Source organism: Phoca vitulina, unplaced genomic scaffold (assembly GCF_004348235.1).
Source record: "Phoca vitulina isolate PV1807 unplaced genomic scaffold, GSC_HSeal_1.0 scaffold47, whole genome shotgun sequence".
Classification (NCBI taxonomy): Eukaryota; Metazoa; Chordata; class Mammalia; order Carnivora; family Phocidae; genus Phoca; species Phoca vitulina.
In genome coordinates, this window is record NW_022589750.1 from 4,434,833 (window position 1) to 4,578,002 (window position 143,170).

The 143,170-nt window shown below is 45.5% G+C and overlaps 2 protein-coding genes and 1 non-coding gene across 5 annotated transcripts; all 3 read right to left on the bottom strand.

The window, feature by feature from the left end:
* Nucleotides 1-116: 116 nt before the first annotated feature.
* LOC116649407 lies at nt 117-242 on the bottom strand. The gene has a single exon (XR_004302670.1). It is a non-coding gene; the product is annotated as a small nucleolar RNA SNORA25 (small nucleolar RNA).
* A 38,139-nt stretch (nt 243-38,381) lies between these two features.
* MYH13 (myosin heavy chain 13) lies at nt 38,382-86,608 on the bottom strand. The gene is given in 39 exon segments (XM_032431680.1): nt 38,382-38,396; nt 38,795-38,935; nt 40,095-40,190; nt 40,273-40,377; nt 42,534-42,704; nt 43,006-43,131; nt 45,602-45,805; nt 45,886-46,194; nt 46,936-47,060; nt 47,930-48,095; nt 48,484-48,667; nt 49,064-49,260; nt 51,098-51,216; nt 51,295-51,421; nt 53,286-53,675; nt 54,902-54,992; nt 55,115-55,260; nt 56,654-56,830; nt 58,238-58,480; nt 59,874-60,129; nt 61,818-61,954; nt 63,012-63,135; nt 64,536-64,653; nt 68,446-68,533; nt 68,629-68,702; nt 71,118-71,427; nt 72,399-72,569; nt 72,685-72,834; nt 73,579-73,697; nt 76,611-76,749; nt 78,758-78,861; nt 78,970-79,068; nt 79,161-79,224; nt 81,220-81,312; nt 82,552-82,663; nt 82,751-82,778; nt 84,612-84,768; nt 84,854-84,997; nt 86,405-86,608. Coding segments are annotated over 39 exon segments (5,823 nt in total).
* A 21,903-nt stretch (nt 86,609-108,511) lies between these two features.
* On the bottom strand, nt 108,512-136,294 carry MYH8 (myosin heavy chain 8). Of its 3 annotated transcripts, none has more exons than XM_032431991.1 (38): nt 136,085-136,294; nt 135,279-135,422; nt 135,037-135,193; nt 132,808-132,835; nt 132,597-132,711; nt 132,420-132,512; nt 132,224-132,287; nt 131,235-131,333; nt 131,031-131,134; nt 130,735-130,873; nt 129,426-129,544; nt 129,186-129,335; nt 127,721-127,891; nt 125,932-126,236; nt 125,749-125,824; nt 124,062-124,149; nt 123,864-123,981; nt 123,385-123,508; nt 123,152-123,288; nt 121,203-121,458; nt 118,545-118,787; nt 118,275-118,451; nt 118,049-118,194; nt 117,877-117,967; nt 117,399-117,788; nt 116,866-116,992; nt 116,383-116,501; nt 116,062-116,258; nt 114,794-114,977; nt 114,548-114,713; nt 114,326-114,450; nt 113,169-113,477; nt 112,264-112,467; nt 111,167-111,292; nt 110,906-111,076; nt 110,617-110,721; nt 109,947-110,042; nt 108,512-108,901 (listed from the first exon to the last, which is right to left on the bottom strand). In XM_032431991.1, exons 1-38 carry the CDS (start codon nt 136,292-136,294, stop codon nt 108,752-108,754), a joined length of 5,823 nt encoding a protein of 1,940 aa, XP_032287882.1. In that variant the 3' UTR covers nt 108,512-108,751. The 3 variants fall into 3 exon arrangements, with proteins under 3 accessions (XP_032287882.1, XP_032287880.1, XP_032287881.1); XM_032431989.1 differs by having other exon boundaries at nt 125,749-125,816; nt 125,927-126,236; XM_032431990.1 differs by having other exon boundaries at nt 125,749-125,816; nt 125,918-126,236.
* Nucleotides 136,295-143,170: the final 6,876 nt, after the last annotated feature.

Sequence of the window (143,170 nt, forward strand, 5' to 3'; positions counted from 1 at the left end):
ATCTTGTCTCCTCTGTTCAGTCCCCACTCCATTATCTAAAGCAAATTGCAGACAGCACGTTGTTTTATCTGTAAATATCCCAGTATGCAATTTTAGTAATTTCTCTCTTTTTTTAATCTTCTATCTCCTCAGGAAACCATGGCACTATTGAGTAATTATTACATCCTACGGAGAACTTCAATATTGGTCACAGCATTAAGAGCTCTTGGTTTCAGTCCCCAAATCCCTCTTTGAAATGACCTAAGTAATTTCTTAATATTATCAGAATCCAGTCTGTGCTCAGATTTTCCCCATGTAAGCGTTACTGTACATGCTCTCCTCAATTGGGTTCTGAGGACACATCAGGAAGGATGGGTGGGTGGCGTGGAAGTGTCAGAAAGCTTGACCCAAGCTCGAGACAGCGAATAAACAAGGACATGCCCCAAATTTCCGAAAGTTCAGTAGAAAGAAATACGTCTGACTCCATCTCGCACCACACTGTCCAGTGTGGTGGCACTGGCCACACGTGGTTGTTTACATTTAAATTAATTAAAATACAGTTTTAAAGTCAGTACCCCAGTGGTTGGTGGCCACGTGTGGTCAGTGGTTGCCCTATTGGACAGGGCAGACACAGGACATTTCCACCATCAAGGAAAGTTCTGTTGGTCTAGAGTCAAAGAAGGGATGGTACTTACAAGGGGGCAAGAGCCTCTAGACAGTTTATTTTAAACCTGCATTTATAACTGTGGAAGGTCTTGGAAGAGGACAGTGTGCACATGGGGAACTTGACCAACTTAACATTCAAGAGGAAGTCGGATACATGCCTCAGGTCTCCCTGCTCATTTAACAGCTTTAATTGAACAATCTCCACTTTGCCTTGTGCCAACAAGAGGTTTGCTTTATTTTTAAACTTAACTTCCTTTTCTCTAAAAAGAACCCCTACTCATGCTCGGCAGTGGAAAAACTGAAGTTAGCCCAACCTTATAAATATCAGCTATGTCCAGCCACTTCCAGTTTAAAATAGTTTCATTTCAAGGAAAACTTCTGGCACATTCAGGTTGGTATTTTCTATGGTAGTCTGGTGCAGAGCCCCTGCCCTGGGCTCAGGAAGCAGAGGAGAGTTTTGTCCATTGGTGCTCCTTCCCCTCATCCTTGAAGTCCCTCGTGTCGGCTCCAAGAGTCCCCTTGTGGGAAGTGAAGGAAGACCTCTCCTTTCTCTGCCAGGCTGGGCTTCTCTGATCTGTCCCTCGGTGTCTGGTGGTAGATGCGCACTTGTGGGGATCCCAGGTAGGATTTGGCTGTGATGCTGTCCTTGGTATAGGCAATGACCCTGACAGTGTGTCTATCCAAGGTCCTAGGCTGGGTGGATCTTCAAAGGCAGGTGGTCAAGCTTTCAGACCCTCAGCCACTCCAACCCCCAGCAGGATCCTCCCTCCTTGGTCAGCTGAGCTGGCTCTCCCAGGTCAGCCCACCGTTACCCAGGATGGTGGGACCTTCTTGTATGGGCCTTCTTGTGTGAAATGCCAGGGATGAGGCACTATCTTCTGTGTGCCCAAGTGGGCCACCCACAACTGCATACACCAGTGAGTTGCCAACTGCCATTTAATAACTTCAGAAAAAAAGGAGTTACATGGCCCCATTCCAGACTCTCTCTTCTACCTCACAGGCACCTCCCTCGGAGTCCTCCAATTTGAGAAGACAGGTCAGGAATGGTTGAAGATATAAGTACTTCATAAAGGATTCTGCACATTTTCAGAGACATCCCTTCATCCCCTTTTGTCTTCCAGCCATTTCTCTCATCTCTTCCTGGTGCTGAAATTTACTGACCCAGTTTAAAAGGGTATATCAGTTATCTGTTGCTATGGATCAAATTACCCCAAAATTTAACAGCTTAAAACAATAAGGGCACCTGGCTGGCTCAGTCAGAAGTGTGTGGGGCTCTTGATCTCAGGGTCAGGAGTTCGAGCCTCACATTGAGTGTAGAGATTACTTAAATAAATAAACTAAAAAAAAAAACAAACCTATTCCTATCTCACATAGGTTCTGAGGGTCTGGAAGCAACATGTGGTCTAACTGGGTGGTTCTGGCTCAAGGCCTCTCATGTGGTTTCAGTTAGGATGTCAGCCGGAGTTGCTTCATCTGAAGGCTTGACTGGGATGGGAGGAGCCACTCCCAAGATGGCGGCAATCACATGCCCGTTGGCCAGAGGCTTTAATTTCTTGCTGCACGGGCCTCTCCAACGACATGGCAGCTGATTTCCCCCAGAACAATTCATGCAAAAGAGAGAGAATGACCAAGATGAAAGTGTCTTTTAAAACCTAATCTCAGAAGTGCTATATTCTGTTGGTCTCACAGACCAACCCTATACAGTGTTGGGAGGGGGGCTACCTAAGGGCGAGAATACCAGGAGGCAGGGATGCTGGGGGTCAATGGAGGCTGGCCAACCTTGATGAGGTCCATTGATTGTGAGGTTCTGGCTGGGAATCCAGCTCTCTTTTAACTTAGCCCTTCAGTATTAAGCAAGTTGTTTTCACCATGCCTGAGCTTTTCCAGGAAAGACCCAGTCATGCACTTTGCTGCAATTACCTTGTACACCTTATAAAATTACATTTTGTTATTTTTATACGAGTAACATGTATTCAGTGTAGAAAAGGAAAACACACACAGACAAGTAAAAAAGCAGATAAAAATCATCTCTTAGTTCACCATTCAAAAGCAAACTCTGACTTTATGGTTTTACAGAATTTTCTTCCCTATGAATGTTTACTTTTACAGAATCTTCCCTGTTGGTTCATGCTTTTAATAACCATTTTTTAAAATATTTGTATGTGTCGGTGATTCTACTTCTGAGAATTTACTGAAGGAAATATTCAAGTCCATGAGCAAAGAGTTAGTTTCAATCAGTTTAACCCAATATATTTACCTGATATTCTTTTTTTTTTTTTAAGATTTTATTTATTTATTTGACACAGAGAGAGAGAGAGCACAAGCAGGGGGAGAGGCAAAAGGAGAGAGAGAGGGAGAAGCAGGCTCCCTCCTGAGCAGAGAGCCCGATGTGGGGCTCGATCCCAGGACCCTGGGATCATGACCTGAGCCAAAGGCAGACGCTTAACCACTGAGCCACCCAGGTGCCCCTTACCTGATATTCTTAATGTGGTTGTACATTTGTTTGCATTTCAGATTTAGAAATATTTCTTCATGGTTTCTGGTTCCAGAAGTTTTTATGCTCCTCTAAGTTTACTTAATTTTTAATTGGTGAGGTTTTTTTTTTAAGTTTCTACTTTCTTTGAATTATAATAAAAAAAGATATAATTATGGCCATTCGGTGTCCTCTACCATTATAATTTTTTCCCTCATTTTTTGGTTTCTTTGTTCTTTTCCTCTGAAGTTTGAAAGAATTTTTCAAGTTGGTCCCGCCACATGAATATTCACCTGTTGTGATTTTAAAATTCTTTTTTTTTTAATTTTTTTTATTGTTATGTTTTTTTTGTTTTTTTTTTGTTTTTTTTTGCCTTATATATATTTTTTATCTTTTTACATTTTAATTTTTTTATTGTTATGTTAATCCCCATACATTACATCATTAGTTTTAGATATAGTGTTCCATGATTCATTGTTTGTGCATAACACCCAGTGCTTCATGCAGAACGTGCCCTCCTCAATACCCATCACCAGGCTAACCCATCCTCCCAACCCCCTCCCCTCTAGAACCCTCAGTTTGTTTTTCAGAGTCCATCGTCTCTCATGGTTCTTCTCCCCCTCCGATTTCCCCCCCTTCATTCTTCCCCTCCTGCTACATTCTTCTTCTTCATTTTTTCTTTCTTAACATATTGCATTATTTGTTTCAGAGGTACAGATCTGAGATTCAACAGTCTTGCACAATTCACAGCGCTTACCAGAAAAATTCTTTTAAAATATTTAACAAAATAATTAAAGCAGGTAGAGTAATATTTATAACATATATATAAATTATAAACTGCCATCAGTTTAAAAAATAAAGCAATAAACAGTTTCTTAGAAGCTACGCCCCTGCCCCCATAACCACTGTTCTGAAGTTTGTGCTTATCATAGTCTTGCAACAAACATATGTATCTTTATACAATGCATTGTCTGGTTAATGCAATTTTTCCCTTATGTAAATGCAGTCGAGTTGTATATGTTCTTCTCCGAATTGCTTCTGCTTCCTCCCCAACATTATGTTTATGACATTCATCCCTGTTGATGGATGTGGCTGCAATTAGTTTCTACTGTGTCATAGTATTCCATTGTGTGAATGCACTACATCGTTATCAATTCTGCCCATGGACGCTGAGAAATTCCTGGATTCTTGCAATTACAAACAACAGTGCTGTGAACATTCTAATGGATGTCATCCAGTGCACACACACAAGCATTTGTCTAGAGCAACCATAGCCAAACTTGGCTACGTGTTGGAGTCATGTGCGAATTTAAGAACTATTCAGATGTGACTCATATCCCCAAGACATTCTGATTTAACTGGCATAGTGTCTGATTTGGACATCAGGATTTTATTTCATTTTAAGATTTTATTTTATTTTTTATTTTTTATTTTTTTAAACTTTTTTTAAGGTTCAAATATTTCTTTTTTTTAAAGATTTTATTTATTTATTTGAGAGAGAGAATGAGATAGAGAGAGAGAGCATGAGAGGAGGGAGGGTCAGAGGGAGAAGCAGACTCCCCGCCGAGCAGGGAGCCCGATGTGGGACTCGATCCTGGGACTCCAGGATCACGACCCGAGCCGAAGGCAGTCGCTCAACCAACTGAGCCACCCAGGCGCCCCTAAGATTTTATTTTTAAATAATCTCTACCCCCAATGTATGCCTTGAACTCATAACTGCACGATCGAGAGTCTCATGCTCTTCTGACTGAGCCAGCCAGGCACCCCTGATTTGGACATCAGGATTTTATTTAATTTTTAATATATTTTTATTTATTTTTTATTATTTTTAAGATTTTATTTATTTATTTGACAGAGAGAGAGACACAGCGAGAGAGGGAACACAAGCAGGGGGAGTGGGAGAGGGAGAAGCAGGCTTCCCACTGAGTAGGGAGCCCAATGCGGGGCTCGATCCCAGGACCCTGGGACCATGACCCGAGCCGAAGGCAGATGCTTAATGACTGAGCCACCCAGGCACCCCAAATTTTTTAATATATTTTTAAAAGATTTATTTATTTATTTTAGGGAGAGAGGACGCACACATGCACACAAGCTGGGGGAGGGGCAGAGGTAAAGTCCTCAAGCTGACTCCCCACTGAGCGTGGAGCGAGATGCAGGGCTTGATCTCAGGACCCTGAGATCATGACCTGAGCTGAAATTAAGAGTTGGTTGCTTAACCAACTGAGCCACCCAGGCACCCCCAGACATCGGGATTTTAGAAAGCAGGTTTGGAACCATTGCCTTACCGCATATCTGCTTGGGAGTGGAATTACCATGGAACCGCTAGGTCGTAGACCTTGTGCATCTTTCGTTGCATTGAATATTGTCAACTTGTTTCTCATAAGGAATGTGCAAGAGTCCTAGTTTCTCCAGGGCTCTGCCAATATATGGTATTGTCCAATTCAATTTTTTTCTGTAACATCAATTCTACCATTTGTGAAGGGAGCTATGAATTGTAATCTGCTTTTTTTTTAATTTTTAGAGAAAGAGTGTGCACATGGGGGTGGGGCAGAGAGAGAATCCCGAGCAGGCTCCACACTCAGCGCGGAGCCTGGCACAGGGTTGGATCCTGCGACCCCAAGATCATGACTCGAGCCAACATCAAGAGTCAGACCCTTAACCAACTGAGCCACCCAAGCGCCCCTGCTTTTTGTTTATGGTTTCCTTGCACACCTCCTTTATCACCTGTTTAATACTACTTTTATTTATCTTGGTGTGTTGCCTTTTCACCTGAGTCTATTTTTTCCTTATGATTCTGTATTTCCCAGAGCCCACGTCTTCTCGTATCCCATGGTGGATGCAGAAAGAATTTGCCCACATCCTCCTGTCCATCTGGCAACAGATGGCTCTCTCAGTAGTTTGTTTTTCCTGTAGACCTTCAATCCCACATCTGCTTTGTTTTTTTCCTTCTCTGTTTTTTCATGGACCCCATGCTGCTTTTGTTCTCTTAATTTGCTTTTTTAAAAAAGTTGCAGTATAGTTGACACACAATATTATGTGTTTCAGGTGAACAGCATAGTGAGTGGACCCGTCTATATGTTACGTTGTGCTCACAAGTGTATCTGCCCCCTGTCACCACATGATGCTGTTACAGAATCATTGACTATATTTCTGAAGTACATTTTATCCCTGTGACTTATTCGTTGCATGATTGGAAGCCTGGACCTCCCCCCACCACACACACGCACCCACACCCTCTGGCAACCACCAGTTTGTTCCCTGTACTTATGGGTCTGTTTCTGCTTACTTGTTTGTTTTATCTTTAATTTGCTCTTGAACAAATACGATCTGATGTTTGTCAACGAGTAGAAGGCAAATTGCCTGTATTCTCATGGGGGCATGGTCCTGTGTCCTTCCCAGTCTACAGCTGAAGCGAGGCTTTGGAAGCACAGATCCTGGTCCACTTCCTTGATGAAAACAGACTCTCAGTTGGGACGCCACAGGCTCTACGAGGTGGCATCTTCCTCTTGCTCCCAACATAAGCTTTGGGGAGAAGATAGATTTCACTGATGCAGCACCAAGTCTGCCTGCATTAATGGCAGGGCAGGAGAAAGGTAAAATGCCAGTGGCCTTCTCCAAAAACATGGAGCTGATGATAGCGTCTGTGGATTAACTGCTCATGAAGGGCCTGACGTAATGACTGGCAGACGGCAAACATTTAATAAGTGGAAGCTGTCATCATTACTGGTACTTTATGAGTGTCGTACATCTTTGTGTGTATGTTATTGACATGTAGCTTCATTACTGTTCACCATACTGGGATGTAAGCTGCAACAAAGGTAGAGGTATCTGTCCATTTTGTTCATTTCTTTATCCTCACCAACTAGAACAGTGCATGACCCATTGTAGACACTCAAGAAATATTTGTTGGATGAATGAGTTTTTGAGAATTTGGAGAGGCTATCGTAGAACTTGCTCACCAAGTGCCATTTTTTTTTAAAGATTTTTATTTATTTATTTGACAGAGAGCACAAGTAGGCAGAGAGGTGGGCAGAGGGAGAGGGAGAAGCAGGCTCCCCGCTGAGCAGAGAGTCCGATGCGGGGCTTGATCTCTGGACCTTGGGGTCATGATCTGAGCCGAAGGTAGACGCTCAACCCAGGTGCCCAACCACGTGCCATTTTGAATCAGAAGTTGGCAGTGTTGTTTGTAATAGCAAACAATTTGAATCAACCTATATGTCAAATAGCAGGGGTTAGTTGAATGTGAACAGCACGTCATATGCTGGAATGCGATGTCCTTGTTGCAAATCACATTGTGCGATCCCTTTGATGGCGGGAAATGTTTACTTATATTGTTGGAATGAAGAAAAAAGGGAGTTACCAAATGGTATGTACAGTATGATCTCAAATATAGATGTGTGCGTATAGAGAAAAACTGAAAGTCAGGTGAGAAAAGCATGGCTCTATAATCGCTGATGATTCTTTGCATTCAAAGCCTAAGAGGAAGGGTCACCTGGTGCGTTCAGTCAGTAGAGCCTGCGACTCTTGATCTCGGGGTTGTGAGTTCGAGCCCCATGTTGGGTGTAGAGATGACTTTAAAAAATTAAAATTTAAAAAAAAAAAAAAAGGCCAGGAAGAATATGCCTGATTGGCAGATCCTAGGTCATGCGTCCACAGTCTTGCTGCCGAAGAGGCTGGGAAAGTGGGGGTCAGCAATGATCAGCTCTGCTTTGTACTAACACTTATGAGTGCGAGGAGTTCTCAAGACAAAGAGGTTCGGATGCTGACCCACCAAGAGGAATCATTGGTGTCTATGCCCTGCCCCAATATTTGGAGCAATCAAAGAAGCAAGAAGGGATAAGGTTGTTTTGTCTTAAGATGGCAGACAATAGCATTGCTTCATAATCATTTTGCTCTGGTCTTAAGAAAAATGCACAACAAATTCTTTTTTTCTTTTGAACTGTTTTTTTTTTTTTTTTAAGTTTTATTTATTTAAGTAATCTCTACACCCCACGTGGGGCTCGAACTCATGATCCTGAGATCAAGAGTCGCATGCTCTTCCAAGTGAGCCAGCCAGGCACCCCACAACAAATTCTTTAAAAATGAATTACAAAGAAAAGTGTTAGGAAAGAGTCTGGTTAATTCAGTTCAATAACTATTTCCAGACTGATTAAAGATCTAAAAATTCTCTAAAACATTTAAAGAAAAATGCAGAAGACTATCTTTTTTATCATTGAGGTAGGGAAGGATTTTCAACATCAAATATGAAGAGCATAAACTAGATAGGGGAAAAAAACCCTGCTAAATTCGATTATATTGAATGTTAAACCTTTGTTATCAAAAAGCACCATAAATAAGGCAAAAAGATGAGTCAAAGGCTGGGAGAAGATATTTGTGCCCATGTAACTAACAAAAGATTAGTGTTTAGAATATTTAAAACAATTTCTACAGATCAGGAAGAAAGAGAAAAAAACAGCCCAATAGAAGAAAGTGCCCAGAATGTTGTTTTAGTTATTTGTTGCTGCATAAAAATTATCCCCAAACAGCAGTTTAAAACAATGAACATTTATTGTCTTACACAAAGTCAGGAATTCAGGGGTCTCTCAGCTGGGTAGTTCTAGCAGGCAAGATGTCTCCAAGGCTGGAGTCATCCATATTGTACTCACTTCCAAATTTATTCATGTAGCTGTTTTCTGGAGACCACAGTTCCTTGCCATGTGGGCCTCCCCAAAGAGATCCTCACAACATGGCAGTTGGCTTCTCCCAGATTGAGCAATCCAAGGGAAAGAGAAAAACCAAGAAAGAAACTTCAGTGTCTTTTAGAACCCAATCTTGGAAGTGACATAGCATTTCTTTTGCCATACGCCCTCAGTCTCACAGGCCAACCTGGGCACAAAGCAGGAGGGGACCACACAAGGGTGTGAACACCACGCGGCAGAGATGGTTGGGGGCCATCTTGGACACTGGCTAGCACAGTTACAACTCAGCTTCTAGAAGAAGAAACTCAAAACAACCAATACACTTAGGAAAAGATGCCTGGGGCGCCTGGATGGCTTCATCGGTGAAGCATCTGCCTTCGGCTCAGGTCATGATCCCAGGGTTCTGGGATCGAGTCCCACGGCAGGCTCTCTGCTCAGTGGGGAGTCTGCTTCTCCCTCTCCCCCTGCTTGTCCTCTCTCTCTCTCTCTCTCTGTCAAATAAATAAATAAAATCTTAAAAGAAAAGATGCCCACTGTCACTAATATCCAGGGGAATGCAAATTAAAATATTGAGGAACTATTTCATACTCAAAAGTTTGGCAACTGGTAGGAGGCCTGACAATACCAAATGTTGGGAGAATGGAGGAAAGAAGGAACTCCTCTAGTCTTGGCAGGAATATACATTGGAACTAACTGGTACTTGTGGAGGAACACGGTAACATCAATTTGAAGATGCTCACATCCCATGACACAGCAACTCTTTTTCAGCAGGGGATTTTCTTTAAAAGTGAGATTATGGGGTGCCTGGGTGGCTCAGTCGGTTAAGCATCCGCCTTTGGCTCAGGTCGTGATCCTGGGGTTCTGGGATCAAGCCGCATGTCAGGCTCCCTGCTCAGCAGGGGAGTCTGCTTCTCCTTCTCACGCTCCCTCTGTGCTCTCTCTTTCACTCAAATAAATAAATGAAATCTTTTAAAAAATGTGAGATTACAAAGGAGTTAAAATGAATGAATTAGATCTATATGTATCAATATGGATACAGTTCAGAAACACAATATTGACAAGTCCTGGGAAGATACAGGCATGCAATGTTACTTATGGGACATTTTCAAATTAAAAAAATAAATCATTGATGTACATTGTTTGTGGATACATATAAGTGTACTAAAAGTACAAAGTGGGGCGCCTGGGTGGCTCAGTTGGTTAAGCGACTGCCTTCGGCTCAGGTCATGATCCCAGGGTCCTGGGATCGAGTCCCACATCGGGCTCCCTGCTCCGCGGGGAGCCTGCTTCTCCCTCTCCCACTCCCCCTGCTTGTGTTCCCTCTCTCGCTGTGTCTCTCTCTGTCAAATAAATAAATAAAATCTTTAAAAAAAAATAAATAAATAAATAAAAGTACAAAGTGCAGGGGCACCTGGGTGGCTCAGTCGGCTAAGCATCTGCCTTTGGCTCTGGTCATGGTCCTGGGGTCCTGGGATTGAGCCCCTCTATCTCTCCCCTTGCCCCTCCACCTTGCTCATGCGCTCTCTATTGCTCTCTCTCTCTCAAGTAAATAAATAAAATATTTTAAAAAATAAAAATACAAGATGCAAAGGAATGGCATACTCCTCCTTTTGGAGGTAGGAAGGGGATGAGAGTGGGCCTTTAACTGTGTTTGAGACATCCTATTTCCTCTAAAAAAAAAAAAAAAGATCTACGAGACAACTATGACTAACTACTAACATCTGTTTCATCTTGGTAGTGGGTACGTGGATGCAAGCATGAGCTTAATAGTTTTCAACAACAGACAGCCCCTGGGTATCAACCAGCCAGAACAGACACTGAGTGCAGGGGCTGGGGCCCCATCCCGAGGTGCCAGCCATCACATTAGTTGCTGGACTGTGGGTGGGTCCTTGAGAAATACCCAATGACATGTAAATTGCCCACCGGAGCTGGTCGGTAGGCTCATAGATAAGTATCTCTCAGGCTGAAGACATGCCTAGTAGATTTCTGGGGGATCCACTTCTTGGCCATCTTCTCTTCAACAGTTTCATCAGGGACTTGGATGAAAACAGCAGAGACACTAAGTCAGATTTGCAGGTGATGCAAAATCAGAATGGATGAGTATTTCCATACTTGACTGAATCTCAAGACTCTTCAAACTCATACTTGACTCTTAAGAGGTAAGACTGAATTTCTCATGTAATAATCATCTCAACAGGTGGGAGAGAGACACTGGAGCCAATTAAATACAATTAAAGAAGTATAAATACAAGTATTTCATTTAGCTTAAAATCAATTACGACTTATAGATGCCTGGCTCGGTGGGCTCTCATGTGGAAATTTCAGGAGTCTTAAAGCCTTTTATAGTCTGCTGATGGGAGTATAAATTGGTTTCTGGAGGGTAATTTGGTGATAGATAATTAAAAGCCTCGTGAGAAAACACGTATCTTTTGAACTAGCAATTCAACCTCTAGGAATTATTTTTAAATATTTTATTATTTATTTATTTATTTATTTGAGAGAGAGAGAGAGTGTGCACACGGGCAGAGGGAGGGGCAGAGGGAGAGAGAATCCCAAGCAGACTCTGAACCAAGTGCAGAGCCTGATGCGGGGCTCTATCCGAGGACCCTGAGATCGTGACCTGAGCCCAAACCAAGAGTCGGATGTTTAACTGACTGAGCCACCCAGGCATCCCCCAACCTCTAGGAATTTTTAAAAAATCGGCTGTTATGCTAAGTCAGACAGAGAAACACAAATACTGTATGATATCACTTATATGCAGAATCTAAACCAACCAGGCTCAGAGTGGTGGTTACCAGGCACTGTGGAGTGGGGGAAATGGGGAGACATTGGTCAAAGGGCACAAACTTCTGGTTATAGGATTAACAAGTTCTGGAGATGTAAAGTAGAGCAAGGTGATTACAGCTAATAATACTCCACTACATACTTCAAATTTGCTAAGAGAGTAGATCTTACATGTTCCCACTGCAAAAAAGACATGATAATTATGTGATGGGATGGGATGGAGGTGTTAGCTTATGCTATGGTGGCAATCATTTTGCAACATATGTGTCAGATCAACACCTTGGACTTAGACAATATTAAATGTCAATTATATCTCAATAAAGTTGGGAAAAATAGAGAAATATACAAAGATGGATGTATAAGAATGTTAATCCAAGCATTGTTTGCAATTGCCAAACAAAACACAAAGAAGGGAAAGAACCTATCCAGAGGTGACTAGTTAAATACATAACATACATTGGAATCGTGTATGGCAAATAGAAAATACAACATAATAAACATAAGGAATAGTCTGGAAGATTTTACAAGAATGTATTTATAGTGGTTATCACCGGGGGTGGGGGGGGGGGAGGTTGTGAGAGCTTTTGAGATTTATCTTTTGTTTATTTGCATTTTGTAACTTCCAAAGATTTTGTGTGGTTTATATGATGAAGCAATGAGTTTTAAAAAATAGTTTTAGCTGACAGCACACCTAATATAATCCAAAAATGTAATGTTGCTACTAAAAAAAAGTGGCCATTTATGTAATTAAGGAAGAGACTGGGAGAAACAAAGATCCTATTATAACTTTCATGTTCCCCTGTTGGGGGTCACATTTTAAGGGTTGAGAAGAGTGGTACCAGGATGTTGACAAAGTTGGAAATTATGTTCTAACTCACTAGTGAGATATTAGGGGCTATTTATCCCAGGAAATAAACCACTAAGGGAAAGTATCTTATCCTCAAACAATTGAATGTCCATCATATGGAGAACATTGGCTCAAAGTTGCTCCAGAAAACAGGAAACAGTTGCTTCAGAAAACAGAAACAGGGTAGAAGTTACAAGGAGCAGAGAGCTGAGCTTGCTAAAGGGAGCAACTTTCAAACAATTAGGGATTGTTACTATTGCCATAATGAGTTGAATCCGCCAGGGTTCCTTGGTTGCAAACAACAGAAACAGACTCTAGTTAACATATGCAAGAAACAAATATTGTAAGATTTGGAATGTCTCATAGCAAAGAGCCTGGGGAAACAGCCCTGGAAAAATGAAAGAATATTCTGAGTCATACGTAGGGTGTTTTGCACAAACCAGTGGCAATTTTCATCCAAGAATATTAAGGATGTACTTCTTAAAATTCCCCAGTGTCCTCTTTGTCATCTGATGCGGTTCCACTGCCCACGAATTACAGAAACCTTTTGTGAACCCAGATATTTTGTTACACTCTACCTCTACTGGGTTCTTCATGAGGTCCATCTGTTTTTGAAATCCCAAAGATCCTTATCATGTAAATGGATACTTCTGTTTCTTTCTTTTTCTTTTTTTTAAAGATTTTATTTATTTATTTGACAGAGACAGAGACAGCAAGAGCGGGAACACAAGCAGGGCGAGTGGGAGAGGGAGAAGCAGGCTTCCCGCTGAGCAGGGAGCCCGATGCGGGGCTCGATCCCAGGACCCTGGGATCATGACCTGAGCTGAAGGCAGACGCTTAACGACTGAGCCACCCAGGCGCCCCTACTTCTGTTTCTTAGTTCCCCAGATTCTGCTCCTAGTCGTTCACAGATGTCCCCTAGTGTCACGTTTTGGGGGTTTGGTGAACCAAGTTCATGTTTGCCCTCAAAACTCCTTTCATTTTAAAAACTGTGGGCTGTTTGCCACCCCAGGTTTGTTAGCCTGTGGAATGATCTTTGCTGGGAAGAGTGGTTATGGGATGGAGTGACTCTGTATTTTCTTTCCTCCCACTTGTCAGAGCATCATGCAGCTAGAAGAAAACTTGAGTGGAAGGAAAGACATGGAGAATAAGGAGCCAAAAAGAGAAAGGAATCAATTCGAAATTCCTACTCCATGCCAGGCATCCTCCTGGGCACTTGTGTAGGCAGGAGCCCTAGCATAAGCACAGAAATGGACTGAAGCAGATTAAAGCAGGAAAAAAATAAAAAACCACACACATAATTTTGAAGCTATTGGGTAGTGCACAGAATTCTCAGAAAGATTAGATAACCAGACAGAGCAAATAGGCAGGAACAAAATGGGGCTTTGCAGTCAGAGAATAGCAAAAAGCTTGCCACAGAATGGGTTCAGTTAAAAAAAAAAAAGAAAGAAAGAAAGAAAAAAGAAAACGGCTGCACTAGCACCTTTATTATTATTATTATTTTAGATTTTATTTATTTATTAGAGAAAGAGAGAGAGTGCGAGCAAGCAGGGGAGGAGCAGAGGGAGAAGAAAAGGAAGACAATCTCTAGCAAACTCCACCCTGAGTGCAGAGCCCAACTCAGGGCTTGATCCCAGGACCCTGAGATCATGACCTGAGCCAAAACCAAGAGTCAGACGCTTAACCAACTGAGCCACCCAGGTGCCCTTTTGCCAGCACCTTTAAAGTACAGAGCTTGCAATGCTGTCCCCTCTGGCCTGGACACCAGACACCGAGGCTGGTACTATTGTCCCTTGTACATGATTGTCACCCCCAGCCCCATCCCAGTCCTCTCTCCTAGCTTCAGTTCCTCTCTCCACCCTCATTTAAAGCCTAGTAGCATGACCATCTGATTGACTGAGTGTAGGTCACTGGCCCAAGCCCACCAAAGTCCACATTAGCACTTGACATATTTTTCTAATCCAATCGTCTTAGCAACCCCATGAGTGAGTATTTCCCCCATCTTTTAGATGAATCAGTGGAGGTTCAGATAGGAACAGTAATTGGACTGAGGTCAGGCAGTGATTGAGTGAACTAACCAAAGCTAGAACCCTGGCCTCCTTCCTTATCTATTACACCTCGATGTCTCTTATAGGCCAGGCACTGCATTGAGCCCCGGACACAACAATTTTATGAGCTAGGCATTATTATAGCCATTTCACAAATAAGGAGATGGAAGGTCACTCAAGGTTCTCAGTTCGTAAGTGACGGGAGGCTTGGCGGCATATCAAAGTCGGTCCTTGAACCACTTCACGGTACTGACTCTTGGAGAGAGAGAGAATTTGGATGAACCCTCTCTTTCTCATGCTTTCAGTCTTTGTCAGGCAGGCCTGGGGGGCAGCCAAGTGAGCCCCCCAGACACCCATCTCAGCCAATAGTGCACTAACCCCTCCGTCACCTAAGGTTGGAAGCTTGGAGCATTCTCAACTCCTGGCTTCTCACTGCCCATATGATGAGTTGGCAACTTCTTTTCCACACGCAAGACGTGTTTCAATTTCTCCTCCTCCTTCCTGCCCACAGCTGCATCTCTGGTCCAGGGCTGATTACTTAATGCCAGTAATCTTTTTTATTTTTTTAATTTTTTGAGAGAAAGCGAGAGTGTGAGCAAGTGCTGGGAGGGGCAGAGGGAGAGAGAGAGAGAGAATCTTAAGCAGGTTCCCTGCACAGCGTGGTGCCCAATGTGGGGCTCGCTCTCACGACCCTGAGATCATGACCTGAGCCAACATCAAGAGTCGGATGCTTAACCGACTGAGCCTCCCTGGCGCCCCAATGTCAGTAATCTTGCACTGTCTTGTCAATTGGTCTCCCTGTCTTCACACTCCCCCTGGAGCCCACCTGCATGCTGGCAGCCAGGGTCTTTGTGGTGGACATCATGGCTGACTCTCCAATATCATTCATCTCAGATGGCAGGTCCAAGCCAGCCATAGCAAATGCTTCTATCTTCTGAAAGGGCCACGTGACCCAAGACCTGGGGAGGGGTATCTGCTGGGGGGATGCTTCAGGATTTGGCTGTGCCTGAATGTGTTACTGGCCATTTTGCCATTTTGCAAAGCACCTCAAGGATAAAGCGATAACTAGTGTTTGCACAGTGGAGATGCAGGAAGACCAGGGGTCTTTGGGGGATTGATTACTCTATGCCTGCAGCCTGCCTACCCCTGCATTTCCAGTTAAGTGAGATAATGAATGTCCTTATTGTTTACACCGGTTTTAGTTGGGTCTCTGTCATATTTGCAGCCAAAAGCATGCTACTGACAGTCACTTAGTCTATACGAATCTACTGATTCCCCTCCTCCGTGGCTTCACATCACCTTTGAAATCAAGGCCACGCTCCTTACCTTGACTCTGCGACTCGTGAAGCCCTTGCTGGGCTCCCTATCTGCGCATCAGCCCCTGGGTCTTAGAATCTCCCAACCCCTTTCCTAGGCCCTCAGCTTGTGATTAGACAATCCTTCCTCCTCCCCAAAAACATCCTGCACGTCTATGCTGTTTCTTCTCTAGAAGAAACAGTTATTTTTTCTCTTTTCATCTTCCAGCATCAGCTCAAGTGATGACTCCTCTTTGAAGTGTTTCCTAATCCCCAGACAGAATTAAGGAATCCCTTAAATGTCCCTGAGCACCTGTGTCTGTGTTCTGGTGCTTTCTGCATCCTCACGCACAATACAGGTGCTTTTATTCCTGCTCCTCTGCTAAAACATGAGCTCCTTAAAGACAAGGGTTATATTTCATCCACCTTGTAGCTCTGGTACCTTGCAGAGGTAATGATTCTGTATGTACTTATGAAATATTTTTTTAAAGATTTATTTATTTAGTAGAGAGAGAGTGAGTGCACAAGCGCATGAGGGGGCGTTAGGAGTGGAGGTAGGGGTGGGATGAGAGCAGGTGCAAGTGGGGGGAGGGGCGAGGGGTAGAGGCAGAGGGAGAGAAGCAGACTCTCCACTGAATGTGGAGCCCAACTCGGGGCTCGATCTCACGACCCTGAGATCATGACCTGAGCCAAAATTAAGAGTCGGGGGCTTAACTGATTGAGCCACCCAGGCACCCCCGTACTAATGAAATTTTTACTGAAAAATCTTTGTTCATTCAGACTGTAGATAACTTGGCATATGGCTATTCATTATTACTTATTTTTATTAAAAAATAGAGAAATATTATAAATAATAATGTTTTTAGGATTTTGCAGTTTAAGATGCTCTTTAATATATATTATCTCAGTTAATCCTCACGTATTCCTACGACACCAATATTATCCGTACTTTGCAGATGAGGAAACTGCATGCCCCATCGAAGTATATTTGTTGAGTGCCTACAATTTGCATAACGTTATATAAGAGGCAAGCTGTGGAGGGAGGTTGCAAAGGGGTAAAAACCATAGTCTCTGTCTTCACAGAGCTTGCAATTTACTTGGGGAGATAAGAACCAATGCAGATTATTTCCGTTGCAAGAGACAAGAGCAATGCAGCACAACAGCGAAGAGATGTTGAAGGCAGTAATTTATGACATAGAAAAACGGGTACAAAACAGAAGCACCATAAAAATAAGATGATAACACCTTGGGCTGGCACTGGGGGTCCATAAATGATCTTCCAAAGAAGAATTGAACCAGGGACACCTGGCTGGCCCCATAGGTAGAGCACACGACTCTTCATCTTGGGGTCATGAGTTTGAGCCCCACGTTGGAGGTAGAGATTACTTAAAAAAAAAAAATTGAACCTAAATGTTAAGGATCAGTAGGATTTCACAAAATGGAAAAGGGGGAAAGGCATTCCTTGTGAAAAGTGAAGGCTTAGCATAGCGCAAGGAAGAAAGGATAGTGAAAGCCCCAAGGAAATGAATTAGTGTTTGGATGGATGGATGGACGGATGGTTAGATGATAGATAGATAGATAGATAGATAGATAGATAGATAGATAGATAGATAAATGATAAGATAAGTGGGTGGGTGGGTAAACAAATGAATAGAGAATAGAGAGATAAATCCACAGATATTTGAGGCTGGACTAACAGAAGCATGATGATGAGTTAGTTGTATTCTTTTGCCAAACAACTTGGTTTTCCTTGTCCAGCCTAAAGAAAGGACTTGCGGATATCCAAAGTCATGTTGAATTACGACATTTGAATGTGGTCAGAACTGCAAGGACATGCCTGGTCTTAGGAAGTAATCAGGCCAGTGTGGCCTTTTAACGTTATGTGTGGGGGTGTTTTCTCATAAACACGTGTGCAGAGACACACATAAAACTTTGTTTGGGGTTTTTCTTTTCCTTTTTACTGTGTCACGCCAAGCTTTTGTTTTGACTGAATTGTCACTCTCCAATTTCCCATATGTGTGGGAGCCCAAAGCCCCATGAGTTGGCATAAATGAGATATTTGGACCCATTTATTTTTAAGACTTTATTTATTTATCTGCAGAGAGAGACACAGCGAGAGAGGGAACACAAGCAGGGAGAGCAGGAGAGGGAGAAGCAGGCTTCCCACTGAGCAGGGAGCCCGATTCGGGGCTCGACCCCAGGACCCTGGGATCATGACCTGAGCCGAAGGCACACGCTTAACGACTGAGGCACCCAGGCGCCCCATGATTTTATTTATTTATTTATTTGAGAGAGAGAGAGAGCACGAGCAGCGGGGAGGGACAGAGGACGCTGGGATCATGACCTGAGCCGAAGACAGAGGCTTAACCATCTGAGCCACCCAGGCACCCCTGATAAAAGGATTCTTCTGACCGTTCTCCTATTTGAGTGTCCCTAATTTCTGTGACTTCAAATACCTCTTGACTCGAGTTGTAATGCGTTAAATCCCTTTATAGGAAATCCGAGATACAGTTGTGGCAAACTCCATTTGTGCCTCCATCAGTACCAAGTTAAAATTTATCCTTTCCCCGAATCAAGCTGCACGAGGGTCCGGATTTCCAGCTGTTTTTCTCAGCGTTTTATTCCTGAACAGTGCCTTGCACATAGTAGGTGTTCATTAAATAGTTGTTGAATGAGCGAAATTATTGAGACTTTGCCTTAAGAAGCTGTTGTTAGCTTGAAAGCAGAAGGCTTGGCAAATTAAAAACTGTGAAGTTTAGGGGGGCTCCTGGGTGGCTCAGTTGGTCGAGGGTCCGACTCTTGATTTCAGCTCAGGTTGTGATCTCAGGGTCGTGAGACTGAGTCCTGCATCCGGCTCCGTGCTAAGCACAGAGCCTGTTAAAGTGTCTCTCTCCCTCTCCCTTTACCCCTCCCCACCTCATGTTCTCTCTCTCTCAAATAAATAAATAAATCTTTTAAAAAAACCCACAAAACTATGAGGTTTGTGATCTGATCATATGGTTCGATCATAGATTTCATTTTGCTTCTTCTAAGGTCTTTTAAAATAATAGTCTTAAGGTCCATCATGTCAATAGATATCTTAAAACTAGTTGAAAAGGCACCGGTTATGGAGAATGGTCTCGGAAAAAGTGACCACTCTCTGTGACCTTCCAGCCAAGTTCTACTGGACTTTGAGATGAGTCCAAAATGAGGAAAGCCTAGTGTAGGGATATTTTTTGAGGACGAAGTTCTGCATAGTGCACGCGGGAAGCTTCTTTCATTTTGTTTAATTGTACACTAACTGTAATGTACTTATCTTTAATAGGCTGGCCCGAAACTACCCTCCCTCCTCATACCTCACTCACATGCCCTGCCTCGAATCTGACCTTCTCCTAGTCAACCCTCAAGACCCAGAGTGACCTTTCCCAATTCCCTGCCCCCCCCGCCACAATGTAGGCATAGCTGCTCTCATTCCAGGCACTCTACAGCCCCTCTTTCCTGCCTCCCTGACATTAGCTTGTCTAGCTGTCCCAAATGCTAGGATTATGTCCTTCCCATCTTGTGCTCGCTTCGGCAGCACATATACTAAAATGTCCTTCCCATCTTTTTGCCTCTAGTACATAATGATGGTTGTAGTTAACATTTACTGAAACTCACTTCATGCCAGACACAGTTCTAGGTGTTTTATGTGTATTGACTCATTTACTCTTCCCCATAACTCCAAGGTAGGTACTACTGATAATCCCATTTTATAGATGGGGAAATCAAGGCACGGGGAGCTTGTGGGTCATCGGGCTGGTGGGTGGCAGAGCAACATTCATATCCTACTCTCTTAACCACTCTGTTATGCTTTCCCCTCGTGAAGGCATGTGTGTTGGGATATGACTTGAGTAGTTAAGGATGACTTGGGTAGCTCATTTTTTAAAAAATTTTTTATTGTTATGTTAATCCCCATACATTACATCATTAGTTTTAGATGTAGTGTTCCATGATTCATTGTTTGTGCATAACACCCAGTGCTCCATGCAGAACGTGCCCTCCTCAATACCCATCACCAGGCTAACCCATCCTCCCAACCCCCTCCCCTCTAGAACCCTCAGTTTGTTTTTCAGAGTCCATCATCTCTCATAGTTCGTCTACCCCTCCGATTCCCCCCTTCATTCTTCCCCTCCTGCTATCTTCTTCTTTTTTTTTTTTTCTTAACATATATTGCATTATTTGTTTCAGAGGTACAGATCTGAGATTCAACAGTCTTGCACAATTCACAGCGCTTACCAGAGCACATACCCTCCCCAGTGTCTATCACCCAGTCACCCCATCCCTCCCACCCCACCCCCCACTCCAGCAACCCTCAGTTTCCTGAGATTAAGAATTCCTCATATCAGTGAGGTCATATGATACATGTCTTTCTCTGTTTGACTTATTTCGCTCAGCATAATACCCTCCAGTTCCATCCACGTCGTTGCAAATGGCAAGATCTCATTCCTTTTGATGGCTGCATAATATTCCATTGTATATATATACCACTTCTTCTTTATCCATTCATCTGTCGATGGACATCTTGGCTCTTTCCACAGTTTGGCTATTGTGGACATTGCTGCTATAAACATCGGGGTGCACGTATTGGGTAGCTCATTTAACGAATTCTGCAGATAGTCACTGAGCCACTACTGGATGCTTGGCGCTGTCCTAGGTACCAGGGATGGGGTATGGAACATGGCGGGGAGGGCCCTGTCCTCGTGGGGTTGACATTCTGGTCCCAGCAAGGGTAAGTCAGCAGAGAGGTGGAAAATATGGATGGGAGAAATCGGGCGGGCTGAGGATGGGAAGGGGCTGTTCCCCACCACAGGGCGCTACTACAAAATACCACAGACAAGCAGGCTAAAGATGAAGGGATCACAGCAGGAAACTTCACAAAACCTACTGGGCAGAGATCAGTCAGAACAATGAAAAGGAGGACGAAAGAGGGGAGAGCAAAGCGGAAAAGAGCGACGGGGGTCTGAGGAGCACGTGTCCGCGCTGCACAGAGAGAATAGGGTGGTTAAAGAACAGCCTTAAAACACTGGCAGGGCAGAAAGAGGAGCCCGTGGTAATGAAAGGGATTTTCACGAGTGCCTGGAAATAGGCTGGTGGTGATTGTACAGGCTAAGGTTCAAAAAGGCTTTGTTCTTCTGTCGAATAAGGAAAGGCATTGTGGGGTACAGGAAATAAGGAGCTTGTGTGTGTGTGTGTTTGTGTGTGTGAGAGAGAGAGAGGGAGGGAGGGAGGGAGGGAGGGAGAGATAGGGAAGGAGAGAGAGGGAGGGAGGGAAGTAGAGAGAGTTTGGGGGGACGTTCCCTACCCCAAATGCAGAATGATCATCACTAGCAATTCTGTACCTTGTACATGCCTGAGGGGAAGGGCTAGAGCTGTCCCCGCGGGGACATCCATGGTAAAGCCAGGCTCTGGGAGGTTGGGATGTTGTGTGCCTGACTCACAGCGCATGACTTTCTGTGAACCAGTACGACCCTCCCAGATCAGCAGCAGGGCATTGTGCCCTGCTTTGGGGTCCCAGAGCCCACCAGGCAGGGGGCCAGGTAACAGGGACAAGGAGACTGACTGCAGCCTTGAGAACTTGCCCCCAAGGCCCTCCAGGTAAGACAGAGAACCAGTGAACAGGGAGCATGGTGGCCCGGAGGGAGCCCTTTGGGACCCCAGAGGCTGTGGGGTCCTATTGTTCGCTCAAGCGAAGACTAGAGAGTGATAGGGGGCTGCAGAGAACAGCGGGCTGGGATCTTCTGCCTTTCTTGCCCTCTCCTGCTTCTGCAGGGCAGTGTGATGAAGGACTGCAGAATGTGGGCTCTAAAGTCACCCCCACGGCGAAATCCAGGCCCCCTCCCTTTCTACAGGGTGGCTTTGGGCAAACTCTAACCTCTGTTTTTGCAAATACAAAGTGGGCACAGAATATCCCCCTCATGGTGGTCTAGGGGGAGTAAAAAGCTGAAAAGAACTGTATGCAGAACATAGTAAGCACTCCATAAATGTAAATAATAGTTCTTATTGGTATTGCCTTTGGGGTTGTTTGGCACCAGAAGGGCACACACTCTTTGGGATATACCATTTCCCCTTGTTCCTTAGTTTCAAGGGCAACCAGAGTTTTTCAGGACAAGATGAAGTCTAAGGACAAACCTTACAGTGAAGTCCCAGACCCCTCAGTTGCCACGTCCTCCCTCCTCGGTCCTGGGAAGTGGTAAGTGGGTCTCTAAGGGTGGTGTCACCCTGGGCTAATGATTCCCCGGAGGAGTGGCTACAAACAAGCAAGCCCAGTTTGTCACCCCTTCTCTGGAAGTTCCAACAGCCCAAGTGGTAAGTTATCATGGGGGGACATTGTAACAATCCCTGCCCCTCCCCCACCTCCCCACCCCCATGGCATGATGCCGCCTAGACTCTGCATAGCCAGGGCATCGATCCTCTCTCTGCTCGCTGCTGAGTTTCTCCCTTGGCCCTAAGAGGAGGTGGGGGGGCAGGAGGGGTGATTTGCATCACATTTGGAAACAGAATTTTAGCTGCTGTTGTTAGGTGCCAAGGGTTTTGTGAATGGCACTCATACTAAAGAGGAAAAAACAAAAGGAAATATTCTGGGAATTCCCAGTTTGTTCTTGGCACCCGTCAGAATCTTAATGCTCTAGGAAGCTTCTCTCTGCATCCCCATCTCCTCCCCCACCAATCCGCCCCCTTCCTCCTAACACTTTCCAGCTTTGTGAGTGCCTGGGGCTAATTTGAGCCTGAAACCCAATCCCAGAGGTTCCAATGGTTCCCTTGGGTCCCCCCGAGGAGACAATATGTGTAGGGCAGGTGAGCTCAGATGGGGAGGTCAGGCCCTGTCTGAATCTCTCCGCAGTGTGTTGGCAGCCAGAGCCCTTTGGGGACCAGGGATTCCACCGTGGACCTTGTTCTCACTGGTGTTCCTTGGCTTCGCTGCTGTCCCCTAAAGATGCTAAATGGGGCTGAAATGGTACCTACCTCCTTGAAGGGCTGGGAGGATAGAATGACTATTATTTACCCAAAAAGGCTTAGGACAGTGCCTGGTACATATAAGCACCCGAGAAATGTCAGCTATTTTCTGGAGCACATTCTATGCTAAAAATAAACTACTTTTGGGGCACCTGGGTAGCTCAGTCGGTTAAGCCTCTGCCTTGGGCTCAGGCCATGATCTCAGGGTCCTGGAATCGAGCCCTTCATCGGACTCCCTGCTCAGCAGGGAGCCTGCTTCTCCCTCTCCCTGCCCTCTGCTTGTGCTCTCTCTCTCTCTCTCAAAATAAATAAATAAACTCTTTAAAAAATTCTTTGGTTATTCTAGATCTTACACAATTCCTTATAAAATTTAGAATCAACTTGTTAATTTCTACCAAGGGGGGCAGAGAGAGGGAGAGAAAGGAGAATGTAGGGAGGGGATTAAGGAAGGAGGGATTAAGGAAGAAATTTAAAAGTCTGTAGTCATTTTTAATTTGGGTTGTACTAAATCTCTAAATTAATTTGGGAGGAATTGATACCTTTATGCTACTGACTCTTACAATCAATGAACGTGCTATATCTTTGTTTTAGGTGTTTTTAATAGCTCCTAATGAAAAAGTTCTTTATTTTCTCTGTAGAAGAAAGCAACATAATTTATTTGCTGCCAGGAACTTGATTTTTTAAAATATTCATTTGCAAGCATATAATTAAAAAAATCACTTTTCTACCTGTTTGGTACGTGTTATACACAAATAGAATTTACTTTTGTATTTTGATTTAGAAAAGTTTTTTGTAAAGAAACTTTTGGTTTTGGATGAATTTCGATTTACAGGAAAGTTGCAAAGAATACAGAGTTGCTGTATACCCCTCACTCAATTTCCCCCACTGCTAACATCTCACATAACCGTGGCATAGCTATCAAAACTAAGAAATTGGGGTGCGTGGGTGGCTCAGTCGGTTGAGCATCCAACTCTTGGTTTCGGCTCAGGTCATAATCTCAGGGTCGTGGGATCGAGCCCTGCGTCCTGCTCCATGCTCAGTGGGGAGTCAGCTAGGGATTCTCGGTCCCTCTCCCTCTGCCCCTCCTGCTCATGCTTTCTCTTTCTCTCTCAAATAAATAAATAAATAAATAAATCTTAAAAAAAAAAAAAACCTAAGAAATCAATACTGATACATTACCAATACATAAACTTGAGATTTTATTTGGATTTCATCAGTTTTTCCAGTAGTATCCTTTTTTTATTTTTTTTTTTTTGGTTCCAAGATACAATCGTGGCTACTTCATTGCATTTAGTGTATTTTCATTTTGAAAACAGCTATCTGCTAAGCCCTCTTATTAATTCTAATATTTACATATGGATTCCTCAGAAAATTTTATGTCTACAACCAGCAAATAATGACAATTTTGTTACCCCCTTCCCAATCCTTGTCTCTTTTGTTTCCTTTTCCTGTTGTATTATATTAGGTAAGAAAGGAAGGGCTTTCAACATTTCACCATTAGGGTCTGATGTTTTTGTAAGCCTTTCTGCGGACACTCTTTATCAGATCATGGAAGTTCCCTTTTATTCCTAGATTAAAAAGCGTTTTTTAAAAATGATGAATGGTGTTAAGTTTTATCAAACATTTCTTTCTGCACCATTGAAATGATCGTGATTTTTCTTCTTTAATCTGTGTATGTATTTTTTTTTTTTTAAGTAGGCTACACACCCAGAGTGGAGCCCAGCATGGGGCTTGAACTCACGACCCTGAAATCAAGATCTGAGGTGAAATCAAGAGTCAGGGTGGACTGCAGATCATGTATACCAGTCTTCCCTTAAGCTGAGCAAGAAACTCATTTTTTCTTGTTGTTGTTGTTTGGGTTTTTTTGTTTGTTTTTGTTTTTTGTTTTTTAAAGATTTTACTTATTTATTTGACAGAGAGATAGAGAAAGCCAGAGAGCGCAAGCGGGGTGGGAGTGGGGGAAATGATAGAGGGAGAAGGAGAACCAGGCACTTCACCAAACAGGGAGCCCAATGTGGGGCTTGATGCGGGGCTCGATCCCAGGACCCTGAGACCATGACCTGAGCCAAAGGCAGAAGCTTAACCGAGTGAGCCCCCCAGGCGCCCGTTTTTGTAAGGCTTGTGGGATATGTGGTGGTTGGGGAAGGTGCCCCCGTGGCTTGCTTTCTGGGCTGGGAAGGAGATGGGGGATTATAGAAAGCCGAGGTCTAGAGCCCCAGGGGCCAGTGTATCAGTGACATTCACATTCACTCCTCAACTGTTCTTCGGAGTCTCGGCCAGAAGTCGCAGAATCAGCATCCAAGTGTGGACGATAAGCAGCTCTTGTTCTTTGGCCCCACAACCTCCCTCCACCTCTCACCTCTCCCGCCTGGCCCAGACATTCTCAGCATCTTCTGTGATGGGGTCGCCAGCCCAGAGTTTGTTTGGGAGGACAGGGCGTGACACGCACAGGGAGGCCGGTCAGGGCACATTCCAGGAAAAGAAGTGAGAGAAGGTTTCCTTTTCCTTTTTCCTCTACCGCACCCTGGGGACGGTTACCTCACTGGGAGCAGGTTGAGGGGATACGTGGGGAGGAGTGGAAAGGGGGGGAGGTCTATATGGCTTTTCAAAGCTCCGGCCACAAAAGTTCCCTTCAAACCTTAGCTGATGTCCTGTGCTACCAGTTCTCGAAAGTTTTGTTCTCCGGACCCCTTTATAGTTTTAGAGGAACCCAAAGGACTTTTGTCTGTGTGGTTCGTATCTACTGATACTTAGTGTACTAAAAAACAGAACTGAGAAATTTAAAAATATTTAATTTATTTAAAATAACATTAATTAACCCATTAAAATTAACACGCATAATACACTTTTATGAAAAAAATCATTGCAGTTTCCAAAATGAAGAAAAATTAATGAGAAGAATGGCATTGTTTTACAATTTTGCAAATCTCCTTAATTTCTGGCTTAATAAAAGATAGCTGATTCTCATGTCTGCTTCTAGTATTAGATCTATTACAGTAAGCTTTTTTTTTGTTAAAGTATGTGATGTGATGAAAATTTAGGCTCACGTAGATATGTAGTTGGAAAAGGAGGAATATTTTATATTATTTTATTTATTTTTAAGATTCTATTCATTTATTTGACAGAGAGACAGCGAGAGAGGGAACACAAGCAAGGGGAGTGGGAGAGGGAGAAGCAGGCTGCCCACTGAGCAAGGAGCCCGATGCGGGCTCGATCCCAGGGCTCTGGGATCATGACCTGAGTCTAAGGCAGACGCTTAACCAACTGAGCCACCCAGGTGCCCCAAGGAGGAATATTTAATAGCTTTTCAGATAATTATAGATGTTCTTTTTTGACTGTTCACCAAAACTTGACCATTTGTAGTTTCTTAAAAGTGAGTTGCAGTGTGAAATCTAATATCCTTCACTTTCATACTTTCCGTTAAAATCCATTGGCTTATTTTGCACTTTGAGTAGATCTTGTACCCATGTATGGTTTTGTAGCATCATGCTCTGGTCACTGGGGAAATACTGGTTCACTCAATTACATGGGTATTCCAAATGTTAACACATTTCCTTGTACAATATCAAAACATCATATTTATTTCCATCACCCCCAATATCATCAGAAATGTCTTTAAGTGTTGGGTGTTGGAAAATCCAGCACTCAGGGTGGCAGATACAAGTTTTCAAAAATTTGAATTTTCAGGATGCCTGCGTGGCTCAGTCGGTTAAGCGTCTGCCTTCGGCTCAGGTCATGGTCCCGGGGTCCTGGATTGAGCCCCACGTCAGGTTCCATGCTCAGCGGGGAGTCTGCTTCTCCCTCTCTCGCTCCCCCTGCTTGTGCTCTCTCTCTCTCTCAAATAAATAAATAAAATTTAAAAAAGAATATTTTAAAAGTGTATTCAAGGTTTGTGGTTTAATAAAAGCAATACTGCATACTGCTAATTGAGGACATGCAGAAGGAAACCTGAGTTTTGTGTTTTCCTGAGAGCGCCAGGCAGAGAGAAGACAATGGTGCTAGCAGACGTTCGTGCCACTGTCTTGATTTGGTGAAGGCACCTATAATTTACCGCTGCTTTTGTGCCATCAGGACTGATGCTGACACAGTGAAATAGGGACATGACATATCAGAATTGTAATGAAAGTAGTTGTGACCTTGCAGACGTCAAGACGTCCAGAGGTCTGTGGACCACACTCCGACGTGTGGATGCTCTATGACGTCGACTCTACTGGACCTAGAAATTTTTAATAATTCCCAAGAAGCGATAAGCCTTCAAGATGATGATGACGAAGATGATGGTGACCACTTACTGAGTGCAGAATGTGCGTGCTGGGTCTTGTTTAATCATTTCTCATGAATTGTCTCTTTTAATCCTCCCCCCCTTTTTTTTGAGAGAGACATAAAGAGAGAGAGAGAGGGGGGCGCCTGGATGGCTCAGTTGGTAAGCGTCTGCCTTCGGCTCAGGTCATGGTCCCGGGGTCCTCGGATCGAGCCCCGCATCGGGCTCCCTGCTCGGCGGGAAGCCTGCTTCTCCCTCCCCCACTCCCCCTGCTTGTGTTCCCTCTCTCGCTGTCTCTCTCTCTGTCAAATAAATAAATAAAATCTTTAAAAAAAAAAGAGAGAGAGAGAGAGAGTATGATCAGGGGGAGGGGCAAAGGGAGAGGGAGAGAGAGAATCTCAAGCAGACACTGTGCCCAACACGGGGCTCAATCACATGACCCTGAGATCATGACCTGAGCTGAAGTCAAGAGTTGGTCATTAACCAACTGAGCCACCCAGGCCTTCCCACCATCGTTTTCTTTTCTTTTTTTTTTTAATGCACTGATGCTTTATTGGCTGGTTTCACCTCTGGCCCCAAGAGTGAGGGGAACAGGGAAGAGAGATAGGGAGGAAGGAAGAGCAGATACTGGATGGTGCTACTGAACTGGCCCTAAGCTGGTTATGGGGTTGTGTGGGATTTCTCTGGAGAGGCCATCTGGAACCCATCCAGTGCAGGCCAGTGGCCACCTGAGCAACTGTCCTCTGTGCTGTGATTCAGGGACCCAGGCCACCTCCATTCTGGGAGGCCCCCATCTCTGCCATCCTGGCTCCAGTTATGAGATGGACTTTATTATTATTTTCATTTCACAGATGGGAAGACAGGTTTGCTATGCCCAAGACTATCTGGCTAGTGAGTTGGGGAGATATGAGCTCTATCTCTTTGCCTCTCCACAACAACCCAGGGATGGGGGCATGAAGGCGGCAGGACTGGTCATGGAAGACGTTGGATCGTGATGCATCCACAAGAGAGGTCTCAGTCGATCCCATGCGCTTGGGGTGATGGGTTGGGACTCCGGAGCTGGGCTCTTACCTTGTTTTGAGCAAGGGGCTCATCCTTTACCCCTTCTCTTCCCCAGGGAGGCGGCATGATCCTGGGTGAGGTGTAATTCCTGGTGGTAATGGGGCGGGGGGGCTTAGCTGAGAGCCGTCAGCTACCAACATTCCCAGTAGCGGTAGTGATGGGAGCCTGAGCAATTCAAGGGGAATCTGGGAGGACCACCGCAATGCCCGCCATAGGGTCTGTGGGTCAAGATCTTTGAGTACGTTAGCCTAGAGCCTGACTCCCAGTGAGAGGAGAGCGTCACCTCTGGGGAATGAAAGCAGCTAGGATAACAGATCCGCATGAGCCCCGTTGAAGCCAGCTGGCTGGAATTCAGAACGAGGCTCCAGCGTCTTCAAGGCAGGAGAGACCTTAAAACCATCAGACCCAAACTCAGCCCCTCAGACTCCATCTGAACCACCCAGTGATGTGGATCTCTTCTGCCCCACTTGGCCGTGGGCAAATCAGTTTCCTTATCTCTGAAACAGAAACGCTAAGTTAACAGACGTGCTTCACGGGGCTATCGTGTTAAGTGTTTGTAAAGAGTGCCGGGCAACAGTCATTGTGAGGACACCCTTCTTTGTATTAAGCAAGCTCCTGGGGCTGTAACTCTTACCCATTGCTCTGGACCTGTCCTCTCCCTGCATCCCAGGACCAGCAGCATCAGCATCAGCATCCCGTGGGAGCATAGGAGAAATGCGGATTCTCAGTCCCACCCCAGAACGAATGAATCCAAAACTCCAGGGCATGGGGCTGGGCGGTCTTCAGTTTCACAAGCTCTTCTAGAGACTCTGAGACCTGACCGGGCATGATGAGTCCGCAGCTCACACCGTACACCTCTCACCACACCTGTTCTGCCACACCGTTCCGTGGTGGGTATGGGTCCGCTGACCACGAACCTGGATGCCACAGCAGTGTCAGATGGACGCACTATGTCTGGGAGGGACCCCGAATTCTGCATTGTTAAGCCCCCAGGGGATACTGATGCTGTTGGACCATAGTGAGAGTAGACTAGAGCCTGTTCTCTTTTCTCCCGAGTGTCTTAGCTGTGTATCTGAAGCCATGATCATGCTCACATTCCCAGGCTGCTTCTCTGGGCTTAATATGAGCTGGTTTCCTCAGCTACTCTTTAGGCAGTAATGTTTCTACGCACCAACCTCTCCCACCCCGCGGCCCCCAATTTAGGCTGCTCCTAGAGACGTTATCCACTCCCTGGCCTTCAGCCTGCATGGTCTCTTCTCCCTTCACCCTCTTCCCCCCCCCCCCCCCCCCGTTCCTGGCACTTGGCCCTGTTTCCTTCAGCATTTTCTAGGCTGGCTCCAGCCCCAGGGGAATTTTCAGATTTCTCATGCTTCTGGGAAACTCTTCAGGCAAGAGGAAGGAAATCACTCCAGAGCTGGACAGTGCAGTGAGCATCTGCCCAAACTGGCCTCATGCCCTGGTGAGCCTCCTGCCCCCACCGCCCTGTCCAAGGACTCCCTGCTACCCCCTCTGGAGTCACCTCAAGTCTACACGAGTAACGTGGGCTTTCCTATCTGCCGTCCCTTATAGCATCCCGGGGCTGGAGGGTAGCACTGAGCCTCCTTCCTTTGCTGGGAAGAAGGGGCTGTCACTTTTGTGGCACTCCTCACAAGGATCCCTCATCCCCACCCCCCTGTGGTCTCCTCCCCAGTCTCCTGGGACTGCCCAGAGCCAATGGGACTCCCCCCAAGCTTTGTTCCAGAAAAACCTATAAAATGTGTTTGCTGGGAAGGAACAGAACAGGGCCAGTCTCACGCCTTAGCATCTCAGCAAGGATCATCCATCAAATTAGTGAAGAGTTTGGCCAGTCTCAGGGGCATAAAACTCACAGGTAGATAACTATAAGAAATTAGACACCACTTCACAGATAAATGAAGACTCAGAGATTAGAAATTTCTTTTCATTACCCTGATCGGGGGCCTGCCTGACACATCCATATGTTTTCACAGGGCTATGATCTGTACTGATATATTGACTTGGATTTTGTTTGTTTAATTTCTTTTAGTAAATACGTTAATATACACATGTCGAGGTAGCCACATGTTGTTTGTGGTTTTGCCTTTTACAATATACATAACCCTCCAAGCAATCCTAGACTAGCATGGTGGTTCCAAGCTCGAACCCCACCACTCACTGGCTGTGTGACTTCAGGCCAATTCTTAACCTCTCTGAGCCATGCCTGTAAAGAATAAAGTAAGAGCCTGTAGCAGAGAGGAGTTTTGTGAGACATGAGATGATGCATGTAAAATTCTTCAAAAAGCCTCCTAGCACATAAAAAGAGCTCAGTTAATGTTAGTGGCTCTTATTATAATTATGCCCATAATATATCCCGACAGTCCTCTATTACTAAGCAATTTAGGTTATTTGCAATGATTTTCTCACAAAGATGCTGTTAGGAACAGTTCATCCTTTCTGGCAACGTCTAAGAACTGCCTCATCCACCCTAGAGCATCCTAAGATGATGAGCTCCTGGACGGAGTTGGCCATTCCATGGGGGAGAGAAACCAGCCCTCCCCGGGCCCAGACGGAAGGTGCTGAGTGTTCGCTGAGGGCCGGGAGAGAGCACGTGAGGCCGGTAACGATCAGGAGCCGCTCGGGGGAGCAGCTGACCCTTTAGATAAATTTGGAATACCTTTGAGAGGAAAACGCTTCTCACACTTGTTATTTCTTTCACGACTACGTTCCCAGTACTTAGAACAGCTCCTGGCTGGTCTCAGTTCCCTGTCGAATGCGTAAGCATCGAGCCCGGCAAGACCACCGCCTGCTGTGGGCTGGCCCTGGGTTCGGATCCCAGCCACGTCCTGATTTGGGACGAGATGTTTTGTCTGGCCCCACCTGGACCTCTCCTTCCTGACTCATGGGACAGGAAGCTCCCGGGCTTCGGGGCAGCGCCTCTGATCAATGGTCTTCCCCCTCTGTCAGCAGTGAGAGGCCCTACATGGAATTCAGGTCACGGGCCGGGGGAGGAAATGATGTTATGTTAGGAGAAGTGAGACTCTTAACTTAGCAGGAGTGTGGAAGGCCAAGGGGAGTCTGCTGGGTCTGACGGCAAGCTGGCTGGACAGTGAGTGAGAGGAACTACCCCATACATTGCCTATAGCTCAGAGTCGTAGATTAGCAGCAGGGGCCCTTTCGTGGAGGGGGACAGGGGAGGTGAGTAAAGGGCAAAAGGGTAGGGGAAATGCCAACTGGCGTTTCTAGATGGCCCACTCTGTGCCAGGGGTTCATAGCCATCGTGGGGATTGGCCCACACCATGGCCCCGTGGGAAGGCACCATCAGCCCAGTTCCAGAAGGGAGAAGCAGACTCAGCAGGGACATGCTGGTGAGTCCTCATCAGGGACAGTGCTGTTTCCTACCCACACTGCTTCCTCTGGGAGTAGGAGCCTCACCTGATAGGAGGAAGAAGGAACACCCCTGCTTACTCTCCATTCGTGGGGTTTGGGTGGGGTTGACCCCTGTGATTCAGACCCAACCAATCTTAAGCTCCCCCCCTCCTACACCCTCCTGACCACCTGGGCAATCAGAACCAGCGAGACCCGGCCCTGGGGCTCTTGCCGAAGCACCTGGGAAAGAGAATTCCTTTCCTTTCAGCGCAGGCATAAGATTTTAAGATAGAAGATAGAAGCCTGGCTGTTTTGGAATCGCAAAGGGGCAGGCTTCTTGGGAATAAAATTAATTTAGAGGAATTCAGAACTGAGATACGGAAAGAAAGAGAAAAACCAGAAATCATTGGAAAACCTAGACCCAACCATGTATCGGTGGGGTCCAGGCAGCCTGAAGATTGACTACCCTTGGAATTTTCATTTAGGTGAACCAATAAATCTTCGTTTTGCTAGACCCTGGAAACGGACTTTCTGTCAGAGCGGAATAAATTCTTACCACCAGGGTAGAGCCGTGGAATTCGGGCTGGGGCAGCAAGAATCCACTTTCCTTTTTGTTCTCCTCACTGCCCCACAATCTGCAGGATGTAAATCCTTATCCCTGAGAAGACCTCTCAATTTGCAGCCTTGAATAGGCTGACCTAGTGGGATTGGTGGGAGGCTGGTGGGGGAGGGGGTGGGTCTGGCCCTACGTACCCCAGTATCTGTACGTACAGAATTGCAGATTGGTTTTAACTTGGATCCCATTGGTTCCACTTGGTGCTGGTGAATGTGTAACATGCAAACAAATAAGACAGCCCTGAATTGCAGTGTTCACCCATTTCTGCGATGTAAATATTTTCACCACGGCCAATGGCAAGCTACCAGCATGATGTCCCTGAACTCCGGCATCGGAGGAAATGCAAGGAACCCACCATTAAATCGTATTCCCACCACACAGTTTTAAGTTTTAAGTCGATAACCTTAAGATCATAAGCAATAATAAAATGCAGCAAATAATTAGGAAGTTAAAAGTTTTTCATTTTTTTAAATGACCTTTGTTTTTAATATACTTCGTCTCCTTGTAAATTTCTGTAATTTCATTTTTAATAATTGCAGTGTAGAATGAGTGGCTCGGGAAATTCCTAAAACGTTTACAGTCGGCTCTTGTGAGCCGGTATGAGCTGGTTCCAGTACACACTGGTGCCAACTGGATCCCAGAAGAAAGGACTGGGTTCGAGAGCTATGCGTGCATGTGAGTTCCGGTTTAAATAAAAGCAAAAGGACCTGGAAGCCATCTTAAAACCTTGATTTTGGGGAAGGTCTGTGCCAGGCTGAAGCGTGCAATGAAAGTGAAGGTATTATTAGCTATCTGGATGGAATTTGGGACCCAGAGATGTCCGCGCAGTGCAGCTAGGTAGCACTCTGTTGGAAAGGAGAATCCAAAGTGCAGCAACCACCGCTAAGAGAGCCAATCAGGATGGGGGGCGGGGGGCAGGGCGAGGGAGGGGACGCTGAGGAAGGAAGCCTGCATGCACCTCCTGTTTCAATTTTTAGAACACAGCGGACTTTTGACTTTTGTCAATTGCAACTTGTGAATTGTACCTCGCTACCTCCTGGAACACATCCTTCTACTTTGGACTGGAATTGAGACAATGTAGCATCTGTTCACTGAATAGCCAATCATGGGGTAGATAGTCCCTTTAACTCTGTCAGTGCCAATCGTAGTCCTTTCAAAATAACCCATGTCATTTTGTGGTTTTGCCTTTATAAGCCTGTACTCTCTGCTTGTCATTTGGAGCACACTTTCCATTCTGGTAAACTGGGTGCCTCCCGGATTTCAATCCCGAAGACCCCAAATAAATGCTTTGGTTGCTTTGCTTCCTCTTCTTTTTGGCCAGCACCTCTTAACTTGGCATGGTCTGCTGGTCCTGTTCCATAGGAGGGCAGTGGAGCCCTGAAATAGATGTGCAGGGTGGGGGTCTTGCATCAGGCAGAGGCCCAGCAGGAAATAGATGGCCCGCCCAGATTAGCATAATGTGAGGAGGGTTTGCAGGAGTGTGGTCAGGTACTGGGGAAACAGCAGGGTTGCCGCGGGACTCCAGGTCTGGCACCTCAGGGCTCCATGACACTGGGCCTGAATGTGCAAGCAGTGGGCGTGAGGACCAGTTACTGGCGATGGGGATGGAGAGGGCTGGGGGGAGTCGCACATCTTCTGGGAAATGGGACCTTTGCCTGCAGGTCTGCAAAGAGGGACCCAGGGAACGAATATCGTTGGCCTTACTCTCTTCCTTCCTTCTGCTTTTCTCAGCTCCCCATTGGCTGGACCCACTCGCAAGCCAGAGAGCAAGGAAGATGGCCCTTTCAACCTCTTCGGGAGACTGGAGAAAGGTGGAGGGGTCTGAAGGGTCGGTCCAATGGCATAGGTCTTGATCTTGGGTATCTCGCTGGGGCAGGACCACCCTGATCCTTTGTCTTGGGGCTAGGAAAAAGGCCAAGGAACCTGACTTTTGGAACTGTCCTGGGCCACCTTCATCCCAGAGCCATTAAGGGTCTGGTCAGCTCCCCTGTTAGGGGCAGGGGGCTGTTTCTGAAAGTGTATTGTCTTCTACCCTGGGGCCAACACTGCTCTTCCAGCCTTGCAGAGGCTTCTGGGAGGAGGAGAAGGGGTCTGGGGAGCAGACCCTTGGTGGTGGTCCCAGCCTCTGCTGTCAGGGCCATTCACTCTCTCTGCCTGGCTGGTCCTAGCCCTCCATCTGGAGATTTCTATGAGGCCCTCTTCTATGGACACTCAGGTGGGGGAGCCCTGGCCTGGGAACCAGGAGACCCAGGTGTAATCCTCAGGGATTACAAAACCTTATCACTAATCTGAATTCTCTCGTCTGCAAAAAGAGGGGCCCAGACCAGATGATCACGAATCCCAAAGACACCTCCGATTCTCTGAATATCTTTTTTGGAGACTTAAGGAGTGCAGTCTCAAGGTCATTTGCATTTGCATAATGAAAAGTGTGTCCTTCCACAGCCAGGAGGTGGCAGCAAAAGTTCTGTTTTGAAGGGGCTGGGGTAGGTTCCGCTCTCCAAAGCCCAGAGGCCCCCGCGTCCTGGTTTTTTGGCTGGGCTTTACTACTGAAGAATAATTTAATTATCATGGCAGCCATATCATTCTCTCTGTTGTTATTGCTAGTGAGACTTCGGCAATGCTACCTTCAGTTTGGGCAATACCACACGGTTGAGGAGACCTCTTGCACAGTATCACTTAGAAATTTTTCAAAAACCCCATCACCCTGGTAGGCAGTGCCCGGACTTCCAGAGACCTCACCTGACCTGCCCAAGGACTTCTAGAAAATATGACGCGCCAAGACAGGAATGCACGCATTGGTCCCATGCGCACTCTACCTTGCTCCGTGGGAGACCCAAGGCAAGGTGCTTTCTGCCACCCTCTTGGTTTTTCCAGAGAGTTAGAGGGGCCCAAGGGGCCCAACCAAAGAGCCTGAGGGTCCAGCTGTCGGCTGGAATTTGACATGCAGACGCTAGGAAATAAAACTCAGCACAGGGGCCTCATCTTTACTCCTTTCTCTTCTTCTGGTCCTTAGAAAAGAAAATTAAAAATGTCTCATCAGGACAGACTTGGTGTCTAGGTATGGAAGGTTCTCGTTCATTCATTCATCCCTTCATTCCATGATCAGGATTCGATGTAGTAGAAACACTGTCATGCACTGGGAAGGATAGAGGAATTTTCTTGCTTTCTAACTCAGAGATCTGGGGGCCCAGAGCTGGGATATGGGGAGCCGGGTAAGTGCAGAGATGTGTGGGGGTGGCTTCATTTTAGGGAGCGCCAGGTGAACTGGGGAGTGTTTGAGGGGATGGGATCCCGATCTGCTTTTGTTGGGATGTCAGCGAGGAGTGGAATTCCATAGTAATTTCTTTTGATGACCCCCAACTGCATGGTATATTATCTTCTCAAACCAGAGGAAGCCCCTTAGAGACACAGCCAAACCCCAGACTGTTGTGCATCTGGACCCCTGTCTTACATTCCATCCCTGTCCTGAGGCCATGTCTCACCCCTCTCATCATGATGACAGGTTCCCAGAGTGCTAACGAGGTGCCAGGCTCTAGACCAAGGGTATCTCTTGAATCATCTTATTTAATTCTCAAAATAACCCTATAAAGTACAGTGTTACACTCTCACTGTACAGGAAGGAGGCAGCTGAAGCTTATAGTCATGAAGCCACTTGCCCCAAATCACAAAGCTAGTTAGTGGTGAGGCAGGTCTGGCACCCAGGCAGGTTGGAACCCAGGGCTCTTAACATTACATCACATGTCTACACAGAGGCAAAACCCACCATTGTGAGACTGTGTGCTGTACGGAGAGTCTGGAGAGCTGCAATCTCATCCTCTCAACACTGGACAAGCCTTAGCTTGTCTGCAACACCGCTAGAAAATGAGTGATATCAGCCTGATCTCCTGATTGGTTTGTTGTGTGGCTTGAATGGAAGGGAGAAAAAGGAGCATATGAACCCTCAACACATACACAGTTGTTTTGTGTATTTGAAATTATTGGGAGGGGTGGACTGGGGCTGATATCTAGGGACCTTGAGAATGACCTCAGTTTCCTTGTCTGTAAAATTGAGGAGATTGAAGAGATCTTTTTAAATAGACTCTTCCAGTCCTAAAATTTAGCACTGATGATGATGGTGGTGGTGGTGATGATGGTGATGATGATGGTGGTGATGGTGATGATGATGATGATGGTGATGATGATGGTGGGGATGATGGTGGGGATGCTGATGATGGTGGTGATGATGATGGTGGGGATGCTGATGATAGTGATGATGATGGCGATGGTGATGATGATGGTGGTGATGATGATGGCGGTGATGCTGATGATGGTGGTGATGCTGATGATGACAGTGATGGTGATGAAGGTGGTTGATGATGGTGATGATGGTGATGATGATGGTGGTGGTTGATGATGGTGATGATGTTGATGGTGGTGGTGATGCTGATGATGGTGATGGTGATGAAGGTGGTTGATGATGGTGATGATGGTGATGATGATGGTGGTGATGGTGATGATGTCGATGATGGTGGTGCTGACGATGGTAATGATGGTGGTGATGATGATGGTGATGGTGATGATGATGGTGATGAAGGTGGTTGATGATGGTGATGATGATGATGGTGATGGTGATGATGATGATGGTGATGATGATGATGGTGATGGTGATGATGATGATGGTGATGATGATGGTGATGGTGATGAAGGTGGTTGATGGTGATGATGATGGAAATGATGGTGGTGATGATGATGATGGTGATGGTGATGATGGTGATGATGTTGATGGTGATGGTGATGATTATGATGGTGATGGTGATGATGATGATGGTGATGATGACAATGATGGTAATGTCAGACATATGACGTCACCTGACCTCAGAATTATTTCCTGCCACCATCAGTGCTGCCACCTGCCTTCAGCTTCCAACCCCACTGTGTTGTAAGTATGTGGGGTGGGCTGGTGATGAGATGGAAAGGAGGATTGGATCTAGAAAGATAGAGAGAAGGGATGATCCAAGATGTTAGAGGATAGTGTACTTATCTTGGTGCCTGGTACAGAGTAAGCCAGTTTTGGTTTTATTGAGATATAATTCACATACTATACAATTCAATGGCTTTCAGTATATTCACAGCTACACACCCATCTCCATAATCAATTTTAGAACATTTCATTATCCCAAAAAGAAACCTTACACCCCTTGTCACCACCCCAGCCCCTCACCCGTCCCAGTGAAGCTATGATTTTTATTATCTCCACCCTACAGAATAAGGAAAATGGGGCTCAGAGAGAAGACTGACTTGCCCAAGGCCACGCAGTTGGCATGTGACAGCACTGGGATTCCATCCAGGTTTGTCAGAACCCAAGCACATGCCCTCAGTCAGCATGACCACTGAGGCAAGTCAGGTTCAGAGAATGTGTGGCCAACCCAAAGCCAACCCAAGGCCAGGCATTTACAGCTATGAAGTGATCAGGCCGAGGCTCAAATTTAGTCTCAGCTCCTAATCCTGTCCTTATCCCATTCCACCACATCCTTATCCCTTCCGTGTAAGCAAATCAACACAATCTGATGAAGATCCAGGAGTGAGCCCCCAAACCAGCAGGGGCTTCTCTCTTGGCACCTGGGCCAGCCTCAGCCTGGACTCTGGAAGCGAATGGCTCTCGGGGCCCACCTGCTCCCTTCACATTTTGGCTCTGGGCACCGTGGGAGGGATCCGTGCCAGTGGAGGGGAGTGAACACAGCTGGAAGGAGAAGGTAGGCAAGCCCCTACCAGTGTTTCCCAGGAGGGAATGAGTTGGGGCACACCTACTCCCTGCTCAGATGTCATGGGGAGCAGTGGATGAAAACACAGCCTCTAAGAAGGAAAGGATGGAAAAGCAGAATTTCTTAGCAGAAAGCACTCCCTGGGAGTCTGGGACCCTGACCGTCTCGTCTCCACCCTACCTCGGGTAACTGCAGTCAGAGGGCTTCATCTACTTGGGCCCAGTTTCCCTGTCTGAAAGTTGAGAGAGAAACCGGGGAAGTGAATTTGAAACAATTCCGCGTTCCGAGGAGGAAAATGTGCTCTAGTTATCTGCAAGGGACTTGACTTGAGTGCGAAGGAAACCAGTGATTTACTTGGGGGTGAGTTGGCTCTCCACCTTTCCTGCTTGGAGCCAGAGGGCCCACTCTCACATCCCTTGTTTCTTTATATGTATAGCAGATAGGGCAAGCCTCTCCAAGTACCCCGAGCAAGCAGGATGGACGGTGATTGTGAACACGCAGAATCAGAGAGACGAGGAGTGAGGAGACTTTATTTCTCCCAACATCCTCCCTCCCCTCTACCGGCGTGTCGCATGGCAACGGGCATCAGGAAGGCCTCATTCTTCCAGCTTCTGTGGGAGAAAAACAATTGGGAAATGAGTCAAACCCAAGGCAAGGCTGAGCACTGCTTTCACGTGGAGAGCTTGGAAAGGCTAACTTCCAGAAAAAATACTGAGGGATGGCACTGTCTGCCCTTGCACATTGTAAAAACAAAGCTGTGGGGCCCCTGGAGAGGGACGAGGCCCCCGAAAAACAGGGGCTTCCTGGGCAGCGCCACTTAGGACAGGGAGGGATGGGGGTGACAAGGCGTGTGGCCCCCTGTCCCCTGCTGCTCATTGCCCCATGACTCTGGAACCAGCAGGGGCCTGGCTGAAGGGGTGGCATCTGTGAGTGCATGGCCAGCAGCAGGAAAGAGGCACCAAGAGACACCCTCCACGCTCCCCCTGGGTGCTCTGGGGAAGCTGTCTGCTCTCACCTGGCCCCCCACATCTCGGCTCTTGGCCCGCAGCTTGTTGACCTGGGACTCGGCAATGTCCGCTCTCTCCTCTGCCTCCTCCAGCTCGTGCTGGACCCTCCAGCACTTGGACAGCTGCATGTTGGCCTGCTCTTCCTGAATGGGAGATGGAGGGGCAAGAGCCTGAGGAAGCCCCCCTGCTGGGGCTCTTTGGCTGGGACCCAAGTCCTGAGTCCTCCCAAGGCACCTGGAGGGTCAGAGGCCAGTGGCCCAATCCCCCTTGCCCTGGGATTGTCTGCCTGGTGGCCAGGCCACTGTCTACGTCTACTGAGGGCAATCCGAAGGTTCTTGAAGAAGGTGGCCTCCTGGGCACCCTCCCTCCCAGGCAGTCCTGCTGTGACCTTGCTCATCCAATGGGCACAGATCCCTCCCCCTCCAATTAACCAGCTCAGATCTGCTTCCCTGTGGTCAAGGCGGAACCACCAACCCCTGAGCAGGGAGGGAAACAAGACAAGGAGAGAAGCCATATGCTCAGTCATTTATCAACTGCAGAGTCCCCCAAATTTTGTTCCTCAGAACACCAGTCCTGTGGGCTGTTCTGTATACAATATAAAGGCTCCAAGTTCCACTCTGGTTTGTGTGTGTGGGGGAAAGCTGCATTCTGGAATGGCTCGTCCACTTTGAAGAGTGCATTCATTACACGTCACCGACAAAATCTGAGAAATCCTCGAAAGCTACCATTCAACTTGGTTTAACCTAGAGTTTCCCAAACTATTTCTTTTCTGAAACAGAAGAAGTCCTCCCCACCCTTGCCGCCCCAGCCCAGCTTCGTGCTAGTAATAGTATCCCTGAGGTCTATTTGCTCAAGGGCAGGTCAGGAAGAATGGATGGGAGGGAGGCGGTTAGGGAGAGTGGGAAGGAGGAGGCCATGGGGACAAGGGACAGGGCAAGGTGGGATGTTGTGAACCAGGACGGGGTGTTGTCTAAGGCCAGGTTGCCGGCGCAGGGAGGGCTGGTGGGGTGGGCTGAGCTGGCTGGGGCATCAGGGTGAGGTGGGGCTCACAGGGTGGGCTAGAATGTTCTGGGGGCGGGGGATAAAGTGAGGGGGCCAGCCACATAAGGTGAAGCAGAAGGCACCAAGGAAGTGCAGTTGGGGGGTGGGCAGGCTTGTTTAACACAGACCAGGGGAGGGAGGAGGGCAGGCGTCCCTGACTTTGTAGCCTGCAAATGAAAACCTGGGCCTGTGACGGGACAGACTCCTGCTGAGGGCTGGGGGTCCCTGGGCGTGGGCTTCCGGGGACCACCCCCTACTCACAGCCTCCTCAGCCTGCCTCCTGTAAGCCTTCATTTTGGACTGCAGCTTGTCCACCAGGTCCTGGAGCCTGAGGATGTTCTTGCGATCCTCCTCGGCCTGCAAACATAGCACGGTGCCACCGCAGCTTCTGCTGGGGTTGGAGCAACCCAGCGCTCACTGAGGCTTTGAAGATGCCTACCTGGTACGTCAGCTCCTTGACTTTGCGTTCATATTTGTGGGCCCCCTTCAGAGCCTCGGCCCCCCTCTTCTGCTCAGCATCCCGCTCGCTTTCCAACTCCCGCACCTGGGTTTTGGGGGGAGAGAGCCCAGCGTCCAGGTCAGAGCGGCCAGGCTTCTCCCACGGACTCGTTGGTCGGTCATCTTAGCATGAACTCGGGATCCCCTTATTATAGTTTGTAAAAATGTCTCCTCCTGTGGTTCAGGAACCACTTGTGATCACAGGGCCACCACTGTTGGTGCGGTGGCCTTGTGCAAATGAGAACAAGATGCAGCCCTCGGTGCCCACAGCGGGGCCACGAGGCCGGGCTCGGGCTCGGACGCCTCTAACTCTGGGGTCAGCCGCTTGGCAAGGCTTCAGCCCCGACTCATCCCCGCAGGTGAAGTCTGTGTGAGAGTTTCAGGAGGCCTGATTCCTGGTCAAATGAGGCTGCAGGGGGTCAGGGAGAGAGCCTGGGCCACGAATGGTCAAGGTGTGTTCAAGCCCCGGGGCGAGCTGACTGATTCAAAGCACACCCATGGCGAGTTCTATGTGTTTAGGGTGGAGACTGGAATTCCTGCTCTACCTGCCTCGAACGTGGGGGTCAAATTAGAGCCTGTGCAAGTATGTCTTAAATGATAAAGCACCCCGCCGGTGGTGTTCATTTCACAGCTGCTTCTGGCTTTCCTGAAGTCTTGAGGGGACAGGACATCCACCGAGGACATAGGTCACTAACTGTGGCCCCAATACCACAGTCCAGAGAGAGCCAAGATGTGAGGGTGGTGGCCAGCCACGGGGAATCCCATCGGCCACAGACACGGGCAGCTCTGGGCTTGTGGACTCAACAAATCAACCTTGGAATCCGCCAGTGGCCCAGGTTAACGCTGGGTGCTGTTCCAAAAGTGATCCTCACCGCCCCCCCAACTCCCCGCCACCCCACAAGCCCTGGGAAGCTGTTTACCAATGCTCTTGTGGCCTCTGTGAGGTTCGTGGAACTAAAGATAATGGGGCAGCTGGGCCTGGAGGCCAGTCGAAGTGCCCCCCATGTGATGAGGGGGGCTGGCTGGCCCAGGAATCAAAGAATCACGGAGGGAGGCGTGGGCTCTAATCCCTCCCTCAATAGAGGGATCCGTGAGGACAGGCTTAAACTCATGCAATAGAGGATGACTGGGAAGAATAAAAGTAAGCATTTAAAGAATTTGGGGGGAAGAAGCTGTGACTTCCCCGGTGTTGACTTTTGTTACGTGCCTATAGCCTTGTTGTTTTTCGCGGGGGAAAAAAAATTCGTTCCCATTCATGGTGTACATGTGCTGGTGACCACATCCTTGGGAGGCTGGCCTGAAGCCTGAGTGCGTGTGGGGTGCCTCCCTGCTGGGAGAGGTCACCCCCTTCTCTTTGCCTGCCCCTCAGCCCCTTCTCCCACTCCACCATTTCCTCCCTCCCGGGACAACAAAGACGTTCTAACAAGCTCCCCCTCACAGCCCTTTTCCAGAACATCAACTGGTAATGGAGTCCATTTGCAAAACAAATGAAATAAACCATCACGGGTCTAAAGGGAAAAGCAAAGGGTTCAAGCAACAAAGGGATCCATTAGCAAAGAAACAAAAGCAAATATAAATAAGCTCCCAGATACAGAAAAAGCAGGATTGCCTCTGCACAGGGGGTAGCATTTTCCTGGGGCTTTGGCCCAGAGGAAGCGCTGGTCACCTGCCGTGTAGGACGGAGTGAGCTAGCAGCTTACCAGCATCATGGCCTGACTGCGTTCAGAGACTGAGAAATCTGAGACGAATGGGAGCCGGGGGTGGGAGGTGAGGAGAGACTCTAGACTTTAGGTAGGATGGGCCATTGTTCACCAGAGTGGAGGCTGGTCCAAAATGTAACTTACACCAACTATGTAATGTTATGAATGTAAATTATATTTCCCTTCACTTACAAGGAACTAAATTCCTATAAAAACAGGATGTGAACATTTGCAAGTGTCTTCATTCTGCAGCTCCTAAGGCATGAGTGTTGTAAAGTGTGTGTGTGTGTGTGTGTGTGTGTGTGTGTGTGTGTTGGGGTGTAGGAACCAGTGAAGGAGAAACAGGTGGGCATATCGACTCACAGAGAGCTCTGCAAGTAGTCCTCAGACCAAACTTGCATGCACTCCATCCATGCCCACTTTCCTGCAACCTTGTGGCTCTGCCCTGGATGGCTGAACCGGGTATCACTTTGAGAGCCAGCATCTTCTCGAGCCACCCTACCCGGTTCTCCAGTTTCTGAATCTGCTTCTTCCCACCCTTCAGGGCCAGCTGCTCAGCCTCGTCCAGACGGTGCTGCAGGTCCTTCACCGTCTGCTCCAGGTTCTTCTTCATGCGCTCCAGGTGGGCGCTGGTGTCCTGCTCCTTCTTCAGCTCCTCGGCCATCATGGCTGCCTGATGAAGTTCATAGAAAGTATGAGTGGGCCACCTGGCATCCCGACCGGGAGTATAAAGAGGATGCTGTCAAAGTCAGTGCTGTGCATGCTGATCCTGCCTCCCTCGTTCCACCATGACTGGTGATGCATCTCCTCCCCAGCTGGTTTTGGCTGAGGCTTCATCTACCTCCCTCTCCCTAGGAAGCCAGCACGACCGACTGTAGGTCAGCAGGAGACAAAGCCTACTTGCCTTGTCCCCACCTAGAAGCCCCTTCCCTATCTCCAAACACTGGCTCTGAAAAAGAAGGAACAGAGCTCACATCTGTGATGGCCTTCTTGGCCTTCTCCTCCACGTTTCTGGACTCCTGGGTGGAGTTCTCCACCTCTGCCTGGCACTGGGCTATGTCCGCTTCCAATTTTTTCTTGGTATTTATCAGGCTTGTGTTCTATAGGAAAAATTAGATGCCAGAGGTGTAGGTTATCTTTGGACGCTTGGAACAATCGAGGGGGAGAAAGTTGCATGCAGAAGGAAATCAATCACGATCATGTTTCTTATTTTTCACCTGGGGATTTGCTAGATACTGTTTCATTCTTGACCAAACAGAAGGTCCTCAAACAGACCCAAGAACTGCACATCAGTTAAGTGAGTAACTGATAATGGTAGATTTTCACAGATTTGAGGAAGAAGAGATTACTCAGTAAAAGGTGTCAGAGCAAGCAAAGGATAGGTAGACATAAGTATATAAAATGAGAAATAGTTCCAATGGTCAAAACACACCATAAATAGAATTATAAGGGTTGTGGAAAAGTGCAATGTATGTTGCTGAAAAAAACATTCTCTTCCTTAACATCTAAAAAAGGCAAATCATGCAAGAAAACAGGGCACAAAGTACAGATAGGTGGAACACACCAGAAGAAATAATTACTCATTAGTAATCAAAACTTTGTTGTATTTTATTTTTTTAAGTAGGCTCCACGCCCAACATGGGGCTTGAACTCATGACCCTGAGATCAAGAGTTGAATTGGATGCTCTACCCACTGAGCCAGCCAGGCACCCCAAGAAAATCAAAATTATAAAGGTGAGGTGTTTTCCAACCATAAAGTTGGTGAGGATTAAAAGATGTGTAACTGGGGTCTTTGAGGATTTAGAGGCAAGAGCGCTTACATATTTTCCCAATGAGAATAAAAATGGAGACCACCTTGTGAAGGCCGATTTACAATATGTTGCAAATGTCTTTATTGTTTGGACCATGAAATTCTGCTTCCAGCAATCTATTTACTTCTGGGAATATTAAGGAAATAAGAATAATGGGGGGCGCCTGGGTGGCTCAGTTGGTTAAGCGACTGCCTTCGGCTCAGGTCATGATCCTGGAGTCCCTGGATCGAGTCCCGCATCGGGCTCCCTGCTTGACAGGGAGCCTGCTTCTCCCTCTGACCCTCCCCCCTCTCATGTCCTCTCTCTCTCTCATTCTCTCTGTCTCAAATAAATAAATAAAATCTTTAAAAAAAAAAAAAAGAATAATGGGAAAATGTGAAAATTTAATTATAACTAAGTTCATCATAGAAAATTTTCTAATGGTAAAAATTTTACTGGGAATAATTAAAAACATCCAGCCGTGGAGGATCGATTAAATAAAAGTGCCATATCACCCTACTGTAACAGACCACTTTTCTGCCACTGAAAATAGTCATGGTGGGGGGCACCTGGGTGGCTCATTCGGTTAAGCGTCCGACTCTTGGTTTCAGCTCAGGTCATGATCTCAGGGTCATGAGATCAAGACCTGCACGGGGAAGGGGGGGTCCTCCCTCGTCCGGGAGTCCTCCCTCGGCAGGGAGTCCACTTGAAGATTTCTCTCTGTCCCTTCCCCCACAGTGCAAGCGTGTGTTCTCTCTTTCAAATAAATAAATCTTTTTAAAAAATAGTCATAGAAGATTATTTAAAGGTGTGGAAATATGTACATGACGTGTTGTTAAAATGAAAATAAGTTGCAAAAACATTGATCACATTTCTACAAAAGTATGATAATGGTAGACCGCTTGGAATGAAAGATCTCAAAGTGGTAACACTGTGGCTGGTATTTTTCTTCTATTTGGTTGCTTGTATGCTCTATATTTTGTAACAAAGAATTGTTTTTATAGGGGCACCTGGGTGGCTCAGATGGTTAAGCGTCTGCCTTCCGCTCAGGTCATAATCCCAGGGTCCTGGGATCGAGCCCCACATCGGGCTCCCTGCTCCAAGGGAAGCCTGCTTCTCCCTCTCCCACTCCCCCTGCTTGTGCTCCTGCTCTCACTCTCTCTGTCAAATAAATAAATAAAAAACCTTAAAAAAAAAAGAATTGTTTTTATAAAACTTCTATAAAGGTGGCAGACAGCCTGTCTTCTGTTGTCCTGCTCACTGCTCCCTTGTGGTGTATTCAATAAACTTCTATCTCCTTAAAAAACAAACAAAAACTTTCATAAAGGTAATAAGAATAATTATTTTGAAAGACAATTCTAATTTTCTATGATTGTAGCTTAGATGTTGCTTCCTCCGGGAAGCCTTCTCCAGCACCTTGATGCAATAATTCATCCTTCCTTTCTCTGATGTTCCCACAACATGCACGACCTTTTATCTTCAGATTAAAGAAAGCTCAGAAATCTGTCCATCTGGAGCATCGTTATTCCAAGAACTAAGCTTTTTTTTTTTTTTTTTAAAGACTTTAAGTCATCGCTACAGCCCAAGTGGGGCTCGAACTCCCAACCCTGAGACTGAGAGTCCCGTGCTCTACTGTGCCAGCCAGCCTCCCTGCAAGAGCTAAGCTTAATGCAACTTGGTCTTGACCGCTAGTCTGGGAGGAAGGATGGGTGCTCCCTTCTGCCGTGTGGGTCCTGCCTGCCCCCAGGGTGGGCCCCGAGTGGAGGGAGGAGGGATGCACCTGGGCGTGGAGGAACTGCACGCGGTCGCTGGCGTCCAACAGTTCCTGCTCCGACAGCCTGCGGGTCCGCTCCGTCTGCTCCAAGGCCACCTTCATCTCCTCCAACTCCTCCAGCAAGAGCCCATTCCTGCGCTCCACGATGGCTAGCTGCTCCTTGAGGTCCTCGTTGCTCCTCAGGGCATCATCCAGGTGCAGCTGGGAGTCCTGCAGGGAAAGCCAGATGTGAGGCCAGAGCCTGGGACAGGCTGAGCGCCGGCCAGGTCCACCAAAGCCTGCGCGCTCACCTTGAGCTGGCCCTGCACGGTGCGCAGGTGTTTCTGGGTCTACGCCACCTGGCAGCTGGAATGGCCCAGCTGGATCTCCATCTCGTTGAGGTCTCCCTCTATCTTCTTCTTCAGCCTCAGGGCATCCTTCCGGCTCCGGATCTCAGCATCCAGCATGCTCTGCATGGCCTCTGTTGCCCGCTGGCTATTTCTTTTCAGCTGATTGATTTCTTCATCCTTCTCAGTGACCCTGCGGTCAAGCTCGGATTTCACCTGGCTCAACTCCAGCTGGATGTGCAAGATCTTGCTCTCTTCACGTTCCAAGGAACCCTGATCAAACCAGAGGGGGGATCATGGGCAGCCCCCCTTCCTGAACGGGTATTTTCTTTGCTGTTATGATCAAATGAGTATTATTCTACCCATTCTACAGATGAGTAGAGGTCAAATAATGTGACCCCCAAATGTCCCTCCCAGTAATGAACCTGGGACTAAAGCTTTGTATCTGTTATTAACAATTTTATGTCTGGAGAGGGACAGAGCACCTTTTTGAATTAGTAAAACCTTTATTGGGTGTGTCTATTTTAACAGGGACCATGACTCAGGAGCCACCCTATTGCCTGAAATGACAGGGTAATCGCTCTCCCCTTATCCTGCATTATGCAAATTTCCCTAGAAACAGCTCTACCATCCGCCCTGTGCTGGCCACACACAGGACACTGGGCCTATTTTGACTTTACAGAAATCCCAGTGGCCATAGACCATCCGGCGTCTGACTCTGTTAGGGCTGAGGAATTCTGAGCCAGCTCTCAGGATGCCTGCTGATTGATTTCTTGCTTCCCAGGAGGAAGACATCGAGGACATCACGAATGCATTTATATATTTTCCAAAGGGGAAATGTGATGAACTAGAGGACACCCAGGAGATGAAGCACAGCACAGCTGTTTCCCCAAGGACGGCTGGATGTTCTTCCCCATGGAGCCTCCTCGGCACCTTGGCAGGAAGCAGCCCCGAAGGTCTGGTCTAGTCCCCCTCCTTCGGTGTCCTGCCCTCCTGACCTTCCCAGACACTTGCCTCCGCCTCTTCTAGGGCAGCCTGGAGGTCTGACTTTTCCTGCTCCACCTGCTTCTTGGTCTTTTCCACTTCCTGAAGGTTCTTGCCAGTTTCTGCAATCTGCTCGGTTAAGTCGGAGATCTCTTCTGCAAAGGACAGGCTCGATTTAGCTTGTTTGATGGGGCTCTAGTTGACAGCAGAGGCATCCTGCCTGGCAACTTGGGGACTGGTGATCCATTTACATTTATGTAGGAGAGAATACGGCAGAGCCCTTCGGGTGAGGTCTCGGCACGACACAGGTGTGTTGCCTCACCTGAACGATGCAGAGAGTGGAGTGGCGAGAACGCTAAAACTTCACAAAGTATATAAAACGGGTGTGGCGAGGGCCGGGGAAGAAAATTCTGGAGACGACGCATAGAATATAGAATCATAGCCTTTCGGGACTGGAAGGGGCTTTAGGGGGCATCGGGTCTGGTCTGATTTTGCAGATCTAGAGTCTGAGGTCCTAAGGGATTTAGCGACATGCCCAAGGACACAAAGCCACATACAGACAGAATCCACAGACGATCCTGTTCTCTAAGAAGAGGTGAGCTTAGCAACTCACCTTGCCCTTCGTGTTCCAGAATGACACTTTACTATGACTGTGTCTGTGGCATCAGCAGGGCTGAGCTCCAGGGTCAATGGAGCAGATGGGAGGGTTCTGTGGGGCAGTGGGAAGAAGGCGGCAAGAAGGGGTACAGGTGCTCACCTGGGGTGGGTGGGGGGGAGAGCTCACCTTGCAGATTTTTTTTTTTTTAAAACATCCTTTTTTTTTTTTTTTTTTTTTTTTAAATTTTATTTACTTGACAGAGAGAGACACAGCGAGAGAGGGAACACAAGCAGGGGGAGTGGGAGAGGAAGAAGCAGGCTCTCCGCCGAGAAGGGAGCCCGATGCGGGGCTCGATCCCAGGACCCTGGATCATGACCTGAGCCGAAGGCAGACGCTTAACGACTGAGCCACCCAGGCGCCCCTCACCTTGCAGATTTTTATTCTCCCGCCTCAGCATCTCCAGCTGGTCCACCACCTCCTCATAGGCATTTTGCATCTTGAAGATTTCAGTACTAAGCGACCTGGATCCTTTCTGAGCAGCTTCCAACTCAGCCTGACTCTCATCCAGCTTTTGCTTCCACTCTGCAAGGACCTGGGAGATGACACAGGGACACGTGAACAGCAGGAAGGACCAGGGCACCTGGGAGAGCCCACGAAAACAAGGGCTGTCTGTCAGCAACACCAAGGTTTTACCCTTACATCCCGGGGACCCAAGAAACAGGGTAGGCCCCATTCTAGATCACAGGCTCCAGACTCTGATGTTCCTACGGGCCATCCACTGTCTTCTTAAAGGTATTTGGATCTCAGAGTAATCTGAATTAGCTTGGACTACAAATTCACTTTGGAGGGACTGTCACAAAAGCAAAGAGACATTGCAAAACCCAGCCGCCCACACTATGACTTGATGCTCGGCGGACCTCCCAAATGCCGTGCCTCTCCCACATCCCAGGGTGAGAGGCCGTGGCTCTTTGGGGGCAGACCTTATCAAAGTCCCTCTGCTTCCTGTCCAGGATGGTGCGGGCCATGTTGGTGAGTTCCAAGTCCAGCATCAGCTCATCAACTTCCCCCTGGAGCCTCTGCTTGGTTTTCTCCAAGGACGCACACTTGGAGCTCACTGCCTCTGTGTTTTCTTCTGCTTCCTGGAGCCTCTGGGCCAGTTTTTTCCTAAGAGAACCAGATTTTTTGTTTTGTTTTGTTTTGTTTTTGGTAAAGGTGGACTATTTCAGAAATAACTGTCAGATCAGATGAGGATGAACAGTCTATTTGGGGCTGGGACTGGGTAAGACCAAGACATAGAATGGGATGCGTGGGCAGGGTCTAGGTATCATCCGAAGAATCCCAAAGTGCTTGGCGGCAAAGCAGGTCACCAAGAAGCCACCAAGGGAACCAGGTGGAAAAGACAGTCCCTGGGGAAGGACAGGGACGCCCTATCTGAATGCTTAACAAAACTCAAGGGCCTGGGTTGGAAGAAAGAGTCTCTCAAGGCAGGAAGAATTTTCTGTCCCTTCACTGTGAAGTATCTTGGGGTCACCTCTCTTGCTGTCACTGGGGAGCCCATACTTGGCCTCCTCCAGGTCCTCCGTGTGCTGGATGGCGTCCGTCTCGTATTTGGTCCTCCACTGGGCCACCTCGCTGTTGGCCTTGGACAGCGCCCTCTGCAGCTCGGCCTTGGATTCCTGCTCCTCCTCATACTGTTCCCGCAGCAGGTCACAGTCGTGGCGGGAGGACTGCAGGGCGTGGGCCAGGGCGTTCTTGGCCTGTGGAAGGACGGTGGTGACAGATTGCAAAGACGTTTGGCCATTTTCCAAGCTAAGGTATTTTCCTCTAAACTGGCATCTCCCAACGTGAGCTGTTCCCAAGCTGCCTTTGCAAACTTTTGCCACATCCACGTATGTCCTGTTTTATTTAATTTTTGTCAAGTGGACTCCCTTATTGTATTTCAATAAAAGTAAACTATTAAACTACATTAAATAGAAAAACACTAACATTCGCCACAAACAGAAGGGAACCGTAAGAATGAATGTAAAGCAATGTTATCGATCACCTTCCAGCCAGGTACTTGCCATGTGGCTCTGTGCCTGAAGCTCACTCGCTCTACGCCTTAATAAGGAAAATGAGCACGCCCTAGAGAGATGGTATCCAAATCGAGCTCTTTCCCTTATGTAAGCAGAAGAATCAAAACAGAATTAAGAAGGGGATCGTTTTCTTGCTATGTGATGCAATGCTATGGAAAGCTATCACCGTGAAAAAAACCCAAAAAGGTATTCTTTGGTGTCATCAGGGGCTGTGTCCCCACACTCTGGGGAACTCTGATGTGAGTTGTTCTGTTTCTATGGCTCTGGTACCTCTTCCTGGGCAGGGGAGGATGTGCCCAGAGGCCTCCCTCACTCACTCCTGCCTGGTCAGAAGGACAATTTAGCTCTCATCTTGATGGTCACGAAACTCTTTTTTTTTTTTTTAAGATTTTATGTAATCTCTACACCCAACATGGGGCTCGAACTCACAACCCTGAGATCAAGAGTCGTATGCTCTACCGACTGAGCCAGCCAGGCGCCCCACAAAACACTTTCTGAGGCCACCATCAAAGAAAGTTTTGTTGACCTAGCACAGTCACGTGTACATTTGTTTTTGTTTTGTTTTGTTTTTTAAAAACACAGCAAAACTTAACCCAAGAGAGAGAACTCAGTTGCTACTGTATCCCAGCCAGAGGACAGCCTCGTTCCTGAAATGGATCTTCTCACTGCTCGTTCCGACTCTGGTTCTTATCACAACCCCCACCCCAGTCCACCGAAGACCCTTACCATAGAGCGGAAAGATGGGAGACTAATAAAGTGCTTGGTTTTGTTTTTAGAAGAAGTAAGTAGGGTTCAGGAAAATTCCAGAAGATTGCCTTGTAAGCCTTAGCTGATGCACGGCAACCTCAAAATCACAGAATGCAGTTTTGGTGGACTTCTGGATTCCTATTCTAATGCTTGAACGCACACTGACAGCATTTATTAGGCACCTGCTGCGTGCACTGTTCTACTGTTTAGCACTAGGGAAAAATCATTCTTGCCTAGGAGGAGTTTACAGGTCAGCGGGGAGATGGGCATGATGAGCATATCTAGATATGGAAGTCAAGAACATGATGATGAGGTTCATGTTTATGCATATGTCCCAAGTGTGTCCCTAAAGCCATGCAGTCTTTCGGAGGAGGAGAAGTTAAAATCGGGTGTTGTGGCAGGTGACATGTGAGTGAGGAGGAAGAAAGAGGAGGGCATCTCGGGGGGCCGGGCTGAATGGCTGAGCAGAGTGAAAGAACACACAGAGGCAGAGATGGTCAAGCTGGTGCAGTGGCGGGAGGGGATGCCCTGGCTGGTGAGGGGTGTTTATCAGACCACCCCGTTGAGGGACAGAGGAGCCCAAAGGGTGGAGCACCCTGGCTCTGAGGAAGGAGATCCAACGCCAAAGCCCTGTGACCTCAAAGAACAGGTTCCTACCCTCAAACACAGCAGAGAGGAGCAGTATCAGACTTCATGCAGCAGCCCTACCTCCAACCAGTTTTCGTGGCGTCTCAGGTTCTGACTCTGCCATTCCAGAAAGAGGCATTCTTACCTTGGTTTCTTCTTCCAGTTGCCTCTTAAGCTCCTCCAGCTGCTGGGTGAGGGCCTGCTTGCCTTTGGTTAGCTGTGAAATCAGAGACTCCTTCTCTTCCAGGTGGTGGCTCAGCTCCCCTACCAAACAGATGTATGAGTGTTGCTGACCATTGCTGACCCAAAGCCTGTAGCTTCTGAAACCCAGCCCCTCCTTACCATTTTGGGTCTGCAGTCTTGCCTTCTGCATGTTCAGATCATGGACTAACTGTGTCTGTTGGTCATCCTTGGCTTTGATCTCATTAAATTGGTCTTCCACAGTCCGGCACATTCTTTCCATGTTACTCTTTAAAAAAAAAAAAAGTCAACATGAATGGAAAAAATGGGTTTCTGGTGTCCAGTACTGAACTGGGAAGTTGGATAGTTTAGCTTCTTGTCAGGTCAAATAAAAATAAAAATGCAGAACACATACATGTCTGTTTAAAAAATTATAATCACTTCAGATTTGCTTTAGTTTTAATCTGTGATGACTGCTTAGTCACCAATAGATTGAAGCAACAGCTTTCAACTATCTACTTATCTACTTATCTTAGGTAGATAATTGACTGGTTTATAAAAAAAAACCTTTGAGAAGATGCTACTCAAAGGAATCCCAGGATCCTCTTGTAATATAAGTAATTCTGTTGCCATGTGAATAATATTACTTTTTTTGTTGTTTGCAAGCAGTCTATTCAGGTGACGCTGTTGCACATTTCATTTGATAATACAAAAGATTCCTTATGTTGGAGGTGGCACGGAGGGAGTCACTCCCCCAGCCTCTAGTTGGCCCATATTTTTGTGAAGTTTGTTTAAAAACCTTGCATATATTGTAGAGTTCCTCCTACCTCATATATCATAAAACAAATATGTTGAGCATATACTTTTCCTCAGACTCGGACGTATAAGATGGTGGCAGAAGAGGCAGGGATATTAGATTCAAAGGAAGGTCTCCAGGGGCTTAGGATATCTTTGAGAAAATGACATATGAACATAAAATAATTTTATCTAGGGTAGTTGAAAAAGAGACAGCAACTCACAAGGAGAAAAATCAAAAGATACAATAACTTAAAAAATATAAAGCAATATAAGGTATTTCTTCCACTGGATTCTAAAATTGAGAACAGAGAGCATGAAGTGATGGAGGAAGGGAGATGGTAAGGAGGTGCTGTCATCTCTTCCAATCCAGACAACTCTGCAACCTGGCCTGGGTGCTACGGGGGAGAGAGACAAAGACAGAGACAGAGAATACATACAGACATAACTTCTTAGAGGGAGGAAAAAGCCAAGAAGGGCAGAAAAATGGGGAAGCAGGCAAGAGAGAAAGAAGGAGTGGCAGTCAGGCACTGAGGAAGAAATCAAGAGAAAGCCCAGGCTGTGGGTGTCCAGATCCTAAACAAGGACAGCAAGAGGCCCCATGAATCTAGGAGCACATTGTCGCTCTCTGAGGAAGCCTCTGCCTTGAAGTCATACACAGGTGTGGGTTTACCAGCAAGCTGGTGAGGTTTGAGCTTCATGACCTTCACTTGCATGGGCCCTAGATCATGCAGGTAGTTGTAGAAGGTTCCAGGTGGAGAAGGAAAGCTACATGCAAGCAGAATATATTTCTAGGGAGGCATTTCTGGCAGATGGTCTGAGTCTCCAGGATGTCAGTAATCTGTGACTTCTTTTTCTCACTCTAAATGAGTATTTACTTTCATGCCTAACTTTGTATTTATAATTTTGTGTACATTTTCTTAAAGAGCCCCTCCCCTCCTGAATTTTACATGCTTTGAGTGGTATAAAACTTGGATCTACCCCTGTTCTCACGCATAACTTCACATTGGTTATGCCACCCAGAGATTGATACCATGGGCTAAGGAGGCAGCATGTAGACAACCATACCTAGCAAGGCCCTTTGGTGCAATCCATCCGTTCTAGAAAATGCCAGATGGATTGGAAAATTCTGAGAGCTTTCTGAAACTCTGGAGGGATGATGAGACCTTGAGTCATAGTAGGTCACTGAGTCAAGCTCCAAGAGAGGAATGGATTTGGGGAGGACTGGGAGCAAGCAGAAGGCAGGAGAGCCTTGCAGTTTAGAACAGGCAGTGAGTTTGGGGGCATCAAATTACATCTGCTCCCTGGGTAGGTGGACGTGGCTGCCTCGCATTTGCTAAGAGCAGGGGGTCAGGTACCTTCGACTTGGAGACAGTTTCAATGTTGCTGGCCATGTCATCAATCTCCATCTTCAGCTCGCTCTTCTCCTTCTCCAGCTTCTGCTTGACCCTCTGCAGGTTGTCTATCTGCTCCCCGAGCTCAGCCACACTGTCCGCGTGCTTATTCCTCAGGGTGGCCGCCGTGGCTTCGTGCTGCTGGGTGGCCTCCTCCAGGTCCCGGCGAAGTTTCTGGAACTCTGCCTCGCGCTTCTTGTTCATCTCGATCTGGGCAGAGGTGGCCCCACTGGCTTCTTCTAGGCGCTCGCTGATCTCTTCCAGTTCCCGGGAGAGGTCAGAGCGCTGCTTCTCTGCTTTGGCCCGGGAGGCCCGCTCTGCCTCGATTTCCTCCTCCAGCTCTTCTGTGCAGGCCTGAAAGGGTCACCGCATCAGAAATGTTGGAGGGAGGGAGCAGCCCACTTTGGGAGGGGTAGGGTGAGGTACTGGGGGTAGGCACCACAAAGAAAAGACTACACGATAATATTAAGTTAGTGAGGAATAAACTTGGAAACAATATAAATGTCCATCAGTAGGGGAATGGTCAAATCCACCATGATGGAACCATGTTCCAGAAGTTCATGGAGCAGTTAAGATTTGACCCATGTCTACCACGACAGCTCTGCAAGATGCATTGTTACATGAAAGTAGCAAGTTGCAGAACCATAGTCTCTGTATTATCATATTGAAGCTAAAAAATATAAAGTATATAGAATAGGAAATGCACATATATTTAATGAACATATTTATATGCATAAACATAAATGTAAAGATATATAATATACGCTTGCATATATTTATGTTCTTGCTCCTTTATATTTTAATATATATGTGCATATACATATATATGTGTGTATCATATATATATATATATATATATATATATGTGTATATATATATATCTCCCATAGACAGTTTCTTTGGGTCTTTTTTCTTTTTAAGATTTCATTTTTAAGTCATCTCTACACCCAACATGGGGCTCGAACTCACAACCCCGAGATCAAGAGCGGCAGGCTCCACCAACTGAGTCAGCCAGGCGCCCGTCTTTGGGTCTTAAATGCGTACATAAACCCATAGCAAGAGATCTGGTAGGATACACAATCCAGCTAAAAGTGAGAGCGACTTCTGAGAAGGGAGGGTTATCAGTGGTGATCAAAGCACGCTTATCAATCATATTTAGCCTTATTGGTAACACTGTAATATTCTCAAGGAAATCTATGTATGTGCTACTGACAAAATTAAAATGTTAATTTCAGAAAAAATAAAGGGAAGGACAGGACATTGTTTCCAGCTCCGAGGACAGTAAGAAAATGAGCAGCTAAAGAAACAAAGGCAAAAGGGCAGGGGGGACCCTTGCAAAGGGTTTTTGGGGTCAGGAAGGGGTTTTTTTTTTTTTAAAGATTTTATTTATTTATTTGAGAGAGAGAATGAGATAAAGCATGAGAGGGGGGAGGGTCAGAGGGAGAAGCAGACTCCCCGCTGAGCAGGGAGCCCGATGCGGGACTCCATCCCAGGACTCCAGGATCATGACCTGAGCCGAAGGCAGTTGCTTAACCAACTGAGCCACCCAGGCGCCCCAGGAAGGGTTTTGAAACTTCTACCTGCAGCTCTTTGATCTTCTTTTGTAATTGTAAACTGTGCCCTTGTTCCTCGTCAATTTTGGTTTGTAACTGACTGATTTCAAGCTCCTTCCTGCAAATAGATACATATATATATGTATATATTTAAAAATAACATGAAATACAAACCTTTTATAAAGGCCAGCTAATTTGGCATTCGGGCTCAAACACAGAGGTCAAACACGAGATATCTACTTCTTCAATTTCTCCTCCACTTGCTGCTTGTCATTTTCTAGATCCGTAATGGATTCCTGGGACATTTTCAGGTCCCCTTCCAGCTTCCTCTTTACTCTCTCCAGGTCTGCCCGCAGTTTCTTCTCCTGCTCCAAGGAGCCCTCAAGCTGGGGAAGACATGGGCAGAAAAGGTTGGAGCTCGCCCTTTGAGCCGCACCCATGCCCACAGCTTCCTTGGGCTCCCGTGGGGGCATGACTGCTGGCCTCTGGCCCCGGGAGGGAGCAAGTTTCCCCGTGTCCCCACTCTTCCCTCCTGCAGCAAAGGTTACCCCAGGGGGCTGGATCTCTCGGGAGCCTTCTGGTGCCTCTTTCGGCTGATTCCCACTTGGCCTGTCCCTTTCCTGTAGGATCATGGTGCCCATAGGTGCATGCTTGTGCGCAGACGGGAACAAGCCGGGCATCTGTGGACGGGCTCTGCTACAGCCAAGCCCGGGAAGGTCTAGATTGCACACTGTCACTCCTCCCAGCTGACACCATGCATCGGTGGGGAGATCAGGGCTACTCTGTGTATGTGTGTGTCCATGAATGTGTGCACACGTGTGGGTGTGGGGAACAGGGTGGTAGGGGTGGAGCTCGCCTGCTCTGGCCTCAGGAAAACATGCAATCTGGACAAGTTCTAGCCACAACCGTGAGTAAGCCTGAAAATGTCAGGCCTGGCTCTTTCACCAGGGAACATATATGCAACTGATGAATCACTACAGTCTATCTCAGAAACAAACAAAAAAAGTAACACGATGGGGGAAAAAATGGTAATTGTCATGGCCACAAACAGGACTCATTTTTAACAATGTTAAAATAACTCAATTTTAACAATGTTAGAACAGGATTGGAGATTTTGGAACCCAAGGACCTGCAAATGCATGCTAATTACGATGATGTTGATGATGATGACGGGGCTAATGTTTTACTAACACTCTCTACATGTTGAGTTTTCTTTCTTTTCTTTTTTCTTTCTTTTCTTTCTTTCTTTCTTTCTTTCTTTCTTTCTTTCTTTCTTTCTTTCTTTCTTCTTTCTTTCTTTCTTTCTTTTTTTTCTTCCTTCCTTCCTTCCTTCCTTCCTTCCTTCCTTCCTTCCTTCCTTCCTTCCTTCCTTCCTTCCTTCAAGATTTTATTTATTGAGAGAAAGCACAAGCAGGGGGAGAGGGAGAGGGAGAAGAAGACTCCCTACTGAGCAGGGAGCCTGATGCGGGGCTCGATCCCAGGACCCAGGGATCATGACCTGAGCTGAAGGCAGATGCTTAACCGACTGAGTCACCCAGGCGCCCCCGTGCTGAGCTTTCCATGGAAACCCTCTGAAATGGAGCTGGTTGTAGCCCCATTTCACAAGGTAGACACAAAGGCTGCAGAGTTTAAGTGGCTCGCTCAGCATTCCAGACTCGTGTGGAGGGGGCTGAGGTCCGGACTCAGTTCATCTGCTTCAGAATCAGAAGTTAGACCCCCCTCTTAACCCCTGCCTCTGCAAATAACAGCCATTAGAACACAGTAGTAAAATATCCTTACGTCATCTGTTTGCTGTTCCAGCTTGACATTTATTTTCATTAGACCGTTGACTTTATCTTCTTCCACCTGGAGATCATCCAGTGTTTGCTGATGGGCTTCCTGCAGAGACTTCTTCTCCTTGGTCAGTTTGGAAATGTTTTCCTCAAGTGCTGTCATTTCTTCAGAAAGATTCTTTACCTGGGAAGATATCAACACCAATGGAGTGCTCAAACAATTCAATCAGAAGCTATTGATTTTTTTTCCCCTTTCCTTTTCCTTTTTCTTTCTTTTTTGGCTACTGCGTCTCTACCTCCCCCACAGGTGTTCACTGTGTTGGCTGCATCATCCTGAAACTGGAAGCCTCCCAGCTCTTCACTTCCTTGCTGGCCCGCTACAGAGCCGCAAATCCCCCCGTTAGCATCGTTCCTTCATAGAGAGGTTTATATCTTAGGAGGGAGTACACTGATACATGCAAACAGGATGCTTCTGAAGGGCAACCCATCAATCTCTCTTTATCATTCCATATCCACGGGAATGTGTTTTCCAGGTTGGGGGACTGGGGTTTAGAATAAGGCAGAAGAGTAAGGAAAGATACAACGTGCCATGCAAGAACATCCAGAATGGGAAGCCTGCGCCATCAGGAAGCAGGAGGGGAGACAACACACATGAAGCTTTAAGGCATTAAATCGAACTTTGCTTTACGTACGACACTCTTCCAGATCAGAGGTTGCTAAACTCCTGCCCTGTGGGCTGAATCTGGCCAGGGACAGGTTTTCTTTAATTCACATAATAGTTTACAACTGCTGAATAAGTTTATCAATATTGAAAGAAGCAGTGAAATTTCACATAAAATCTGGACTCCTGGCTGCGCATGGAAAATCCAAAGCTTTGTGATGCTGGATTTGCATTTCCCCTTGGAAGCAGCTGGGTCAGGGCTTCCGCCACCGATAGGGCAGGTGCACAGTTGTTTGCCAAGTCTCCACACCTTCTGATTGTCCCTTTCCACCATTCCCGGGAGTCTAGCCCACACCAACTCTGGGTCATCTCACACCAGCGCAGCCCCATCCCTTGCTCTGCCTCATGAGCAACCATTATTATGTGAACCAAGTGCTGTGTTTTTCGCGCATTTCTGTAAAATGTGAGGATCCTTAACTTGACCAAGTATTTCCAATGCTTTCCCGAAGGCTGCGTCAGTCTATACTCTGCCAGTAACACACGAGGGTCCCTGCCAGTGCGTGGGGTCACCCCGCTTTCTGCCTCCTTTGCCACCTGCCTCCCTCATCATCTGCCTGGCCCCTGGAGGCATTTTGGTCTGCTCTTCCTGAGCCAAGTGCAAACAAGGATGAATAGGACGCCACCCTTGTTGAGGATCTCTTGCTTTGTGCAGGATGGGTTGGGGGCTGGAAGTTTGGGGTCCCACCAGCCAGGCAGGAGGAGGGTTGAGAAGAGCCTGCGGGACAGACAGCAAGGCAGAGAAGGACAGAACTTGGTGGGACCTCACTGCCTGTCTGCTCGCTCTTGCCTCTGACTTCAGGCAATGAGTGCTCCTCACCGAGAGGGAGTAAGGATGGTTCCAGAAGCCGTGGGACTCCCCAGTTTGCCCACCTTGTTCTCGGTGGCGTGCTTCTCCTTTTCCACTTTTGTTAAGGTCAGCTCCAGGTCGTCGATGTCCCTTTTGAGAGACGAGCATTTATCTTCCAGGCTCCTCTTCTTTGCCACGAGGTCAGAGTTCACCTCTTCTTCCTCTTCTAGTCTCTCATTCAGCTCCTTGACTTTGGCTTCTAGTAGGATCTTGCTTTTGATGAGCCCTTCACAGCGCTCCTCTGCATCGATCAGGTTTTCTGTTTCCTGAAAGAACCAGATGGTTGTGTTTCGGTAAGGCTCTCAGCAAACCCTACATGGGGAGTACTCTGCCCTCCAGAAGCCCACTCTCTGGACCTGAGCCAAGGAATGGGTCACACACGCACACACACACTCATGTGCACACACTCACATGCACAAACACACACACACCACTTGTATATTATTCCTATACCTTTCTCTAACCACCAAAGACATCCACTTAATAGAAATTCACCTGAAATAATGCCAAACAAAGGAGTCCATACAGTTCACGAAGCTTCTGTCAATTTGCCCAAATTCGGCCAGCCGGCCATTTCACTCTTCCTTTCACCACCCATTGAAAAATGACTCCTCTAATCGATGTTACCACAAGCTAACTGGTATTTTCAAAACATTACTACCTTTTAACTTCCAATGGAAAATTGCGGTCTCTCCCTGTGAGCTCTGCCTCCTCGAGCCATGGAACAGGAAGTTCAAAATAGGAATAAAGTGATTAAGTAGATACATGTCCCAGAAGGCTCTGTAATGAGTTTCTTGGGTAGGCCAAGATTAGCTAATTCTATTCTTAAATCTAATCGGGCTATATCTTCTTGTACGAGAGTGTTGTAAAAACTGGACCCACATTTCAAGGTTACGGATAAGAATAAGCGTCAGTGTTAATTGAACACGTACTATGGGCTCGGCATTTCACAGGCATGGACTCATCCGATCTTCCCAGCAACCCCATGACGTGTGCTGTTACTGTGCCCATTTTACAGATGAGAAAACCGAGGCACAGAGAGGCTAAGTAACTTGCCTGAAGCCACACAGCTATCAAGTGGACAGTTTGGGACATAAACCCAGCTATCTGGTTCCAAAACTTATCCTCTTGCCCACTGGGCTTGGGAAAGTGCTCCTAATGACCACACTGTACTGATTGGGAAAGTATAAAAGGGAGGAGAAAATGCTTTGTATGCAAGGCATTTGGGAGTTTATTAAAAGGCCCTAACTTGTGAATTGATACAATTATCAAATAAAATTATTCCTCCTTTGAATTGTTTTAGTGATTTACTTTAATTTTTTATTTACATGATTTTTTTTTTTTTTAAAGACCTGGTGCATTCCTGACAGGTTTTAATTATGAGGACAGACACATTCCCCCTCATACCCACAGCAAACTAGGTCTAACTCCGCTGTGGAAGACAGATAGAAATGAGGGTGAGCCGAAATTCCCTTCGCAGACATGCTTCCAACAGCATCTCTGCGGCCGCCAAGCCCCACCCCCTCCCTCTTCCGACCGGCTGGTTGCGCTGCAATACTCCGTACACCCACTAGGTGGCACCACTGCCCCTTACCTTGACGCACCTGCTGGGGCCTCAGCGTTGCTCCTCGTTTCTATCCGCACACGTAAGGTACTTACAGACTGGACCTGCAGCTGGAGGTCATTCTTTTCCTGCAGCAGGGACACCATCTTCTCCTCCAGCTCCTTCCGGCGAGCCTCAGATCTGGCCAGCTCTTCCTTGGCCCTCTCGAAGTCTTCCTTCATGGTGGCCATCTCTTGCTCCGCCTCCGCGCTCTTGAGGAGCGGCTTGATCTTGAAGAACAGGTTCATCCAGGGCCAGTGCTTGACGTTCATGAAGGCGCGGATGTTGTACTGGATGCAGAAGATGGAGTCCCTGTGCATCCCGTCGGACTGCGTTAATGAACCACAGCAAGGACTGGGGTCCGCCCCCCCCTGCCCGGGGGGCCCAGGCCCTTCACCCTTCCCCGCTAGGTGGGAAGCAGGGGCAGCCAAGGTCTGCGGCTCCTCTGGGCCCTGGGGTGTGCTCTGCAGATGGGGGGCAGAGGCAACAGCATGCACAGAGGGGGGGAGGTGAGAGAGGACACGGGGTCATTTGTGGACCCTCCCCCCTCCCGCCCCCGGGCTTCCGTCCCCATCGCTGCCCTGGAGATGCGGTGCCTAAGATCCTGATTACCAACACTAGGAGCATCTTCATCTCTACTCTCCTGAGTCTGTCTCCCACAGTTTTTTTTAAGGATTTTACTTATTTATTTGACACACAGAGAGAGCGAGAGAGCGCAAGCAGGGGGCCCGGCAGGCTGAGCGAGAAGGAGAAGCAGACTCCTTGCTGAGCAGAGAGCCCGATGCGGGACTCGATCCCAGGACCCCGGGATCATGATCTGAGCGGAAGGCAGACGCCTAACGGACTGAGCCACCCAGGCGCCCGTCTCCCACATTTGAATGGCTCTCACCTTTTTGAAAGACCCCATTGCCTTTGATTCCATGATTCCTGCCTCAGGGTGCTCTGATGTGTGGGGTCCCTCTTCCTGCTTACCTGTGGATGTACACCCAAGACCGTCTCCCCGACACTCGCTCTCCTAGAATTCGCCGAGTTTCCTGATTTTGAGTGTTGCCTGTGTCCAGGGTCAGGGTCACCTGCCTTACCTCCTACTCCGTATCCTCCAGAGCTCACGTGTGCCTGAAAACTTGCTTCCCTTTCCCATAAACCGGCTCCTGCTGAGGGCTCTTCTCTCCCCTGTTTCTGTGCTGGCTTCCATTCACTTCACCCAGCTAGATGCCCACGAGGTGTTCTTGACGAATGCACGGTGGTGGCCCACGTGGCAACACCAGTGTTTGGGCTGTAGAGGGCATCAGGGAATCAAGGAGAACGGACCTCCCCCCAAATTCCCCCTCCCTGAAATTCCCGCACGTAACCAGCCACCAGTGTTGCTTGTGAATTATCGAAGGAGTAAAACTCTTCAGTGTCCCTGGAATCCATCCCCTGCTCCCTCACAGCTGGACTACGTCTTAGTTCAGGTCCTTGTCATCGTCTGCAAACCCAATCCTCTCACTCGTCCCCATATGCACCTGCCAATTCTTCCCAGCTGACGCCCGCGTCTGGTCTCATGAACGTGGTACAGGGAAGCCTGTGTTGGGTGCATCTCCCTCCTCGCTCCCACCATGGTGGCCTCCAGGCTATCCTTTCTCAGGCCAAGCAAAGCTTCCTTCAGAAAGTTCTTTCCTCTTGCTGACTCCTTCAGCCTGCCCCAACCCCCGGCCAGGTGGAGGGCTTGTTCTCACCATCCCCCATTGCCCCGAATGTGACTCTGACTTCGCACTTGTCATGCGTGTTATAGTCAGCCATGCAAGGGTCTGTTTCCAACCCACCCCTGAGCTCCTGGAGGGCAGGACTCCTCTCTCTATCCCCAGTGCCATGCAGGGTCCCCAGCACAGAGGGGCTGCCCGGCAGGTGTTGGTTAAATGAAGGAGCGAGGACAGAGATGCCTGAGACCGAAACCAGGAAGCAACCAGCAGCTGCGAAGTAGGGAGGGCAGGATAAGGCGGGGCGAGGGTCCACATCACCTCCTCTCCGTCATCTTCTTGAACTCCACCCGCATCAGGTACCCCCGGCAGATGGCCTGCGTGCACGTCATCAGGGTCACCAGCTTCTCGTCCCTCGTTTCCTCCAGGAGTCCGAGAAGTCCAGCTTTGAAAAACACCTGCGTCAGAGGAGAGACGAGCCCTGCTTTGTTCTCAGCCGCCGTGCAAACTGGGGCCCTCCTTGGGAGCCTGTTTCTGCCCAGCCCAGCCCTCAGCCTTCAGAGCCGTGGCCTGGGACCAGCAGTCCACTGGGCCCCACAGTGGCCTCTCCTGAGCTCTGTTCCACAGGACGTCCAGGCCCCTCCAACCCCCACAGACCGATTCGGACAGAGCTCACTCACAGGAGGCAAGGATGGGTCCAGAAAGTACCCTCCGAGCTCAACTGTGCCCAGATTGGGAGAAATTCATAGATGGTTCTTCCTCCCCATCCTCCTCTCTGTCTGCCCTCTGTCCTACCCTCTGGCCCACTCACCCATGGCCCACACCGCTGACATTCCGAGGAAGCAGAGCTCCGGGGGGGCTGGGCACAGGCCCCGGACTGGCCCTTTCCAGGAGGGAGAGCTCTGCAGTCAGGCCAGGATTTGAAGCTGGCCTTTGTCCCTCACTGTCCATGTGAACTCGAGCAAGTTTCTTGCCTTCTGGGAGCCTTTATTCCCCTGCCCTCCCTGTAACCCCACGAGGTCAGGACTAGCCTTATCACCTTCGGGTTATCGGGAGGACTGAATGCAAGGTGCATAGAGGCCGAGTCACAGGGCCGGATCCCCCTGTGCTCAATAAATGGTAGCCATTTTTATCTGTTATCATCATTCCTCCCAGTTTTCACTGTTCCTGGAATCCTTGCTGCATTCTCCTCCTTCCTTGGCTCTCTCGTCCCATGTAAGAGTGCCTTTGCTCTGCTCTTTTAGGACCCTAGAGCTTTCTATTGCTTTCTTCCATTGCTGGGGGTGAGGGGGGCTGGCTTCCAATTAAGCCTCTAGACACTTAGAAATCAACACGGAGACAGAATTCTCGATACCTAGACCCAGGCTCCTTCTGTGTGGGCTCCTGCGCAATGGGGTCATCAGGTTGGCCGGACGGGGAAAGAGGCCCTTTCCTCCCACCAGCTGACAAGCAGCCCCGGGGTTGTGGGTGACATGGGGTGGAGCGGGGAGGTGTCCCTTGTTCGCGTGTTCTCACCTTGGTGTGGCCAAACCTGTACTGCTCCCGGTCCACGTCGATGGAGCTCAGAAGCTTCTCAGAAGCATTTTTGCTGTCAATAAACTGCCCTTCAGGGATAGCACTGGGGTTGAGGATCCGGTACCTGGGGCGGGGGGGTGCGGAGCAGGGTCAGTCGGCTACCTGGAGACAGCTGGGTGTGGGGGATCTTGGGGTAGAAGGGCCTCTGGCCGCACAGAGCTGGGAGAGTGCTCCCTCCGTGCAATTTCCTGAGGGCCTCACCCTGCTCCTCTCTGCTCAGGGGCCTCACCCCTGCCAGGGCCCAGCCCATTCTGTGATGACCTATGGCCAGAAAGGCCATGCCCTCCCCTGAGGGAAACGGACTCTGGAGAGCCACCCCGGTTTAGGTGACAAGAGTTGCCGAGCAGTTGGCCAAGCACACAGGAAGCCGAGAAGACGCCTTACCCTCACTCCAGTCTGGCTTTGGAAGCTGGGTCAGGCCTAGCATCTACTGAGGCCCTCTTCATTGGCTTGGCAGTGCTAGGTTGGGAGGCAGTTTCCGTCGAGGGACAAAATTTCCTGAATGGATTCAATCCCCGAGAGAGGCCCCATAGCTGAGACAAGGCCCGCCCCCTACCTAAGACCAGGCCTTCTAGAACCTTCTCCTGCTCCAGCCTTAGGAGGAAATGGAATATCGTACAGCTAGTCTGGGAGAGGGGGGTACACAGCTGGAATTTTGTTTTCAGAGGAAATAGTTCTTATCGGCATAAAAGAACCTTGAAATCCTCTGTGACTTGCAGACCTTGGTCCTCCTACCTCTGAAGTGTTCTCTCCCTTCCTCTACTCCAGACAAGGCCTGGAATTGTGGGCCCAGATGGCAGCTGGGAGGAGAGAGCTGGCCTGGAACAGCAGGACTCAACTGGGGACAACTTAACCCCCCCCCTTCTCCCCCCTGCCCAGGGGACATCTGGCAATGTCTGGAGACATTTTTGATTGTCCCAGTGTGTGGGTGGGGTGTGGTTTGCTCCCAACACTGTAGGTAGAGACCAGGGATGCTGCTAAAATCCTGCAACACACATGACAAGCCCCACAAGAAAGGATTATCTAGCCCCAAATGTCAATAGTGTGGAAGGTGAGAAACTCGCTCTGGAGGCACAGTTGAGCTGGAGGGTTGGGGTTCTGATCCTGGGACCACTTTGGGCATAGATCATTCCCCCAGCTAAAGACAAGGCTCATGGAAACCCTGGGAAGCTGTGAGCTCACCAAACACCCAGCCCAAGAAGTTCCTCTGGGGAACGCACAAGGTGACCTCAGAAGGAGAGAGATGCAGGGCACCTGGGTGGCTCGGTTAAGCATCTGCCTTTGGCTCAGGTCATGATCTTGGGGTCCCTGGGATCGAGCCCCGTGTCGGGCTCCCTGCTCAGCGGGGGAATCTGCTTCTTCCTCTCCCTCTGCCACTCCCCCGGCTCATGTTCTCTCTCTCTTTCAAATAAATAAATAAAATCTTAAAAAAGAGAAAGAGAGATGCAAAGCCAGGTGACTTACCTCTGTTTGAAGTCAGCATAGAGGATCCGGCTGGGGAACCCTTTCCTGCAAATCCGGATGCCCTCAAGGACCCCGTTACAGCGTAGTTGGTGCATGACCAAGTAGTGGTCCATCACGCCTGGGGAGAGAGTGTCCCGGGGATATGTCGGCGGCTTTTTCATTGTCTTTGATGGTCTGGCCACCGAGAGACACACCAATGCACCCAGACTTGAGTGGATAAAGTTAGTGCCAACTCTAAGATGGAGGGGCTGGGAGAGCCTGGAGCCTATCTATAGTCTCACAGTAGAAATAATCCCAACCTCCTGGGGATACCCAAGCATCCCATTCTTACGGGCTAAAAGCCAAAATATTGATCTTTACCCTGTTCGTGACCCTTGAGACTTAGCTAGGCTGGAATGAGCATAGGTACCCTCCGGACTTCCCATTAGATAACGTGATGTGCCCTTCTCTACTCAAGGTCAGGGCAGTAGCATTTGCAGGCTGTGACTTTAGTGGGAGCAGAGAAACAGAGAGAAGGACAGCCATGCTTTAGAGGGTGCAGGCAGTTGAATGCAGAGCAGTTATCTGCTAGCTGCTGAGCATGAGCTCTGGGAAGGAGTGGGGGGGTGGTGGCGCTAATGCTGGGAGGAAGAAGAGGAGCCATAGGGACAAGCTCTTATCAGGGATTCTCTTGGGTCAGGCACAAATCAAATGGGCACTAAGAAAATTCTGTACTGGGGCTGTGTGAGGGGTTAGGAGCCGTCTTATGGCTGCATAATGGCTTTTCCTTGTGGGTTCCCTAGGTTGCTGGGGAGAGGGAGGGCTAAAGCTGTCTCTGATGAACCTTCTGGAAACTGCTAGAAGGCTCACAGCTTTCCTTGGTGGCTGGGAGGAGAGATGGCTACTCATTTACACAATTTTCAAGGTTCTGCTGGAGCTGTGCCATCTGATACAATAGTTTCTGGCCACATGTGGTTATTTAAATTTAAATTCATTAAAATGAAAAGTTCATTTTCCTAGCTGCACCAGCGGCATGTCATGTACCCAATGGCTAACGTACTGGACGGCACAGACGTGCAATATTTCCATCGTTCCTGATGATTCTACTGGCCAGCGATTCTCTCGAGGAAGGAGTGGTTAAGACCCAGAAGAATCATATCAGACACTCAGAGGACCTTTCGTGGGAGCGAACCTGACGGATCACCAAGTCCAGCTCCCAGTACTTCTCGGATGAGGATTTTGAGGGGCTCCGATGCCGGTTTTGGCATTTGCTAGCTGTGTGACCCCATTTCCTGGAGAGGTGAGGGCCCTGCCGCCTAGTCGCAGAGCTGAGACTGGGCTCCCTCCTTCCCGGGGGCCCCCGCTGTCGCCGCAGGCTCAGAACTGGCTTGACTTTGCCCAGGGCTCTCCCCGTGTCCCTCCCAACCCAGGCAGAGACGGTGTCTGGAAAGCCCATAAAGACAATCCTCTCTGCCCTCTGACCCATGTGCAAAACTTCTAAAAGTCCCTTGGGCTATTGCCTTATCTTTCTCACCTTACCGTCGCTGAAGAATTTTCTCTTTATCCCTCATTCGTCTCCTCCGACAAATTCCTTTTCCTGCCATCTCAGCTTCGGGGGCATTTGTGTGAATCAGTGTGTCTTACGGTCTGTATTTTATGATGCTTTGGCAAATTGGGGCCTTTGCGGAGCCCGAGAGACTGCCCCCGAGAGCCAGTTCCTAGGGTGGCAGAGGGCTCCCCTGGGGGCACACATCTCACCCCCCCGCAAGCTAACCAACCCAAAGCCCGCGTCCCCCAACCATTGTCTCATCAGGCTGTCGCCACGCTCAGGCCGGGCACCAGACAACCAGGGCAGCCCCCACACCTTGGGGCCTGCTGAAATGATCCAAACTAGCCCCTCTTAACCTGCTCAGCCTGCTCGCCCATTCCTCCTCACGCTTTCCCCTCGATCCCCTTGCTCGAGCGGCCACCATCCACCATGCACTGAATGTGCCAGCCGTTTGATCCAGGACCAGGACTCCAGCCCCAGCTCCGGATGCCCTGGGGCAGGCCCTTCAATCTCCGCAGTCTCAACTCCCTCTTCTAGAAAATGAAGAGGCCCCACTAGGTCCTTTCCAAAGCCTCGCCCATGTTCCTATCGTAGGGTCTTAGTCTATTCTCAGAAATAAGAAAGAAAACAGAGAGGGACCAGAACGAAGGAGAAGCAAAATCCACAGGAAGGGATGGAGATTTCATCACAATTCACCTTCCAAGAGAAAAAGGAAACCGGTGGATTGCCCAGACCCCTGGGGGCCCCTAGAGGTAGAGGTTGCACCCAGCGAGGGGCCATCCATCCCCTGTCACCTGATCCTTGCAGGCAGGTGCTTTATGGACGGCCCGTTTGATTTGTGCAGACATGTGCTCAAAAACGATAATGGAAATCCGCTTTCTTTGTGACAAGACAGCTACACACGAGCCAACAATTTCGTTTGATGCGTAACCAGAGAAACAGCTCTGTTCCAACCCTGGAGGAGAAATGGGCTGTGCTGGGCGCACTGGGAGGGGTGCAGCCTGCAAAGACAACGAGGGTCCAAACAGGGCGCTGGCTGGTTTTTGCCTTTGACTTATTCACGGAAGATGGATCCCACTACACATAGTAGCCATGGTCGTTTGGAGAATTAAAATGCCCGGTTTTCAGTAATAATAGTAATACAAATAAATATCGTAAGAATTAATAATGTAATTATACTGTAATAATATCACAAGCAATTAATCTTTAATGTAATAATAAAATTATTTCCCCACAATGTTATAATTTCTCTCATGGTTATTATCATACATAACATTATTACATAATTCTTCTTCTTCTTGTAATTATACTAATAACAATTATTAGTATTATCATCGACAGCCATACACTGGGTGTTCACAAGGCACTTAGCCTGCTTGAAATGCTTGACATGCACTCACTCAAGCGATCCTCACAACCACCCCGTAAAGCAGGTTGAGTGAATTAATATTTACAGTTTATAAGCGCTCATTAAATAAATAAGTGAGTAGCTGAGTGCATGCATGAAATGCCACTTTAATCTTCATTTTATTGCCCAGAAAGCTAGAGTATGCAGCTAAGGGTCCCATGGGCAGTAACAGATGGAGCTGGGTTTTTTTTTTTCCTTTCGGCCTCTCAATCCCTTCTCACATTGCAGAGGCAGGATGCTTACTCATGTTTGGGATAGATAATTCTATCAGCTGTAAGTGAGCTGCCTCCGAGTCAGAGCTCCGTGTGACTGTGTGTTCTTCTCTTTGTGACAAATGGCACTGAGATGCTGCTACCCTCGAAGAATATTTCTGAATCGGGGACTGAGTGACGGTTAAGGATCTACTATACTGTGCAGTGTTCTAAGATCTACAGTTCTCAGTTTTCCCATCTGTAAAATGGGGAGAACTATACTCACCTCACTATTAGAAGCAGTAGAGATGATAGGGTAACGGTATACCATATAGGCTTGGGAAACAGGTGTTTTAACTGTGGAATACTCGAGATGCAGTGGTGCTCTTTGGGGGAAAGGAGTCACAGAACCCTTGGAGAAACTTATGAAAATCATGGCTCTGATGTGTCTCTAAATGTACTTAACTATTTGGGATATGATTTCAGAGTTAGGGTGCCAGATAAAATACAGGATGCCAAGGTGATTTTGAATTTCAGATACAATAAATCGTTTTTTAGTGTAAGTGTATCCCAAATACGGCATGGGTCATACTTACATGAAGACATTTTTTATTGTTTATCTGAAATTTGAACTTAATGGGTATTTGCTAAATCTGGACATGTTACTTCAAAGATGACATTGAGAGGTGATAAACACCATAACCCTCTGCTCAGGAAAACACACACGCACACAGAAGTTTGCACACGTCTCGGGGAGTCCTGTTCTGGTGGATTCTTACTCACTGGGAGTCTTGGTCTCATTGGGAATCAGGCATCGCACAAAGTGAGGGTGAGTGCTCCTTAAATTGGTCATCAGCTTGTTTAAATTTTCCTGGGACACAAATCAGAACAAGCGCATTTACCTCAGCAAATGCCATTTCACGGGGCAGAAAAACAACCGAACGTAGAAACTGCCAAAACACAAACCCTGAACACCGCTGACACGGTCTGGAAAGAGGAGCCTTTCTTCTTCCCATCTTTCTTGCTTCCCCCGGAGTCACCTGGAGACAGACACAGAGGGTGCATCAGATGCAGCCCTGAGCCCTCTCCCTGCCCCCCACCCATGTTATTGAGATATCATTGACATATAAATTACACCGTGTAACTTTCAGGTGTACTGACATAATGGTTTGATGCATGTATATATTTTGAAATAGTCACATTAAGTTTAGTTGACCTCTGTGCCCATACATGGTTACAATTACTTTCCTTGTGATGAGAACTTTTAAGATCTACTCTCTTAGCAACTTTTAAATATGCAATCCAGGGGATGCCTGGGTGGCTCAGTCGGTTAAGCGGCTGCCTTCGGCCCGGGTCATGATCCCAGGGTCCTGGGATCGAGTCCCACATCGGGCTCCTTGCTCAGCAGGGAGCCTGCTTCTCTCTCTCTCTCCCTCTGCTTGTGCTCTCTCTGTCAAATAAATAAAATCTTTAAAAAAAAAAATAAATATGCAATCCGGTATTGTTAACTATAGTCACGTGCTGTACATTATATCCCAGAGCTTATTTATCTTAAAATTGGAAGTTAGTATCTTTTGACACCTTCATTCAGTTCCTCCACTCCTCACCCCCACCTCTGGCAACCACAATGCCTGACCTCTGTTTCCATGAGAGATTGGTTTTTTTAGATTCCACATATAAGTGAGATAGTACAGGATTTGTCTTTCTCTGTCTGCCTCATTTCCCTTAGCATCATGTTCTCAAGGTCTGTCCACGTTGTCACAAATCCAAGATTTTCTCTTTTTTTTTTATGGCTGAATACACACCATGTTTTCTTTATCCATTCATCTCGATGGACACTTAGATTGTTTCCATGTCTTGGCTATCATAAATAATGCTGCAGTGAACATGGGGGTGCAGGTAATCTCTTTAGGATAGTGACTTTTCTTCCTTCAGATATGGATTGCTGGATCATATGGTAATTTTATTTTTAATTTTTTGAGGAACCTCCATACTGTTTTCCACGGTGGCTGCACCAGCTTACATTCCCACCAACAGTCCACAAGGATTTTCTTTTTTTAGTGGTGGCCATGTCCTTGAAACCCTGAAATACAACTTTCAGTTTTCTTTTGATGTGACAGAGCTGAAGGTTTTTGTTTCTTTTTCTTTCTTTCTTTCTTTCTTTCTTTTTTTTTTTTTAAGATTTATTTATTTATTTGAGAGAGAGAGAGAGAGCAGGGGGAGGGACAGAGGAGGAGGGAGAGAGAATCCCAAGGAGACTCTGCACTGAGCCTGGAGTCTGACACGGGGCTCGATCCCAGGACCCCGACATCATGACCTCCGCCAAAACCCAGAGTCTGACGCTTAACCCACCGCGTTACCCAGGTGCACCTTCTTGTTTGTTTTTTAAAATGATCTAATTATAGAATGAATGATTATTTTGCCTGTATTTTCACATTAAGAACATTAAGTTTTTAAATTGATGCATTTAAGACAGTCCATAATCTTAAAACCCTATTTTGGCAATTATTTTAAAAATATAATGTGAGTAAAGGTAACAAGTGATCCTGGATTGTGCAACCATTTTGGAAAACAGTCTGGGCTTTCCTCAAGAAATTAAATATAGAGTTACCGTATGACTCAGCAATTCCACTCCTAGGTATATATCTAAGGGAATTGACACCATATGCCCACATAGAAACTTATATACAAATGTTCATAGCAGCACGATCCACAGTGGCCAAATGTCCATCAACTCATGAGTGGATAGACAAAATGTGTGCTATCCATGCACTGGAATATTACTCATCTATAAAAAGAAGTGTGTCCCAACACAGGCAAATCCTGGAAACATTCTGCTACAATAAAGAAGCCAGATGCAAAATGATTCCATTTACCTGAAATGACCAGAATAGGCAAATTCATAGAGACGGACAGAAAGTAGATTTGTAGTTGCCAGGACCTGGCGAAGGGGTAACAGGGTTGATGAAAATGTTCTCGAATTTGATAGTGGAGATGGTTGCACACCCAGTAAATATACTCAAAACCCCTGAATTTTCTAAAGAGCAAATTGCATGGCATATGAATTATATCTCAGTTTTTGAAGTTTTCATTTATTTATTTAAGAACTCTCTACATCCAATATGGGGCTCCAACTCAATGATCCCCAAATCAAGAGTCACATGCTCTTCCAACTGAGCCAGCCAGCCACCCTATCTCAATTTTTAAAAGCTATTTAAAAATGTGGTATTGGCTATTTTGTCCCCTGAGAGGCCCTGTTTACCTCTATAGAACTCAATCTCTTAAGGAAGAAGAATAGGAGAAAGAAAATTGGATATCAGAGAGAGACAAATAAATCCAGCTCAGTCTGAAGTTCACACTCGAATACTGGTTCTTCAAGAAGCAGCTCTGGGTCATAAGTAATTATGCAGAGCTTCCCACGGGGCTGGGGCGGTGGGGCGGGGGGAGAATTTCACCCGCTTCTGCACCAGCGTAGTTGGAAAAAAGGAAGGACAGCAACTTTAGGGAAGACTTCTGGTACAGCTCGACCACGGTCTCGTTCAGGGGGTCCTTGTTCTTGTCCAGCCAGCCGGCGATGTTGTAGTCCACGGTGCCGGCATAGTGGACCAGAGAGAAGTGCGCCTCGGCCTTGCCTTTGGCAGGCTTGGGCTTCTGGAAGTTGGCTGACTTTCCAAGGTGCTGCTCATACAGCTTGTTCTTGAAGGAGGTGTCTGTGGCCTTGGGGAACATGCACTCCTCTTCCAGGATAGAGAAGATGCCCATGGGCTGAGAGTAGGATGACAGACCATGACTCAGCATTTAATAGTACGTTTCAATGACTCCATTGTCTGCAGGAGCCAAACACAACCTCTCTGGTGGTTACCGCTCTGTCGCTAAGGAGCACCGCAGGGTACAGCGCTAGACACGGAGTAGGCGCTTAATGAATGCTTGTTGAACAAGAGAACATGGGAAGAAACTAACTGTATGTGTATACATGTGGCTCACTTTTAGCAATAGGCTTACCACCCCACCCCCCAAAAAGTAAAGGTACATACACAGACATAAAATAATATGAGTAATATTGGAACAATCATGTCTGGATTTCTCAGTAGCCACCTTAGGAAGATAAACTCATTCCAACATGACCAGTGCTCAAAACGTTATGGGAATTCCCTTTTTTCAGTTAATGTCTTATGCTATTTAAAAAAAAATTTTTTTTTTAAGATTTTATTTATTTATTTGAGAGAGAGAGCGAGCACAAGCAGTGGGGAGGGGCAGAGGAAGATGGAGAAGCAGATTCCCCATTGAGCAGGGAGCCCAATGCAGGACTCGATCCCAGGACCCTGGGATCATGACCTGAGCCGAAGGCAGATGCTTCACCAACTGAGCTACCCAGGCATCCCTCCTCTGCTATTTTTATAGTAACATTATTCTAAGAACTCTACTGCTCCATAGTCTGTCATCCTTGGGTCTTTGGATAAGTCAAAAAGGTATGAAATGCTATGGTTCCTCCCGGGGTCCCCTTCACATTCTTGGGGAGAACTGAGCCCTTGGATCTTAACCCTCATGTACCTCTTTAGGTGTCTGAATTATGCATGCTTTCCAAACACTTTTCTGTGCAAGGGAATTCAGCTCTCTGAAGGCTGGAAGAGTTGGGTTAGGATCACCATTCTATCATCAGGTTAGAGTGAGAGCAAAGAGATGATGCTCCCAACCAAGGAGGAGCTGTCCCTGGGGAGCAGCGTCTATTTCTCTACCTTCTCGATGAGCTCGATGCAGGCAGCCAGGTCCATCCCGAAGTCGATGAAAGTCCACTCGATGCCCTCCTTCTTGTACTCCTCCTGCTCCAGCACGAACATGTGGTGGTTGAAGAACTGTTGCAGCTTCTCGTTGGTAAAGTTGATGCACAGCTGCTCCAGGCTGTTGAACTAGGTGTTGCAAATAGCAAGGAGTTTGAGTGAGTCTGGAAAATCCAGTGGGGATTCGGCAAAGCAGACACAAAGTGGAAGGTCCTTAAAAAGGCCATTTATTCAAACAACTCACGTCGAAGATCTCAAAGCCGGCGATGTCCAAGACCCCGATGAAGTACTGTCTGGGCTGCTTGGTGTCCAGCTGCTGGTTGATGCGGGTGACCATCCACAGGAACATCTTCTCGTAGACGGCCTTGGCCAGAGCGCCCACCGAATTGGTCACCTTGAAGAAAAATCACCCACTCAACCCTCAAATTCGTGAAGAAAGATCACCCACTCAACCCTCAAAGTTGAAGCATGAAGCCGATGACATCTTCAAGGTCAAAAGCAGTTGGAGATTGGCCATTTCATATAGTCCAACCTAATATTAAATATTCCTTAGAGCACTTGCCAGCTTAGGATGTTCCCCTAACATCCTAACAGCTATGGTTGAACAGGATGTTCTAACAACCATGGTTATAACACATGACTCTAGACCCTGGCCGCAAATAACTGAACCAGAGGTGGACTTCTGATTCAAGTCGGGTTATGCAGAGTGTCTCTCCTGAGAATTTGGAATTGGGATCAAAGATACTGGTCTCAGTCTCTGCGGGAGGCTGAACTATGGAGATGTGAACTTGGGAGCTATGGGGTGGCCATGGGTAGGAGAGGTGGAAAGAGCTCGTCTGCCCAGTGAGGACACAGAAGAGGAGAGCAGTGACTGTCTGTGGAGCCCCAGGGAAGGAGCTGCCGAGGGGCTGCCCAGTTCCAGAGGGCCCTTCAGTTCCTGGTTCCAGCCCTCCTGGTGCCCAACGGCGCTCCTCGATGTGCATTCCTTGAGCTACCCCAGGGGCCTAAGAATGAAATTCCCCTTAATGCTGAAGTCAGTTGCATATGCATTTCTGACGCTTGCAATTGAAAGAACTTTAAGATGGTGGTTAAAATAGCGGAATAACTGAGTCAGCTGAATTCAGAGCATCTCCATTACCTGCTGGACGTTCTGCCCTTTGGTGACATACTCGTTCCCAACCTTCACCCTCGGACAACACAGGCCTTTCAGCATTTCTGCAGAGTTCAGACCCATCAGGTAGCCAGCTTTGTCAGCCACTGAAAGAAGAGGGAAATGGTGTCACACAAAGACGGCAGCAGTTGATGTGGCCAATCAGGTCCTGGGTCCTCCGGGAAACGTTTCCTATAATCCTTTCTGGTGTTTTTATGTTCTCCTACATGCACCAGGACTGGGCTTGTCCGAGGAGGCTTTGATCTCATAGTCTAGGGGTGCAGGTTTTCCAGAACTTTTAGTTTGCCTTCTAGATGCAATCTTGAATTGAAGGTTGATCTTGACCTACTGATATTTAAATTTTTTTTTTTTTTTTTTTGAGAGAGAGAGAGAGAGCAGGGGAGGGGTGCAGGGAGAGGGAGAGAGAGAATCCTAAGCAGTCTCCACAGTCAGCCTGGAGCCTGACCTGGGCCTCAATCTCCCCACCCTGAGATCTTGACCTGAGCTGAAACCAAGAGTTGGACGCTTAACTGACTGAGCCACCCAGGTGCCCGTAAATTTCATTTTTAGGAGGATACAGTTACACAGTAATATTGGAGTCTGATAATTGAACAAAATGGCGTATGAGTAAAGGAGGCACCATTTGGGCAGTTAACAATCTATGTAAAGCATCTTCCTAAATTTCTGCAAGATGCTATGCCCATAGCTGAGAGAGAACTACAAAACCTTGACCCAGCCTTCAGGTTTTGGGAAAGGGTCAAAAGCAGTTGAGAATTGGCAATTTCATATAGTTCATTGGGACTTCAGTTGACTTTGGGATGGACCTGGCTGCCTGCACTGAGCTCATCGAGAAGGTAGAGAAATATCGCTCCTCTAGGGCCAGCTCCTCCTTGGTTGAGACCATTACATTATTGCTGGCTGGGGAGTTGAGCCAATAAAAATCCAGGACTGTATTTGTCAAGTGCTTAATAAGAGGCCAAATGTTTGCTTTCCTCTTTGCTCAAATTATCCCTTTCTCCTGCTCTGCCCATGTAGGAGGATGATATTCTTCTAGTCACTTAAACTTGAAAGCTTGGGGTGATTACATCTTTCCTCCTCATCCCTGACCTGCTTGTGGTCAGACAGGCACCAAATCCTGCTCGCTGCCCCTTCAAAATAGCTGGCATCTCCCTCGTTTGGAATAGTATAGTGGAAGAGAGCCTGGGTTCTAGACTCAGACGGCCTGACATTCAAATTTTGGTTTTGCTTCCTTATTACTCAGTTTTCTCATTTGTAGACTGGGGGTGGGTGGGGGGGAGGGTTGTGGCAGGACCCCATTGGCTGGGTTGTCGTGAAGTGGGGGCCGGGTGTGTGGTGAGCATTCAGCAAATGTTCACTTGGACTGGCATCATCATCAGAGGACCTCAGGGCTGGATTATAGCCCCACTTTCCCCTTTGTAGGATCTTTCAACTCCTGCACACAGAACACACAGCAGCTGGGGCTGGAAGGGGGCCTGAGCCCCCACCGTGATATTTATCATATGATCCATCTTTGCTGAGGAGCCTGATACACTTTCTTTTCAAGGTCCCACACTCTTGGTGAGCCTGACTGCTCACAGATTAATTCCCATGGACTTCCCCTGCTACGTGGAGAGTTCAAGCTACCATGTACATCCTAAACCATTTATCCCGGCACTCAAGGCCCTCTCCAACTGATACCAAAATAGCCTCTCCAACTGATACCAAAATAGCCGCTTTTTAATCCCCATCTCTTACAAATCCACCGCACACATCCTCTTCTGTAGCCAAAGTGGACCCCTCTGCTGTTCAGTCCCCTCACATTCCTTCCCCCGCCCCTTGATCATTATGCTTCCTCTGCCCAGACTGCCTTCTCCCCCCACCACCCCCACACACCGTTCAGAATCCTACCCATCCTTTAAAGTCCATTTCAGTGCCCTCTTCCTCCAGGAAGCCTTCCCTGATTACCCCAATCAGAAGTGTCTCTTGCTCTGAACAGAGTTTCTCTGCGGCCACTTATCTCGCACCACTGCCCCACGCCGGATTCCAAGATGGCCCCGAGGATTGGCGCCCCCTGGTGTACATTCCTTGCATAATCCCCTCCACTTGTGCGAAGGGTGGGATCAATGAAAGTTGATGGGCTATTTTATTACTCCTGCGATGAGGTCACCAATCAGTCGACTTGGAATTAATAAAAAGAGATTATCCCGGGCAACCCGACCCTAATCAGGTGAGCCTTTATGGGCAGTGATAAAGTCCCATATATTTTCCTGGCCTTGCTTTCAAGGCTATTGTTCTCGCCTATCATCTGGGGCTCAAGACACACTGCTTCACACATTGTGGGGATGTAACAATAGATAGAATTACTGGAGATGAAGCAGTCTTTTCCTTACAGAGCTCGTAAGACACAGTGTGAGAGATGAGGCCCCGTGAGCAGGGCGCATGGTGGGTGGGTCCTGCTGCTGGTAGCCCCTCCCCCTGCCCTCTGCTCTGTTTCCAGGACCAGGCAGAGGGGGATGGGGTGACCACCCAGGTGAGTGTCATGGGGTGGGGAAGGGGGGAGATTTGTACACCAGTCCTTGGTTCAGGGTCAAGTTCAACAGATATCAGAGTGGAATTGAAGGCAATGGGAGGAGGAAACCTCTTCACCTGGCCCAGGTGCTTAGGACCACATTCTGCATATGAATAATGACGTGCACCGAGAGAAAGTGAAGTTCACGGAACTATATTCTCTCGTCAATGCCCACCTTAACATAACAGGTGAACTGCAGGGTGGACAGTGATTATTCACTCACGAGAATGATGTCTTTTGTTTTTCAAGGATCCACCACTATAGGATTCCTTGACAGAGGGAGTGGACTTCCCCAGGGCAAGCACAATGAGCTTTGGACACCTCACATTCCGTTTGTGCTACTTCTGAAGAGCAGCTCTCAGGATGAACCCAGAGCTCATCCCACGGGGCCCCGTCCACACATGAACACAGGGGCAGAGTCAGATGGCAGTCTCTGCCCAGACGTGGTTACCTTCGGTGCCATCAGGCTCAGCCTGTTCCTCCCGCTGCTTCTGCTTGAACTTCATGTTCCCGTAATGCATCACAGCCCCCGTGAGCTTGTAGATCCCGACTTTCTCCTCTGAGCTGAAGCCCAGGATGTCAATGGCGTTCTGGGAGTTAGAGAAAAGACAGTTGTCACAGGGACTCAGTTGTCCCTCCGTTGTCACCCTTTCTGTCCAGCCCGTGAGACAGCATTTGCCCAAAGAAGTGGATGATGGGATGGTATGTTAAGTTAGGGGTTAAAAGCCGTTTCTTTAACATGTTTGTGTGGAAGGGTGGAGATAATGGGAAGAAAATGTGAATACTCCGTTTTCTTCCATCCAATCAGGACTGATTTGAATCCTTTACACAGATTTGGGGCTGTTTTCTGGAGGAGACCACTGGGAACCACCGTGTGATACCAGGAGAAGGAATTCTCATGGAGAGTGTCTGAGAAATAGTGTCCAACACCTCGAGAGTCTGGCATTATAACCCAGGAACTCTGATGTTGTTCAGAATTGAGACAATATGGCATGCCAGCCTGTTAGAACTGGAAGGGAAGGTCATCCAAAAGAATGCCATCATTTTTCAAATAAGAAAGGGGCGAACTTCTGCAGAGCCTCCCTGTGCTAGGTGTGGGGTGAAGCACCATCCATATGTCATCTCACTACGTCTCTATGAGAACCTTAGAGGTGTGCAGATCTTTCCAAAGTTCCAGGTGAGACCTGAGGTTCTAACAGGGTAAGGCACCTGCCCCAAGTCACACAGGTAGCTTGTGATAAAACGGGCTGGAGTAAGCACTGGGTCACTTCAGAGCCTACAGGCAGTTGCCGACTTGGTTTTATAACCGCTCGGTCTGTCTTCTACCACAAAGATTTCAACTAGAAAATCCTTCTTTGGGGTATGTGTATTGATTACATAGCAGGACTTGCAGCCTGAGCCTAAGCAATGCCCCCTGGAGGAGTTGACAAATCTGGAAAGTGTCTGGTGAGCTGGTAGATCAGTGTCAGCAGGACGATATTGAACAATGAGGCACTCTTGGGGTGGCGCCCCCCCTTTTGGAGAAGGGGAGTCCAGGCCGGGAGCCAACCTTGGGGAGGAGAGATTCTGAGCCGTAATGGCCTCCTCGACTCCATATCCCACCCCAGCTGATGCGTATCTCTGTCGTAGGAAGGGGTTGCCATAGGTTAAAAGGGAAAACCTCTCACTCCATGTTGAAAGGAACCAGGTGAAAGTGTTACTGTCTGGGGAGCCTCTTGGGGAACGCAGACCCTCAGAGGGAGCAATCCCCCTCTGCTCGGCCATAAACCATCACCCAGGAGAATCTCCGCAGGAGATTAATTGCTCAGAGATGTTGTCTATTAGTTAAAAAAAAATGCAGGTTCTGGGGTTGGGCAGGTATGGCTTCAAATGTTCTGTCCTTGACAAACTCTGTCTTGAAGCAAATTGTGTGTTTTCTTTCTAAGACTCAGCTTCCATCTTCGTAAAATGGGGGCATTTTACAAGAGTTTTTTTTGGGGGGGCTTAAATGAGATAAAGCAGGCAAAGCCACTTATCTCAGTTCCCAGCACATGGAAGTGCTCAGTGCACTTAGTTATTATTATTATTATTCTAGTTATGAATGTTGGAAATTCTTCCCAAAGCTAATGGTCGGAGGCCTGACAGGTGCGCCGAGGACGTGTGGAAGCCGAACATGAGCCTGATGGGGGGGGCAGGTAGCATGAGGTGTGCAGTGTCTGCTCCTACAGAGTGGGTTGTTTTTCCTGCTTTACTCTTTGCTGTATTTTTACAATTTTCTTAAAGAACCACATGGTTTTGTGGCCTGAGAAGTTCCCACAAAACCTTTAAGAAATCTTATACGTGCAAAACCCCACTCTAAAATGCTAGAGAACGAAACTGGAGGCCCATTTTGGAGAACTTTCTGTCCCCCCACCCCCCCGAGCATCTCCTGGGGTGGAGTTGAGTCGGGAGGGGTACCATCCGGACTAATTTCCCTCGACATCTTGATTTCTGAGAGCTCCGGTCTGATCACTGAGCATCCCTGGGTCCCAGTTTCTGATTTGATCTCTAGCGTGCCTCTCAGTTCACAAACTCAGAATTTTGTGCTGAAAGGAAGAAGGAAGGAGAGAAAGTGCTTACATCAGTCGCTAGCAGTTCTTTGCTGTCATTAATGCTGGCCACGGTGACCTCTCCCTGGCTCACGAAGGGGAAGTCAAAGGGATTGGTTGAAATGAGGAGCAAGTCTGCGAAACACAAAGGTCCCGTTAGCATCTCACACGTGCGCGAGGCACTCTGGCTATCTCTCCAACGTGACTGACTTGGAGGATGAGACCAATACCCCAAGAACTTACCAATGAGTTCCGGCTTCTTGTTTGACAAGATTTGGTAAAAAATGTGATAGCTTCTCTCACTGGATAACTGAAACGTCACTCTGGATTTTTCTAAGAGATCTAAGGGGAATAAGAAAGAATGTGGTTTCAGGTTCCTGGGAGGTGCCTTTGTGGCCAAATACCATGGGGCCCAATATGGCCTTGGGACTCACAGGTTTCAATGTCCGCTGAGGCCAGCTTTCCTGTGGCTCCAAAATGAATCCGAATGAACTTCCCCTGTCCAATGGCAGGTTGACAAACATCACAGTTATTTTATGTAGATGGTACTGTGGCTGGCTTTTGCCAGGTGCTACCAGCCACACTTGGGAAGGGTAGGGTCAGGGAAGTGATGCTAGAAGGGAGGAATTCCCTCCTCTCTGTCTGCCTGGCACCCAGAATTCCCAGGTTGGCTTAGCCAAGACTCAGGTAGTTCTACCCAAAGCATCTGACCCTGTTCTTCCAGTTTTGGGGACACCTGCAGGCTCCCTCTCTAACTTCTGCTTGGGATCACCTCACTCTAGATGGTCCCTTGGGTTTTTATCTTGCTCTCTGGTACCTGCATTTCCAAATGCTTCATGATACCTTTGATAGACCTGGTTGGACCGTCTTGCCAAACTTCTTTCCTTCCTTCCTTTCTTTCTTTTTCTTTCCTTCCTTCCTTCCTTTCTTTCTCTCTCTCTCTTTCTCTCTTCCTTTCCTTCCTCCCTTACTCCCTCCCTTCTCTCTTTCTTTTGCCTCTGGGTGTTCTGTCTGAGATTTCTTGCTTTGGTTTTCCTTATCCCTTACTATACGCAAACCTAGCTCCTAGGCTCAGGCTAGGTTCTCTGGCTCCCAAAATACACATTCAGAGTCTGAGTTCTCCCCTTCGGAGGGGAGGCAAGAGGTGAAATTTTATGAGCGACTGGTTTCTACCACACCGTGAGCAAATCTGAAGGCAAAAATGTTGCTTTCTTCATCTACCCACAGAGTCTGGACTGTAGTCAGCACTTCATAATCTTCTCACTGTTTTCCAAATGAAGCTTGGGGAGAGTTGAAGGGTCATTGGAGGCATGAGTGAACTGTAAGTGTTGGTCTTCAGTGTTCCTAGCTGCTCAGTAGAAGATGATGGAAGTTTTAGCCTGCAAATGTTTGTTGGTGGGTGGAAGGTGGACAGGCTAACCGGGGTGATCGTAACTTCTGGGTCAGGGCCAAGAGGAGAGACCCAAGTACTAAATAAATGGGAGTGGCAATGGGAGTATCTAAAGGCATTGTCTTTCATTTTAAAGCTGGTGCCAGGTTAGCACAATTACTAACTTGGTGCAAGTATGTACACCATATCTCTGCTGTGTAACACGCACCCAGATCCCCTACAATCAAGAGTTTTTAGTTGTGCACTGGGATGGGCAATGCACAGAGGACCAAGGGAAAGAAAGAAAGGTCAGGGCTCATAGCCACAGTCTCTGATGGCTGCATCTACTTTCTCATCAGTGACCAATTTATCCTTGAGAAGCAACAATAAAACACAAGCTTGAGATTATCCAGCTCCTGAGATGTGTGGAGTCCTGATATTCTCTTGCAACTATAGGCATAAGCGAGGGCTTCGCCTCATGGTAGTTGCTCATTTTGTGATATAGTGAGATTAGGTAGGGGGCTGGATGTTTGTTTATTTGCCCATGGGGAAGTAAAGACCTCTTTGGATGAGCGAATCTTAAGCGAAACGTCGAAGGATGGAACATATCCTTCAGTATCTACAACATCAACGTATTCCCAAGTTTTGAGCTCTCCTGCCTTCCCCAGGTTTTTCCTTCTCCCAGTGCCTTCTGACTTGGAGGAGTTCAAACCTGCTCACTTAATTCAAACTAAGGTTTCCGTGGCTAATAAGCCAATGGAGATTGCTCAATGGACTTCAGAATTTTAAAATGCTTCCCTCTAGGGAGACCAAGTGTAGCATAAAGGAGTTGCTCTCTACTTGTGGAATTTGAATCACCATGACTTCAGGATGCTCTGACTGAGGTGATGAGCTTAGTTAGGAATGGACAGATAACCACCACCCCCCACCGCCGACAATGAGCCAACCGTGTATCCGATTATCCCAGCAGCTCAATTGATCTGAATCACTTGAGGGTAGAATAAGGCTGGCTATATTCTAGTTTATGTCGGATTTTTTTTTTTTTTTTTTATATCCAGCATTTGAGGAGAGGGTTTAGTTCTTGGTGGGGGGAGGAGAGTAGTTAAAATTGGACTGGATCTTACAAATCTTGAGGAGTTGTCATTCCTCATGGTCTTGGCATTTCCAAAGGCTTCAAGCAGGGGGTTGGCCTGGATGATTTGATCTTCCAGAGTCCCCTAATAATAAATAAGGAAAAGCAAAGGGAGGACTTTGGAGGGTCCTCTGAAGGAGCCCATGGTGACTCGAAAGTGTGGATGCTCTGGGCAGGGTCCAGGGAGAGAAGCTGACCAGCCCAGCATGGTGGCCAGTGCAGATGGGTGAAGGTACCCATGGGCCCATCTCCAGCACCCGAGGAGGCTTCAAGGTCCCATCTTGGAGAGGATCTCATTAGTACAGCATCAGTGTGAGTCTGGCCGTACCAGATTCCAGGTTTCCTCTTGATTTTTCAGACCTCCTTTCCTCTCTGATAACACTCCATTATAAATCATGGATTTTTAGAATCCTCTGCTACAGCATGCATCATGACGTATCTATTAGACATTTGGGTTCAGAAGTATAAATAGAACTGAGCAAAGAAAGTCACCCAAGGAATCATACAATAGAAATAGTGGTTCTCAAAAAAAATTTTTAAGTTGCATAAAATATGTCATGAGAATTTTTGCTCAGAAGTCTGCTTATAGGGGCACCTGGGTGGCTCAGTCGGTGAAGTGTCTGCCTTCGGTTCAGGTCATCATCCCAGGGTCCTGAGATTGAGTTCCGCATCAGGCTCCCTACTCAGTGGGGAGTCTGCTTCTCCCTCTCCCTCTGCTCCCAACTCATGCTTGCCCTTTCTCTCTCTCAGATAAATAAATAAAATCTAAAAAAAAAAAAAAATGTCTGCTTATAGAAAGCAGAATTTTTACTCCCTCCGCCCCCCACGACTGCTTATCCTTCTGCTTCCAGAGCCGTTTTCAAACTATTGTCCTGCCCAGTGGTTCTCAAATTGTGATCCCTGGATCCATTGCCTTAACAGTGGTAACATGATAGAAATGCAAAGGAGCAGGACTGTGCATGGGAGTTAGGAATTTCAATCAGAAATTCTGGGCCCAGGGCCTAACAATCAGTTGTTAACAAGCTGTCCTAGTGATCCTGATGTGCGCTCTTGTCTGAGAGACCCCCCCTGCCAAAGCATCCTTTCTCCAGGCGAGCACGCAGGTTGCTGCTCACCGTCCCTCGGCTTGTTGAGGATGGAGCCGGTGCTACCTCTTGCGTCCACCAGGTGGCACCACCCCCAGCCTTGCCCCACAAGCACCCGTGGGACCAGACCCCGCCCGGTGCATCTCTGGGGAGCACTGAGCCCTGCATCCACTCGGCGCTCACCCCGTCTTTAAGCTGTCCTTACTCCAGCAAACCTCTAGATGCAGGGAGCTCCTCACCTGCATCTTGCCTGGCTGCAGCTCCTTCTTTTTGTCCCCAGTGACCGCAATTGTCGCAAAGTACTGGATGACACGCTTGGTGTTCACCGTCTTCCCCGCCCCGGATTCTCCGCTGTCGATTTAAAAGCAAGTAAGATAAAGGAGTGGAAGCGATGGCTCTGGCTTTCAAGTCATCGTGGTGCAAATTCAGGTTACTCACGTGATGAGGATGGACTGATTGTCTCGATCTAGAGAGGCAGAAGGGAGAAAACAAAATAAAGGAACAGCAAAGACATGGAATATAAAAATAGGGCAGCATCGGGGGTGATTGGAGTGGATGGCTTTGCTGTGAACTAGCAGTGTGAGGACTTGGGCGTGGCTAATCTTCCTCGAGACAATTAGTGTATATTTTCCGCATGGCAAGTGAACAGTGAATCCCACAGTGGAAAGTGATTCTTGTTCATAGATCTTCAACTGCTGACCAGCAATTTCTCATCTCCTTTTTTAACGAAGAGAGCAAGTCTCAGACTCGGGGCTTGTGGGAAGGTGCAGTTTCTAATTAGAATCCATGGAGACCGATTGGTTGTCCTTGGGTTTTTCTTTTACCTTTACTCTATACTTGTGGAAGGTGATCATGGTTTTCCACTGACAATCATTTATGAGTTGATTTGTAGCCCCCTCTACCCAAATTCATCTGTTGAGGTTCTTACCCCCAGGACCTCAGAATATGACCTTATTTGGAAACTGGGTCATTGTAGATGTTATTTGAAGATGAAGTCACATTGGGGGTGCCTGGGTGGCTCAGTCGGTGAAGTGTCTGCCAGCTCAGGTCATGATCCCAGGATCCTGGGATTGAGCCCCGCATCGTGCTCCCAGCTCAGTGGGGAGCCTGCTTCTTCTCCCCTCCGCCCCTGCTCAGGCCCTCTCTTTCGCTCTCTCTCTCTCTCTCAAAAATAAATAAATAAAATCTTAAGGAAAAAAAGATGAAGTCATACTGGAGTGGGGGGCCCCTAATCCAATACGATTGGCATCCTTATCAAAAGGAGAGATTTGGAGACAGATGCACACAGGGAGAATGCCACCTATAGGTGATTGTGTAAGCAGGGGGGCGCTTCTACCAAGGAACCCCCAAGACGGCCACCAAACCACCAAGAAACTGTGAGAGAGGCAGGGAATGGATTCTGCCTCTCAGCCCTGGGGAGGAAAGGACCCCACTGACACCCCAACCTCGGACTTTCTGCCTCCAGTCTTGGAGACAATAATTTTTGCTGTGTAAGCCACCCGTCTTGTGGTACTCTGATACGGCAGCCCTAGGAAACTCCTACAAATAGTGCTATCGATCTTCCCTTGAAAACCAATGCACCTTCGGTCAATTTGAAGACAAATATTAAGTGTGCAGGAATGGCTAGGCTTGAGTGTGAGAGAGGAAGGCCTGAGGTTTGGGCAACCGGAGGTTTAGTAGATGACTCTCAGTGTCTTCAGATCTCACAGGCTTGCTTCTGCCTCCTGAGTCTGCACCAGACCAAGTCAGGTGCAAGTGGGACAGACAAAAGTGACTCGAAACATAGTGACATGGCAGTATTACCACGTGTCTATGTCCTGTGCCATTCTGGGAATTTAGGGAAGAGAAAGAAGAACCTGAGTCTAGGAAAGAAGACTGTGCAGGGACATTGCTATGCCTGGTTCTCCAATTTTGCACCCTAGTGGCTATTAATCTAATCTCTCTTCTTCTAAGCATGGTCATGTCCGTGTGTGTGGAGGGGTTCTTTGGAGGTGGGGGCAGGGCATCTCCCCGGATTCTGCATTCCCCCAAATAAGCAGGTGCACAGTGGGGCTCCAGTCGTGAGCATTGGCCTATGCACCGTGGCTGCTAATGGGAGATATGCACCTCTGGCTCTTCATCATGAAATCATCAGAGTCTCTGAAGGTCACCTTGACCATCGCCCCATTCAGATGATCGAGTCCCTCTGAAAGGCTTGTATTCAAGCCTTTAGCCTTAGTTAAGAACCTGTCCAGTTAAACGGCTTGCATAATTAACTAAAAACTATTTTTGAAAAATAGGGATTGAAGAAATTGCTCACCTGTCAGCATGAACTGATAGGCGTTGTCGGAGATGGAGAAGATGTGGGGCGGGGCCTCCTGGCGCTTCTTGCCTCGGTAGGCGGCCACCACCTCGGGGTTGTACACCGGCAGCCACTTGTAGGGGTTCACGGTGACGCAGAAGAGGCCCGAGTAGGTCTGAGAAAACCAGAAAATGTGACATGTGGATCTTGTCTTTACTCAGAGAGATGGACGGAATAGGGAGATGCTGAAGGGCGCTCACGTAGATCATCCAGGCTGCGTAACGCTCTTTGAGGTTGTACAGCACTCCAGGCTCGTGCAGATGGGTCATCATGGCCATGTCTTCGATCTTGTCAAATTTGGGAGGGTTCATGGGGAACACCTGGTCACTGTTGAGAGTGAGTGTCTAGGGATTGAGAAGAAAAGCACATGATGGAGAAGGAGAGCCAATTCTGTGAACCCCGCTCTACTTGGTGTGGTAGAAGTAGTGAGAGATGGCAGGTAAATCACCCCATTAGCATGAATAGCTTCATGGGTCATTCCCAGAGATGATCCACAAATAACTGTCCTTGATTAACCCAATTCTGGTCAAACTGCATAGCCAGTTCTGGTCTCATGCCCCCCCCCCCTTAAGTGTGCCATCGTATGTGCCAAGGATGAGTTACCAGTGTGCACAGCAACAGAGCCCTTCCGCCCTCAGGGTCCCGGTCAGACTCAGGATGGCCCAGGCCCCACGGCAGTTTGCCTCTGCTTATCCCATTTGCTTTGAGTGCCTCAATGAAACCAAGGTTGGAAGGTTGGAAAGGAATACTCCAATGTATTCTGTGTGTTTCCACCTCAATACTTCTGCTCACGTGGGTTCCTTTGTCTGGACTATCTTCATTGAAATTATGTTCAGAAACCCTCAAAGTTCAGCTCAAGCCACATCTCTTCCGTGACCCGTTTCCTGTCTCCCAGTCTTTTCAAGGCTTCCATAATTCCTTACAGCTCTGCTCTAATAGTTACAACATTTGAACTTGCAGCATGGCCCGTGGCTGAACAATATTTCTGAGACTATTACTTCATTTCCCTCCTCTGGGTTTGCCCCCTCCGGACTCCCCCACTCGAGCATGCTGGCTCTGCACTCCATTACTCAGGAGAGGTAGAAAATAGGGCAGAAAAGAGAAAGAGCCTATAAAGATTTCTGGCTTCTGTTTTCCCAAAGCCTAAGGACTTAGAGAAGTTTTGAGGATTTTAGTGAAAAGACAAAAGGAAGGGGATTTGTTGGTACATGCAAATCTCTTGAGGAAAGGAGACTCTTTTGCCCCACTGCCCTACACTACAGACACCCAAAGTAGCACAGGGGAGATGGCAAAGTCTGTACATCCTGAAGCTTCAAAGACTAGGACTTGTTTCTTAGCAGATAGTTTGGGGTGGGGTGGGGTAGTGGTGGTGAGATCCTCAGTGTGGTACAGTGTAAGGTCCTGAAAATGAGGCACAACGATAGGAGGGGACCCCAAGAATGACTGAGGAAAATTTATTTCCCTCCCAGTGAAAAGAGGCTGAAATGAGAGGTTAAGTTCAATAAACAAACAAACAAACAAGAAATAAAAGAAATAAAAGAAATAAAATAAAAGAAAGATCTGCCTTTCTGGAAAAGTGAAAGAAGCAGGAGTGAAGGTGTTTGCAATAGGAGCTTTCACCTGTTACTTCACTATGGAAGAGGTAAGTGTATGCATTATGTTCTACCTTCAGATTCCTATGGACCAGCATGCGATTTCTAATATCCTGCTCCAAAGGCAAGTGATCGAGAACATCGGAGATCAACACTTACCCGGTCATCCAGGGTCTTGACTGTGACTTTGTCATTTTCCCTGCTCTGGATTATACCTTTCACGTACATTTCCTTATCATCCACTGCAAAGCAGGCTTTCTTAGAATCAAATGGGCGGTTTTGTGCCTCTCTTCTCTCCTTCTCTGGCTTCCGCAGGTAGGGAGCTGCTTCTCCAAAAATGGCCATTTCTGCATCAGAGCTCATGACTGCAGGGGGCGCTGGGAAGACCAGGGAGATGGTTGAGTCTGGAGTTTGCAGTGACTCCTGAATGGGAAGGGCCCCACCCTGTTATTTCCATGCGGACAGGGGGCCGGATCAAAAGCTCCTGGTATTAATTTAGGTCCTGGGGAAGCCAGAACCAGGTGTAGGGACTTAGATTGGGCAAGTGGGAGTGAGCTAAAGGAGAGACCGTACTCTAGCAAAAACATTTGAGGGGTTGTTTTCATCCCTGAGTGCTGATTTGGGGGGATATCTATTTGTTCAGTCCCATGAATGGAAGGAAGTCTGAACCAATTAGAGTGCGCCCAATAAAGGTGAGCCCAATGAAGGGGGATTTGAGAAGCACTTCCTTAATTACACATCATGTTTGGGCCGCATGATCTCAGCGCCATCCCCAAATCTTAAGGGCTTCTGAAAAGAATTATTGGAATGTTGATAATTCCTCGTAGAAATCTCAGACGGCCCAATGAATAGTAATGACTTGAACGTAAAGTCTTGCCATGCTTGCTTAGCACATTCTAGGTAGCAAGCTGATGGGAGGCATTATGGCCAAATGCAGTGATTCCAGACATTAATGTGCACCAGAGTTACCTGGAGGGCTTGTTAAAACACAGATGGTCAAGCCCCTGACCCTGGAGTTTTGATTCTTAGGTCTGGGATGGGGCCTGAGAATTTGCATTTCCAGCAAGTTCCCAGGGGATGCTGATGCTGCTGGTCCGGGGACCACATCTGAGAAAGGCTGGCCTAAAGCCTTCCTACAAGGGTGGTCCTAGAATCGGTAATATTGTACCACCCAGGAGTGTGTTAGAAACGCAGAATCTCTGACCCACCCCAGATTACAGAATCAGAGCTGCATTTTTAATGAGATCTCCAGGGGATTACATAGCAGACTGAGAAGTATCGGGTCTAAGTGCAGTGGTCTCCAAACTTCAGTTGTGTATAGCAATATCAGGGTGTGACAAGCAGTGCTTAATTAGATTAGTATCTGCCTTATAATTCACTGGGTGGTGCGTGTGTGTGTGTTTGTGTGTGTGTGTGTGTAAGTGCCTTTCTGCCTCTGCTTCTCTCTCTCTCCCGTTCCCTCCCACCCATCCTCTCTATAACTCCCTCCCCAAACCATCCCCCTTTTCTTGGGCCCTTCTCTGTTTTTCCCTGCTTGGAAGCCAGAAAATCTGGCTTTAAAGTCCCAGTGCTGAACTCGGTCAAACCACTTAGCTTCTCTGGGCTGCTGTGTATTTCCACTTAAAAATGAAGTAGCAAGTCGAGCTCATTTCTAAGTCCCCTACGGGTGGTGCGGTTCTCAGATTCCTTTTCTGCATTTGCATCTGGTTGTCCAGCTCCCTCTGGATTCTGACCCCTGGACTCCTCCACTTTTCCCCACGTCGCTTCCCTTCCCTATTCTTCCCCTTTCCCTTCCCACTCATTTTCCTGTAACTGATTATAGAGTGAAGTCACACACACGTATCCCCATAGCTCTCTTCAGAAAAGTTCATATTTTTTAAATGAGGATTTTTACGTTTCCTATTAGAAGTAGGAGAATTGAACATTTTATGGTTCTCTCTTGGAAGCCAGCCTCCCCCAGCTCCCCCGTTATGAAATCACTCTTCATTTGGTAACTTGTTTTATTATTCCTTCCTGCGCTGCTGTGGGGTTTTATTCCTTCAGAAAGAAAAGCATCTGCTTCCCTCTGGACCTTATTTGGCTAAGTTACATCGTAGTTTTACTTTGGCCACGGGCTCTGCTGAACCATGGTGGTTAGATTTTCACAGAAGGAGACTGGAAGTCAGTAGCGGTCCCAGAAAGAGGGCCCCTGGCCTGTGGCCATTGTGCTGGTTCAGACTTTATCTGTTCCTGGCTAGTGGATCAAGACAAATTCATGCAGGGGTGCCTGGGTGGCTCAGTTGCTTAAGTGTCTGTCTTCGGCTCAGGTCAGGATCCCGCGGTCCTGGGATTGAACCCCGTGTCCAGCTCCCTGCTCGGCGGCGAGCCTGCTCCTCCCTCCCAATTGTGCTCTCTCTCTCTCAAATAAATAAATAAAATCTTAAAACAAAGAATTCATACACATAGCTTTCCCCTTCCCTAACAGTGGTCCCCAGGGTTGTGGCTTAAGTGGGCTTTACGATAGCGGTGGTTCTCCAATCTTGTGTTCTCAGAATCCCTTCACACTCTCAAAAATAATTGAGAACCCAGCAAGCTTTGGCTTATGTTGGTCATATCTACTGATATTTATCATACTAGAAATTACATTGCATGTTAACATAAATAACGTATTTTTATGAAAATGACTATATTTTCCAAAATGAAAATAAATTAGTGGGAAGAGTAGCATTGTTTTTCATTTTTATGACTTTTTTTCTTCTTCATTTTTTAAAAAGATTTTATTTATTTATTTGAGAGAGAGAGCATGAGGGTGGGGTGGGGTGGGGTGGGGTGGGAGCAGGGAGAAGCAGGCTCTCCGCTGAGCAGGGAGCCCAATGCGGAGTTCAATCACAGGACCCTGGGATCATGACCTGAGCTGAAGGCAGACCCTTAACCGACTGAGCCACCCAGGCTCCCCTTTAGAACTTTCTTTAATGCCTACTGAATAAAAGACCGGATTTTCATTTCTGCTTCTGTATTCAGTCTGTTGCCATAAGGCTTTTTGTTTTTGTTTTTGTTTTTTTTTGGTTAAAGTAAATACAATCTGCCCTTATGCAGTTATGTAATTTGGAAAAGGAAAGAGTATTTTCATTGCCTTTTCTTTTTCTTTTTAAACATTTATATATGTATGTATGTATGTATTTATTTATTTATTTACATAATCTCTGTACCCAGCATGGGGCTCGAACTCATGACCCTGAGATCAAGAGTTGTACGTTCCACTGACTGAGCCAGCCAGGTGTGCCCCTTTGTTGTCTTTTCAAATAATTTTGAATAATCCTCTTAGATATTATCCCAGAACTTGACAAGTGGTCATTTCTTAAAGGCTAGTTGCAATGTGGAATAAAATCTGCAACTGTATCCATGAATATTTTGTACTCCGTTACATTATAATCCATTGGTCTATATTTCAACTTTGAATGGATCTTTCCCCAAGTATGAATATCCTACATTAGTCATTTGGAAAATATTGGTTCATGGAGTTATACAGAACTTCTGAATGTTGACGCATTTCATCATAGAATATAAAACAATCACAATCATTAACATCTCAACTGATTTCATTAGAAAACTCTTTAAGTATTAGGAAGTGGTCAAGTTAGTGGTAGCAGATGCATGTTTTCCAAAATTCTAATTCTTGCTTGAAAGCTCAAATATATCATTAGTAACAAAGGCTGTCAGTTGTTTTCCTTGAAATGATAAGCACACTAGAAGTTCTTTCAAGTAATAATGGTGCTGCATGAATAAAGCGGCTAGTTCATATTGCAACTCAGACAAATGTACATGTGCATTTCCTCGAGACAACCATCAAACTCTGGTATGCAGCTGGAGTGCCTTATGCAGACTTCCCATTTCAGAGAGTATTATTAATACATGTATGCAAGAATTGAATTATACTAAAAGTAATAATTTTTGCTGCTGGAAATTTTAAGTAATTTTTAAGTAAAAATTTTTAAATAAAATAAAGCTTTTTTTCCCAGGGCTAGCATATAACAATGACAATGACTATTAGTCCAGTTTGGTGCCATGCCTTGATTTGTAATAAAGCGTCAGAAGTTTTATCCGCCTTTGCTTTGCATCATTAGGTTAACACAGTGAAAAAAGGCAAATGGTGTCTAGGTATTATTGTGAAAATTGTTTTGATCTCATGTTTCTCTAGCAAAGTTCTTAGGGATCTCCAAAGATCCATGGGCCACTCTTGAGAATGGTTGCACTATGAGGGGATCTTGTCAGGTTGCAGGTTTATGACCCATACATGATTCAGCATGACTTAGCATTAAGCATGGTGCCCAAAATGTTGGAAAATGATCCACATCCAAATCATCTGCAACAGAATCTCTGTGGCTGGGACTGGAGAATCTGAATTTTTCCCAAGGGCCTCAAAACCAGTGATGTTTGGGAATCACTAGCTTAAATCATTATCTTGCTTCCCAAAGCCACGGCATGGTCCCGTTGGTCATATACCAAATGACTTTAGGCAAATATTCCTTAATTTTAATAATGATGTGCTCATTAAATCTATTATTTTATCAAAATCGAATTGTCATCAATCGTAAGAGAAATTATTTTGAGTTTCAGAAACAAAGAAAAAAATGTGTCTTATGACAGTACTCCTTTCATTGATTGTAAGATGCTCTTCAAGTTCAGAGATAATATTTTGTGAAAAATGAGAAGAAAATTAAAATTGATCAAGTAGGGTAATATGTGTTATATCTGTTTATGCCGGTGATATAAGGCAGTGTTTCTCACACTTTAGTGTGCATGCGAATCCAACTAGGCGTCTTGCTGAAATGTGTGTTCTGATTCAGCAGATCTGGGGTGGGGTTGAAATTCTGAATACCTAACAAATATCTCAGCTGATGGTCCACATTTTCATAGCAAGCATACAGGGTGGGGTGACTTTAAAAAACAAATCTAAGGGGCGCCTGGGTGGCTCAGTTGGTTGGGCGACTGCCTTCGGCTCAGGTCATGAACCTGGAGTCCCGGGATCGAGTCCTGCATCGGGCTCCCTGCTTAGCGGGGAGTCCGCTTCTCCCTCTGACCCTCCCCCCTCTTGTGCTCTCTCTCTCTCTCTCTCATTCTCTCTCTCGCATAAATAAATAAATAAAATCTTAAAAAAAAAACAAATCTAAGGAGGGGCGCCTGGGTGGCTCAGTCCATTGAGCATCTGACTCTTGATCTCAACTCAGGTCTTGATCTCAGGGTCCTAAGTTCAAGCCCTGCGTTGGGCTCCATGCTGGGCGGGGAGCCTACTTAAAAAAGAAAAAAACACAAAAACAAATCTAAGGGAAAAAAGGAATCAATGAAAATGTTAGGTGAATTAACAGTACTGGTGTTAAATGGATATCACAAAATGTGTGATGGTAGCATAAGACTAAAGCCTAAAGTTGGGGGGAAACTATAACAGCTCTTGGTCAAACTCAGTTTTTAGGCATCTCCAAGAAACAAGACTTTCGTGTGGGTTTCAAGTCTCGACCAGTTTGGAGGTGCAGATTTTTCTCCTTTTGGCCACTACTCTAACCAGGACTCAGAACCCAGTATCTCCTAATTTTACTACCTGGATGAGGCACGATTCATGTCAGCAATATTCCCGCTAAGGCGTTATCCTGCCTACTTGAATACCTTCAGGGACAGACAGCTCTTTTCCTTTTGGGCAGTTTTCACAGGCTGAAGATTCTTCTTGCATTAGACTAAAATCTGTCTTCCTGTAACCTCAGGACAATCGATCCTCATTCCTGCTCTCGCTAACAGCAGAAGGAGTTCAAACCATCTTCCCATAGGACGACCCTGTACCCGTGTGATGTCTGCTCTGTGTTCTCCTTCACTTTATCTTCTCCATGTTACACAACCCCAGCTGTATCTTCATCTGCTTCTTCCGTGATGTGCTTCTGAATCTCTTTTACTGTCATGGTGACCCCACTCCTGTTAATCTCCCAAAGTGTGACATCCAAACCACATGCCGCCCTCCAGCAGCCTGTGGTTCACCTCTCTTGACCCAGGTGCTGACTCACTGCTCACCGTCAAGCAAAGCCCCTCGATCCTCTGCCTGCGTGCGGTTGCTAAGTCAAATCTTCTTGCCATATTTATGCACCTGTGCTCTGGGACCCAACGATAGAACAATTCATTCTTGGCTGATAAGCTTTGCCCTGTTAGGTCTGATCCCGCTCTCTAGGTGTGACTCATGGTGCCCCTGGGCTCTACCCTCCCAAAGTCCCCTAATTAGCTCCTTCTCTATTCCAAAAGCTCAACCTGCTTATATCCCTGCATAGCTGTGTCCCTTCAACCACCAACTCTGTTCCTGTCTTTAGGTGTCTTCTCACTGAGACAGCCGTCCCAGCCCACCTAATCTCCATTTGCCACCTTCTGACTGCTCCCCCTTCCTCTGTTTACTGTCAGGGCACCTGACACTGCTCTTGACTTTCATCCCTCCCCTGGGAATTTCTCAGCCACTGTATCTTGTCAGCAATCGTGGGGTCATAACTCAATCATACTTTGCTTTCCTTGGTCCTAATTCATCTAGAATGGTCTCTAATAAAACACAGATTTTGCAGGGGGATGGCAAGGAAATGGTTTTTTATTACCACCCTGAGTGTAGGTTTGAATTGATCGCTCTTTATTCTCTCAGCATTATTTGTGAGTGAAGGCACAGCTGGGTGGATTTAGGGGCGCAGACTCTGCTCAAGGAATAGCAAAGTTAGCCCGTGTGTGAAAACTGAATCACGACAGTATAAACATTATGTTCTGGGCCAACTAACTATAGTGACCTGGAGCTTGCATGTCAAAAATCTGCACTGTATTTTATGCTTATTAGTATAATAAGCAAATTTGGGGAACGGTTTTTCTTTTGGTAAAACCGACATATTTTGAAATCCGCCTTTAGGAATACTTAAGTAATTGGTTTCAATTTCCTCAATTTTCACCTTCTTATGAATGCAGTAAGAATGAAAATATGTGAAACAATGTTTGCTAATTTCAATTATTGCATTCCCAATCTGGTTGAAATGAACTCTTACCTTCTTGGTTTCCAAAGTGACGGTCAGTGTCCTTCAGGAACAAAGTGTCTTCTTGGGAGTTATGGCAGAAACCAAAACCAAACAAAAACAAAGACCAAATGAACTACAAAGAGTGTAAATAAATATAGAAACTGTGTTTGCTCCAAGTTCTACTTTTAAATAGGTACACAGTAGATGTGGCATGGAATTATATTTGCCATTTTCCCCCCTTGCTTAAATGATTACTCCTTAAATAATTGGTTAATTACAACATGATTAATACTTTTTAAAAAAATTTTATTTATTTATTTGACAGAGAGAGAGACAGCGAGAGAGGGAACACAAGCAGGGGAAGAGGGAGAGGGAGAAGCAGGTTTCCCACTGAGCAGGGAGCCCGATGCGGGGCTCGAATCCCAGGACCCTGGGATCATGACCTGAGCTGAAGGCAGATGCTTAACGACTGAGCCACTCAGGTGCCCCTGATTAATAGTTTTTTTAGAAGTATCTCTTGTGTGTGCAAAGTACCATGTCAGCTCCTTAAGACGAGGTGCAGAGAAGAATAAAGACAGTCTCTGCCCTACATGAATGCAAAATTTAGTAAGGGTTAAGAGAAACGCTCAAATAAATCTTCAAACCAGGGAGAGTAACACCAATTCTAAAAGAGCCTAAATGAAATGTTATGGGGACTTAGAGAGATGATGTTATAGGCTGACAATAGGGGGCTGTGGGCGGTCAGGAAAAAAAGAAAGGAGGGAGGGGAAATGATCCAAATTGTAACCTGGATGCTTGGAGCTAGTAGCCAAATTCTTTTGGCAGTAAGAGAAAGTGGTGAATTATAGGAAAGGCTCCTTTAAGGAGTCGAGGAAGGGCATTCCTTTAAATAGAGAAGATGAAGGTAGGTAGGGCAGCTGAAAATTCATCTATGACTAAAGCATCTCCAGTCCAGGAGTTTATAACCTATATGATGATCTCCAGGAGCTGTGAGAGTCAGAAAAATTTCAACATCAAATTTAACTTAAAGAAACTCCCACTTATTACGCAGTATTTTTGTGGAACCAAGGGGAACATGTCATGAAATGCCATTTGGGCAGGAAGAGACATTTCAACACTTGGCTTACTATTTTGGTTGCCCCTTCCTTCCCTTTCTCTTATGAGTCTCTGATAATCTCCAGCTATCCCCTAAAAGTCTTACCAAATTTTTCAGGAAAAAATTAAATGGTTACATATTATATCCCGAATCCTTAGTTTAAAAGAAGTAAGACTTGGAGACAGAATCTCAGTTTCTTAATACAGGCTAAGAAGCTCTTGTAATTTCTTTGAACTTTGTTTCTTCTTTAAAAGGGGACAGATGGACCAGAAAAAGCTCCAAGATTCCTCTTAGCCCTGTGAATGTATGATGGAAAGTACTCTGGTAGAGATGGTGGCTGGGAATCAAAATGTCACAAGCCTCCCAAGCCTGGAGCCCCTCCGAGGGATGCTCCTGCAGGGTCAGACACGGCCCAGCCCACAGTCCACAAGGCATGCTGTGCAAGACCAGTCTGGAAACCAGCCAATAATGACCACACTATGGTGCATCCTAGGGTGGATCAAATGCTTGGGAGAAATTGTTCCTGCCATCATTTCTCAGAAGTCCTGACATGGAAACAAAATTTTCAGTAACTATAAAAATTTCAAATACTAGTTCAAGGCAATTACAGAAGAGATATCACAAATTAACATGTTTAGGGATGCCTGGGTGGCTCAGTCAGTTAAGTGTCTGCCTTTAGCTCAGGTCATGATCCCAGGGTCCTGGGATCAAGCCCCACATCAGGCTCCCTGCTGAGTGGGGAGCCTGCTTCTCCCTCTGCCTTCTTCTCTCCCTGCTTCTGCTCTCTCTCTCTCTCTGAGACAAATAAATAAATAAAATCTTTACAACAAAAAAAATTAACGTGTTTATTTGCTAACCGCATGGTATAACACTGACCTAAACAATTAGGAGAGGGGGAGTTAGACATCATATTCCGTTTTATTCTGCAGGTTATTATTATTATTTTTTTGGTCTCATAATTGCTTATATTCTTGTCTTTTTACTCCTTGTAAAAGCTTCTTGAAAGGCGGGTACCTGTCTTGCCGTCTCGTCACCCATCTTGCCCTTAACACCGGACCTTACACTTAGTAGGTCTTCAATAAAGACTACTGTGTGGCCGGTCCTCCTTGACCAGTAACCTGATCAGGTTTAATCACAGCTACATGGAGCAAACAAGTGGGCACTTGTGGGCACTTACCTTGAGATGCTGCGGCGAAGCAGTTTCGAGAGTGTGGGCCCCCAGCTCTCTTTATACTCCCAAATCTGCCAGCCCAGCATTCTAACTTGGCTATATTTGGGGGATCACCATTTACTTGTGAGATGTAAATGCGTCGTAGCCCTGATCTCTCACTCTTGTTAAATTACTTGGATAAATGATCAGCGGAGGCTGCATAATGCCAAGTCAGCTGTGTAGGGATTTTGACGTTGGACACAGATCTTTGAGACTTAGAGAGTCCTAGGGGCTGAGTGCACTGGGGCAGAGTGTGCTAAGAAGGTCAGTGAAGGGCAGAACCACAGGATAAATTGTCAAGCAATGGGCGATCAATAGCACGGACCGTAAATCCATCTCAACCATCTAGCGTTGATATGAGATGGTTTGTGCCCCTTCTCAGAAATTTCTGCAAATTTAAGATGGACCATTTAACACATCCAGTGTTAATTATTTATTTATTATTAAAAAAATCCGCTGGCGAAGGACAGCTTTCTAAAACGTATTACGTATCATCTTGTGTTTTTAAATCTGTATCTGGAATAGAATCTCACTTTTTCTTGATTTCTCAGGCATCTGGGAATGATGGAATGTAGTCATCTGGGATATTGGTTTTTTTGACTGGTTTTACCCCTGTGCTGATTGTTTCTAGAGTGTTATGAATTGTGTTTATCTTTTAGTTTTTTATTTTTTATTTATTTAATTTATTATTATTTTTTAATATTTTATTTATTTATTTGACAGAGAGAGACACAGCGAGAGAGGGAACACAAGCAGGGGGAGTGGGAGAGGGAGAAGCAGGCTTCCCGCGGAGCAGGGAGCCCGATGCGGGGCTCGATCCCAGGACGCCGGGATCATGACCTGAGCCGAAGGCAGACGCTTAACAACTGAGCCACCCAGGCACCCTTTTAGTTTTTTATAGCTTCACCTTCATGGCCAGCCTCTCAGGTATGGTTAGTATGCTTGACTCTACTAGCCTGAGTTTGCTTTTTCTAATTTGCCATAGACCGGGAAGCAAACCACAAAGTTCATTCAGATCAGGCTAAAGGAAGGGTTAGTAAGTTCCAAGTGAAGTTCTGGAGTTCAAATACATGGTCTTCGTGACAACTTTTATGGTTCCTTGGGGGATTTTTTTTGTTTTTTGTTTTTTGCTAAAACATAAATGGTGGTTGAATGTGGAGGACCCCCCTAGACATTGACAGCAATACAGAATGACCTGTTTCAATCGTCTATGAGCACTGTTTGCTGAAGCGAGATTCTCATTCAGTCCTCCTGTGGGTAGTCTCATACAGGTGGGGGATTGCCAAAGGACAGTTGGCGCCAGTCAGGATAAAACTGTGGGTAGAGGAGGAATAGACAGGAATAGGACCTCCGCATGGTGTTTTCCGAAGCGGGTTTGACAGAACGCTGGTTCTGAGGGAAGCTGTGAAATAAACAGTCCCGTAGTTAACCGAGTTTAGGAAACGTGGCAAATCCTGTTCCCTGCCGCAGAGATTCACCGCAGATATTCGCGTATTCAGGGATCGGAGCCGTCTCTCGGGGAAGAAAGAGGAGTAACTTTTGTACCTGGTGATCTGATGGGGGATCAGCATCCTAGTCCCTGCTTCAGAAAACAAGGGGGAAGCTGAAGGCGGTAATCCACATAGAGGTTGTCTCTGTTCCTTAGTGGCATTTGGCCCAGAAGAAAGCAGCAGAGCCCTGAGGCATAAACACAGCTGCTTTTATTCAAGGGACAGCCTTTTGCGTATAGCAGATGCTCAGTAAATGTTCCAGTGAATAAATGAATCAAGAGGATTCATGGGGAAGCTGTGAAGCAGTAAGAAGGAGAATGGAGTCAGATTCAGTCTCACTTAATAGTTGTGGCTTACATTTATTAAGAACTCACCGCACACCGGGCTTGATCCATATTGGCTCGCTGAAGCTTCATAACAGTTCCTTCCATGAGGTTAAGTGCTGATATTTTTCTACTGACCTTTTTACAGGGAGGGAAATTAGGTCACTGACGATTGAAGTGACCTGCCCAAGGCCACATAGCTAGTAAGTGGCAGAAATGGGATTCAAACCTCTGGCTTGAGAACCACAAGGTCGTTGCCCCAGAGGAGCTGATGGGGACGTGGGGATGGAGCACGTGGACAGGAAAGGATAAGCCACTTTTCCAAGGTCAAGCTAGGTGCCAAAATGAGTGGGATGTGCCGTGGGTTCGATGTAGGTACAGGACATCTGAAATCCCTAAAGCATGTTGTATATGCAAAATCTGATCAGAATTGTTATTGATGTAGTGATCCTCTTTTGGAGCAGAAAGAGATCTGGAGAGGAGTAGGAACTGTGGAGATAATCATGACCTCCTTGCGGTACTTTCCAGTTCACACAGCACTTTTGTGTATTTTATTATGTTTAATTTTCTCTGCAAGCCTGAGGGGTTTATAGTGTTCATATTCAGATTATTACTATTCCCATTTTCCAAAAGGGGAAACAGGCCAAAGAGGGTTAAGTGACTGGCTAAAAGGCCCCACAGCTGGTGGACAGTAGAGGCAGAATTGAAATCCAGGGTTTCTGATTCCAAAGCCTTGCTTTCTCTTTTATTCTGTGCGCTCTTTTTTTTTTTTTTTTTTTTAAAGTTTTATTTATTTGTTTATTTGGGGGAGAGAGAGAGATAGAGAGAGAGAGAAAACATGAGCACAAGTAGAGGAGGAGAGGGAGAGAGAGAGAATCTCAAGCAGAGTCCCCTCTGAGTGTGGAGCCCGACTCGGGGCTAGATCCTAAGACCCTGATAACATGACCTGAGCTGAAATCAAGAGTTGGATGCTTAACCGACCGAACCACCCAGGTACCCCCATTCTGTGTCCTGTCTTAAAGAAGGGGGACTATTACATGGGTGAGAGGAATAGGGAGGAGGTTCTAGGCTTAGGGATCATGGCTTTGGAATAAGACTGCCCCGGGTGTGTTTCAGGAAGGTTGGTCGGGCAAGCCTAGAGCAGAGGGTTGGGGTGGGCTGGGGGGTAGTATGAAGGTAGAGACCAGACAAATGAACTGGGCTCGTCTGTAAAGAGCTTCCAAAGCCCAGTGAAGGAGTCAGGACATTGTTCTGAGATCACTGGGGAACCATTTGAGGTTCTAAGTAGGAAAATGAACATATATATGTATATATATATTTGAAAATGATTCTAGAACTGATGGTAGGATTTAATGGACAGGGGAGAACCCAGGCCTAGAGCCATTTAGCAACTATTTAAAAAACTTTGTTGTGAAACTTGCTGAAATGATTATGCAGGCTCATCAGAGCCTGCAGGGCAGGTGGGCATTTAGAGAATTGGAATTAACCCCTGGATGCCCCTATGAACTCAGATCTGTGTGAAAACTCTCCACAGCAACTGAGGGCTGGCTGTCACAGTGGTTATGCCTAGTTGTCTCTGAGTCCTTAGATTCAAGGAGAAGAACATTATGTGGATCAAAGTTTTTCTGCCTCACTGGCCCACTTAGGCATAGCAAGAAAAGAAAACTTTTAAACCCCAGAGGTGAAAAAACCTCTGTGAGCTGTAGGCTTATTTTTTGAAGACTTAAGCCCATGTTATATCAATTTATTAAAATCTACTTGCATTGAATACAAAAAATAATCATGGTGTCAAATGAAGAGGGCCTTGATTAAGTAAGATAGAAATGAGATTTAAAAGGAAAGAGAAGGGGCACCTGGGTGGCCCAGTCGGTTAAGCATCCGACTGTCAATCTCAGCTCAGGTCTTGATCTCAGGGTTGTGAGTTCAAGCCCCATGTTGGGCTCCATATTGGGTGTGATGCCTACTTAAAAAAAAAAAAAGAAAGAAAGAGAAAATGCAAGGAATAACCTGAAGGCAGGATCCACGGGACTTTGATGACTGCCAGGTTTGAGGAGGGAGGAGGGAATTTCCTACCTTTCTTCTGGCCCTCATTTCAGCCTGGGAATCTAGGGGCATGACCCCAGTCCAGAGGAAATACAGAAAAGGGAAAAGATGAGTTTAGATTTTTGCCATTTTGAGGTTGAGATGACAGGAGGGAGAGAGAAGTGTTCAAAGTTTAAAGAAGTCAAGGTTGAAGATGTAGGTCTATGGGGTAGGGGGCAGTGGCAGGGGGTTGTCCCTTGTATGGGGTGACACTTGAACTCATTAAGTAGGTTGAGCTCTCAGCAGACACCTGCATGTTTAGGAGGTGGGAGGAGGGAATGAAGACAGAAAGAGTGGGGAGAAAAGGTTATTCTGTAGATAAGTAAATACCTGAGTGAGGTCTTGTTGGAGCCAAAAGAACCAATGGGTCCGTATTTTACTTCTGCCATTTATTGACTGTGGCAAATCATATTACCTCTTTTAGCAACTATGGTGTTTTCCCTGTAGCTGCAAAAGTATGCAGATAATTCTGTTTCTGCCCAAGCAATTGAGGATGGTGTGGGGGATCAAATGAAATACTGTCATCTCCATCTAGATATGGCTGTCTCTGCATGCAGTCTGTTTCCAGTCCATGCCAAACATTATGTCTCCATCCGTGTCATCCTTGACGTAGACCAAAGCAAAAATCCATTAGCGCCAAAAACCCAAGTGAGCAATGTGGACTTTACTAAAGATTTTGTAGCAGAGACATGGGAGGGTTATATTGCATACCCTAGAGTTAAGTATTCAAAGTGTGCATCAGAAATGTCACTCTAGGGGCACCTGGGTGGTTCAGTTGGTTAAGTGTCTGCCTTCAGCTCAGGTCATGATCTTGGGGTCCTGGGATCTAGTCCCGCATTGGGCTCCCTGCTCAGTGGGGAGCCTGCTGCTCCCTCTGCCTCTGTCCCTCTCCCCCTGCTTGTGCTCTCTCTCTCAAATAAATAAATAAAATCTTAAAAAAGAAAAAGAAGAGAAATGTCACTCTACAAAGTCCATTTTCCTTCACACGGATGCTGGTGGTTTATTTCGGTTCTTTCCCCGGGGTGTCTCCCCCAACCACTGCTGGTACTCAGCTGTGCCTCTGTTATGGGAGCCTTTTAGCTTTGCCTTAGACCTGCATTCCCATCCTATTCATCTGGTTACTCAACAAAATAAATGTCTTCAAGTAAAGAAGACCACTTTTGGCCTTACTAATTTGGTGACCACCTATTTTTATACTCATACGCCCTTTTGGGGGTCTTATCTTTATCCCACTGCTATCCCCCATAGTCCGTAGCTCACACACCACACCATCATCCCATCTCTCCCACATCCGAGATGAGTTCTGTGAAAGAGGGCTTTCTCCCTTCTTGTTACAAAATCAGCTTGTCAACTCGAAAGCGAAGGGAGCTTTGTTATTAGTGTCAAAAGAAGTCAAGGGAGGTGATATTTCCAAGAGAGAGAGGATCTCACGGAGAGCACTGCAGAGAAGCCAGAGGAAAACAAGACCCAAAAAGGGCATTGGAGTGGTCAGGGAGGTGATCTTGACATTCATGTCAGCAGGATGATGGGGGTGGAAGCTTTGAAGGCAAGGGATTAAGGAGTGAGCGGGTGTTAAGGAGGAGGAAAAAGTTTTCCTGGTTTTCCTAGGAGCGAATCTCTCTGCCAATCACTACACAAGATGCATTCAGAGGAACCGTAGATTTAGATGGTGCAAGAAGCAGAGAGAGAGCAGTAGCAGGGCCAAATAGAGAGGACCAGGAAACAAGTGTGATGAAGGTCATTCCTCAGAGGGCTACTTGAGAAGAAACGGCAATTAATTGTGCTGATGGTGGGATCATACCTTACCCCTCTCAGCTATGCCAGAGCTTATGTAACAGATGAAATTTCAAAAAGCAGCAGGAAGTTCCTCAGCCAGGAACAGAAATTTCTGGGTGAATGTTGTAGGACAGGTACATTAGTGAATGACACTAATGCCTATCTGAATTGCCTAATTAAAATTTGGGTGACAATATTAGATTCCAGAACCAGAGGGGCCCTGGAATATTATCTAATCCAACTCTGTCTTTACAGAATCAGAGATTGAGGTTCTGGGCAAAGTACCTCGTTAAAGCTAAGGTAGAAACAGACCCCCCGCCCCCCACATTCCCGTTCTACTCCCAAACCCAAGAGACCTAGTTCAGAACTGGTTCAGATGCAACGTATACCATTCTTCACTGTTCGCGTTTATACATGGAAATTTTGCAAAGCACAGTTGATAGAGGATTATCAAGAGAATCATTTAAATGGATTCTCCTTAAATCTCAAGGAGCAGATAGATTAATCAGTTTTACCTGTGGGAAAACGGAGGCTTGGCAAGACTAAGGGACTAGTCACACAGCTAGTCAGTGGCAGAGTGGGAACTAGGACAAACATCTTTGTCTCCAAATCCGGCTTGTCTTTTCAGTACAAGACAGCTGCTTCTGGCTTTGAAAGATCCTGTAAGACACTAATGCTCTCAGAATTATACACGCTTCTCAGAATTACAGGCATCCTTCTCCGAAACAACATGGAGAGATGGTGTGGATGATCTGGGAACACTGTGTTCGAGGAAGAACTTCTTCTTCTTTTTTTTTTTATTGTTATGTTAATCCCCATACATTACATCATTAGTTTTAGATATAGTGTTCCATGATTCATTGTTTGTGCATAACACCCAGTGCTCCATGCAGAACGTGCCCTCCTCAATACCCATCACCAGGCTAACCCATCCTCCCACCCCCCTCCCCTCTAGAACCCTCAGTTTGTTTTTCAGAGTCCATCATCTCTCATGGTTCTTCTCCCCCTCCGACTTCCCCCCCTTCATTCTTCCCCTCCTGCTACATTCTTCTTCTTCTTTTTTTCTTTCTTAACATCTATTGCATTATTTGTTTCAGAGGTACAGATCTGAGATTCAACAGTCTTGCACAATTCACAGCGCTTACCAGAACACATACCCTCCCCAGTGTCCATCACCCAGTCACCCCATCCCTCCCACCCCACCCCCCACTCCAGCAACCCTCAGTTTGTTTCCTGAGATTAAGAATTCGAGGAAGAACTTCTACTGGCTAGGTCTGTTCAGTAAACTGCAGACTTCCCTGCCTGGTCTCATAACCTGGATCGGTGCCTGGGAGCGTTAGGGTCTCCTGTCCTTTGCCTGTCATTTTTGTCTGTTAGTTGTGTTTTGGTTAGTTCGGTTGCTTAAAGTCTCATTAGAACGAGGAACAGCATGACCGATTACTTTTTTATTTTTATTTTTTATTTTTTAAAGATTTTATTTATTTATTTGACAGAGAGAGAGACAGCTAGAGAGGGAACACGAGCAGGGGGAGTGGGAGAGGGAGAAGCAGGCTCCTGGCCGAGCAGTGAGCCCGATGTGGAGCTCGATCCCAGGACCCTGGGATCATGACCTGAGCCGAAGGCAGACGCTTAACGACTGAGCCACCCAGGCACCCCATGACTGATTACTTTTAATTAGTACTGTTGGGGTCTTAAATGATGTATCCTAAAATGTATACATTCTTTACTGGACATAGCCAAAATGTGTATTTATATGGTTAAAATCTGCATGTAATGTAATAACTAAGAGTGGACTTTGAGAGTCAACATACTGAGGTTCAAATCTTGACTTCATCATTTAAACTTGTAAATTTCAGCAAGCTAGCTAACTTTTCTGAGCCTGTTTCTTCATCTGTAAAATGGGGATGATAATAATACATAACTCATGGGGTTCTTGTGACAATCGAGTTAATGGATGCACGGCAGGGCATGCCATCATGGAAGTGAGGTGATGGTTTGGGAAAGGGAAGAGTAGGTGGGGTTATGTCACCGGGACAGCCTAAGATTTAGAAACCTGGAGCTTTCTCTAGAGCTTTCTCTGTCAGTGCCAGAGGGCCCTGGAAGCCAGGACAAGGTCTTTGTTGTTATTTCATGTCTTTTATGTTGCTATTTGGTGAAGCTTGCCAGCTGACCACAGCCTGACCTTTGTCCATCCACTCCTCCCATCCTACCCACTGAGTTTAGCCAAATTCCTGTTCAGATGGCTCAAAACACTCTCAAGGCAACAGCAACTCCCCCCCGCCCCCCCCAAACACACACTCACACACACAACAATAAAACAAAACAAGCAGGATGGAGCCTGGACACTGGAAAGTAGGATGAGCAACCATCCTAGTTTGCGTGGGATCAAAGTGGTTCCTGAGACTTTCAGTTTTAAAATCAGCACAGTCCTGGGTCAACCCAGATAAGTTCATCACCCTATCTGAAAGGTTGTTGGGGGTATGATGGCAAAGCCCTCAAACCTGGCTAAGGTGGGGCTACATGGAACCAGCTTGAAGATCTCCCACCAAGCCAGGATGGTGACAAAATTCATACCTGGGATTGTTAATTTTGAGGCTGTAATGCACAGAACTAGCAACATAGTGAGCATGCACTCGTTCAATCGTTTATTCCATCAAACATTCATCGAGCCTCTACTATATGCTGATTTTAAGTGCTGGGGAACAAAATAGGCAAAGTCTCTGCCTTCACGGAGGTTCTATTCAAGCGTGTATGCACTGTTGTATGGGGACCTATCTGACGTCAATTAGTGATAAATGCTCCTAAGGAGAAGAAAAGCAGGGTAAGGATATAGTGGTCGTGCGGTGTCTAAACAGACTGATCCGGGAAAGTTTCTCTGAAGGGGTGATGTTCGAGCGGACACCTATGGAAGTGAAGGAGCAAACCATGAGAACATCAAAGGGGGACTCTATTCCAGGCAGAGGAAACAGAAGTAAAGGCTCTGGGAGGTGAGTGTGCCTGCACAGGAAGGTTTTGAAAAAAGGCCAGCAGGGCAGGGGCAAAGGAAGCCAGGGAAACGGTAGCAGGGAATAAATTGGCAGAGGTGCCCACGGGCCAGATGGTTTAGAGCCCTGCAAGCTAGGGTAAGGACTTCGGGTTTTAAACGTCAGTTGTTATTATAATGGCAGCTTTATTCTTCTTTATTGTGCTCTGAGTGTTGGCCCTATTAGCGTCTCTGCTTCATTCTGCCGAACAGAAAGAATCTGGTGTCTGCTCTCCACTCAACAAACGGCTCATGAAGACGCTGTGGTACGCAATGGGGACAAAAAGCTGGTTCTCAGTTTATAATCTAGTTGGGGGCTGGAGGGGGGTGGTGCATGGGTCACGGCTCTGAAAACGTGGGAGAACACGCTTGCCCTGGGCTTTGAGGGACACCCTGCTCTACTGCAAAGAATTCAATTCCCGGAGAGGTGAGGGATCACTTCCGGTGCGCCCCAGGGCATCATGGGAGGAGCCAGGTGGCGGGAAGGAAAGGCCGGAAGTGACCCGCCGCCATGGTTGGGACCCGGCGGGAGGCGACGGCGGGACGTGGCCGGTGAGTGTGCGCGTGGCCGGCTTTGTGAGGCGGGAGGAGTTTGCGCCTCCGCGTCCCCACGACCCTGTTTGTGCTCGAGGTGACAGAGACTAACCCCCTGAGGCAGTGCGGCAGGGAGGGGACGAAACTGGGACTGGAGAGCGAATTTGAAGGCGGGGCCAGAGGAATATTTCTGGAAAATTCTTGAGCCTCCAAATTCCACATCGGCGTGTGGTTGAACTGAACGTAGCTCTGTACTGTGTCGTGCCAGATCCAGTTGGGGTTCTGCTCTGTGGGTGGCAACGGCATTGTTTTTCCGAGTCCCGAGAAAGGGCAGGATTCGGTCGCTCGGAAGGCGCCACCCTTCTCATCCCCGCTGCTCACACCGTGTCTCCTAGTTTGAGCCCTTGGCCTTTGACCCTTTGAAACGAGGACCTCCGTCTCCCCCGAGAGAGAGCCTTGAACCCTGGTTTCTGTGAGGGGCTGAGAGCACAGTCCGCCCTCCCGTGAAGGTCAGGCTGCTGTAAGCTAAGAAAAGCCCTTTTCTGGGTTCTTTCCCCAAAGGCGGCTGCTTTTCTAACCTCCACCACCGGAGGGGCATTGTTTTTCCTTGCGGGCTCCGGAAGCAGCATCTTGGTGGCGGCCCTGGGAGCCGGGAGGGAGGAATCAGGCTGGTGAAGTCCATCCTTAAGGAGGGTTCTTTCCATCTGCCCTCGGCTGGTTCTTGGGCTTCCCGCTCGGGAACATGTGACCCGTGAAGGCCGCCGTGAAGGTGGCCGGGGACACTGGTACGCGTATCATGGGCCCCAGCGCCTGCCACGGCCCGGAGGCAGAATTTAGGTTTGCTCCCTGACAGCTGCGGTGCTAGCCCTGGACTGTTAATCCCCCCGAAAGCTTGGATGAGGGCGGAGGCTTTTAGCAGCTGTGCTGATGGGCTCATCCATCAGATGACCCTCTCCCTCTCCACCTTTCTCTAGTCAGTTACATCCACGTCTTTGATGAGAAGTGGATGTGAAATCTCCCCAAGGAGCAGGTTGCTTTTATTTCTTTAAAAAAAAAAAAAAAGAGCCTTTAAAAAAATTCCAAACCCGGGGCTCCTCACGGGCTCAGTGAGTGGAGCGTGGGGCTCCTCCTGATCCTCAGGGTCATGAATTCGAGCCTCACCTTGGGTGTAGAGATTGCTTAAATAAACTTCAAAAAATTCTCCACGACTAGTGTTTACAGTATAGAAAGACTGCAAAATAGAATCAAACCTCAAAGGAAAATTTTAAATCACTCCTAAAATTTTAGCATAGCGTTTATCTAAATTTTGGGCTAAATTCTTTTGCATCCCCCCCCCTCCGTGTTTGTAGACATATACACAATTTTTTAAAACAAGTTTTTAAACACGTACGCAACTGAGATATCAGCCAACAGACAGGATTTTGTGGCCTGCCTTTAAAATTTAAGAGATGATGAAAAGTTTCTTGTGGTATTAACTCTTCTTCCACATCATGATTTTTTTTTTTAAAGGATTTATTTACTTGAGGGGGGAAGGAAGGGAGGGAGAGAGAGGGGAAGGGAGGAAGGGGGAGAAGGGAAGGGAGGAGAGGGTCTCAAGCGGACAACTGAAGAACTGAAAATGACGATGATCCAGTAAGTGTTTCACAAGAATGAGTTCAATATCAAAGGATTAGGAAGTCCCTTAAAAATACTGATGAAGCCATCATACATTTTTGCAAAAAAGGACATCCTTTATGACTGCATTGCAAAAATTCAACATAAGGGATGTCACAGCATGTAAGACTGCATATTACAGTTTGGCTACTATAAATAATGGTGCAGTGAACACGGGGTGGGGGGTGTATGTGTGCGTGTATCTTTTCAACTTAGTGTTTTCAGGTAAATACCCAGAAGTGGAATTGCTGGATTATAGGGTAGTTCTTTTTAAAAAATTTTGAGGAACCCCCGTACTGTTTTCCATGGTGGCTGCACCAGTTTGTATTCCCTCCAACAGTGCACGAGGGCTCCCTTTTTTCCACATCCTCGCCAACACTTGTTGTTTCTTGCCTGTCCATTCTGTCAGGTATGAGGTGGTAAAATGTTTATTTAAATCTTTTGCCTCTTTAGAAATTGGGTGATCTATTTTCTTTTTATTGAGTTTTTAGACTTTTTCAAATCTTCTGGATACTAGTCCTTTATCAGGGATGTAATTTGCAAATACTTTCAGTCTGTGGCTTGTCTTTTCATCCTCTTTAGCAGTGTTTTCAAAGAGCAGAAACTATATTTTGATAAAGTCCAATTTATCAATTTTTCTTTCCTGGCTTGTACTTTTGGTGTTGTAGCTAAGAAATCTTTGCCAAAACCAGGGTCACAAAGATTTACTCTCATGTTTACTTCTAGAAGTTTTTGTGATTGTAGTTTTGGTTTTCTCTTTGATCTAAAATTTTCCTTAAGAAAATTTATTTATTTTGAAAATTTTTTCATTTTAAACTTTTGTTAGTAATTTTAGACATATTTGAGATTGTGGGCTGTACAGTTTATACTGTAAAAGACTGAAGCTGACAGGGTTGGAAGCCAGGGGGGAGTAGGTGCTGGAAGAGGGATAGGAGCCCATAAAATACAATCTTGCCTAGGTCACCATTTTTGCTCTACTGACTCCCCTCTTTCTGGAGACCAAATTCCTAATGTTTGCACTCCACCACTTCTTTCTTGGCTTATCCTTTGTCCCTCTTAAGTTTTTTTTTTCCCCTCTCTCTTCCTCTCTTGACTTCCTCATTCAGTTGGTCAGAAAGTCCTTGTGTGCTACCTTCATAATTCACCTAGCGTCCTGTACTCTCATCATTTCCCAGGGCTGTTTCTCTAGTCTGAGCCACTGTCATTTGTTACCTTTTATTTTACTGTAGGCTCCTAACTAGTCTCCCAGTTTCCACCTTTGCCACGTTTAGTCTGCTTCTCAACACGGCAGCCAGAGTAATTTTTAAAAAATGTGTGTTAATATTTCTTCTCTACTTTAAACCCTCCAAAGCTTTGACATCTCACTCTAAAGACACAAGTCTGTGGAAAGACCCTCAGACCTTACATGATCTGGCCCCTGGTTCCTCTCTTATGTTATAACTCTTTGTCCTGCTCATTCTCCTCCAGCCCCTGAGACATGCCAACCTGCCCCTGCCCCAGGGCCTGTGCATTTTCTGTTTTTCCCTCTGCCTGGAAGTATTTCTGACCTCACATACTCATTTGGTTTACTCTCTTGGTTCCTACAGGTCTCTGCTCAAATGTCTTTTTTTTTTTTTTTTTTTAAAGATTTTATTTATTTGAGAGATAGTGAGTGTGTCTGCGTGTGCGTGAGTGGGGCAGAGGGAGAGGGAGAAGCAGACTCCCCTCTGAGCAGGGAGCCCGATCCTGCTTCTTTATTTCCCACTAGCACTTATCATCTGACATGTTACATGCCTTCTTATTTGTTGGTTGCCTTTCTGCCCTTGTAGAATGTAAGTTCCCAGAGGGCAGGAACTCTTTTTGCTCACTGCTGTACCCACAGAGCATAGAACAGTGCCTGGCACAGAGTAGATGCTCAATAACTACTTGTGGAGTGGATCAATGAATGGATCCTGTCTGGAGAAGTAGCCTTAGGGAGTGTTTTCCTTAGTATTTGTAACGACCTGGAGAGATTTAATAAAATCAAGTCCAGCGAAAGATACGTGTGTGTGTGTGTGTGTGTGTGTGTGTGTGTGTGTGGTAGGGGTGGGAAAGGTGATGCTGCGTGGTAATGGAAGTACAAAATATCGAATGCTTTGCAAAGCCATATATAGTATTAAAAAATAGGTGAGAACTGTATTTAAGAGTAAATAAGTTTGCAAATGAAAAAATGAGTTTGGTTTAATTTATAAGTTTACTAGAGTTTACTCAACATTAAGAGAAAAATAAACATCATAAGTGGCCCAGAATAGCACATTTTGTGCATTTCTTCAGCCCCTTGGCAGCATCAGGCAGACGTGTTCACTCTGCACTGACTTTCGTGTGAACCTCCCGGCTCTTCGCCCGTAGCTTGTTGACCTGGGACTCGGCAATGTCAGCCCGTTCCTCAGCCTCCTCTAGCTCGTGCTGGAGCTTGCGGAATTTAGCAAGATTAGTGTTGGATTGTTCCTCCTAAGAGGAAAGATAAAATTGTGAGAATTAGACTTTGTGGTTCTCACTGCGCTTGTCACCAAACAGGATTATTTCCTCAACTCAGATATGTCCTTCTTATGGTGTTTGCCATGTCTGACTTTAAATCTGGACAGAACTTGTGACTTCAGTTGTGTATTTTTTTTCACTCTAATGAATGAAAAAAGAAACACTTTTAGAGTGGAAGGACAACCTTAGCGTGTCAAACCCATGTGTACATGAAATCTATTTGTGATGCATGGACTGGGTAGAAAGAAGGAAGAGAGCCATGTACCCTGACAGAGTTTAGTAAGTAAATACAAGGTCAAATTTCAACTTTGAGACAACCTCACTTAACAAGTTTTGTCATATGTTTTGACTCTGGTATACAGAGAAAGGGAAAAAGTGGGTCTGAGAAGAAGCATGCATCTGTTGGTTTTACTTATTACCATTTGAGCCTTTCCCTTCCTTCTTCCCTCTCCTAACTTACTGTCTACTTCCGACCTACCACATTGTGTCTGGAAGAATGGGGAACAATCAGGAAAAGTGAGGCTGGAGAATCTTCTAGCATGTCCTTATTTGCCACAGTACATGTGGAGAGATGAGCCCCTGATGATACTGGTAGTATATGAAGGAGTCAGCTGGGGTAAAAGATTTATGTTTGGCTCTTGAGAACACTTGATTTTGTGCATTTCTAGAGGGAGAGGAGTATTTATCATGGACCACAGTTGTGATAGTATAGTCTTCGCAGCTATCAAGGTAGGTTACTGTTTTTTTCTCCTCAACCCTTACAAAATGCTTAATAATAAAAATATCTCCTCTTAAAGTCTTATTCTGTAATCAGGGTTTGGAGGTAAATTCATGTTTATAATCTCTCTCTTAAAATATGAGTGGTATATTAATTGAATTTAAATTAAAAAACAAAACAATTAAAAAATATGAGTGGTATATTCTTACTGTGCTTTTTTTCTCGTTGACACATTCTCTTAATATACTTTCTACCCCAAAAGAAGTTTTCTTCCTCCCTCAAGGGGTTAAAGATACTCACAGCCTCCTCAGCTTGTCTCTTGTATGATTTCACCTTCGCCTGTAACTTATCTACCAAGTCCTGCAGCCTGAGAACATTCTTGCGGTCTTCCTCCGTCTGGGGGTTTGAAAAAATAGTCTGCATTCAGTACAATGAAATGAGCCTCCTACAAGTGGTAAAATAAACCACTTTGATATGATGGCAGGTGGGCCTGGGGTAAACTTGGTCAACTCTGAGCCTTCCTCCATAGTATTAACAGTAGCCGTTCTTGCTGAATGTTCACTCTGTGCAGGTGCTGTGTTAGGGAATTCTACACATCTTCTCTGATTCTCGCCTCCCTACTCCGGAGAGTACATGCTGTTACTCTGTTTTATAGGGAATGAAACTAAGGTTTAGAGTGTTAAGTAACCTACCCACATTCAAAAATTAAGAGGGGCCAAATTAAGACTAATACCCAGTTTATCTGGCTTTAAAACCTGTATCCTTTTCTCTGGTATGCTATTTTCTAAAGACTTCCATGCCTTTCCTAGCTTAGGAAAGGGTCTGAGATAAGCAATTTTATCATTTGCCCCTTATATTTATATATCGAGTTCAGGTGGATCTGTTTGTGAGCACCACATAAACAGTTACCAGATTGTCAGTTTCCCTTTGGGCAGGAAGTCTGGATTTTCTAGAAAGTTATTCCCTTTACCTGGTAGGTGAGTTCCTTTACTCTTCTCTCATGTTTCCGCAAACCTTTAACAGCCTCAGCATTACGTTTCTGCTCACTTTCAACCTCTCCTTCAAGCTCACGTACCTGCAACCAAGAAAGATATGTACACAGCCAGTCTTGGGGGATATTAATTAGCTCAGGACCTGCTGAAGATATTGGGCGGATGTCCTCAGCCTCAGGACAAAGATGGGCATCAATATGTAGAGAGAGAAAGATAGAGGGAGTGCCCTTTTCCCCTTCCCAGATTCAGAGAGATTGAGAGACCCACCCTGGCCTCCAGTTTCTGGATCTGCTTCTTCCCACCCTTCAGGGCCAGCTGCTCAGCCTCATCCAGACGGTGCTGCAGGTCCTTCACCGTCTGCTCCATGTTCTTCTTCATGCGCTCCAGGTGGGCGCTGGTGTCCTGCTCCTTCTTCAGCTCCTCAGCCATCATGGCTGCCTATTTAGAAAATACACCAAGATAATAAGGAAACCTAGTAATGGCAGGCAACACACGTGTATCAGAAAAACCAGTGCTTAGCTTGCTCACATCAGTGATGGCCTTCTTGGCCTTCTCTTCTGCATTGCGTGATTCTTGAATGACTTCTTCCACTTCACTCTGGAGTTGTGAAACATCATTTTCCAATTTCTTCTTGGTGTTGATCAGGCTGGTGTTCTGTTAAAAGTAGTCAATGGAAATTTATAAGACTTGTTATTTGCCAACGTAGGATTTTACAGATGCCTTACTTGTTGGCTTATGCAGGGGACCTGACGGCAACAGTTTACTCAAGTTTAAATATTTGTCCAGTGCAAAATATTAATCATTTGAAAGGTTGGAACAGCCCCCCCAACTGTCTCAGTGTCTAATTTATGCATAAGGACTTTTGAGATTTGAGAATGCCTATATTAATTAATTGCTCTTTCAATTATATTTCAATTAGACATTACTAGTATTCTATCCTTAAAAGGTTGGAAATAATAGAAAATAATTGATTCTTTTTGTGAGTGCCTGGCATTGGGACTTTTTCAGTTAGAAAGGATCTGTTCTCTGTTAACTTTCATGGTTTGCTCCCTGGGGGAATACTGAATTAGTTTTAGGAAAACATTTTATTAAAATTTTAACCCAGTGCTTCTCAAAGGGAATCAACACTGCCTCAACGGGTATTTGGAAACCTTTGGAGGTAGGTATTTTTGCTTGTTAAAATGACTACCTGGTGTTACTGCATTTAATGTCCAGGCAAATCAGCAGTGTCCTGCAAGACTCACGGACAGTAAACACAATGCTAAATGTGTGGACTCCTGATGAGAAATACTACGTGGCACATTTTTGGATTCTGGAGTTAACAAATCATCTTTATTCAAGTTTATTCTGTATCATGGTTTTCAAAACCTAAAGAGCCAAACTTTATCTTTAAATAAAACTCTCTCCTTTTTTGGGTAGAAAATCTTTAAAAAGACGTATAGGAACACACACCAAAAAATTGCCTACAATCCCATCTTTCCAAGATAACTGCAGTTAATATTTTAGAGCATATCCCCCATCCTTTTTTTAATATACACATATTTATAAAAATGGAGTATTTCCATACTATAATTCTCATCCATCACTTAACAGTACACCAGCATTTGTCTGATGGGGGGTCTTACCTGGGTGTGCAGGAGCTGGACCCTCTCACTGGCGTCCAGGAGCTCCTGTTCTGCGATTTTCCTGCTCCTCTCCGTCTGCTCCAGAGTGACCCGCAGCTCCTCGATCTCGGCCTGCAGCAGGTTGGCTCTGCGCTCCACCATGGCCAGCTGCTCCTTCAGGTCCTCCTGGCCCCGGAGAGTGTCATCCAGATGTAGCTGGGTGTCCTGTTAAGTAAAAAAAACAAAACAAAAACAAAACAAAAAACAAAACAACACAAAACCTTAGACACTCTGAAGAGGATGTGAACATCCCAGGAGGTGAACTGGAAGAATGTACTGGTGCCAGGAGCAGGAAGTGACAGGCCTGTCATTTGAATGAGTGTGCAAATGGTGATGTCACCAGCTTAGGTGAGCGAGAGTGATCAGGAGACAGAGTCTCATTCTATTTATGCCATTAACTGGTTATTTTTTCATGTGCAAGTAACTAATGTCACTTATAGAGCATTTTCCATATGCTCTCCCTAGTACCTGACATCTGTTATCTCATTTGATTCTCACAGGAACCCTGTGAAGTGGATAGTTTCATTCTTATTTTGTAGAAGCAGCAGCAGAGGTTCTGAGAGGTTAAATCATTTGCCTAAAATCAGGCAGCCAGTAAGTAACACAACTAAGGCTCAGCCTCAGGCTTATTGGTACCAAAGTTTTGTACTTTCTCTCATATCAAAGCTTATCTCTGGGTTTCTGTTTGTTCTTTTATATAGCATTTCTGTAAAAATATATTCTATGCATATTTAATTTAGCTGTCTCCATACTGTGAGCTGTATAATTTGTTAAATGAAAAAACTGGATTGTTTAACACGAAGATGTTTTGCTGAATGGAGGACAGGTCACTTCCCTGACTTAGCTGTTTATGTGGACCCATTTACCTTCAAGATGCCTTGGGTGTTCCTGTAGTTCCTCAAACTCTCTGCAGCCAAGCGGTTGGCATGGTTCAGCTGGATTTCCATCTCATCGAGGTCTCCCTCCATCTTCTTCTTGACTCTGAGAGCATCATTCCTGCTCCTGATCTCAGCATCCAGGGTGCTCTGCATCGACTCCACCACTCTGATGTGGTTTCTCTTCAGCTGGTTGATTTCCTCATCCTTTTCAGCAATTTTCCTGTCAACTTCAGACTTGACTTGGTTCAACTCCAGCTGGATGCGCAGGATCTTTCCCTCTTCATGTTCAAGAGATGCCTTAACAAAACAGTGATCAATTAATAATGGAAAATAACTTGAATATTTGGAGTGTATTCCCTTGTGAGCCAAATTCTTACTAACATCAGTTTGTCTGATTTTACAAAGTAAAACAACAGTTCCAGGAGCCTGTTAGGTAAATCATTTTTTTTCTTGTTTATTCAGTCATAGATTATATAGGGCAGCTCTGTAATAAAGGTGCTTTATAAAGTATGAAGTGCTATGTAAGTATTATTCATGTGAGTACTAACAAAACTTATAGTTAAACTCATGTAGTAAGCATGAACTCTCAGTCTGTTTTATACATTAAAATGTTTATGTGTTTGTAGAAATTCTCAATTTAAAAACATTTTTCTGATTACAAAATATACAGTGTAGAACATGGGGCAATATATAAAAACAAAGAGAAACCTATTGTGCACCCCATCCAAAGATGACCATTTAAATGTGGTACATTTTTTCTAGACTTTTTCCTACTTATATATATATTTTTGCATCATGAAATTGTAGTATATATATTTATGTGTGTTTGCTTTAAAATTATTGTCTACCATAAATATTTCCCCATATTATATTTAATGGCCATATACAATTGCAGCATATGAATTTCCCATAGTTAGCTTCATCTTGTTCTTGGATTGGACATCTTTGTGCTTAAAGATTTACCTCCATTTGAGATAATTTTCTTACAGAATTGATGGGTCATAGTATTACATTTTTAAGGCTTGTCCTTCATAAAGGCTGTACAAGTTCATATTCTCACAAGCTCTGTAATAATGGATCCATCACCTACTTTGAGTGTTTTCACCCATGTCTTTGATTTTCCCGAACAACATAATAATATGTACCTCTGCTTCCTCTAAGGCAGCCTGAATGTCACATTTCTCTTGTTCCACTTGCTTCTTTATTTTCTCCAATTCATGGATTTGCTTCCCTCCCTCAGCAATCTGCTCAGTGAGGTCAGAAATCTCCTCTGTGGGTGAACAGATAAGGGAGGGGTGGTCAGACTCATGCAACATGGAAGGGTCTTGCCAGGGCTGTTGGAGGTACGGAAGTTCAAGAGCACTCACGCTGCAAGTTCTTGTTCTCCCGCTTTAGGGTTTCCACTTGATCCAGGGATTCCTCATAGGCATTCTTGACCTTGAACAGCTCAGTGCTGAGCGCACGGGCCTCCTTCTGGGAGGCCTCAAGTTCAGCCTGAGTTTCCTCATACTTCTGTTTCCACTCTGCCAGGACCTGAAAAGCAGCAAATTGTCAGCCGCTGCAAGGAGAAAGGGAGACCCAGTAAACGATGAAGTTTAAGCAGGCCGGGCCACCTTGTCGAAGTTCCTCTGCTTCTTGTCCAGGGCGGCGCAGGCCGCGTTGGTTCTCTCCACGTCCAGCATGAGGTCCTCCACCTCATTCTGGAGCCGCTGCTTTGTCTTCTCAAGGGAAGCGCATTTTGCGTTCACGGCTTCTACGTGCTCCTCGGCTTCTTGCAGATGCTGGGCCAGCTTCTTCCTGAAACGTTAGCCAGGCAGTTAAGGAGAGTGCTCTGGAACAGGGGCAAGCAATAACGTCCTTTGATGGTTCTGCTTCTATAATGGCAGATAAGATATGGTTATCCAAACTGTGGCAGCCAGAGCTGCTTTCTCCATCGGTCCTGCATGAAAAGGTCCAAAGTGGTGAGCACCTGGATTCAGTTCTTAGAGGCTGCTGTTAGTGCTCCATTGTATGTGTCTTACTATATAAATAATTCGGGGTTTTCAGGACTTTTGATTGAGTTGCAGAAAATGATTATCCAGGACAATTTTATTGATTGATTTATATATCTCATCTCATTCCAAAAAGGATTTGAGGCTAACTAGATATTTTATTGGGCAAAAATGTACTGAGCATATTCATTTGCTTTCTCAGACTTTCTCTTTCATTTTATGTACTTTTTCCCTAAAGAAAAGTAGTTTCTTTTCATATATATTTGGAGTTCTCACCAGAGAAAGAAATTGATGGATAAATCAGGACAGTTTAAGCAAGGCGGGTTTTCTTTTTTCCTTCTGAATCACCTACATTCTTCATTCCCCATTGTGTGCCAACTCTACATCTTTATGGTACAGAAAAGCCTTTCGCCCTGAAGCCCAAGAAGATCTACTTGAAGGTCCTCTTTGGTCTATACACAGGCTAAGGCTTTATTTTATTTAGACCAGCCCTGGACATTATGTACAGTTTGGTGGCCTCCAGCATGAGTTTGAAGAGCTGTATCTTCCTACTGCAGTACTTAAGAAGGTGGGCTCTGGAATCAGAATATCTGATTCTATCCTAGCTGTACTATCTATTAATCATGTGCCCTTGGGTTTGTTGGTTAACCTCTCACAGCCTGTTTCCTCATCTGTAACACAGGGATAAAACATGAAGTTGCTATGAAAACTAAATGAGCTAATGTGTATTTATAGTACTTGACGTGTAGCGCGTGCTCAGTAAATTTAGTGTCTGCTATTACTATTATGTTACCATCATCAACATCATCATCATAGTGTTTCTGGGAGTTGCTGAGTTGTGCACCTAGGAAACCATGTCCTCTTCCTCCCCCAGTGTTCACAGCCCGTACTTGGCCTCCTCCAGCTCCTCTGTGCGCTGGATGGCGTCCGTCTCGTATTTGGTCCTCCACTGGGCCACCTCGCTGTTGGCCTTGGACAGCGCCCTCTGCAGCTCGGCCTTGGATTCCTGCTCCTCCTCATACTGTTCCCGCAGCAGGTCACAGTCGTGGCGGGAGGACTGCAGGGCATGGGCCAGGGCGTTTTTGGCCTGCAGAAGGACTAGTTCAGTGACTTAAATTCATTTATTCAGTGACACATAATTTACATACCCAGAGTAGAACGTAACTGGACATGCTTGGATTTACTCAGCCAAGATCTTTGGTAAAACTCACTTTAGTTTCTTCCTCCAGCTGATGTTTCAGCTCCTCGATCTGCTGTGTAGATGCTTGTTTGCTTCTTGAAAGCTGAGAGACTAAAGCATCTTTCTCGTCTAATTGTCGGGAATATTCACCTAGGAATAATAGAAGAAAATGAATTGGTTAATGGCATAGAAATAAGCTTAAGCTTTCATATATATATATATATATATATGTATAACTATATACTTACATATATATATTAAATATATTTTATTTGCTTCTAAATATGAGTATAGAACTGGTTAGAACTGGAGGCAAAAAGCAGAAATGCCACAGAAGTGTAACAAGTAAACTATTCTTCCAGTTCTTGCTTTGCATTCTTTCTGACCTGCTCAGCAGAGTCTACCAGTTTGTTTATTCCCCTCTAAGATGGGAGGGAATAGTGCTATTTCTCCAGAACCTCTGGAATCACTTTTATCTAGTTTGTAGTTTCAGGGCCCAGAGAAAGGTCCTCACCTGCTTCTGTCTGCAGACGTGCTCTCTGAGCCGTCAGGTCATTGATCAGCCGCTGCTGCTCCTCTTCTTTGGTCTTAAGTTCACTCACCTGATCTTCCAGAGTGCGACACATCTTTTCAAGGTTCCCCTACAGGATATGTGGCAGTGAAAGATGAGACACTGAACGCAGTAAAAAAAAAGTTAAAACTTGAGTCTTCAAGTATTTTTAGAGTGAATAAATTCAAGTGTGAGTAGAAAGTTATGGCACCAACTTGATGGGACAGGGTAAGATTCAAGCATGGTGAGTGAGGGATGTCCCTGACGTGGCCATTGTTGGAGCCCGTTCATTTTTTCCAATGATACTGACACTTAAAGTAGATTTTGAAACAGTCTTAATAGGTCATAAGCAAGCACTAACAAAAATGAAGTAGAATGGAATATATTGTAATAAGAAATATTAGTGCTATAAACTGCCAGAAACAGTGTTTAGTGACAGAACAATGAGTGTTCTATCAGGTTATTAATGAACATCATTTAGAGTTGGTATTGGGTACCTTTGCTTTGGAAATGGCCTCTGCATTACTGGCGAGGTCATCGATCTCCATCTTCAGTTCGCTCTTCTCCTTCTCCAGCTTCTGCTTGACCTTCTGCAGGTTGTCTATCTGCTCCCCGAGCTCGGCCACGCTGTCCGCGTGCTTCTTCCGGAGTGCGGCCGCCGTGGCTTCTTGCTGTAGGGTGGCCTCCTCCAGGTCCCGGCGAAGTTTCTGGAACTCAGCCTCGCACTTCTTGTTCATCTCAATCTGGGCAGAAGTGGCCCCGCCAGCTTCTTCCAGGCGCTCGCTGATCTCCTCCAGTTCCCGGGAGAGATCAGAGCGCTGCTTCTCTGCTTTGGCCTGGGAGGCCCGCTCTGCCTCAATTTCCTCCTCCAGCTCCTCGATGTGGGCCTGGGAGTGACACATCAACATTAACATAAACTCATCTCAATCTCAGGGTTTTCGGGGTACAGAAAAAAATGAAGGTGAGATGGTTCACCTGCAGCTCTTTGATCTTCTTCTGTAGTTGAATTTCTCCTGCCTGCTCATCTTCAATTTTGCTTAGCAGATGGCTGATTTCAAATTCTTTCCTGTAGACAGAAGAATAAGACATATTAGTACTCATGAATTGAAAGATGATATCACATGGAATTTTTTTCTGGAGTTCCTACTTTTTGAGTTTCTCATCAAGTTGCTGCTTGTCATTTTCTACATCCATTGTGGATTCTTGGGCCAATTTTAGGTCACCCTCCAGTTTCCTCTTTGCTCTTTCTAGATCCATGCGAAGTTTCTTTTCTTGCTCTAGAGACCCTTCAAGCTAACGAGAAAGGAAAATATGTTAAACATTGAAAGTGTGTTTAAAAAAATCCTTCAAATGGATATCAAAAACACACTTACATCATCCACTTGCTGCTCTAGCTTGGTTTTAGCTTTGGTCAGGGTGTTGACTTTGTCTTCTTCTGTCTGCAGATCATCCAGGGTCTGTTGGTGGGCCTCTTGGAGGGCCTTCTTCTCCTTGGTCAACTTTGCGATGGTTTCGTCCAGGCCTGCCATCTCTTCTGTGAGGTTTTTCACCTTGAAAAATTAAAAAGAGAAATGATAGCTGTGCTAAAGCATCTTAGTAGGGTGGCAGAACCTCTATATGGTGGAACAGAATATGATTCCTACCTTGTTCTCCGTGGCATGCTTCTCCTTTTCAACCTTGGCCAGGGTCAGCTCAAGGTCGTCAATGTCTTTCTTGAGCTCTGAACACTCGTCCTCCAGTTTCCTCTTCTTGGCCGTCAGCTCGGCGTTGATCTCCTCCTCATCCTCTGCTCTCTCAGTCACCTCCTTGATCTTGGCCTCCAGCTGGATTTTGTTTTTAATCAGTTGCTCACACCTTTCCTCTGCATCAGCCAAGGCGTCAGCTTCCTGTGGAGAGATTCATTAAGGTCTTTAGAGAGTTTGTTACGATTTTGAACTTGTTCTTTGCACAAAATAGTAGTGTTTGCTGACTTCTGGTGACTTTTTCAGTGTGAATATAAATTAAACTTAATTGAACATTATTATGTGGCCTGGAGAAATGGATCTAATTAAAAGCAAGACTATAGACTTAGAAGCAAATTAATCTGAAAAATGATTGGATTGAATCAGTCGACTATAAAGTAGTGTCTAGAAGAGTGATAGGCCACAGGAAGCCTGAGGTCTTGTCTCAGTATTGTCTCCATATGGATGAATGTAGGCACATTTACTTTATTCCTTTATCCTCAGTTTTCTCATATGTAGTTGAGGGGGTGGGAATAAATGATCACTAGGAACATTTCAGCTGTGATATTCAAAGATTTTTTTTTTAAAGATCTTATTTGTCAGAGAGAGAGCACAAGCAGGGGGAGTGGCAGGCAGAGGGAGAAGCAGGCTCCCCACTGAGCAGGGAGCCTGACACGGGACTCGATCCCAGGACCCTGGGATCATGACCTGAGCCGAAGGCAGACACTTAACTGACTGAGCCACCCAGGCGTCCCCAAAGATTCTGACTTAGATTGGTTAGATTTGGTTTTGATCATTCCCTGTTCACTTCAAGCAACTAGTTGTTAGACTGAATTTAAAAAGGAAAGGAAAAGGAACTTAAGTAATTTTATGCCTGTGAATACATTTCCATGCACCATTTGTTATACACTTACAACCTTCCTGATAGTCCATAGCAGTGCTGTAAATGTCCACAGTTTTCATTTGTATTTTAAGGATCACCTATTAGTCTCAACATGAATTTTAGAACACACAAGAATGTGTAATTTTGAGGCATTACATAGCTCCATACAGTTTCTATGAGTGACTGAAGAACTCAAATAAAAATCAGCTCAGCCTTATTAGATTACTCTGGCCTGGGGAATTTCTTTAACTTTTCAGTCAGTGTTTGTTTTGTTCATAGCTTATGTTTTTTAAATGCTTAAATGGATGATAATGGGGACTTCTCAGGGTTCCTGTGCTTTTATTTTTAATAGTGATGTATTCAGTCAGTGTTTACTCACTGACTGATGATAAGAACTGTGAGGGACGCTAGGCTGAAGTGGTTGTTGGTCGTGTGTTTTACCTTCACATAAGTGAAGGTATCAGAAGGGAAAGTTGAAAATAGCTTAAAGATTTTAGGAAGACTATCCCTTTCACAGGTTTCTTCATGACACTGGTGGGCTTTTGGACCATGGAAATGGGAGGTTATGCTTGGCCAGAGCACTGGTCCAGACTATCCCCCACCCTGATTACAACTTCTTCCCGAGCTAGAAAACAGAAGCCTTAAGAACTCGGGATGTCTGTCAAAGGAAGAATCACAGAGGGAACTTGGCTCTACCTTACACTCTGGTTGCTCAGCTCACATAACTGCAAACAGATTTATTGAGCTAAATCTCAGGGGTAAGGATGGAGAGAAATAAGAATAAGGGGCACCTGCACCTCAGTGTTTATAGCAGCAATGTCCACAATAGCCAAACTGTGGAAAGAGCCTAGATGTCCTCAACAGATGGATAAAGAAGATGTGGTACATATATACAATGGAATATTATTCAGCCATCAGAAAGGATGAATACCCAACTTTTACATCAACATGGATGGGACTGGAGGAGATTATGCTGAGTGAAATAAGTGAAACAGAGAAAGACAGTTATCATATGGTTTCACTCATATGTGGAATATAAAAAACAGCGCAGAGGATGATAGGGGAAGGGAGGGGAAACTGACTGGGAAGAAATCAGAGAGGGAGACAAACCATGAGAGACTCTTAACTATAGGAAACAAACTGAGGGTTGCTGGAGGGGAGAGGAGTGGAGGGATGGGGTAACTGGGTGATGGGCATTAAAGAGGGCACCTGATGTGATGAGCACTGGGTGTTATATGCAACTGATGAATCACTGAATTCTACCTCTGAAACTAATGAAATACTATATGTTGGCTAATTGAATTAAAAAAGAATAATGGTCTTTCTTTAATTTCAATACAGTCTCAGACTTGCGTTCAGAGAATAGGATGATCCTTGTAAGGCTGGGATGAAGCATGCAAGGCAAATGGGTAAGATATCTGGCTGCGATCTGGGGCATCGCCTTTAAACTGCTTCCTTCATGGCTGCTAGATTTGTGATATTATTGAATATGTTCTTCAGTCCTCCCTTTTCCATTTGTAATTCAGAAGTCACTGTGTGTATCTTCCTCATAGGACTACGGAAAGATACGTGAAATACTAAAAAAAAGTAATTTGAGATTTTTCTTTTTCAAGACAAAGCTCTTTGTAAATCCGAAGTATGTATGCCTTCTAGAAACGCTTCAGTAACATGTTGCATTCAGAATACAGAATACTCACAGATTGAACCTGGAGCTGCAGGTCATTTTTCTCTTTTAAGAGAGTGACCATTTTTTCCTCCAGTTCCTTCCTTTTTGCCTCTGACTTGGCGAGCTCATCTTTGGTTTTCTGAAACTCTTCCTTCATGGTGGCCATTTCCTTCTCAGTCTCCGCGCTCTTGAGGAGAGGCTTGATCTTGAAGAAGAGTTTCATCCAGGGCCAGTGCTTGACGTTCATGAACGCACGTACATTGTACTGGATGCAGAAAAGGGCTTCTCTGAAATGACGTAAAAATATCAGTGTAGATCGATTCAATAGGGGCAGTGTTATTGTTGGCGTTTTTTTTACACACAAGTTCCCCTTGTGATGCTCCCCCAGGTGTAAATGATATATCAGATTTTGTATATGTTAACTGCAGGCTTTATAGAGACACAGACACACTCATAGTAGTGCTCAGTGTAACCACTTTGCTAATGTGTACTGCTCATATTGAGTAATTTTGTGTTCTCAAGACCCTTACCACACTAGCAAAGGAACAGACTTAGAGTGGGAATACTTTGCACGTATGAGAAACACAAACCAATTTAAGATCATTTGAGATATTACAATATTGGTGATTTGGGAGTGGACGTGGCATTTGTGAGTTGGTTGTGCCATGGGCTGTTGGCCTACAGAGTGAGCTGTGAGATGACATTGGGTGCTTTCTGATTTGCCCCACTGGAGGAATTTAGGATTTAGCACATCTTTCTTGGAGCCTTTCGTCTTATTTTGATTAACACTGAATTACCCACTCGTAAACTTTTGTTAGCTTTTTCACATAACGTACTGGCTTTCCTCAGATTATTTCAAATGCCTCATTCTTATTTACTTAATTAGACTGTTAATATCTACAGGTGATTTAGCGTGCATTGAGCACCCAAATTTGTTTTATCTAAGTACAATTTTTAAATAGTAATAAAAGATGCTCCTTCTGCAAAGTGTAGCACTAGACTAGCAAGGTTTGCTGTATGCCTCTTCAAGCTTATTAAAATGTAAATTCTCTTGGGGGCGCCTGGGTGGCTCAGTTGGTTAAGCGACTGCCTTCGGCTCAGGTCATGATCCTGGAGTCCCGGGATCGAGTCCCACATCGGGCTCCCTGCTCAGCAGGGAGTCTGCTTCTCCCTCTGACCCTCCCCCCTCTCATGCTCTCTGTATCTCATTCTCTCTCTCAAATAAATAAATAAAATCTTTAAAAAAAAACAAAACATTTAAAAAAAAAAAAAAAAAAATAAAATGTAAATTCTCTTTCTGTATAGGTCCAAATTACAAGAACCATGACTCTGAGAAGGCAAATACCATGACACAAACCATAATGTAGACACATGGGAAGGATTTGGGAACACTTATAATACAAATCCAAATAAGCACAGAGGGGCAAAATGAATGCAAAATGTGTGTGTGTGTGTCGGGGGGGCAGGGAGTGCATCAGTGCTGGGTAGATACAGCTGGATGAGGCTCATTGGAGAAAGGAAAAGTGCAAGTTCTGAATTGGTAAATAGGTAAATTAGGATGAGGGGGAAGGGCTGGGGCAAACATGAAAACAGGAGATAAGCAAATTGTTCAGGCCGGCTGGAAAAGGCTGTGTGGTTGGGCATGACAGATGTACTGGGGAATACAGAGAGCCTTGACAGCTACTCAAGGCAACACGGATTTGTCATGGGAGGCCAGGGGAGCCACAGACGAGCTACAGCATGGTGAAAACTGTGCTTATTGCAGATTATTCTGGCAGCTCTATGTGAGGGGGATGGACAGGGAGAAATTGGAGGGAGTGCAAGTATGAGGGGTTAAGCAAGGGCAGATATGTTGTAGGAGTGAGTTCTGAACTGCACGAGAAGCATGTATTAGCCACAAAATGAGTGTTAATAAATGAGAAAGGCTGAGTGATAGTCCCAAAGGGACCTTACAATTCGGATAATCTGCACTGTTGTTACCTCCTTTGCAACATCTTCTGATATTCAGCCCTCATTAGGAATCCCCTGCAGACGGCTTGAGTTCTTGTTATAATCTGGGCCAACTTTTCATCTCTCATTTCTTCCAGAAGACCCAGAAGGCCAGCTTTGAAGAAAACCTGGGAAAAAGGAGAATCCCGAGTCTTCCCCGTGGTACAGGAGACACAGAAATGGCAGAACGGTGTGGATCAGGTAGGAATAAATGACAGCTATACCTTGGTATGTCCAAATTTATACTGGGTGTGATCAATATCAATAGAGGCAAGAAGTTTCTCAGAAGCCTTCTTGCTGTCGATGAACTGTCCTTCTGGAATAGCACTTGCATTTAAAACTTTGTATCTGTTCAGTCAAACAAAGAAAAGAATGATTAGGGCCGTATGATTATATGGGGAAACCAAATGACCCCAAAAATCTGAGAGAAAAAGTAAAAGTAGAAAATCCAGCTGTCCTTTAAGTTCAGATAGTAAAACAGTATGATTTTTCTGTAGTCTAATGCGTGTGTCCTTCCTATTTGTAAGAAATACCACCTCTTCGAACTATTATCCTGTCCTACTACCACAAGACTGTATTATTTGACTTCTTAATTTTACAGTATTTACTAAACAGGGCACATGAAGTGTGATGAACAGAGGACAACAATTAAGATGATAAAATGTTCACAGCATTCAGTGAAATACAACAAAGAGAGACTGGCCTTTGTTTAAAATCCCCATAAAGGATCCTGCTTGGGAACCCCTTCCTGCAGATGCGGATCCCTTCCAGCACACCGTTACACCGCAGCTGGTGCAGGACAAGTTCATGCTCCATGGCCCCTGAGAGGAGGAATGCATGCCTTATTTCATGGTCTAAAGCAAACACCCTGGAGCTTGTTTGGGCATCAGAAGGGTCTTACCTGGAGTCTTGGTTTCATTGGGGATGATGCACCGTACAAAGTGGGGGTGAGTGCTCCTCAGGTTGGTCATCAGTTTATTTAGATTTTCCTAGAAAACCAGACAGAAGGGACTTGATGAGAAAGTTTTATCTCAGATTGCTTTTTTGTAATTATTTGGAGTGAACCTAGGCACTCCTTTAACTGTTAGGTATAAGCCTCCGAGGCTTCAATTGCTCTGTATTTTTAAGGTCTCCAGAGTTCTAGCCTGCCAAATAACCACAAGGCCAAAGTGCTGGGAAGAATTGCAGCTCTCCAAGGTATTCATTTATAACAACTAGGATCTATTCTATAAACAAACTGCAAATCTCGTAGCCTTAATGCACAGGAATTGTTCTCAACTGGGAATTAGAAGACAAAAGACTGTGGTCTCATCCTGCCACTAATGAGCTGCTTGACTCTGTAAAATCCCATTCGTCTCTCTGGGCCTTAATCTGAAAAGAGTTGAGATGACCTCTAAAGCCTCTTCCATCTGTCTCAGTGCTAGTAATTTTCACAGTTGTAGTTTACACTGGGAACCTAGGTTAGCCCTTGTCCCACCTTTGCTGTTCCTTCCTCGAGGTTATTATTATCCCTGGGACCTGTGACTTCTTGTTTGTACTGTTTTCCTTTTTTTTTTGAAGAGTCTAAAATCATGCTACTACATAATCTTCTGTGGGTGGATCTTGGGTGCCTGGGAATGATCCACAGCCTGAAGCATCTGGGGGGCGTTATTCCAGAAATAGAGTAGTTGCTTATGACCGATGATGTTGTTTTACTCAATTGTAGAAAACTCACATGTAAATATTTCTCAATATTTCTTAGGTATAGTCTTTGGGAAGGCAGAGTTGCTTTTTTTTTCTTTCTTTCATATCTCAGTTAACTATTAGGAAACAAAATAAGTACTGTGGGCTTCTAATCTTGAAGACATGTACAAGGATAAGTTGATGAAGCAAGAGCCTACTTGGTGAGATAATGCAAATTGGTAGTGAGAAAGAAAAACAGGCCAGTTTTCCTGTTTCAGTCACAGGTTATATCCTTTAAAAGGAATGAGACTTAGCCATACAGATTCTGACAAAGCAGCCGTGAGTCTAGACATTTCACACACTTCCCTTTGGAAGAGTCAGTTGTTAAGCTACCTAACAAAATCACATGATTTGTAGTAAAATTATTTGTTATTTTAATCTTAAGAGATATTTTCTAGCTTAATCATCCATGTAAATCACTAGGCTTGATTTTAGATGATTTTCAGCCATTACAAAAAATTAAATCCTCCTCAGAGGACAGAGATGTGTATTGAGGGAAGGATGTGCTAAAGAGTATGTCTTTAAAGAAGAACTCAGGAGGATTCTCAAAGGGCAACATTAGTAGAATAAAGATAACAGCTTTCCTTAGGGACAGCTTTGAAGTTCGGCTATGCTTCTTTAAAAATCAGCCTGATTACATAGTAAGAAAGCTTCTAATGATATTTTGGCATTCCTGAACACATCAGATGATCATAATGAAGAATAATGGGTAGAGCATCTCACCCTGTAAGAGAAGTGTTGCTTGGTTCTACCATGATAAGAGTGAATATTTGAACATTCTGTTCTCTCCTAATTTATTCTAAACCCTGTAATTATGATAATTCATAGAAACCGAATAGAGTTTTTGGGTGAAATTTGTACTTTACCCTGAAAAGGGCTGACACAGTCTGGAACGAAGAGCCCTTCTTCTTAGCACCTTTCTTTGCGCCACTATCTGAGGTAGAAAGAAAAACCCATCAATTAGAGCAGAATCCTAGAGGCTGGAATGTTATCTGAACATTTTGTGGGAATGGGCTTGATTTAGATTAAGGGCACAGAAAGTACCTGCTTCAGCACTAGCGTAGGTGGAAAAGAGACTGGCCAGAGTCTTCATCGCAGACTTCTGGTACAGCCCAACCACAGTGTCATTCAGGGGGTCCTTGTTCTTGTCCAGCCAGCCACCAATGTTGTAGTCCACGGTGCCGGCGTAGTGGATCAGAGAGAAATGGGCCTCGGCCCTGCCTTTTACAACCTTGGGCTTCTGGAAGTTGGCCGACTTGCCCAGGTGTTGGTCATACAGCTTGTTCTTGAAGGAGGTGTCTGTGGCCTTGGGGAACATGCACTCCTCTTCCAGGATAGAGAAGATGCCCAGTGGCTGAATTCAGAAAGGTGGACATTAGCGTCAACCTATCTTTCCCAAAAGATGCAAACATGGTGGCTGTATCTGTATCTGATTGAATGATCAGAACTGCCAAGTAAATATGTATATAAAGTAAACCAGGGTCATAGCTCACAAAGAAATCCTTTTCTTATCACTGGAGTGACTTTCCCACCATTCCTTGTCATATCCAGTCCATAGCAACACTTTCAGTTAAAAGAATAGCGGAATACAAACTTCAGGTGTCATTCAGCACAACATGTGTGGGCAGTTTGTTAAAGTGTTCTGTATTATCACACTTTTTGCCCATTTATTAAATTAATCTACTGTTACTATTTTATTTTGTTATGAAAAGGATTTACTGACTTAAGAGTGATGTTTACTTTATATGCAGTAGTTTAGTAGTATACATAATCCAAAGCTTATTTAAACATTTTCTGTATTTAATCTCCTTAAAGTTGGATTATGGAAAAGCATAAGCAACTAGACTTCTTGACTTCCATACAGATTATCTTTCATAGAGGTCCTAGCTGGGTTACATGTGTACTAATTTTTATCTAGAAAAAAGATTTATTTATGTGGCAGACGTCTTGGATCGTAATGGAGATAGATTCAGAACTAGTGAGGTAGTTCTGCTGGTGGAGCAGATCGTCTCAATTGAGTTTTCAGTGCTGCTTTAAAATCAGATTTGAGTTGCTGTTAGAACAAAACTGGCTAGAACAGAATGAAACTAAACACTCTGATCCTCCTTATGTAGAAGTTGAAAAGGGGAAGTTAGTTTTATTCTTTTTTTTTTTTTAAAGATTTTATTTATTTACTTATGAGAGAGAGAGAGAGAGAGAGAGGCAGAGGGAGAAGCAGACTTCCCGCGGAGCAGGGAGCCCGATGCGGGACTCGATCCCAGGACTCTGGGATCATGACCTGAGCCGAAGGCAGACGCTTAACCATCTGAGCCACCCAGGCGCCCAGGAAGTTAGTTTTAAACAGTAATTCTATTTGTTCTGATACCCATCTATCTAAGGTCACAGTGATACTTTCTAGAATTGCTTCAGACACTTGGGAAAGTTATCCTTGCAGCCTGCCTTTCTTTAGAAGTCAAACAGACTGGGGCGCCTGGGTGGCTCAGTTGTTAAGCATCTGCCTTCGGCTCAGGTCATGATCCCGGGGTCCTGGGATCGAGCCCCGCATCGGGCTCCTTGCTCTGCAGGAAGCCTGCTTCTCCCTCTCCCACTCCCCCTGCTTGTATTCCTTTTCTCGCTGTGTCTCTCGCTGTCAAATAAATAAAATAAAATCTTTAAAAAAAAAAAAAAAAAAGAAGAAGTCAAACAGACTGGGGTGCCAGGGCGGCTCTGTTGGTTAAGTGTCTGATTCTTGATTTCAGCTCAGGTTTTGGTCTCAGGATTGTAAGTTCAAGCCCCGAGTTGGGCTGCATGCTGGGCATGGAGCCTACTTAACAAAACAAGTAAGAAAGTCAAACAGACCTTCTCGATGAGCTCGATGCAGGCAGCCAGGTCCATCCCAAAGTCGATGAAGGTCCACTCGATGCCCTCCTTCTTGTACTCCTCCTGCTCCAGCACGAACATGTGGTGGTTGAAGAACTGTTGCAGCTTCTCGTTGGTGAAGTTGATGCACAGCTGCTCCAGGCTGTTGAACTGCATAAAACAAAATTTTCAACATTAAATGGACTTTTTAGCAGTAAAATTCATTACTGAAAAATTCTTTTATTGAAAAAATATGAAATACAGTAATGAAATAAAATTTAAACTAATTGTTGTTCTTTCAGAAGTCCCAAGGGAAAAAACGATCATTTTTTTTGACATGAGCCTTTATTATGAATTCTGGGCATTATTTAAAGGCACAGGTATCAATTATACGCAAGACTTCTGGTAGGATCTACCCCTTCCCAGCTCTAAGATTGCATAGCAAAAGCGTACATTAAAAGTACAACCATGGTCCCCTTGAGTTATGGTTTGGATTTAAGGGTGAAAGTAATTGATTGGAAAGTTTCACTTCTTTTACCACCCCACTCTCCAATTCAGGATAAAGTTCATATTTTCACTCTTGGCTGTCACATAAGAAAAGCTTCTCCTGAGACCTTTTAGTTGATGTACAAAGTGGAATAATAGGCAAGTTTGTCTCGTCTTCATATCAAACATCTGGCAAATTCCCTTTGCCAGGTCTGTGATAGGGACCTGATGTGGTGTAGTAATTGATGATCTGAAAGAGTCTTTGTAATAATTTACACCCGCATTTTACACATGATGCAGCTGATACCCCAGAGGTGAAATAGTACGTGTCAGATGAACTTGGAACAGGAGAGACCATGACCTGTGTGCTTTCTCCTCCATGGGAGATGCCCTGTCTACACGTCTGGGTTCTTGTCCTGGCTTTGCCTTAAATGGCTGTGGGATCTTTAGCAAGGGTTTCCGTTTTCCTGCATCTCTGTTTCTCCACATGTAATTAATAGTAATATTCGTTACCCTTTCATGGGTTGTTTTGAAGATTAAATGAGGTAACATTTTGAAGTGCTTAGTGGAGTGCCAGAAATACTCTCACTCCTCCACAAATGCCAGTTATGGTTATCATTACATTTCTGGTATTGGCTAGATATGGGGGAGGTAGTTCCTGTTCTGGGTGCAGTGTTGGAGGAAGCAATGTGGACACTGTAAATGTACAGGAATGCCTCGTATGTCAGAGCCCACGTTGTTTTTCTCTCACTTTTTTTTTTTTTTAATATTTTATTTATTTGACAGAGAGAGACACAGCGAGAGAGGGAACACAAGCAGGGGGAGTGGGAGAGGGAGAAGCAGGCTTCCTGCCGAGCAGGGAGCCTGATGTGGGGCTCGATTCCAGGACCCTGGGATCATGAGCTGAGCCGAAGGCAGACGCTTAATGACTGAGCCACCCAGGCGCCCGTCACTTTTTGTTAATGTGAAGACAACTCACGTCAAAGATCTCAAAGCCGGCGATGTCCAAGACCCCGATGAAGTACTGTCTGGGCTGCTTGGTGTCTAGCTGCTGGTTGATGCGGGTGACCATCCACAGGAACATCTTTTCGTAGACGGCCTTGGCCAGAGCGCCCACCGCGTTGTACACCTTCATGGACAGAGTAGTGATTGTTGATGCTGCTGAAGACATGCTGTGAAGGCCTGGGACGGGTGTCATTCAATGAGGTCATGCACTCACCTGCTGCACAGTCTGGCCTTTGGTGACGTACTCATTGCCGACCTTGACCCTGGGGTAGCAGAGGGCTTTGAGCAGGTCAGCAGAGTTCAGACTCTGGAGATAGGCTGCCTTGTCAGCAACTGCAGAGTCACAATTCAAGAAATGTTGTTTAATGGTGGATATCCCCTTTTACCTAATTTTTGTATTTTTCTCCAATCCATTCTCTTTATTATTTAAATAAAAAGCTTTAAGTAATTCTATAGAAGGTCAGATGAGGTTCCCCGTACATTAGAGCTCATACTTGCTAATAAATAGTCAGTTACACTGGTCTTTGGGGATTATTGCAAGTAGCTTTTGAGAAATTCATCAAGAGTTAACGTGTCCAGTGTTTATGGCAACACTTCATGTAAGCAAAGGCCATGGTGCCTGCTCTTAAGGCAGACACATTAGGTGTGGTTGGAGGGAAAAGGTAAATACATCATAATACTTGCTGTTAGGGAGAGATAGAAGTCCCAATATTTGGATCCTTATTTCAGTTTTACTCCTCCCAAGTTAAACCCACTTGTTCAGTTTCATTATCTGAAAATGTAGGTATTAAATTTCACTATGTGCCCCCTACGGAGTCTCTTTCTGAAATTGTGCCAAGGACTGTAACGTAAATGCCACAGGTCAGGTACCACAGTAACTGCTGAAAAGTTTAGAGGAGGGAGAGAATGTGTCAAGCCGGGGGGTGGGGGTCAGAAAGGCTTCAAAGAGCAGACAACTTTAGCTTCCTCGGTAGGTCCTTTATGTTCCGCACATGGAATACAGGACTTTCTTTCTCAGTTCTTTTTTTATCTGACTGCCTAGAGTGCCTGCGGGTTTATATATAGACAGAGCACACATGTGCACAGATGTCTAGGGACACCCTTCGCCCCCAGCTTTGTGCTGGGCAGCTCCTGTCTCGCCAGCCACTAGTTCACCTAGCTAGTGCTGAAGGAGGCTCACGTGCCAGGTTGGCTCGCGTACACAGGCCCCGTTGCCACGGCAGAGCAGGAGCACTGTGCCATCTCTTTTTCTCTCTCACGATCTGGCCCCGGTTGTGCTTTTTAGATATGTTTTTATAAGCGCCTATTAGGGTTCGTTTTAACTTATTTGGGCTGCTTAGAAATGATGGAGATATGGACACACAAGGGAGGAAGGGGGGTGAGGAAAGTGTGCGGTGTGTGTAGATAATGTATATGCTCTTCAGAAGTTCAGCTGTGATGGAGATGTGAGTTTAGAATAGGCTTTTTTTTTTTTTTTCTGCCATATTCTTTAATTCAGACCCAGAAGGAGGTTCATCTGGTACCTTCGGTGCCATCTGGCTCGGCCTGCTCCTCCCGCTGCTTCTGCTTGAACTTCATGTTCCCATAATGCATCACAGCCCCTGTGAGCTTGTAGATGGAGACTTTCTCTTCAGGAGTGAAGCCCAGGATGTCAATGGCACTCTTCCAGGAGAAATGACAGAACAAAGATTAGGGCAGAAGAGACTAACTTATTTTGGAGAATTTATACTGTGTCCTAGGGTAACCACACCTACAGTGGGCTGTTCCTGCACATAATGGAATTTTTTTTACAGTGTGTGTGTGTGTGTGTGTGACTTACATCTGTGGCCATCAGCTCTTCTTGGTCATCAATGCTGGGGACCGTGATTTCCCCTTGACTGACGAAGGCATAGTCATATGGGTTGGTGGTGATCAGGAGCATTTCTGGGTACATATAATTCAGGGTATACATTTACATTAGAAATTGTTAATAAAAATATTAATGTTCATCTATAAATTTAATGTTCATCTATAAATTCCTTACCAATCAGATCTGGCTTCTTATTGGAAGTGATCTGGTAAAAAATATGGTAGCTTCTTTCTGCCTTCAGCTGGAAAGTAACTCTGGACTTTTCTAGAAGATCTGGAAATAGAAATAGATACTAAATTAGAAAAAAAATCAATGCTGCTGAAATACACACACACACACACACACACACACACACACACACTTTAGATGGGGGAGAGGGAGGGAGGGAAAGGAGTGAGGTGGGGCGAGGGGCAGAGGGAGAGGGAGAAAGAGAATCTTAAGCAGGCTCCGCACTCAGTGCAGAGCCTGTCATGGTGCTCGACCTCATGACTCTGAGATCACGAGCCAAAATCAAGAGTTGGATGTTCAGCCAACTGAGCCACCCTGGCACCCCAATGCTGCTGAAATATTAAATGAACCTCGGTGTCTTTGCTGAGACTGGGAACATTACATTAGACTCCATTGAGATTTCTGATCCTCTTGGTGCTGGATATAAGAATTCCAAATACATATGGTAACTGCCTAAGTTTCTCACTATCTAAGAGTAGAGACTGAAACCTATCTGCTCTAGTAAAAATAAGCTTTTAATATGGGGGACCTGTGACCTCTGTGTTATTATTGATCTGTAATATCTCTTCCTTCCTCACGTCACCTGAGACTTTGTGGTGAGCGGTTACTTAGAAACACCTACCAAAGCTCAGATGAAGAGCAAGTCACAGAGAAATATTGTAAACCTGTAGGTAACTCATAGGAACCCGAAGTAGCCCAAGTGTTTGTCCTGGAAAAAATACCAAAGTTGCTTCTGTGGCAGGAATTTCAGAATGTGCTCCAGAACCGCCAGTCTCCATTGAGGTTGATGGAGCACACAGTGGATTTATGGATAAGTCTGGCATTAGCTCATGGGCAACACTGGCAGCAGGCTCAGCACACGCCAAGTGTTCCTGAATATCCTGCACATGAAATCACTCGTCTGTCTTTTGATTTTTGGTGGTCCTGTTACTCACATGTTTCAATATCTGCAGAAGCTAGCTTCCCTGTGGTACCAAAGTGGATTCGAATGAATTTACCCTTGAAAAGAGAAAGATTATTTAGTATTGAAAAGTTGAAGCACACAGAAGGATGCAATCGAAATGATAATTCAGACGTGCTTTCTCTAGCATGGAAGGACCGAGAAGACCCCTCTGTGACCAGGAGACTTACAAAGCGAGAGGAGTTGTCATTCCTCACGGTCTTGGCGTTGCCAAAGGCCTCCAGTAGGGGGTTGGCGCTGATGATTTGATCTTCAAGGGTCCCCTGCAAAGGCAAGAGCGGTCCTCACCTCTGGGGCTACAGAATTCCTCAGAGCCCCAAGAGTCTTGAGTCTGACCCCAGACCTACCCGCATTTTGCCAGAGGTAGCTTCCTCCTTCTTCTTGTCCCCAGTGACTGCAATTGTTGCAAAGTACTGGATGACACGCTTGGTGTTCACGGTCTTCCCTGCACCAGATTCTCCGCTGTCAAACAGAGACCAGAGAAAAGATCAGAACTACTACAGCTCATGTTGTCTATGTCTAAGACAATCAAAACCAGAGAAGGGAAGAATCACGTACGTGATCAAGATGGACTGGTTCTCACGATCTGTGAAAGAGAAGTCAAGACCAGCAGTTAAAAAAGAAAAAGAACATTTGATATAAAGATTATTGAGTCAGTTTAGATCAAACACAGCTTGTTCTTTTAACATTTGCAAGATGTCACTTATGATTTTGGTTTTGTGATTAGTCCCCCAAGAGTACTTGGCTCTTGGAGTAAAATTTGTGACAATGAGAGGCAAGCTATCATCTGTTTCCTTTTGTATCTTATTAATTTTAAAAACTTTGTGATGATAAATTTCAAACAGATACCAAGTAGAGACAATAACATAGAGAGCCCCCATGTCTCCATCATACAGCTTCAACAATTATCATCACTTGGCCAATTTTATATCCTCTATACTCCTGTCCCATTCTTCCTGGATTATTTTAAAGAAAATCCCAGGCATCCTATAATGTCATCTATCAATACTTCAGTAAGAATTAATAGAATTTTGAAGTCATGAGGGATCTTAGAAAAATTCCCGAGGCCAACTCTTTTATTTAACAGATAAAGAAGCCGAGACCCAGAGAGGAATCAGTGACTTTTCGAATAATAATTACAGAGCTTGTTAATAAGGTCAAAGGTATTCAGGTCTTCTGACTGCCACTTTATGTATTTTTCTGCTACCTGGCCTCCTCCCAGCTCTTGATATGACTAATTTGACTGCTGGTAACACTAAATAGGGAAGGGATCTGGAATTGTAAATATGTTCATTTAGTCTTATATTCCTTTTAATTTTATGTACATTTCTAAATAATAAAAACAGACATTGTCACTAGTTATATGACTGATATGTTGGATTTATACCAATTTTCTGATATGTTAAATCTCCAGTTCTATTTGAGTGGATTCTCAAATCTAAAAATCTATCAGAGAAATAGATACAAATCTGGATGTTATTTCGATGTGCATATAGACTTTAGGGAACTTCAGAGTTCTCTTCAGAGCAGTAGATACAGATTTTAGAACATAGTCAAATTGATTTTCCAATAGCAGAAAAATTATGAAAGATCATATCACATCTCATGGGAGCACTGATAAGAAAAGTTCTAGTCTCTTTTGGCGATGCTAAAATAACATGAACCAGGTCAAATGCCACAGTTTAGCACGGTTTTATATGCAAATCACGTTTGGGAGCCATAAGTGATCTTGAATTTGGAGCAGCCCCAAAGCTTGGGGAGTGGAGACCTTGGCATAGGGGTGGTGGTGTACAAAGCAGAGTAAGTGCAGCTGCTGAGTATTAAACCCTCCGAAACGAGCCAGCCTTTGGATCATTTCTGGAAGGTAGCTAGCTTCTGCTGACGACCAAAGAACAGTTTACTGGCATGAAATCCTTGTGGAATTGCTGGCCAATTTGTAATGGAAGATTCCTATTTTATTCCTTTCTCTTCTCTCCTCCTTTAACAGACAACTTAAAAACAAGTTCAGCAACACAAACAAAAACCAAAAACGAACAAAACCCTCTCAGTTTCCAAAACCCTATGGAACAACAGGAAACTCTGGAATTCAGAATATTTCCAAAGGCAGTACATTTGGTGTGTGAAAATAAAAGGTTTAAATGCTGTACTTGGGCCTGTAATGCATATCAGAGCTGTTTGTTTATGCTTTGATAAGACAGGAATAACAGACTTTGATAGGATTTCAAAAATAATTTCAGAGGAAGAGGTATTTTTATTTTCTTCCATTCTAATAGGAAAATGCTTCAGAATCTTCGGGAGGAAAGTGGTAGCTCTTTCTTTACCCGTGTTCTACCCCAAATGCTGGCACTATTAGCTGTGTCGTTTAACGATAAAGATAAGAATTACAAAGCTTTCCAGCTGTAGCTGGTAACTATTTTCCTTGATTGCTGTGGATGTGCTTATTTTAAAATAATTGATTTGAACTTTTCTTCTGTTGAATCAGAAATGAAAACCTATGGGAAATCGGCAGACGCGTTTACAGAGGTCTGCTAATTGTTTCCGCCTGGCTTCCGCTTACTAGCTGGGTTAGCTTGGGCAGGTCAGTGAGCTCAACCAGCTTCCCTTTCCTCTCTCTAAAATGGGGATGGCTGCTGGGAAGCATATATGACACTGGAGCTCTGGAAGTTCCTTGAATACAGTGAAGCCCCATGTGGCTGCAATGTATTATTATAATCAGGGCCCAGACAGAGCCTGCTTGTTAAAGGTTCTGTTTCTACATTTTTGCACATAAATAGTTGTGTCACTCACCTGTCAGCATGAACTGATAGGCGTTGTCAGAGATGGAGAAGATGTGGGGCGGGGCCTCCTGGCGCTTCTTGCCTCGGTAGGCGGCCACCACCTCGGGGTTGTACACCGGCAGCCACTTGTAGGGGTTCACGGTGACGCAGAAGAGGCCCGAGTAGGTCTGAGAAAACCAGAAAATGTGACATGTGGATCTTGTCTTTACTCAGAGAGATGGATGGAATAGGGAGATGCTGAAGGGCGCTCACGTAGATCATCCAGGCTGCGTAACGCTCTTTGAGGTTGTACAGCACTCCAGGCTCGTGCAGATGGGTCATCATGGCCATGTCCTCGATCTTGTCAAATTTGGGAGGGTTCATGGGGAAGACTTGGTCCTCCCTGACAGTTAGAGTCTGGCAAGTAAAGCGAGAGACCACATTGTATTAATGGTGGGATGTAGGGTTGGTTTGTCTGTTTTGCTTATAAAACTATAATTACTGACACTTTTCATTTATTCAGTATTCTTTAAATCAAGGCATGAAATTATATTTGTTTCAGAGTCTGATGCTAAGAAAATCCATCTCCTATGATGAACTAGGATACTCCCTTTTTTTAAAGATTTTTTTTCTTCCCATATTCCCCTGTTCCCAGTTTTTATCAGTTTTATCTTTTTAACTCTTATTTTAATAGGTTAAATTTTTTATTTTTCACGGCCATTCATTACAAGAAGCTTCTGGGGGGAAGTAATGGGGATACTAATACATTATTTGGCTAAGTAAATAATAGTTTCTTGACAGGAGAAGCTGGCTTCTATTTCCCCCAAGTTTGGGGGTTTATAATGCGAAGTAGGGAGTTGAGGGATATGGTGGTGGCTGACTCTAGTGTGTTGAAGTCCTGTGGGTAGCCGGGAAGGGGGCACCCGAGGTGACTGCTGGGAACCTCCTTTGCCGTCCAAATCTGGCATCTATAACGGACCAGGAGGGTGTCTGTGGTGGCAGGAGGCTTAGAGCTTCACCTTGAATGAGGAAACTGAAGAAGACAACTGGGAGCGTTTTCTCCCCGTGTGTTTACTTACTGCTCCACCTTCTGTCTTCACAGTTACTTTCCCTCCTTCCTTGCTCTGTATGGTGCTCTTCACGTAGGAGGCCTTGGGCTCCGCGACAAAGACCGATGTTTTAGCATCGAAGGGCTTGTTTTGGGCCTCGATCCGCTCCTTTTCCGATTTTCGGAGGAAGGGAGCGGCTTTGCCAAAAACTGCCATCTCAGCGTCCGAACTCGCACTCATGGCTGCAGTTTATTTAGCAGAGGATTCTGCCTTGGGGAAGAAATGGGGCAGAGGGAGAAAAAGCAACCAGAAGTTATACCTTTGAGCTAGGATGTGGCATGAAAGAAGTGTTGTGCCCGCATCGCTTGGGCTGTCTGCTCCCCCAGGCTGCCCTTGACCCGTGTTCTCACACAGGCCAAAGGACTGGGCGGGCATGAGGTTGTGACTGGAGGCTTCATTCTTAGTACTTTGCAGATTTCCTTCTGGGACACATATCTTGATTCTCAGGGCCAGAGTGCCTTCAGTGGAACCCTTGCATGTTTGAATCTCTACACTGTTAACAATATCTACAGCTGGGGGATTGTTCTCTAGCAGCTGTCTTTCTTTAATCCCTACTTTTCCTTCTGCATGATGTTTGCATCTGCCATATACCAGGATAGTCACATCGTTAGGAGAGAAGATTTGTCTTGTGCAAAAGCAAGGTTGGTATTTTCAGAGCTTTCAAAGACTTGCTTTACCTTTTTAGGTGGCCATTTTTTTTTTCTCTCTTAAGGCTTGTGTTATTTTTTTTTAAAGATTTATTTATTTGGGGGTGGGGAGCAGAGGGAGAGAGAGAATCTCAAGCAGAATCCCCGCTGAGCAGCAGAGCCTGGTGAGGGGCTTGATCTCACGACCCTGAGATCATGACCTGAGCTGAAGTCAAGAGTCGGATGCTTAACGGACTGAGCCACCCAGGTGCCCCAAGGCTTGTGTTATTTTTAATATCTACTTTATGTTAATATTTAATGTTAAATCTCTGAGTGGGTTGTTAAAAGAACCTCATAATAAATTCTTAATACCGTATGGTTTTGTCATTTGGCTTGTTACCAAGAGACTTAGCATTGCCTTAATTCCAAAATCTCTTTTGACACTTTCTTTTTTTGCATGAGAGATTTCAACTGCCAGTTAACAGATCTAACCACAGAGAAATGAGAGCTTCAGCATGAAGAAGGCCCTTCTTCCCACATACATTCCCCAGGCTTCTCTTTCCATCAATAAAAAGAAAAGAGACAGAAATGTAAGGGTTCATCACCTGTAAGCCATTGTCCTCTAATTGATAGATATGCCTCTGCAGGGTTGGCCTGTTAGATTGGTTGAGTCTTTTCTTTCAGGTGTAAATTACTTGGGGAAGGGCCAGGACCTCTTCTAAATTAGGCACGGTATTTAGCACTCTGTGGGCGTACCACCGGGGACTTTTTAGAAGAGCAATAATCAATCTTTCTAAAAACAAATAACAGTGAATCATCAAAAGTAGCTAAAACATGGTTGTCACAAGTTGATTGTCTTTCCATTTTTTGGTAAGGATTTTTCTGGGGTGTTTAAAAAATATTTGTAAGATGTCTAAGGGTCAGTGCTTTGCAGGAAAGGGAGTTTGGCATGGAATAGTCTGTTGCCCCTGGTCTGTCAGAATTCCTTCTGTCCCAAATGGTCCTTCAACCCTGGAACTCAGGTGAGGGGAGTGCAGAGGAGAAGGCTTTTTGGGAGCAGCATTTTCCCAGCATTTATAAGCAGTCATTTGGAAGCACCGCCTGCTTAGGTAAGAGCAGGAACATGGAAATGGTGTACAATTAAGATTTGTTCCCAGCTTCGTTAGCCTGAATGCCCTGTGTCGTCAACACGCCCAGAAACCTGAGGCTTACCTTGGGAGTTCCAGATGAATCGCAGGTTCAGAAGTGGCTGACACTGTGAAAAATAAGGTCTTTTATTAGCAAAGTTCTGACATGCCAGCAAAAACAGTTACAGAATTATAATTGCCCTGCTCTAAAGCTCAGCTTTGTGAAAATAAAAATCAGACTGGGGAGGGACAGTTTCATGCTCAGAGGTGGGCCATGGGATCAGCTCTTCCTGTCCCTGGGGGTCCTTCAAGCCCCAAGGCCCCCATCACTCACCTCTGGGTTCTTGGTGGAGATACGGCAGGCGGGGTCCCCGTGCTTATATGGGCACCAGTGTGCTGACGCTGCTGCTCTCTCCGCTTTGTTAGGGCAGGACATTTGGCAACATGACCCTCGGCATAATTTGTACTGACATTTGGCATGTTTGGATATAATTAGAAGTATTCATATCATTTTGAGTATGTGAACCAATCTCCTATAAATAATTTGACAGGGACCAATCTGCCGGCAGAGAATGCTTTCTAGTATGCTGGGAAGGTGATCTTTGCCTGGTGGGGCCTCAAAGTCCATTCCCACGAGCTATATTCGATTTGGCGAACTCTTCTACACATACCTGTGGTAACCCAGTGATCCGGTTCTCAGCGACACATTGCTGTCAGGGCCTTCTCCGCTTTTCCTTATTTGTTACCGCAGGAACCCTCCACTTCATCCCCCTGGGTCACTGCCAAGGCTCACCCTTGGAGTCTGGGCTTGGGCAGCAGGGCCAAGGTGAGAGGAGAATCTCTGCTGAGCCTCCACCATTGGCCAGTGCCCACCCCCTCAAGACTGAAAAACATTATTATTTCAGTACAAAATAGTATGTATTCATTGTAGGAAAAAAAACCACAGATAAGCAGAGAGAAAAAATGTCTATAATCCCAACATGGAGAGATAAAATAAGATAAAGACGTGTAAGTGGGATCATACTATATATGTGTATATAGTACGTGTATATTCTACAATCTACTTAAAAAGTTATATCGTAGGTAATTTTCATATCAGTGATCTAGTTTGCATCCTTATTCTTTAAACAGATTATATTATGATCATTCTGTTTAAATTAAAATCTTTCCTTTTTTTTTAAAAGGTCCAGTATATGGGGGTTTAATTTGTATGCAGCAAAATTCATTCTTTAGCCGGCAGTTGTATGAGATTTTTTTGCTGCTATTTAAAACATTTTTTACCTTGGGGCGCCTGGGTGGCTCAGTTGTTAAGCGTCTGCCTTTGGCTCAGGTCATGATCCCAGGGTCCTGGGATCGAGCCCCGCATCGGGCTTCCTCCTCCGCGGGAAGCCTGCTTCTCCCTCTCCCACTCCCCCTGCTTGTGTTCCTGCTTTCACTATCTCTCTCTCTGTCAAATAAATAAATAAAATCTTTAAAAAAAAAAAAAAAAAATAAAATAAAACATTTTTTACCTTGATGGTAAAATTCCTTTTCTCTGTTGCATGGTTCTAGTTTTTACACATGAACGGATTCTTGTAGTCACTGTCACAGACAGGACACAGAACAGTTCCATTTCTATGAGTTTTAATAAATATGTGTCATCGTGTAATCTCTTATATTCAAATTACATGAAAAATTAAAGCCTTGGAGATGAGGCTAAAATTCCCTTTTGATGAACTCACAATGGAGGTAGCTCCCTTCTCTCCAGAGGTAACCACTTACACCAGTTTGGTGTGTAATATTCCAGACCTTTTCTGTGCACTTAACTAAGTTATATTTGGAAAAATATAAATTAATGAAACTGGCCTAAGAAGATTGACCCATAGAAAATACATAATGAGATGTTTAAAATATGTTAGAGATAGTATCATGCTTTACATATTTACCAACTTGTTTTTTTTCATTCTGTATTCTTAGATCATTTTCCATGTTAGTACATAAAGTAAGCAAAAATTTAAAACAGAAATAGAGAAAGTAGTATATGAACCCATTGCAGTCATCATCCAGCATTAGTAATTATCAGTTCATGGTCGGTCTTGTTTTGTATATACCCCAACCTACTACTCTGTCTCTGGATTATTTTGATATCACTCATTTGAAATTTGCTATGTAGAATTCTCTTTGTTCTAGATTATAATCATTTCTTTTTTGTACAAATTCCAGAAGGTTTCTCCTTGTCTAATAGTGATCTTAACTTTGTTTTGGCATCTCAGTCTTATGGAAGTTTTAAATTTTTATGTAGTCAAAGTTACGAACACTTCTCATTTGTATTTTTGCTTTTTTGTGTGTATTGTAAGAGAAGGCCTTTTCTAACTCAAGGACTCAGCGTAATAAATACGTTCTTCTATATTTCCAATCTAATGCTTTAAAAATATATATTGACATTTGTAATCTAGTTGTATTTGCGTGTGTATGTGTGTGTGTATGTGTGCGTGTGCGTGTGTGTATGTGTGTGTGCGTGTGTGTATGTGTGTGTGTATGTGTGTGCGTGTGTATGTGTGCGTGCGTGTATGTTGTGTGCGTGTATGTGTGCGTGTATGTGTGTGCGTGCGTGTATGTGTGTGTGCGTGTATGTGTGAGTGTATGTGTGTGTGTATGTATGTATGTGTGTGTGTGTGTAATGTTTCTGAATTCGATATTTTGTACCACTGTTTCTGAGCCAGTAGCACATATGCTTTGATATCTAGGAGGACACATTATCCCTAATTCATTTATTTTAAAGATGTCTTGACCATTCTTACATTCTATTGTATACATTTTTTAGTGTTTTGTTGCCGTGGTGAATGGGATTCTTTTTCTGATTATCCTTCCCACTTGGTTATTACTGGCATGGGGCAGCCAGCATGGCCTGCTCGGAAGCTCAGGGCTGTCTGTGGCAGCTGTATGCCACCTCTCTCCAGTTCCCAGATGCCTTGTGGCATAGGGCAGCCACGTGACACTGTTTTGGCTAAAGATGAAGTGCGAGCGGGAGTTGCTGGGTGGGACCTCCAGAAAAGAGAGCAGACGCCACTGGTAACTACCTTTCCTTTCCCTGTCTCACCCCTTTTCGGTGTAGAACAGATGTAATGGCAGAGCTATAGCCTTGAAAGAAAGATCAAGAGAATTTCAGAGACAGTGCTGACATCTGTGAGTTGAATTTTAATACGTGAAGAAGAAAATGAACCACTGATATTAATAAGGCACCATTTACTCAGATTTTCTGTTACATACAAACTCAGTCCTTAGCAGATATGTGGTGTTTCAGAAAGTTGGTTTAGCTGGTATCTTTCATTTGGCCCCCTTGCTGAGCTTCCTTATCACTTCTGACAATTTATGTGATTCTCTTGGGTTTTTGATGTAGTATGCACAAATAATCACAATTTTGTGTCTTCTTTCTTTTATAATTTTTATGTTATTTTTTTTTCTTTTTCTAATTGAATTATCTGAGACACTTAGGACAATGTTGAATAGTAACACTCTAGGTACTTATACCCTAGACAAGGTAAGTGATCCTTATTTTGTTCCTGACTTTAATTGGATTGCCTCTGACGTTTCAAGATACTTTATATCTAGTTTGCCAATGATTTTAATCATAAAAATGGATTAAACTGCTTCATTCCTGGGTACATGACGAAGAGAATTGAAAACATATGCTTATACAAAATTTCATACACAAATATTCATAGCAACGTTATCCATAATAGCCAAAAAAATGGAAACAACCCAAATGTTCATCAGCAGACAAATGGATAAACAAAATGTGATATATCCATATGATGGAGTGTTCTTCAGCCATGAAAAGGAGTGAAGTACTGATACATGTTACAGCATGGATGAACCTTGAACCTCAAAAATATTATGCTGAAGTGACAGACATAGTGCACTTATATTTGATGATTCCATATCTATAAAAATGTGTACAACAGGCAAATCCATGGAGACAAAATATAGATTAGTGCTTGCCAGAAGATGGTCTGGAAGGGGGGAGATTGGGGAGTGACTGCTCATGGGATTTCTTTTTGAGGTGATGAAATGTTCTGAAATTAGATAGTGTTTATGATTGCATAATTTTGTGAATCTACTAAAACCACTGAATTTACATTTAAATGGTGAATTTATGGCATGTGAATTATATCTTTATTTTTAAAATTTTTAAAAGTTTTTTAAAAAGATTTTATTTGACAGAGAGAGACACAGTGAGAGAGGGAACACAAGCAGGGGGAGTGGGAGAGGGAGAAGCAGGCTTCCTGCGGAGCAGGGAGCCCGATGTGGGACTGGATCCCAGGACGCTGGGATCATGACCTGAGCCGAAGGCAGACACTTAACGACTGAGCCACCCAGGCGCCCCTGAATTATATCTTTAAAAATGCATTGGATTTTATCAGTGTTTTTTTCTGCATTTATTGAGCTTATTTTTTTTCCTCAAATTCATTAATGTAGAGAATTATGTAGTAATTTTCTCACTTTTACCACTAAAATTCATGAAATGAAACCTATAGAAATAACATTGTTTAATTTCCTGCTGATCAAGTATACTAATTTTTTTTTTTTAATGTGGGATTTCTGCATCTGAGTTCATTATGGGACTACGACATGGTTTTCTTTTCTTATGCTGTCCTCTTCTGGTTTTGATATCAGCATCATGCTAGGTCTTGTAAAATAAGTAGCTTCCCGTTTCTATTTTCTGCAGCATTGTGTTTAGAATGTGAATACTCTGTTTTGCGAACATTTGGTAGAGTTCCTTTGTGGAATTCTTTTGGCCTGTAGTCTCTTTGGAGGAGGAATCTTTTATTTACTCTTGTATTATAAGCTTTTTTTTTTTTTTTAATGGTTATTGATTAATCTGTTCAGAGTTTCTATTTTTTTTCTTTGGCCCATTTAGAAATTTTATATTTTCCTAGAAAATTGCCCATTTCATGTGAGGTTTCAGATATTTTGACTTTTTTTGTGCATATCTTTTTATAGTTAAAAACTTCCTAATTGATTTCACTGTATTCTTTATTCCTTTTTATTCCTCTTCTACACAGTTTAATTTTGTTCTTTTTATTTCAAATCATATTTGCTAAATTTTGTCTTTTGTGTTGGTCTTTTAAATTTAGTTTTACCAAATAACTCTTTTTCCCTGTTTTTCCTATTTTCTAGTTTCTATTCTGCTTTTAATCTTATCCATTCCTTTCTTTAATTTCTTTAGGTTTATTTTATTGGTCTGTATTCAACATCTTAAATTGAAAGCTTCATTTATTTTCATTCTTTCTTACGATCTTACAGATTTATTTGTGGTTATA

Excerpts from the sequence above, each read along its gene's own strand:
- MYH8 (XM_032431990.1), bottom strand. The coding sequence starts at position 136,294 with ATGAGTGCGAGTTCGGACGCTGAGATGGCAGTTTTTGGCAAAGCCGCT. Across the intron at positions 135,194-135,278 it reads ACGCAGCCTGGATGATCTAC|ACCTACTCGGGCCTCTTCTG; the intron begins GTGAGCGCCCTT and ends TGGTTTTCTCAG. Across the intron at positions 116,259-116,382 it reads AGCTGGAGGAAGAAACTAAA|GCCAAAAACGCCCTGGCCCA; the intron begins GTGAGTTTTACC and ends GTCCTTCTGCAG.